The 121,896-nt window shown below is 25.4% G+C and overlaps 2 protein-coding genes across 2 annotated transcripts; both read left to right on the forward strand.

The window, feature by feature from the left end:
* The first annotated feature begins 15,374 nt into the window (after positions 1-15,374).
* LOC129609894 (retinol dehydrogenase 13) lies at positions 15,375-23,426 on the forward strand. The gene is made up of 5 exons (XM_055522136.1): positions 15,375-15,894; positions 18,117-18,754; positions 20,983-21,046; positions 22,948-23,094; positions 23,159-23,426. Exons 1-5 carry the CDS (start codon positions 15,797-15,799, stop codon positions 23,256-23,258), a joined length of 1,047 nt encoding a protein of 348 aa, XP_055378111.1. The 5' UTR covers positions 15,375-15,796; the 3' UTR covers positions 23,259-23,426.
* A 3,565-nt stretch (positions 23,427-26,991) lies between these two features.
* LOC129614305 (serine/threonine-protein kinase D3) lies at positions 26,992-120,171 on the forward strand. Its single transcript, XM_055528852.1, has 11 exons — positions 26,992-27,659; positions 29,300-29,514; positions 67,660-68,136; positions 92,288-92,432; positions 92,521-92,658; positions 104,104-104,279; positions 112,953-113,991; positions 114,140-114,348; positions 114,417-114,762; positions 114,841-115,023; positions 117,759-120,171. The coding sequence occupies exons 3-11, from the start codon at positions 68,011-68,013 to the stop codon at positions 117,959-117,961; spliced, it is 2,565 nt and encodes an 854-aa protein (XP_055384827.1). The 5' UTR covers positions 26,992-27,659; positions 29,300-29,514; positions 67,660-68,010; the 3' UTR covers positions 117,962-120,171.
* The last annotated feature ends 1,725 nt before the right edge of the window (positions 120,172-121,896 follow it).

Here is a 121,896-nt window from a genome sequence, read left to right on the forward strand (position 1 = left end):
AATATAACGGTACTTAATTATTGTATAACTTTATTAGACAAAAAAAAATAGAAAATTATAATGTTAAAAATTAATTTAATAAAAGAGAAAAACTATTTATTATTATCTTTTCTACATATATAACTTTGTATAAATTTAAAATAAAAAAACTTAATAAATTTAAATAAAAACAAAACAAAAGAATATATAAAAAATTTTAAAATTATTTTAATTTTTTAGACCTCTCATGACCACTAATTTTACTGTAGAGACTCATAAATTATTTCATATAATAATTAAATTGAAAATGTTAGGGGATTTCCTTTTAATTCGTGAATAGAAAGCCGTATATTCGCATATAAATAAGCCAAAGACCTAAGTAATTCAGTATTATACTAGGGACTAGATGTTTGTGTACTTATCTGCACAATAACTTCAATTTCTTCACATAAACTTCACCGGCGAAAAAGTAATTTCAAATCTGTAAAGAAATGTGACGAATTCCGGTCTGGTAATAATACCGAACTGTCGCGTATATTAACAAGATTTTTTAGCCATTCATAATAAGCCAGCTAATTTTAAATTAAAATTAATTAAAAAATGTGTGGAATATAAATGTGCTATTGAAGGAAATTGTTGTTGTAGCAGTACAAGTTTTACTCTGGTAAATCAATATATCGATACATATTGCATCAAGCTATTTTAACTCATGTATATGAAAATGTGCAATTAGTTGTACTGAGATGCAAAGGTTCTAGCATTTAATTTCAATGAATTCCTTTTAAATTTCGCAGATTGGTATTCGAAATTAACTACATAAACAGTGTTATGCAAATTTTGTTGATCCATACATGTGTACGCACATACTTTGCAAGAATTCAATTATTTTTAGAGAATTTCAAGAATGTGGGGTGGCCAACTACCATTTTCAATTTAATTTTTTTTTCATACTAAAATTTTACTATCACTTTTAATAACAATTACCATTTAATACAAAGTAATTATTAAACAATTTTTGTAATCAAAATGAAAGAATTAAATTTCAAAAATTATTTATGACATTTTAGTAAAAACAACAAATATCACATAAATACATTTTTTTTTTATAATTAATTTACAAAATAAATAAAAAATATTAAACAAATTAAACTAGTAGAAATTAATTAATATTAAAAATTTTTTGATATACAATTTATTTGCTTATGTAATAGTATTTATGTATGGTCTCTTAATTTATAAGTAGAAAATATCTATATTAAGTTTTTAAGTGTCCTATTCTAAGTTTTGTTTGAAAAATACTCTTGAGTGAACTTAACAAAAGCTTAAATAATTTTAAATAATTTTCAAATTTAAAATATTTTTTTTTTCTTTTTAAATACAAACACTTTGCCATAATGTACGTATGTAACAGGCAACAGGCATCTACAGTAACAAAGCAAGACTTTCTTATAGTTAAGAGGGTTATTTTTTTAGTGCAATAAATAATTATTTTTAATTTATGATTACATTCGGTCCAAGTCGAATTCTATAGTGAGTCTAAATATTGTCTAGGAGGCGATATAGTTGACAATGGCCCTTTTCCTGGAAATACTTCTAATACCTGGGCGCTATATGTTTTATTTTATAAGATACATTTATAGCTTGGTATAGATTTCAAGCTTGGTTTCTTTCTGTTAACGAATGAATATTTGATTTAATCACCTAGCAGGCATAAAGCCTGTACTAAGAATAGTAATGGTTTCGAGTAGACTTCATTTTGATAACTGTACCAATTTCTATGATTACTATTTTCGGTTTTTTTTTATATTATAATAAAGAGGGGTTTGTTCGTCTGCTATTTTAATCTTAAATTTATTATTCTTTCTGTTTTCTGTTCCAGTTAGATAAGTAAATTATCAAATTCATGGAAAAAAGAAATTTAATTTACAAAATAATCAATAATTTTACGAGAGTTTTTTTTCGAGTAGGTGAAAATAATTTAACTTTTCCGAAATTGTCTATGGAAACCTGAAAGCTAACAAATATTAAATTAAATTAATTATGCCAATAATTATGCCAATATTTATAAACTTGTAATGCTCTTCAAATATTTTACTTAAAGATTTTAATAATTAAAATATTTAATAAGAGGTTTACATATCTACTGATTTAAAATAAAGAAAATTTTAATTTTCTCAAAATATTTCAAAATTCTAATTCTTTTCATTTTTGATTGAAAAGTTTAAAAATTTTTGCGAAACGAACTCTAATTGTTTTCTTCTTCGAAATTTAATTAAATTCTTCTGGCACAAATTGCTGTACACAATTAAAGCCAATTTTAAATTAAAAAATAAAAATTTTTTTTTAAAACTGCAAAATTCGGACAAGCAAAAAGGAAAAAGAAAAAATTTAGAATTTTCCTTTTTTAAGAAACAAAATTAATTTTCCACTAGATCAGTTAGTATTTGCAAGCAGGAACAAGTGAGTTTGTGAGTTTTAAGAAAATAACAATCATAACAATTTATTTTAAAAGACAATGAAAGAATGAATTTTAAACAACATCTTTCCATAATTATAAACAGACGCATCCCATCGCTTAAAGCATAAAAACAAAATTATTTTCGGTTTAGCATTAAATTGATCAATATGGTGTTGCCATACTAATTATTGTTTTTCGTAGTTGAATTAATGTTTCTGTTTCTAGAATTGTTCTAATTTTTTATTCACTGCTTGATTATTTTTCTCAATAGCAAGATAGAATTTTTTTTTGGGGTATAAAATTTTTTGCATTTGAATGCCTAGATTAGGATTTAAAGAATTTACTAAAGAAGAAATTTAAGAGGTTATAGTAGTTTTATTCTTAAAATAATGTAAAGAAAAAATTTAGATAGTGTTTGAAAAGGTTGGAAAAAATATTGCTATAAAACCCATTCGAATTTTTTCAAATTTTTCCTGTTCTTTCCAGAAAAATATGAAAGTTTTGGAAAGAGTAAGACTTTTTTTTAAATACGTTTCATTTAAAATAAAATTGGACAAACTTTGTTGCCCTTCAAGGGGTATGAAAAGGGCAAAAAAATTATTTTGGAATTCTCAGATCGAAATTGCTTTAAAGGTTCTCCACAAACATTTATTGAAATTTGGTAATGCCGAACGACTCTCTAATTTATGTTTTTAAATATTGCGACCAAAATCAACAATGTAAATTGGATTTTTCTTAGTTGTTTTTTTTGCTTCATTTAGATTACGGGGAAATTGAAAGAAATAAAACAAAAGGAAACATTAAAGAAAAGAGGATGTCAGCATAAAATTTATTTCCAGAGTGAAGTGATAAATATATATATATACATACATACATATATATATATATATATATATATATATATATATATATATATATATATATATATATATATATATATATATATATATATATATATATATATATATATATGTATGTATATATGTATATATAAATGAAAAAAAGCAAAAATATCGCACCGGGAGATTGAAAACATTTTTGCTCCCCTTCTATTTTTATGTCTTTTTTTTTTGTTTTTACAAAAATTGATGATGTTTTCGGCTCTGGCCCAAGGTATCGTTAACCTCATTAGTCTGCTTTATTTAACCATTAATTTTTTTTCAATATTTTTCCTATTTCTTTTTGTTTTATTTTTGTTTTTTCATATTCTCCTTTACTCTATGTAACTGTGTTTCAATTCTTAGAAAAATTTAAAAGAAAACACAAAAACATCTTTAAACAATTTGAATTGCATTACTGATATTTTAATAGAATGTATATAGAAGAAGAAATGGGAGCATTGAAAATTAAAGAAAATTAAATATAGAAATGTAAAATATCCGTATTAAAGAAAATAAGGATATAAGTGGGTAGAATAATGACAAATAAAAATAAAAGCAGATTAAACTGTTAATTTAGTTATAATTTTTGTTTTTATTTATCACAAGGATTGTTTTCGAGAAAGAAAACTTTTATAGATTCTGACACTCTTAATTATTAACAAAAAGATGCGGTAATTCTGTTATCGGGTTCGTATTGATATTTTCAAAACAGGAAGGATATGAGAATGTTAAAGTAAATATCCTTAATTCGTGTAAACGCTTATCATCTAAGAATTCTTTATGCTCCCAAATCTAAACGTTATATATGTTCATGTATATGTATGTATATGTGTATACGATTGTTGTTAAACAATAAACAACAATTACGTGATAATAATGATGAAAACATTAAGAATATTCGATTAGTTTTATCGATATTAATTAGTCAATAAATTAAAGATTATAATTCAATAATAATTATTAAGAATTTTATTAATATTAATATCATTGGTTATATTAATGATAATTTGCAATTAATTGGATTTCTCTAGGTATTTACAATGTAATTAAAGAGTTAAGAACAAAAAAATAACAATAAAATTTTTCTTTATATAAAATAGTTTCCCAATTTTTATATTGGAACAAAACTTGTTATAAAATATAGAATTTGATTAAGCTGTAAAGAAAATGGAATTTAAAGGTAAAATTTATAGGGTTATGTTTTCAGAACTTTATGTGAATTATTTCGAACCTCAAACTGCTTACATATTAATTATAATTTAATCTCTATATTTTATTGTATTCACTTTGTAGTGATTTAATTGTAATTATAGGTTGCTGAATTCACAGTTTTCCTTTAGTTCATTTTAAATTGCATCGATTTTCATTCTTTTCTTTTTTATAGAAAAGCTCCACAGCCATTCAAATTGACTAAATTAACCAATTCGTCCAAATCTGTTTAAATTTAAATTAAATTTCCAGATACGCAAATAGGTTGGAAACAACCTAGAATTTCCAGAAACGCAAAAAATGGATTTTTGAAACAATGAATATAATGATTTCGAGATGTTAATTATTTATTTTCTTTGGACAATAGATTTAATATCTTGTTAGATATTAAATATGCAACAGATCTTTTAAATTAAATATGCAACAGATAATATTTAGCCTGGAATTTGATTTTTTGATATAACAAATTTTCAATAAATTGGCTACTTAAGAAATTATTAACAAATTTAAACCGAACCAATACTTCTACATTTTTACTTAATTGTTCGCTTCTGAATTCTTTTAGTAATAATTTAATTATTTTTGATTCTAATTGAAATGTTTGAATACAAAAGAAATTCGATATCCTTCGAAAACTTTCTTGTCAATTACTTCATTATAATTTACAAGAGTTTCCGATAAAAGTTTGTCGGAAAAATTTTTCCCTCTAATGCTTGCTCTTAATTTACATAATTGAGTAAAAGAAAGTAAACCTTGAGAATTTGTTTTTTTTTTCTTTAATATTTTAACTACTGCAATAAATTTACTTTTATATTGACATTTTAGTTTCATATTTCACGTACACACATAAATCTTACACTTGTTCAAAATATCCCTTTGAGAATTTTTGACATACCCACACAAATTTTATTATCTATGAGATTTTGTTTTTTGATTTTATGTTCAAAAGAAAGTCTTTTGGAAATTAAGTTTGAGAAAATTTTACATCATTTTCTAATTATAATTTTTAACTATGTGTGCATGCATTATTAAAAAACAAAACATGTTTGCATATTTTAAGGAGAAAAACAAAGTAAAACGGTTTACTTTAAAATTTTTCTTCTCTTTTTTTTCACTTGTGTTTTATCATTACAGCAAAATTTTTGACATTATGCTGTTGAAACTATTTTAAAAAATTACATGGTTCTTGATGCAATAAATATAATTTTCTATAAAGCATCACTTTCTAATATTTTAAATGTGCACACACACATCTTGTATTGTATGTGCGGATATTTATACTTTATGTTCACATATAATACAATACGCTTTAAGGCATAAACTTATTTCTCAACTAAATTCATTTATACACATATTACTCCATAACATAACAGTACAACTTAAATATAATGACTTAAATGATTACACTTGTTGAACTCACTTGAAATAATGCGGTTTTTTATTAAAATCTTTTATATTTTAAATCAAAATTTTTATTATATAATACAAGTCTACAATACTTGATTTCGAATCTACCGTAAGTCTACAGTACGTAATGCAGCGAGTCTGCAGTAAGTGATCTATACGATATTACTTAAGAATATTGAATGAGTAATATGGTATAAATGTGGCATCACGAAATCAAACTCAATTTATTCAATACTTCCTTATTGGCAAGAAACGGATTTTAAGTTAAAGTTAAAATGGCATGTCGTGTTGCCGACAAAATGGATAACATTTATTAAATAACAATACAAGGCGCATCAAGAAATTTCGTTCTGAATTTTTTTGAAAATTTTTTCGAAAATTTTTTTTTGTACAAGAACTTAATTGAGTATTCAAACAAATCAAGAAATTAATTTAGAAAAATGGTCGAAATTTTACTTGTATTTTGTCGAAAAGTTCAAGGAACTTTGAAATTTTTTACACAAACTATTTAAAGTATAATATGAATTCAAAAAGTTTTTATTTTAATTTTTTAATAAATTTTCATATTCTGATGAAATTTTATGTGCAAGCGAACAAAACACAACATTAAATTCATTCTTAGTTTATTAAGTCTAAAGTACTTATGAAAATTTAAAGACTAATAATTAGGATTTTTACGGTCAAAAAGTAAACCCCATTATTACACAATCTTAGAAATAATCGGGTATACTAAATATTTAATACAGTTTGAAATTACTGTTACTGTGTGCATATTTTTACATTTTGTTTTATTAAGCTTACAAGCATGTGATCCTTTATATTTATTACTCAAAGGACCTAACATAATAAGCATATATACAGGAATAAAAATTATAGTGGGACAAGTATTATTTCAGCATCCAATTCAAAAAAAATATAGACAATATCAAAATGTACACATTATAACATCTATATATACATATACAATTTAACATGTTATTTGTTGACATAAAAGGAATCTTATGTTTGCTTTTTATCCTTTGTACACATATTTCCTTGTCATTTTTCTTAATTTTTTATTTCTTTTTTGTATTTTTATTATTTATATTGAAAAAAGGTTTATTTTCCCATTCTTTATACAAAAGAAAAATTTTCATTAAAATTCAAAGCAAATTGAAAATTTTATTTAATTTTTCTTACGGTTTTATGTATAACTACTTTTTTAATAAAGAAAAGAAAACCGTAAAAAATAACAATAAAATTTGAAAAACCATTAAAATCATAAAATTTCCTTTTAATCATAAATTTATAAAGGAAAGAAATAAACTTAAATAGTTTACCTAAATAAAAGTTGGTAGTGCTGGAGGAATTTTAAAGGATCATTGAACAGTCAATGAAAAAGAAAATAATTTTAATTATTATTGTGAATTGAAAGACCTAATTAATATTTCAAGAGAAAGACTCTTGTTATGTTCTCTCATATATACAAATAATATTATTGGACCGCATATTATTGGACCTGGTTTGGTTTTGATGATGGATTTTATGATTAAAATATTGTTATGTATGCATATATGAAAATCTATTTGTTTTCTTCATCTTTTAAATAGTCTAGTTTTTATATTTAAACTTCATTAATTTGATATCCAAGAGAGAGAAAGATTAATTTTAATTCTAAGATTTTAAGTTGTAACTTTCCAAAAATTTATGGTATCAAATTTGTTTGGTTTGAATAAAAAATGATTTAAAACATATCTGAAAATTTAAATTTGATTACATAGGCAAACATTTTTTTATCTTTTAAGAGTTTTAAATTATTTTACGGGAAATTTTTATTAGATATAGATTAAATTTTGATTTTGATTTGTTTTTAAGTTTAACCTTTTAATTATTTTCTGAATCCCGCAGGGATCAATATTTCAGTTTTCGTTTTTTAAGTTTGCGATTATTTTCTGGCTCAATCGATTTGTTTTTTTGGGAATGAAACTAATTTTAAGAAGATTTTTTATATTTGAGTTCATTTTATATGTTATTCCCGAAATGTATATTTATAATATGCACACATACATGCATTATGGTAAATTAAAATAATATATATTTAACATATTTACAGGCGTAACATAAAATCATTTTGTTTAGTGTTCTAACGCATAATTTAATTTTATTATCACAAAATATTTTATATTAAAAAAAAAATGATAATAAATGAAAAAAAAATATGAATTACAAAAAAAATTATAATTAAATAGAAATATTTAGAAAAAAATTTTAATATTTAAAAAAGAAAACCAATTCTAAAGTAAAACGAAATTCTACACCGCACTTTAAAAAACAAACATATAAAATCTTGACATTATCATTGTTTTACATACTTACATACATATTTATATTATATATAATCAAATAAAAATTTTTTCTTTTATAAACTTTTAATAAAAATCTTAAAAATGAATATTAAAATACAAAAAATGATAAAAATATTATTAAATTAAAAAATTAAAAAACAAAATCGTAGCACCAATAAAAACGTAAAAATAAATTATATAATTAATAAATTTAGTGAAAATTAAAATTAAAAAGATTAAAAACAAAAATTAAAATAAGTTTTCGATTTAAAAATTATTTGCCGCTTGAATTAAGTTTTCATTTCAAATTTTTTACACAATAAATTCTGTGTTCACTAATACCCTGTTCACACTATAACGAATAACATGTTATTCTCGAATGACATGTTATGAATATTGTTTAATTACATACATATTTCATAATGTTTTCCTATTGTGAATGATTTATATTTACGACTTTTTTCTCAAATCAAAGGAAATTTAGTAAGAAACTTAAGGAAACAATTAAAAAGAAAAATTTAAACCCATAATAATTTTTAGTTAATTGAAATCTAATGTTTCAAATTTTATATTCAAAATACAAAAATATTTTTTCAAAATTTTTAAATTAACAAAATCTCAACTTAAACAAATTTACTGTCAAATGAAAGCATCCTATGTAGAGTGAAAACAATTTCCTATAACACGTCAATCGAAGAATATAACATGTTATTCTTCTGTAGTCTGAAAAGGGTATATCAGGCAAGACAGCCTATGTTAGTTTTGAATATTTCTGTAAATTTACTTTAAAGATGTAAAATAAATTTTGGGAAATTTTTATGGACATTAAGCGAAATTGAATTTAATCGTAAATTGAATTTAATTGTATACCTGATTTTATCAGATTTTGCTAGATTTTATCAAAATATTTTACCGGATTACATAAAGAGTTCTGCATTTGTTAAAATTTTTCGGGAGGCATGTTTTTTCATTTTAATTTGACAAATTTACTCTTGCTCGAATTGAACTAAATTTTGCAATTGTCAAATTATTGATTTAAATACACAACGTTCAAATCTAGATTTCGAATTAACTTTGCTTAGGCAGTTTTGCCTCATAACCACAGAATTTATTACAAAGAATTTTTTGTTATTTTGTTCACAATTCTATTTAATAAACCTTTGTAATATATAAAAAAAAATCAAAAAATATACTTTTAGAAAACATAATGTGATTAATAAAACAAATGAAGAATATAAGAAAGTTTATAAAACTTAAATTAAAATATTAAAAAATATTTTTTATAAAAAACATAGTTGAAAAATGTCCTTGATTTCAATATAATATGACAATATGATTTTTAAGTTATAAATTTAGCGATTTTATGACTAAACTGAATTAAAAATTTAAAGTTCGTATTTGGTTCGTAAAATTTTAATTTTAAATAAAAAAAATAAAATATTTCTAAATTCATTAGCAAAATAAATACATGATAAATAAAATTTTATATTTAAGCTTAAAATTATAGCTAAAATTTAAATTTTATAGGAAATTTCTCTCAATCAGATCTCCATCATATAACTACATGGAATATGCTACTCCAGAATTTTTCAATTTTCATTTATTTTTTAAAAAAGCATAAGTTCTGAATTCTTTCAAGTATTTTAGAAACACTTGGAACTAAGTTGGAACTAATTTACAATAATTTATAGATCTTAGGACAGGAGAGTTCTGATGATTTAAACCCAAAATTCGGAAGTGAATATTAAGGTTAAAAAATTTTTTGTTCGATAAAAATTCATTTTCTATAGAGAGTTTTTATTGGGCATTCAAGATATTTAGCATATTTGTTGAAATTTCTTTTTTTTTAAATATGTTTTGCTTATTTACAGTTAAGCATTTCCAATAGGCTCAAATATTGCACTATGTATGTACATGTGTACATATTAGCCATGTATAAAGGAGGATTGCTATTTTCATTTGAAAATTTTTCATTTTAAGTTAGTACAATTAAATTTTTGAATGACTTTTATATCATTATATAAATCACCAATTTCATATTAAAATAGTTAGAGTTATTATTGGGACGTTTATCAAATTAAATACACTAGTTAATTCAATGAAAAATGTTGAATGCAACTTTTGATTAAAGCTATGTAAAAATTTAAGAAAAACTGTGCGAATTATTTTGTAACACTTTTGTTATCTCGTGGAGCTAATTCTCATAATAGAATCATTGTTTTAATGTGAGAACTAATCCATTCATTCATCACTTCCTATAAATAATAACATATTGAAAGAATTAAATGAAATATTAGGAATTGATCAAAGGCGCACACCATATGAAATTTATATTATTCAGAAAAATAGTGATTTTAAGTATACTACAAAATATTATTGCTAATGAATTTCCACATTTTAATACAAGTAATAAAAATCTAGAGTTTATTTATTAAATAAAATTTATTTATTAATTTTTTTAACTTAAAAATTTAAAATTTCTATTTTTACACTGTATTCTTTTTTAACTAATTTGCCTTTTATAAATATTTTATAGAATGAAAAGAAAAAAAAAATAATGTTGTTAAAATAAAATATTATAGGTGAAACAAAATATGATAAAAAAATGAAAGTACTAGAAAACATAATGAAAACAATGTATTATAAAATTCGTAAATAGAAAAAAAATATTATATAAATATAACATGAAAATTATTAAAGAACGTGTTTTAATTACATTTTTAGTTTTTAAGAATCTTTAATATACTTTACCTAAAAATAAAATAGAATTGAGCCCATCTATTTATTTCAGCACCAAAAGAATTTTCCAAAAATTCAAAATGTGTTAAACAATTTTCCACGGAAATTTCTGGCGGAATAGAAAGTGTGTCATATGCTCCAAAAATTGTTAGAAACATTCAAATAAGAAATATTTAGATAAAGGTATTCAGATCGCATTTCATATAAAAAATATTCGTTGGTAAACCAAAATAGAATATTACAAGAAACATGGAATATTTTTCCGCAAAATCCAATTGAAATCATATTAAGGAGGTAAAGTGGGCAGTTTATAGTTCACACTTCAGGGCAGTTACCAGCAAGTAAGCACACTTCGCTTAAACAATTTGAAACACGTCTTTTAAAAAAAAATTAAATTGAACTTGAAATGAATAAAAATGTATTAATTGTAACGCTACTTTTTCATAGAAAAGTTTTCTGTTTTAAGCAGTTTTGAAGAAAAAATTTGTAAAGAAACAAGAGTTGGCCCATTTGCCAGACTTCTACCTTCTTTAAGATAGAAAACTTGAATTTTACTTATAAATATGTAGGTCTTTACTAGAAATTTATTTCAGTAGAGGAAAACTTTCGCCCTATCTCTCTCCTTCTAGAGCCCTGAAGTTACTAAAGACGTGATTATTTATTGTTATGAAAGCTCAAAAACTTTTCAAGTTCTGCAAACGCGATAAAATAGGGATGGGCTTCTTCTATTGCCGCTCTTCTCTTTTTCTCTTTTTTTTCAAATATAAAAAAACTGTTTTTTTTTTTGAAATTTTGGATATTGTTTTTCATCCAACTTTAACTATTGAATTTAACACAAAATCTAAAAGCTGATACGGAACCCTTTATTCTACTTGATGTAGAATAAAAAACGTTTATTAGTTCTAAATAAAACAATATTCTGTATCAACAATTTATGTGCTGACAGCAAATTTTGCTTGTTGAGTTTTTAACGAAAATACCATTTCTTCCTCAAATGGAAACTTAAATAATTGTCTTCAGTGAAATCAATTTCGGCTGCAACAATTTCTTCTAATTTGTTTCTGAGTTTACTTTGGCTGTGGGATGAATTGATCAGCTTTTGGGGCATGTCATATCTCGTCGGCCCAATTTTTTACTTTAAATTACTTAATTTCTGTTTTTGCTCCGGAGTATTCTGTTTAAAATATTTTTATTCAATTTTTGAATACTTTTTTATGTTGGTTTTCTTCAAATAATATACGATTTACTCAGTAATCTTCATGAATAACAAATATTGCATACAATTGAAAATATTAAAACAGAAAAATTCTAATTCAAAATATTTTTAACATAAAAAAACATTTTCATTTTATAATACTATCGTTGAATAAAAGAAACCTACATTAAACCCTAAACAATTTTAATGGTAACGTATAATAAAATCTGATAAAACCCTAAATAAATTCCCAATATGATTTTTTTTTTAAGTTAAAAGAGTGAACGGGTAAAATTGAACTTTACTTTTGTTCAGAAAAATTTTAATTAATTTTTTAAGTTCTTACTTTTCTATAGTGATAAAATTAAACGTTTGGGAATTAAGGAAAATAATTTTATTTACTAAAACACACAAAATATGTAGCTGCAATATAAAAAAATTATTAATTCCTGAAGAGTTTGTAGTAAATTTTTAAATAAAACTAATTTTAAAATTCCATATTTTTTATTTTTTTTTTCAATTTTCTGACAGACAAACAGCAAAGAGCAAAAGTTCAGTATACATTGGTAAAGTAGGTACTTAAATAAATAATCATAGCACATTTTGTTATATAACTTTATTAAATTCATTGTATATGACTTTGCTATGCGTATGTATGTAATGCAAATGCAAAGTAATATTATACAGGTATCCCTTGTACAACACGGTACTTATGTAACGCGTTTTCAATATAACGCGATTTGAAAAAAAAATCGGTTTCAGTAATAACGCGAAATTTGGACTGTTATAACGCGAAGTTGAAAAACCAGTCGAAGGATTACAAGGTTCCACAACTAGTTTTTTATCCAACAACGAAAACTATGTTGAACAAATATCTTCTGATGATGTTATTACACGCCCACAAGCCTTACAACTTTCACGAAGTAGGATGTTTGAAGACAGCGAAACAGATTAATTATAATGGAGTTTGTTGTTAACTTTTAGTTTTTTTCAGTTTGTTTTCAAATTTTGTAATATTATGTATGTATATACATAATTTGTTTTATTTTGTTTTTTGAATTTTGGATTGTTATTATTTTTATGGTTTTAGTGTTATAACAAAATCTGAATTTTAGTTTTAAGTTGAAATATAGGTTATTTCTTATTAAATACATATTTTATTTTGTAAAACATCTTATTGGAACATACCCCCCAAATTTATATGAAAACTAAGTCTTATATAACGCGAACGTAACTATCGCGTTATACAAGGGATACCTGTATTAATATATATATACATATGAATGTCATCATATTTATTACAATCATTCATGTACATAATATATATGTACATGAATGATTGTAATAAAAAATTTAAAATAAATGTGATGAAATACTTTCACCAGTTTTCAAAAATTCTATATGATAAAGCCTTAATAAATTTAATTTCCGGATGCAGCATCATATAATTCCCAATTCGTTAAGATAAAAAAAAAGTACAATTTTTATGCTAGATATTGGATATAATACAATACATGGATATACATACATACTTACAAATATATAATTTTAGTAAAAATTTACTGAAATTTTATTACTTTTACATGCTGTACAAATAGTTATACATATACAAGTTCCCATATAGTAAGAGTACTGTATTGTACGAATGAAAAAATTCTCTGTTTTATTGTTTATGTAGGAACCAACTGAATTAAATATAACGTTTTAAATGCCATTTTAGAATATACTGAGAAACATTCAGTGAATAGGTTGAGAATGATGTGAGTATAATATGTGTGAGACTATCAACAAATACTACATAAACACATACATATATCTATCAGGTTACCGGGCTCAGAAAGCAATTCGAAATTTTTATATTATTTTATTTATTGATAGAAGTTTAACAAGAATACATGAAGTCTTTTTTAGTTTTTGCTAAACTTGATCAATTAATTCAATAATCAAAATATCAAGTAATATTAATCATGAAATCTCATTCTTATAATTTTGCAAAGTTGTTATGTATGCACATGTATAACTGAATATGTATACATTTTTTTTGCACAATTTTTACAAACACATTTGAAAAATTGTCTCAAAACAATTTTGATGTTTTACCGTGTACAATTGTAAACTGGTGCACAATACTCGTATTAATTAAAAAATAAATTCCGCTTCATGTTATCATTGAACAACAGCATTTTGTGTGTACAAATAAAAATTTCATTTTAATTTCTTAAATAAAAAAATATAAAAAATATAAAAATTTCATATTTTTTACTTATTATTTCTGTATATAAATGGTTAGCCCGACCCGATTTGTTTTTGAAACACTTGAATTATTGTAACCATTTTTACATCTATTTGTACTTATAAACTTATCATAAACGTATGATCCATTTGCATTTGAAAACGTATGATTTGTAAAATTTTAAACAAATATTTTTGGTTTGAATTACTTTGAAATTCAATCAGTTCATTATTCAATTTGTCCATTATTCAGATTTCCGATAATGATTAGCATTTATTTATATGCAGGAAAAATATGGTAACATTATTTTTAACAGTCTGTAGCTCAAAAAGGAAAATTGATCAAAGAATAATTCGTGAAATTATTTGCCACTTTATGTTAAACACCTTGTATACAGAGCAATACGAAGAATGTGAATAAATTGCGTGATCACATAATTGCTTTATATTTCTCTGTATTACCCTCATGGCAGAATTACAGATGCTTCGCCATATAATTTTGTGAAGCAAAATCTCAAATTTTATACAAATAAAATATTACCCAGCTGTACAAAACTTGTCGTCCACAATTTGCTTTGATAATACCAAATCACATATACTCGTAATACTCGTGCGAAGACATTTTACCCCTAAAGTTGGCCTATTCAGTTTGCTCACTAATTCATCTTTGGACATGTACACAATAATATGAAAATTAATATTTTATGTTTTCCACTTTGTTTTAATTTCTTCTTCCAACTATTTTAAATTTTTTGCTATAGAGAAGAACAGAACACACAAAAATGTCCAAGTTAAATTATTGAAATTGAATCCCTCACTCTTTATCTATTAGATTTATTTATTTATTTATTTATTTGATGTACACAGATTATTGCCGGGAACTTAGAGCAAGTGATTTTTTTCATTCAGATTATTGTATAGAATAACAACGTCTAGCATTACATTAAATTTAAATCGGGTATTTTAGTTTTAAATAAATATTTAATATAAAAAAGAGTTTGAATTTATTTGGTCTCTAATATCTATAGATGTTCAAAAAAAATAATATTAAAAATTAAATTTAAATACAAAATATTTACATATTATACAGTTGTGTACTTTTTTGTGCAATGCAATGTTAAAAATTCAATATAATCCAAATGTTGCACGACATACGTTGTATTCGAAGCTATGGACATTTTAGTAGGTGAACATTGTACATGTATGTACGTAAGTAGTTATGGAAATGAATGAATAAAACGGAAAAAATTTTAATGTTAAAATATCCTGTGTTTAAAGTGTAAAATCATCACAATTTTTGTTATTATTTCAATATAATAAAAAAATATCAATATTAGGGAACAAAAAAAAAGAAAAAATTTAAAATTTAAAAATGGACGAAGTCATGAAAATTGTAGAAAATGCTGATCCATTAAGCTCTTGGTGGCCTTTTATTGGTGCAGTTGTGATTGGAATTGTTATGACCATAAGGTACCTTGATAATTTGTGTTTTTTTTATCCTGCTTGTTTCATTTTGTTGAATTTTTATTATTATTATAAATTACCATTTTTGTTATGTTTTCGTCCTTTTTCGGTTTTAAATTGAAAATATCAGATTTTCAGACAAAAAAAAAAAGAGTATGAGAATATTGTGTCATGTAAATTGAATGAATACATTTTGATAGATTTGTTTAAATTAACATTTATTTTTGTAATTTTTATAAATTAACAGCAAAATAAAAATTTATTTTTACGATGCGAATATTGATGGTTAAAATTTTGTTCGAAATTACGATATGGGTATATTCGCATGACTGCTCTAACTATGTATATATATATTCCAGTTGATTATAGGGGATTATGATATTAATATATGTGTATAAATCGTTTTGAATTTCTGCAACGTGATTGCCTCTATTTCTATACACACATATTTATTCAGTTTTACCTTACTTATGTTAAAATCATGGTACAAATGTATGTATGCATTTGTCGTATAGACGACGATATACTATAATAGTTAGACAGGGGTATAGGTTTTGTATGATGTTTAAATCATTATCGAAATATATGTAAATTAAACAAGTTGCTAATTCGAAAATTAGTCCAGAAAAGCAAAAAAACAGCAAAAATGTTCATGTACCGCATTTGTAAACAAAATTCTTCAAGCTCGACAAATTTTACACTGTACAATCAAAAAACGAATCCTTTTTGAGCATACAACAAAATTTATTAGATTTTTCACATAAGTTAAAAATTATAATACAAGAGTTAGAGTTCAGTTCCCGCTTTTCAAAACCGAAATTTTTTAAATTTTTGTTTTGTCTTTTTAAATATTATTTACTTTAGTACATTTCTTTTACGCACATTTTTCTCAAATTCCATTATGGTGAAATGAAATTACACCACCATCATCACTATTCACTAATTTATTTTTAACATTCCTTTTAATGGTCTAATAATTCTACGTATTTTTACCGACCGTATTGTGTAAACAATAGGTAGATTATGTGATGGCAACAAATTTTGCATATCGAGTTTTCGGTGGGAACGTACTTCTCCATAGTAGGGAAGTGTAAATAAACTATTTTTAGCAACCTGTCGGTCTGTCGGTCTGTGTGTGCACGCGTGTATCTCAGGTTCGGCTGAACCGATTTTGATGAAACATGTAAGTTTATTTCCACCATGGCACGGATTGATCAACTTTTGGTATATATCAGGCCTCGGGAACTGCACTTTTTGGCGGGCCTGTTTTACATTTTTGAACATTTTGAAAAAAATATTCAACCGATTTACTTGAAATTTTATATATAAGGTCAGCTCGACCGTCCGCAAAAATTCCTAACTTTTGGAAGAAATCAAGCGTCAGCAACTAGACGTTTACTACGGGCCAAACATACACTTTTGTGTATATAAAGAGAAATAATCAACCGATTTCATTGAAATTTAATATATGAATTCCTCATATTAAAGCAATGAACATATAAATTTTTTGGAAAGATCAGGGCTCGACAACTGATTTGCGGGCCGGGCCGATTTTACATTTTTCACCATTTTGAAGAAAATATTGAACCGATTTACTTGAAATTTCATATATGAGCTTTTCTCGACCGTCCCTGAAAATTCCTAGCTTTTGGAATAAATCAGGCATCAGCAATTGGACGTTTACTACGGGCCAAATATTCATTTTTTGTGTATATAAAGAGAAATAATCAACCGATTTCATTGAAATTTAATATTTGAATTCGTATTAAAACAATGAACATGTAAATTTTTTGTAAAGATCAGGACTCTAAAACTGATCTGCGGGCCGATTTTACATTTTTCACCATATCTACGGAACGAATTGATGGAATTTCTTGAAATTTGATATTTGAGTTCTGGTTGTTACCGAAACTAACTGGCGAGCATTTCAGGGAATTCGGGTAGAACAAAGCGAAACTCTACTAAGAGCCAAATTTACATTTTTCTAGGTATGTTAACTATAAGCTTACTAATGTCGTAACAATTGGAAAGAAGTATTTAACAGACATTTTTATAATATTCTGTAACACTTTCATTAAGTAGACAATACACAATGCGGTCGGTTATGTGCTGACCACATCAGATTTTTTTTTATTTTATAATGATTCTTATAAAAAATTAATAAAGGAAAAAAAAACTTAAAAAATTTATAATTTTTCATTTTCTTCTTTGTATACATAAAAAAATAGAAGTATAATGGGCGGACAACGTTGTCCAACAACAAATTTAATTGACAAACAAATTGTAATTGTTACGGGTGGTTATTCTGGAATTGGCTTTGAAATATGTAAAGCATTATTGGCACGTAATGCTCATATCATAATAGCTGGTAAAAACATTGAAAAGGCGGAGAAAACAAAGGAAATTCTACAACGTGAAGTGAAATGTGCGTTAAGAACACCGCAACAACAAAATCCTGATGTAAAAATTGAAATTAAGTATTTAGATTTGCAATTATTTGATAGTGTTAAAAGTTTTGCTCGTAATATTTGTGAGCAATTTGATCATATAGATGTATTGATTAATAATGCTGGAATTATTTTTAATCCTGTTGAAAAAACTTCTGATGGTTTTGAAATTCATTTACAAGTTAATTATTTATCACCATTTCTTTTAACACATTTATTATTGCCTCATTTGAAAAAATCACCTAATTTCGCACGTATTATTAATGTATCAGCACATGCACATGCTTCAGCTAAAATTGATTTTGATGATCCATTAAATATTGGTGCATGGGCAATTAATTTTCATCAACGTGATGCTTTTGCACACTCAAAACTTGCTGTTGTTTTAGGAACAAAACAATTAGCTAAAGAATTAAAAGGTAAACTGTTGACTATTATAAAGATTTAGAAAATCATATACAGAAACATAAAAATTTAATTTTTCTACTTTTCAGCTTCAGAAATTCTACTTTTCAGTTTTTAAGAAAAATGTATTAAAAATTATAAAATATTCAAGTATAAAATGTGAAAATTACTACCATGAATGCATTTCTATTAGGTCACAAAGCTCAGAGGGTAAATGAAAATTAATTTTCAAATTTTGTATGAGAATTACCAGGGGTGTGGGAAATTATTCGTTTGAACGAAATTGGCTAACATTTGTACTGTACTGAAAATTACTTTTTAAATTTATTAGGAAAATGCATTTAAAGAAAATTAATTGCGAATTCATTTTTTATGCACTGCATAAAAATTAAAAAAAAATTTCAAAGAAGTTTCCGTCCGTCCGTTAGGAGAAAATGATATATGCTTTTTAGATCTCATTGTAGCGCATCGAAAAAACCAAAAATAATAACACAAATTTTCAAGAAATTTCTAGTTTTCCAAAAAAATTAAAAAAAAATGCAAAAATTCTGACTTTGACATATTTTATTTTAAAAACTTTAGATTAAATCAAATGGATTGGAATGAAGTTAAAACAAATGTTTTTTATAACTAAATCCAAATAAATTTAAGGCCACAGATTTATGCATATGACAAATGTTTTCCTAAAGATTATGTTTAAAAACATAAACGTGATACTATGCATTATTAACACTAATAATATTTTTTGTAAATAAGAATTATACCTTTGTAATAAAGATATTATGCCCAATAAACAATTGCTGCTTCTTATCCTAACCGCTGCTGAATACTGTACAAAATATCTTCTTACCACTTAACAATTTATCCCATGTCAGATCAATTGAATCAACGATAGGATAATAATAGGGACAGGTTATAAATCATTATAAGATATGCATAATATACAAAATATAATGAAACAATAATGCTATGCGTTTGTATATGAATACGTATACATGCCTTAATAGTGTAAGTATGAGAATTTTGGTAGCTATTCATAAAGCTATAGAGATTTTATGCTACAACATAATAATATTTTCTATATACAGAAAATTTTGAAAACTTATATATTTTACAGTTACTTTATACTTACATTATGTATCTGATGGATATAAATGTTCTTAATGAATTATTTATGAGTTTTTCTATATGAAAAATAAATGTGTTAACAAGTATTATTTATTGTTATTTGTAAGCGATGTGTTTGTATTTGTATTCATGATGCCCACATAATAGACCTATTGCATACATAATATACTAGAATAATTATATACATATATACATTTTATTTACATGTGTGAAGCTATTTACAAAAATGGTTTACCTTTATAGCAGTATTAATGGGATAAAATTGAATTATTTGAAAATCTTATGTATGATTAGATTTTTGTTTTAAATTCCATATGAGTTTATGGAAGCCAAATATATTTTTGAATATATACAAATAGATATATTATATACAATTTCCACAGATTTAGGTTCCCAATATTTGGCTTTTAATAACTTTGATTATAATTCGGAATATTTGATAATTATGCAAAAAATGCATAACAGAAACTGTAACTAAATTATGAAAAAATCAAGCCAAAATCATTAAGGTCAAAAGCTTAACGAATTCTAAGGGTTGAACGAATAAGGGTTGCATATTATTTTCTGTTTGTCCGCACGTGTTACATGTGTGTTACAACATTTAAAATAGAAACTACTATACCCTCTATAAGATCAGAAGTTGATTGAAATTTTATTCACAAATGGGTTTACAATCCTTCTTCTTTGTGAAAGTTATAACCATTGAAATGTCTAAAAAATGCTTTCTTTAAAAGAACATACGTAAACAATAAAGCAACAAATGCTTGTTAAAATTAGATTTAATAAGAACGTGGTCGGATAATAAGGGAAGAATCTTAGATGATAAGCAATTGAAGTTTAAGATTTTAATAGTTTGTAGCAAGGGCTTATTTAATAGGAACAAAACTTTTCAATAAACTGGCTTCCTTCCCAAGTTATCGCTTTTTAAAATTAGCAAAGTTCAAGTATTCAAATATCTTTAAATGTAAAAAACTGACAATAAAAATATCTTATCTTTTAAAAAATTATTTTACTTGATCAAACGAAATGAAATAATTCACGGAGCATTGGTTTTGTGCCGACAATTTGTTTTTTAAGATACTCAAACTATTTACTTATTTTACATTTTTTTCAGAATATAATGTAACGGTTAATGTATATACACCAGGGCTGGTAAGAGGAACAGGACATTTGAAAAAGTATGTATAAGTAAATTAAAATTCTGTATTAAGAATAGTGTTGTAAATAACCTTTTCAATAATTGTTATGTTGTAATTTAAGATTATGTATACCCTTTTGTTATTGTAAGCACAAAAGAATATGATTTACTAATAATATATTTCAAATTTACGTAGGGTCTAAAACATAAATAATAAAAAAGGTTTTGATTCTATTTTAAGTTGCATATTAAAGTGTTCATTGAAGGATTTTCTAATTTAAACATTTTTATGGCTCCGAGGCAATATCTTATATTCCTTGCAAAACTAATAGAAAATACTAAATTCATGAATATATTCTTAAACAAAATTACATAAACTCGTACATTTTTTTGAATTATTGAGGATTAGCGGAAGTTCAATAAACTAAAATATTTTTTTTCCTAAATGCTTCATTAAAGATTTTTGTTAAATTTGTGAAACTTCTAAAATGTATGACACAAAGTTTTTAATATTAAAAAACTAATAGAAATTTTCGAATTATATAAATTGGTTTTAAAGCATATGATTTAAAATTCGGATTTTGTATTTTATTAGAAATTTGATTTTGAATAATTATTGTTGTTAAAATAATTTATTATAGAAAAATTCGAAAATTAACTTGGTGCATTTACGCTTATTAACTAAAAAAATCAATTTTTAGTCTTAACGTTGTTTTGAAATTCCTTAAAATATAAAATTTCAAAGACAAATAGTTGAAAGCCTTTTCCGAAAATCTAAATCGCATCGAATTATTTTTAAACATGTTTCTGAAAAGAAGTTGTAAATATTCTCGAGAATTTTTCACCAGTATGCTGAAAAATTGGATTGCATCAAAATTTTAAGACCTTCCTAGCACCCCTTTTTTGGGGTTTTTATAGCGAAAAACCTACCGAATAGAAATTTTACGGATTTCGCAAACCTTTCCAATAATCTGCTGGATCACTATATTAGGTCAAGGCTTTTCCTAAGACTTTTATTTGGATCCTTTTCAATGAGCCGTTCCTGATTTTTGTAACACTAAACTGTGTGCAGTAAGATGAAGCATTGCTGATCTGTTGTGACCTGTAACAGATCTATGATACTTTTTGTTCTTAAAAAAAACCATAACGACAGTGGCGGTCTAACGGATATCAGTAAATCGACTTACAATTCAACTCTGAACAAAAATCTATAAATATAAATTGAAAGTATGCGAAGTGTACGCACTGTCGAACATATTATTTTTAAAACATCCAAAATGCAGTGAAAATGGTTTTTCTATAATATTTAACTACAGAGGTAATACCATAGTAAAATTTCAAAAACGACTGTGTTGTAGAAAAAATGCGAAGTAGTTTTAGCATTCTGAATCACTATAAATATTTTACTTTTTTTTTAAATTTGTATTTAGAACTTTAACTCCAACTGAATGTCAAATGAACAATTTTGTTACCAAACATTTCAAAAACTAATTACCAAACAAATTTGGTTTGTTATTAAAACGTTAAGTCTCGCAACGAATATTTGTTTTCTGGCACATTTTTTTGATTGAATCATCGAGAACACTGTTTTGACATTGCAGTAAAAAAAGTAGTCTCGGTTTTTTCACTACGCTGTTCGCTGTCCTACTGCACAGTAAAATCCATTTTTAGGAGTTTGGGTATTGCTACATAGATTTTTTATTTTGCAATATGGATCGCAGATTCAACAAAATTAGTATTTTTATTATTTTAGTAATTAGCACCTCATTTTGGATTTCAGCGACAATCATAATTAATAGTTTTTACTTTGCACATACTACATATTAGTTTTACTTTGTTTGTCTTTTTGCATATTGTATATGACATTTGCATTACAATTTATATAATTTATTGCATGGAATTTTTACTATTAAAAATAAATTTTCCTTATTTTCCTTTTAGTTCACCTATAATGTCATCACTTAGTGTTAAACTTATAACATTTCCTTGGATGTGGCTATTTATGAAAAATCCATTTGAAGGTGCACAAACTGCGATTTATTTAGCAACAGATTCTAAATTGAAAAACACCACAGGAGAATATTTTAAGTACCTAATAAATTAGCACTATAGTCAAAAAATTACGAATAACCAAAAAAATTCTCATTTTTAGTGACTGTGAAATTACAAGACCTTGCGAATTAGCTGAAGATGAAAAACTAGCTGAAAAACTCTTCAATCAAACGAAAAGAGTTTTAAAATTAGATTTGTAATGAGTTTTAAAATTAGATTCGATATTTTTTTAAAGATTATTTTACCTAATAATATTAGTTTGAATTTAGAGGTGTATGTACATTTGAAAAAAAAACTGTAACTGATATTAAAAGCTTATGATACACAGGCTTTTAATAATAATTTTGGGAAAGCTTATTTAAAATAATAAAAAAGCTTAACAGAGAAGTTGTGTTTTCTTTTTAGCACAGAGAATTGTTCTAAAATTGTGTTTACAATTATAAAGTTTTTTAAGCTTTCACATTTTAAGTGGTTAATAAAAGTGGTAAATAAAATATATACATATGTACCTATTGGAGTTGAAATGTTTGTATTTAATCACCATATGATACCAAGTTGAGCTTAAAAATTTTCATAAATATGTATTAAATTTGTGTACTTCTTTATTTAGATATACAACTTACAACTTTTAAGTAATCAATGGCAGTATTATTTAGCTAAATTCTAAATAGCTTTAGCTAGAATTATTCAACGTGTACTCTATAATGAAAAATGTTTCAAGTTGTATAAAGAAAACTTCATACGGCATTATGTTGAAACGCGTCCTGTTATTTTATACAAAAATTTGAAGTTTTAATTTAATGGCGCTTAAGTTTGATTAGCTAATGTAAGCAATGTGCATCTGAACATTCGAGTATTTCGAAGCAATTGAATAAATCTTTATTTTTAACAATTTTCAGAAATTAGTCTAAAATATAAAATGTACGCAAACTTATTTACATCTTCAAAATTTGGTAATGAACTTATTTTTCGTACACAGAAAATGTTAAATTTCCTTTATTAAATTTCTTTTAATTTACACATCATTTGTGGACTAATTATTGAGAATGTTCTATTGGTATTTGAACGCCTGTGCACCTTTTCCAAGAGATTTTATAATGAACGAATCATTTGCCAAAAAAAAAGAAATCAATAAATTTTCATTCAAAAATAATTTCAGAGAATTTCCAATTTTTTATGCAAGGAATTCACCACAGTTCAAGTTTAATGTCATTTTCATCCCTTACTCTAAAGCATAATTTTGTATATACATACATATATAAACATTTTATTTATATTTCATAGATAGTAAAAATTTCATAGATAGAGATGGAAATAGAAATTGAGAGTTTGAGATTAAGAGCGAAAAATTTTTAAACATTACATTCAATACAATTCATAAAAGTTTTACTTCAAATTTCTTTGATAAACATAAATATATAAATGAACGCTAATCTAATTCAACACCAGACAGTCAAGACAGAATAAAAAAGAGAGAAAAATTTGCGCAAGTCAACGGTATGACTTATGAGAATTTAATGAAATACAATGAAATATTCTGTTTCAGTTTATATTGTATAATAATTGTGTTTATACAATGTAATTTGACCATAGAAATTCTTTCATGTGTATGTTGGAATTATTCGCCATATAATATAATATTATGTTATATATTTACAATACACGTGCATTACCTGTTTCTCTGAGAGAATTAGAAAACAAAAAAATTTAACATGAATAGAAAGATTTATACATAGTCCATTACGATTTCTCTAGTTAAAATATTTTGGAAAATGAAAAAAAAATTAATTATGCATACATGTATGTACATAAAATATAATCCATTTGAAATACTTTTATTAACATTGTGTATTGTACAGTATCAATTGTTACTCATAAACTATTGACAAATCGAATATAATCCAAGTTTATAATGCCAGTGTTGTTATTGTTTTACCGTATTGTTTTTCGAAAAATACCTACACCAATATTATTTTAAGATGTATACAAAGTATATCGCCTAAATACGTAATTTCACCCTTTTTCTTTTAGAAACCTGGAGCAACTTTTTACATCCAAAAATCTCTGTAGTGCCTGAAACAGTTCAAAACTAGGTACATATATTCGTTTGAAAAATGCATGGAAAAAGCGCAATGTCTTTTAAATATTGCAGATTGTAAATTTTATTATTCGTTCAAATAGCAAAATTTGAAAATGTCATTAAAGAGATAATTAAAATTTAAAGGAATTAATAAATAATTTAAAGAAATTAATAAAAATTTTAAATTATATAATATGGAAAAACAAACATTTTAATTAAAAATATTATAAAATGTTTAAAATTTTAAATGTTGTCTTTAAATAGAGTAATATGTTTTTAGTAAATATTGTATGAAAAAACTACTTCAGTTGAGAGTAACTTTGTTGAACAAGGCTGAACTTAGAATTCGATTCTGAGGATGAAAATGCTTTCCCTTTTGGTTTTACATAACTCAATGCAAATTGAGTATATGTACCGTTACTTAATACTAACGAAGAATATACAAGCATATCTTAAAATTATTAGGAACAACGATTTGTCTGGCGTAGCCTTAGAAATTATTTTTTACCTTCTTAGTTTAATTTTTTTTTAATTGGTTTGTTTATCTGTTATATTCTTTGTATTTTCTCTCTCGTATCCATTGATGTATTTTTTTGAAAGTTTGAGATGAAATAAAGTTGCCAGACGAAAACATTTTTAGTATTATTTTGAAATATATGTAGGTCGAAATGAATTTATTTGATTTTTGTACTTTTGAATTCGAAATTATATTGGAAGTATCATTTCGATTGAGATTGTATTAATTGGTATAATAATTTCTTTTTCATACTAATATAAGTAAAATTAATGATTTAGATATTTGATTTTGGGATGCACATAATGTTTTGTTTACTTATATAAACCTAACGAATCAAAGTGATTTCTAATTTCTTTCTTAATTTCTTTTCTGAGACTGTCACTGTATTTTTTGCCTGTTCTTAGCACCAGTTTTATGGAAATTTTCTTATTTACCAATATTGTTTGCATTCATTTTCCCTTTTTAAATAAAATAAAATTTTTATGTAGTTTCACCTTTTATTTCAGATATTGTTGGGGTTATGCTCTGAAATGGAGTTCTGGTGGAATTTTAAATTTATTTAATTGCTTTAATTAATTTATAAGAAAAGTCAGTAAAATTGGCGATTTATTAATAACGAATTGTAATTAAATAATGAGATTTTTCACGAATTTTATTGACTCAAACAATTAATATGTACACATATATAACTACTTAAGTATGTATGTATAAATCTCAAATGAGAATGGTGTGAGAGAAGTTTTTTTTAAAATATATTACGAACATAAGGATGTAAATATAAGTATGTAGAATCAAATACTTGTTTTATTTTAATTAAATTTACAAATTTTAATTATTTAGTTTGGAAAACAAAAAAATTAATATATGAACTTTCTGTTAAAAGCTTTTTTTTTATTTGTTGCATTTTGTACTAAAAATGCCTTTCATCCATTTTTTCTCTATATGTTAATATTTTACCTTGTACAAAACTTGAATAACTTTCACCATATTTGAGTGAACAAAAAAAAAAGAAATTTCAACATTCCATTAAAAAAAAAAAAAAAAAAACAATTTTTGCTTTGGTATTTGTGTTGCGATTTTAATATACACTGGATTTTACCTACTTATGCCCTATAAAAATATATGAGTTCTGCTTCTACGTTATATAGGTAAATATTTTTCAGTTTCTCATTAAAATATACAACTTACTAACACATTCAAATTCGTATAACAATGTGTTATTATAATATTTTCTTGATTTTTTTTTGCTTTTGCATACCTATAACAGCATAAAGAAAAAAAAAAGGAAAAAAATAAGTATCTGTTGTCAATTCATCTACCATCGGCCTGGTACTATAGTATTATTATTGCTTTGTTGGTGCTCAGATTCTCGAGATTACGCGGATGAAACTGTTGGAATTTTTTTATTTCTAAACAAAAAAAAAATAATTTTATGTAGAAAAAAAGAGTAAATTATTAAATATCGTAATTTTTGTGTTTTGTGCATCTAGTATACTTAAAATTTACAGATTAAAACAAAAAAAAAGATTAATTAATTTTTGTACATAATAGAAAATTTATTTAAAATTAAAATTTGATTTTTTAATTAAAAATATTAAATTTTAATTATTTAAATCTCAGTTTTCTTTTTTTTCTTCTGAATTAAGAAATGTTTAAAGTGCCAATTTTATGAAAAAAAAAAATAAAACAAAAGAAAAATTAAGAAAAGCCTGTCGTCCCCACCACTCAACAAAATAAAAAGAGAAAGAGTAAGCATAAAAAAGTCAAAAAATAAATAAAAACAAAAAGGAAAAAAGAGAATTTTAATTCAGAATTTCAAGTGCAAATATGATGATATTGTGAATGGTATTGATTATGATTATATAGTATATGATGTTGATGTTAATGAAAAGGTGATACAAAAGAATAAATTAAATAGAGAACAAGAAAAAAAATAAGTATTAATAATAAAATAAAACCTAATATTAATTTACGAATGTAATTTACATGCATATAGGTACCTATGTATGTATAGGTTATTTTATTACTATTATATTAAAATAACAGACGTCAGTTTTACCTAATAACTGGGTGTATTTACCTTAATTGTTATACAACTATGTACGTACATACATATATGTATACATGTAGGTATTAAAGCAGACATTCCATTAATCTTGTTTTTTCTTTTAGTTTAGGTATATGACTTTCAAATTATTATGTCTATAGGAATTTTGTTTATAGTTTTGTAATTATTTTATTATTTATTTAAAAAAAGGAAGGAAATCAAATTTTATTCTTATAAAAAAATAAAGAATAAAAATATAAGTTATAAATAATAAATTCCACTTTGTATCAGATAGTTAGAATTTAAATTTCATTATTAACAAAAAACTATGCATAATACAAAATATAATTTAAAAATTAACAGAAAGAATTTTGTCATTAACACTAACACTTACATATATATAAATAATACCCATTCATTATAAATGTACATATGTATGTACATTAGTAAAAGGTATTAATATTTTGTTATATTACAAAAAAAAAGGTTGATACTTATATTAAAAAATAAAATCACGACTCGAAAAGACAGTAAAAAAACTTTATAAAAAAAGACAAAACGAAAAAGTATAAAAAATCGCCGTCACCGTAATCGGTTATTAAAGAGAGCATACGAAACGTAAAATGCTCAATAATACTCACGTAGTTATGTATGTACATAATCCATACACTTATCCATAGTTATAAAAGAAAATATTTACTTATGGCAATAATATACTTATTTGGAAATAATAATATAACAGAAGAATACCTGTATAACACCTTTTTCAGAATAGAAGATTTTACTGCCGCTTTTAAATTTACTACGGTACAATTAAATATGTAAAAAAATAAAGCTAAGGAAAGAAGAGAGAAAATCATGTTAAAATAAGAGAGAAAATAATTTTATTAAAAGCTGAAGTATGTTAAAAAAAATATAATAACTGAAGAATAAAGTAACCATGGGCATAAACACATACCTACGTACTTATGTACATACTTATGTATTGTCTTCCACTGATAGGTATAAATATAACGGGTTTTTGAAATATAACATTTTTAATATTCTGTTACGTATTTCTTATAATAGCAATCTTTTGTATAATATACACGCACACATCCATATGTGCATAATATGCCTGCAATAATAAATATTTTTTGTATTACTATATTGTTATACAAGGTATTAAATTCGGTTTTATCTTTACCATTACTTCTGGTGTTATTGTAAGATTGTTTTTACCACCGCTACTGCTTGTTTTTTTTTGCCATTCATTTTTTTTACTTAAGTTTAGCAAAGATAAAGGAATGTCTAGATGTATATCTTTATTTACTTACTTATTTTTATAAACATATGAGACTTTATTGTATTAAAAGAAGAAAGTTTAATTATTAACCTATAAAACCTGTAGGTTTATTATACTTACATATTATATTCACATATTACAGGCGTTACATATTCGCACGCATATTGTATTAAATTCTGGTAAATACCTACCTACATACATACAAGAATCTATTTATTTAGAGTTCTTTATTTATAAATAAAATTGAATTACCGTTGGAATAAAACCATGTTAAATTACATCGAAACGAATTATTATTATTAAAATTTATAGTATAACAGCAAAAATAAGAAATAACAGGAAAATGTTATAAAAATACGAAGAAGAAAAAAGAGAGTAATACAACAACTACAATTTTAATAAAAGGAAAAAAAGAAAAAATAAATAAGAATTTGTAAATAGAAACGCTTAAAAACTATATAAGGCGGCTTTTCTAAAAATATAAAGAGAAAAGGAAAAAATTAAAATACGGAGAAAAAATCTAACAGGTGGGTAAACGTAATAATTTTCTTTAGTTAAACACTTATGGATTAAGTATTTTTCATTTCTCTTTAATTCGTATAACAAAATATTCTTTTTTTTTATAATAATTAAGTTTTAACCTTGCCTTTAATTAAGCACTTTTTTCTTAGGTAAGTGACAGTATATCCTAAATAAACTATATTCAAAAGCAAATTACATTTTATTTATTAAATGAGGTCAAATGAAATGAAATTATCTTTATTAATTTAACGTGCTAAGGGGAAAATTAATATATTTAAAAAACCGACAGTGGATAAAAAGGATATGCAGACCTAGAGAAAACGTGTATTTCACATAAAATTAATAACATGGTTTTCATAACATGTGTTTGTAACATCATTGTATGTAGCTGTATACATAAAACGGCTTTAATGTGGTCTGTGAAAAATTTATTTACCGTGAAGGCATGATGGCTGGGCGAGTGGTTTAAAAATCTCGTGAATCTAAATTTGTACGATTAAAAACCGTTTTTCAAATACACCTGGGTTAAGTCGAATTATTAACTGTAAAAAAAATTTTAAAACCTGGCTTTTCTGAATGAAATAAATTCTAAAATTAAAAAACTTACTCACGGCAATCACACTCACATGGAGTACTGCTCTTTTTTCTAGGGCAATGCTCCAATACTCACGGCATACTATTGTAAGGGAAATAATGTGATGGCAAAAAATTTGGCATATCAAGTTTTCGGTGTGAACGCATCTCTACATTATATAGGGAAGTGTAGATAAACTATTTTTAGCAATCTGTCAGTCTGTGTGCGCACGCGTGTGTCTCAAGTTCGGCTGAACTGTTTTTTATTAAATTTTTTTTTCACGGATTGATCAAGGCCTTGGGAACTAAACTTTTTTTCGGGCAAATTTTTATATAAAGAGAAATAATCAATTAATTTCCTTGAAATTTAATATTTAAATTTGGAGTGTCAAAAAAATAGTCATATAAATTTTTTGAAACGATCGGGACTTTGAAACCAAACTAGGGGCACAATTTACATTTTATATCATATCTATGGAACTAATGGAAGAAATATTTTGAAATTTGATATTTGAGTTCTGGTGAGCATTTCAGGAAATTCGGATGTTTGAAATTCATTTTTATAATATTCTGTAACACTTTACCTTAACTAGATAATACCTATTGCGGTCGGTTATGTGCTAAATCACTTAAAACTTTGTTTTTATTGTACTTTCTTCCTGGGAGAAGCATAGGGCTGGTGCATGATACTGTAGATAATCATGAACCACTTTCTTGCTTCATTGAAATTTATTAGGTAGGTGACGAGCCTTCTGAAGTTTTTTCTTTTATAATAAATTTTTAAGGTTATTTGTATTTATTTTGCTGATATTTTTAATATTGGAATAATGTCTTTTAAATTGAGTTATAAAATCTTTGTTAACATTTGTATACAAGTATATACATATATGTATGTACATATGTAACATGTGAATTTCAGGTTTAAGCAGTATACAAATTTTTTACTAATTTTAAGGTTTATTAGTTTGTTTTTAATATAATTGTTTTACAAACTAGACTGTCATAACAATAAAGCCAATACATGTATGGTATTCATACATATGTAAATGTGTTAACATATTAATTTTATAATAAAAGTATTGCGGCGGTGACCAAATATCTCATGCTAAAAATAAAAAAAAACACAAATTTTAATATAAACATTTTTTTAAGGTTACTTAATGCATATAACGGTTCTTATAAAAGTTATTTGTTTGTGTTTATAAAATATATATATACATATCACAGTAAATATTTGCATTACGAGCAAATATATGTGTACATAACATAACACAGCTATATGTTATAATTTTGTTAAATGAATATTTTTCTACATACATGCATTCACATGCATAACATTATCATACATACATATATGTAACATAAAATATATTACACATTTTGTAATTTTTGTTATTGTATTGTGGTTCTCATGCTCGGGCGTAAAAGTGGTAGAAATTTTCAAGTGGTTTTCTTTAATGGAATATTTGTTTTAATAATAATCGAGAGTAGATTATTTTTGAAATGGCTCTTATGACAATTGTAGTCAGTAAAATAATATCCGATAAAATAAAATTAAAATAAAATTTGTTTATTCAGTTCAAAATTCATATTAAAACGATATAAAGAAATAATAATAGAAAATGTATAAAAATATTTGCTATAGGAAAATCATTAAAATGTACAAAATATGTACATATGAAAGTATAAATGGAAAATTTATTAATATTTTCATTATACAGTGCTATTACTCATTATGAAAATTTAAAAATTAATCAATAATATTTTCTGTTTGATTGTGTAATTATCTTACAACATACTGATTTAATAACAACTATGTATTACAATATGTGCGTATTATGGGAAAGAAAAATTGAAGGAACAAATTAATGAAAATTAATTATTAATGTCCATTTTTTTTAATTTTGATTTGAAATTGATTTCTTTTTCAACAATTTCAGAAAATATTTACACATTCTTATATAGCAACCATTTCTTAATTAACTTTAGTATACGTAAGTATATCAAAATAATTATATAGACTGTTGTTATTGTGAACTGGTAACTGAGTCTAGTGGCTTAGTATTATTGTTTTGAGTGAAGTTATTATTGAGAGCGAAATAGCGAACAACACTTATTTAATCACGGACTATCAAATTTTATAAGTATGTATTTTAAAATTGTAATTTGATAAATGATTGATTAAATTATCTGAATTTTTAACTTTCATTAATCGATAAATATCTTAAATTTTTTGTTTTGCAAGTTATTAGTACCATGCGAATTATTTTAGCATTATTTTAGATACATATACCTAGTATACTTAATATTATTTTTTGTAAAATTTCTGCATATCCGACTTTCCCTTCTAAGTATCATAACAATAGTCAAACTTCAAAATAAGAAACTTTTAACAATAAATTTTCGCAATTTTAAAATGGTACGTAAATATTACTTTCATTAACCAAATTCAAGATAAATAAATTCTTTCATTAATTAAACCTACGGTATTTTTACATAAACCAATACATTGAAGCAGATCTATTCAAACTTCAATTATACAAAACGGAAGCTGTTAAAATTTTAATTTTAACCGTTATCCGGTGCGTAACTCATTTTCCTTGTCGCCATAACTTTTGAACTTTCGAAAAAAATATTAAAATATAAATTTGGTTATTTATACTTTCGTAAAGTATTGACATAATTTGTACTTTCTGGATTCATATATTGTATACTTTCTGGATGAGAATAAGAAATGAAAGATTCATTAGCGGTTGATGTCAGTTAAGTCAAATAACTATATTGTGAGGATTTATTGTTACGAAATGTCTTATTTTGAAGTTTGAGTAGTTACAATATTTAGAAGGGGAAATAAGATATACAGAAATTTTTTTCTAGAAAAAAAAAATATTTGTATGTACTTATATTAAAAATCATTTGTATATTAAGGCTGTTTCCGAAAGTATCGCACTAGCTAAATAGGTATTGTGCCTATTACACTAATTATATTATGAGTTTAACTAATACAACATGTACTTGTATTATATATATGTTCTTGTGATTGTGTGTTTCAAATAGTAGATTGCATGTAGCAACCGAATGTAAACAAATACTTAGTAATCATGTGAATTACAGTGTAAAGCAACGTCAAGAACATTTCGTCGGCAATTTCTTCATAACTCTGTAGCTCAGTTGGTAGAGCGTCCGCCTAGAAAGCGTAGGTCACTGGTTCGAGTTCAGTTCGAGTACAAAATTTTTTTAATTTTTCTGCCTTTAATTCGTTCCTTTGATTACGTCATCCATCTGTTCTGCAGCTGTATGAGGAAATTTCCATTAAGTTTAGATTATTAGTGTAATAAGCAGATTACTTATTAACCGTTTGAGTGCTTTCGCGCTCCTCTTGTTATATGCCAAAACTGCGGGAAGCGCGATAGCGCTCCTTTTGCTTTATGCCAAAATTGCAGTGATAGCGCTCCTATTTATTGTATCATTTTGGTTACATTAGCGGTATGTACAGTTTTTTCGTACAATATAACATTTTTTTTGTTTTTTTTATCGTACAACCATTATTTATGCAGTCGCCGCTCTATAGCTCGAAACCTAATTTGCTCTATTTGTAAAAGAGGGCTTCATGCGTTTTGTGCAGCAAACCATTCTTGCAAGGAAAATTTGTAAATTTCAATTTTCTTATTGTTTTCAAAGAAGTAAATCAAAGACAATTTAAATGTATAAACCCTATTTCTTATGTTTTTTATTTAAAAATACAATATTTATGATCTAATTATTTAACTACGTTTGCGAGTTTTTTTTTATATATACCCAAGTACTACCGCATTTTTGGCATATATCCACAAAATTTGTGCCGCACTCAAACGGTTAATATCACAACTACATGTTGTGTTAGTTAAATTCATAATCGCATTAGTATTTCACTTGCACTTCGTATTAGCACTACTCGAAAAAAATTTAGTGCGCACTGTTTATCTAAAAATTTGTGGTATGTAATAAATAAACTTTTCATTTGTTGTAGTATTTTATTGTTATTATTGTGACAGCGCCGAAAAAAAACTTTTATTTTAGCATTTATAATTTGTTCACAATATGAAAGACAGTCGCTTTTGGGACTTCGGTACATATTGCAATTAAACCAATGTCAAAACACTAACGCTTCTAATTCCGTTTCAGTTTTCCGCTTTGGTTTTGATTTTACAGTTAACTAGAATTTTTAGAACAGAGAATATCACTGAAAATAAAGAACATATAAATCCGTGGACTTTTGATTGAACATACGAGTATTAATTTAAAAATCGAGTTGTGCATTTATATAAAATGCCATTTGATCTTGAATATCGAATTACTAAATTAATATAAATTATTATTTAGATACTTTGCCATGTTCGTAAATAATCAATGGTATTATGTGATTTGCTCTGTAAATTTATTAGATATACAGAATAATCTGTAATAACGTAACAACATAATTCTCACCAGCTTAATGGTCTAAAATTTTTCAATACGTATACGCTACGTATATTTTCACTTACATATTGCGAAAGCTTCTCTTTTTCTCATTTTTATATTGATTTTTATACATAATGTTAATTTATTATAAATGGATGCATATCTGCTATAGTATATATACATAGATACTTTAATAATTTATTATAAATGTTTGAATGTGTATGTACCAATATTGCACATTGATACTTATATATACCGTTTAAAATTAAACAAAAGCTACCAGTTTATTACGGAAATATTAGAATTGTAGTAATTTATTAACTACAAGTAAAAATCAATAAATCTTGTTAACAATATCTACATATATGTATAATATGTGCGTTTTGACATGGTGTTGTGTATTTATGCACAAATATACATTATGTTCATGTATAGTTGTATATAACTATATACAGGAACGGCCGATACATGTTCATATGTACATATGATATAAATAATTATAGTACATTAAAAATGAATATTATGTTAGGCAAGTAGCTTTAATTTATCTATGTAGCTATCGCAAAAAATAAACTAAAAGTTCTAAAGTTATGCTCTACTTGGGTACGAATATTTAGAAATATTTTCAAGCATAGTTTATATTAATCAAACTTTGATAATTTTCAAAGTTCTTTTAAAAACATAGTGGTAGTTTCCTACTTCTAAAAAGTTAGTTCACAGAAGGTAAGGTGAAAGTGAGATAGCGAGGTTGGAACTGGAGATGAATCTTCTATGTCCAAAACAAGCTACGGGTCTTCTGACCTCTATATACTAGAAGTATGAGATATAGGTTGAAGACTTCTATAAGTTCTGTGTGAAAACAGTAGAAATCTCGATGCATATTCTCAAAAATGTGGAACTTCGATTTACAGAAAAAGACTCGGAAAAATTAATAAATTTTTCAAGCAAAACAACTAATCAATAAATTTTACATACTGTGGTCAAATTATTATGTTGATATGTACAACAAAATATGTTGAAGTTTTAATTAAGTAAAATAAGTAAGGTTTTTAAATAAGCTTTAAATAAAACTTTCCAAATTTTATTTAAAATAAAAACTGTCAAAATTTGTTACTTTATAACTACTTAAATATAATATAGTGAATATAATTCACTATATAAACAGTAGTTAAAGCTTTTGAACTATAAGTTTTCAAATAAAACCTAAATCAACTGTGCTAACACACATTTCTGCTGTATGGTAATTTTAGTTATCTACAATAATATTGCTATTATAGATTACTCACAAAGTGGGATTCTACAAACAGTGTCATTTTACGGATCAAATTACGATGTCATGTTCTTTTGACAATACTTAAAAATCATGAAAATATTGACAAAATTTTAACGAAAAATTATTGTTTTGGCAAAATATGAAATTAGGTAGTTGTGCATAATTTTACGTAGATCATGGAGTTTTAAATTATTTTAAACAAGAATACAAAAATATTGACGATTTTCATAGGTTGGAATTCTAGGAAGTAAAAGTTATTTCAAAACACAGGGAAAATTTTTTTGCTTTTTCTACTTTTCCATTTTTTTTAAAAACATTGTTTATTAGTTTCACTCTGTCCGCCTGTGCTTTCCTCCTTGAACATGTTTACAAAACTTCTACCCTCCACTAAATGTCATACCTTCCATTTTTTGACTATTCCCAGAAAAATAGCGGTGGGCTTCTGCTACCATGACATATTATACGAGTATGTGAACTTTGCAAAGTCTGATATTTCGGCAGCTTTTAGACACTAATACATAATTTATTTCGTTAAAAGAAAATTTTTTCCCACGTCCACCTCCCTCAAGTTTTCGCTTTTCGCAATTTCAAAAATTTGATATAAGGAAATTTCCGAAACAGCAAGCTTTTCCAAACTTCTATCAATGCATAAAGCTAACTACAAATGCCATACCATAAAAATTGTAGCCTTAAATTCGGGCATTATTTTAACACCTCTTTAATTTTTTTTTCGTTATTTCAGAGATCGTATTCAATGCTCATCCTAAATGTAGGCAATATTTCAAATATTTTGGTATATGAATGGAAGTAATTTTAATAATTTAGTACATTGCCAGCTAGATTGTTTTTAAAAGTAGTATTTTTAATAGTTGAAGGGAAAATTGTTGCGTTATAAACCATTGGTTTGACCCAACTTCATTTATTTCTTTTTAACATATATTAAAGAATCCTGTTCAATATATTCAACATACAATGGATATTATTTTACATTTTATTTTAAATTTCAAGAGATAATGATCAGATCGAAAAGAAATTAAACGGAAATGCAATTTCTATTTGAAAAATATTAAGCTTTAAATTATATTTAGATTTTCACCATAATGAAATTTTATATTTATCGCAATAATATTGATCATCCTTTCTGTACGTACATTTTTTTTTTATTTAAAAACATTTTTATCTCAGGCAATAAGGAAGAAATTACGGTAGGCTAGTCACCTACCTAGCTAACTCTCTATGACTATAGAAACTAGGGCATGATAGATATCATGCACTAGCCCTATGCTCCTTAAAGGAGTGAAGAAGGAAAAAAAAAAAAAAAAAAAAAAAAAATAAGGAAGAAATGGCTAACTCGACTAAGAATTATATTACCAAAGAAATATTTGAATTCTCCGTATTAAAGTTCGGTTAAATTAATATTACTTCGGAAAATTCTAAAATTATTAAAGTAAACAAATGGATAAGTGCCCTTTAGTAATTGGAATAAATAGTTTATTTCTGGAAAATGCCATTTCTTAATATAGTATATTTAGTTAAGTTTAAATAAAAGTATAGCAGAGTTTCTAAACTTAGGAAAAAATAATCTCAGAGATCTTATGTTTTTTTTCGTTCATTAAATTTTTGTTTTAAATATAACATTAAAAGTTTTAATCTTGATTTACTCAATACTACTAATTTTGTATTAGATAATTCTGTCTTTTTGCTATAGATATATATATATATATATATGTACGTCATAATAACATTTCGTCCCACATTATTTTATATAATACCAAAATATGTAACATAATATTATTTTTTTCCGTTTCCGGTTGGAAATGAACCAGAAAGGATGTAGCAAATCGAAATAAAGTTGAAAGCTTTATCAATATTATTACCAAACCAATGTGCTTGTATAACTCAAGAATATTAGAGAAGATTAAATTGTAGAAAATAAGAAAATCTAATTAAATACATACATTTCGAATTTTAATTTAGGAAAAAAAGAGGCATTACGTATATGTCGTTGTAATCTATTTTAATTTCTTTCCTTATTTTTTTCTCTTATATGTCGAATAATTCTCAATGAGATTTTTATTAAGTGCAGATTCATGTGTACTTAATTGCACATAATTAATGATAATAATTTAATTATATGGGATTATAGAAAGGTCCAATTTACATTCATTGAGAATAAACACACATGTTCACATAAAACATAATTGCGTTGTTAGTATTAATATTATAATAGTATTATGTAATACTGAAATTTGGATTAATTTAAGTATGTTATAGGATGACTTAATATTTTTCTTTTAAAGGAATTTCATTTTCCCCCTTTTTTTTCTTTCGATTATTTTCCACAAGAGAATTTTCTTTAATAAAATTTTGTTAATACTATTTTGAAATTATTCAAAAAATATTGCATATATATAGCAGTATGAAACATTATATTTTAAAAGTATATTCCTAATGACTTGCATTATATTAAGTTTTTTATGTTGCTCATGAAAAAATAATATAAAATGTGTGAATTTTCAAGGTATGAGTATATTCAATATTTTGATAAAACATAATCAATGCCTTATCAAAATTTGTGTAGAGTACCTTATAGAGTACCTGTAATCTTTAAATTTTAGGAAAAACATCAATTATTTTAATATTTAGAATGCTTAATAATTAAATCTTAATTGTACCAATAAATAGTAGCAAGAGTTAATTATTAACCAATACATTTGCACTTGAGTAGAATTGAAAATCTTCGTTGAAAATCTTTTTTTTTGTATTCCAAAATGCAGCCGATAATTGTGAAAATTTAATTGTAAATGCTGAACAAAATAGATTGGCAAATTAGAAAGCCCATAACCTGTTGGAATAATTATATACTTACGTTTAAACATCATTAAGTAAAGAGTTTTTGTTCATGAAGTAACTAAATAGAAAATATGTAATGAATGATTAATTCAATTTTCTCAATTTCTCAAAAAAGTACATATTTATGAATTAGATTCTTCAATTAAATTACAAGTCATATTTAACAGTTAAGTAACAATGAAATTAAATTTTAGAAATTCAACTTGTCTAATGGGTTCTATCATGCAAAATCTTCTACCATACTCTTTTGATCTAAAGAGGAAGAATATTTTTATACACCTTTTAGTCAAAAAATACTGTGTATAAGCGGATTAATTTTGGGTGCAAAATTTTTTATTTGAATTATTAGAACATTGCTGTTCTCACCACCGAAATTTAAAGACTTAACTTTAAGATACAACAATGGTGTTGATATTGATTGATATAAAACAGCGATACTTCGAAGAAAAAAATATTCAGGTTCTCAAAATTTCGAAATTTTTTTTGCTGGTGATTGTTTTTTTTTTTCCTTGTTAAAAGAATTTGAAACTGCAGCGATTATTTAAGAATTTGTAAAGTTGAAATAAAACTGTTGCTAATCACATTGAGCTCCACCGGGTACAGGGCTACCTTTTTCTATTGTGAAATTGAAATGAAATATTTTGAATTTAAAAATCATGTAACAGAAGTAAAATCATAAAATGTTTAATAAACTTTTAATATTTGCTTATTGTAGAAGTTATGAAGTTCGTTTCATGTTGAACATGCTTCTAAAACATAATTAAAGAATGAGATTCACAAATTTGTCTTGTGGCTTTTGATTTCATGTCGACATTATCAATGGAGAGGCAATTAACATGGAGAATCCTAATTTTTAACTATGTATGGAGTAAATAAATTATTATTTCGATTATGTTACTTGCAAAATATTCACCTCAAGGTATTTTAATAAATTTTTTCTGTGGGTTTATTCAAATTTTTTTTTATTCCAAAAATGTTTATATATACAATATGGTAGGAGTACAAATTATTTTTTCAAGAGATTTAGGTTGGAAATAAATAACCTTTTCTTTTGTTTCTGTATACTTTTTGAAATTCCAACATATTGATTTGCCCCTGGTACAAATTTCAATTTTCTTTATATTAGGTATAAAAAATATTCATAACTAAGCAGCTTATTACATGCTGTTTAAAAGTTAAAAACTCGTTGAATTCGCGAGATAACGGTATAGCTATACCAAAATATTTTTAAAAAATATTTTATTGCTTTAGGTGAAGTGGCAAACTGAAAATGTTAAATTTAAAAATTTCTGATATCTTATGTAAGTATGTATGTATTAAGGTGAATTACTACTTCATAAGCTATAGAGACAATTTCAATTACAAGAAAATTTTAGAAAAATTTACTAAAAGTAACATAACGTGACCGGATTCTTAAAGTACTTGTTATAAAAAATAATCTTAAAGCCATTTAAATTAAAGCCCTGTTTGAGGTATACTTTGTCAAAGAAGCAATAAATTAGGAATTAGTACAACACGAATTCTTAATACAGTATGGGCATTCGCAATAGTTTTGAAAAAGGTTTAAAACACTACTTTACACACACACACACACATGTACCTTATTTGCACACATAAATCTGAACATTCACACTCATATGTTCGTTTTTAACACATTATCATAAAAAAACTTTCATAATAAATACAAGAAAAAGAAAAATTTCAATATAATAATGTCAAATAGTTTAATGACTTGAAATATTTGAAAATAAATGATTCATCTGAAAATCTAAAATGATTCATAAAGTTACGCTAATAGTCTCGTGAAAGTAACTTTAATTTTATAGAAAATTAAAGCGGATTTACATGAATTGCGTATTTACTTAAGCTTAAATAGTTACTTCAAATAATTTAAAACACATTACGTAGAAGTTTGAGATTCTACGCTGCGAAAATTTCGTAGAAATTTTTGGACATTTACTTATATACATAGTTTCTTTTTGTTTGACATTACGTAAATCCAAAAATTAACTGTGGAAACGGTGGAAATCTGTAACTTTTAAGCGGATCTTTTCTAAATGCAGCCCTGGAATTTAAGAAAATTCATCAAAATAAAAAATTTAAGAAAATGTGTCGAACAATTTTATGTAATGTAATGCCGATTTGTTCTTAAACTCGTTGTCAAAGCAAAAATTATGAAATTTTTGAGTTTTGTTGTCGCATGATTATATTTTTTAAATTGTTTTGTAGAATTATAAGAAATTTATTTTTATTCAAAAATGTGTGGCATCTTTTTCAAAATATGATAAACTTTTTATTTGTCTAATATTAAATTGCGTTGAGCAAAAATAAACCTTTGATTAAAATTTTGAAATTCATACTCTTTTTGTTCTCAAATCAGTGTTTCTGATGGCAAACACTTTCAAACATAAATTAAGCGTTATAATATGTTATAACAGTTTATAGAAGGTAAACCATAACTCAATTTACTTACTTAGTATGTCAAAATAAAAAAACTTATTTTTTCCTTAAGACATACTTTAAGAGCCAATAAAAAACCAATAAAAGTGCTGCCAATGAAATACCGGTGAAAAATTTTAGACGCTAAGTTTTTTTTTAGGCTGCATAATTAGGTCATAAAAGAAAGTTCCATTTTTGTCTTATATATTCTATCTAAGAAAAAGAGTTTAATATACAATAACTTTGAAGCTTTTTGAAGCTTGGAGATTGTAATACACGTGGAATTTAATAATATTTTTTTTCTAAGCGTTCTGCGAAAAAATTGTTGCTTTGATTAAAATTTCGTCTGTGCAACAAACTCCTAATTGTTGCTCTATATTGCATGGTTCCGAAGTTTTAAGTATTTATTTATATGCAGGAAAAATCTGGTACCTTTTTTTCAACAGGCTGTAGCTCAAAAGCGAGTATACCTTCACCCTCCGCCCCCTTTCCGACCATACGATTTTTTACTGGATATTGATCAAAGAATCATCCCTCAAATTAATAGTCACCTTATGCGAAAACCCCTGTTAGGTATGATCTTCAAATTATTAAAGAAACATTAAAAAAACTTGTTAACACTTTATATGAAGCAATTTCTTATTAACAAAATAACGATAAAGCTTTGGGTCAGTTCAAAATGAAATTTCTATTTTAGTGATAAACTTAAGTGGTTTTTAGAGAACCCACAATATTATTCTAATAAAAACTGTATACAGTAAAACACGGTTAAGTGGATCACGCTTAAGTGGATTTCACGCTTAATTGCATCAAATTTTCGTGGCTTGTACTTTTTTCGATTTTTTCATATAAAAAAATTCGTTTAAGTGGAATTCGGATAAGTGCACAACACGCTTATCTGCACATATATTTTTTCCCTCATGTAATACTTAATATGTAAATTTATTCGGTTAACTGCACATCCCTGTTTTTATTTAGCATAAATGTCAAAAATGAAAAACTACACTCTCAACTGCAAAATAAGAAAAGCAACACTATGTAGCTACACAAAATATTTTAGTTTCTGTCATTGTCAAATTTTGAGTGTTGAAAAATGAAAGTTTAGAACCAGTTTTTAATAAATTCAATTCTTTGACATCGGAGGTAATTTTTTAAGTCGAATTCGTATAAGTGGAAAGTTTCGAAAGGATTAGTTTTCGATTCGAAAAAGATTGACTATAAAATTTTTATTTTTTATAAATTTAATTATGTCTAACATCTCATTTCGATGCCTCATGTTAGATATACTTATATACAAGATAAAATTTAAAGATTTAGACAAGGATTGGAATATCTAGAGCTACAAGTGAAAACACTTAAATTTTAATGCTATAAATAGTGCTCATCGTTAAATTTATTGAGGGTTATACGTAAGTTTTATGAATATTATTATCCTTTTTATGTTAACATTATATAAAATATACTTAAATAATTTGTTGTATAATATAGAGCGTATTTATTTTATTGAGAAATTAAATTAAAACATGTTACACATACATAACGTATATATATTCAATGTTATTGACATTTTATGACTAAATATTATCGAAAATTTTTCGTTTCATCATCAAAATTTTGGAATCTTTCGTTCACATTTTATGACTTTTCACATTTCATTTTTCGTAGAAGTTTTAGAATTGAAAAAAAAAATAATGGATATGAAATTGGGTAAAAATTATCCTGATATAATTAAAAAATATTTTTTTTTGTACTTATTATTTATATATTGTACGTAGGCCTTTTGTGTATGGGCATCACTTGTCACGTAGGTGCCAATCAAACATGAAATGTTTCCCTGTAATTACACACATAATTAAATTTGATATATGTATATCATTACTATGGCATGTGTGTCATGTATGTGCATAGTTTTACCAATAATAAAACAAAAATGAAGGTTTAAGGTTTTAATTCTGCGATTTCGTAAATTTAATTTTTAAGGACATTATTCTAAAACATTAGTCTAAAAGAAAAGTATAGAAAATTTTTCTCTAAACTAGACCATCAAACACATGACTTGTAAAAGTTTGTTTTTGTTCATCTTTTATATGTCAAAAAAAAACCATTGGAGCTAACTATATACAGCTACGAGTATTAATTTTTATTATTTATTTTTCTTGGTATTCAATGTCCCATATAGTGGATATGTGGGTTGTTATTTTTATATTAATATTTAATTTTTTAATATTGTGTATTAAAGCTATATACATAACATAAAGTAGAATTTTTTATAGACACCCGATTAGGGTTTAAATTCGAGACGCTTCGGTTAAGAACCATAACCATTGCAGCATTAGTCACATTAACTTGAAAGAATAAAATTAACTTGTTTAAAACGTTTATTAAAGATTATCTTTAATTTGAATTGCAGTATTGCTGTAAATGGTATTAAATTGCAGCAGAAGTAAGCAATTGCAGCAAACTACTGTATTTTTTCTGTCACACTAAAAGTATTTCTGTCACACTTTGCTTTTAAAAGGAGGTATATGACAAAATGAAGTGTATAACTTTTAATATTTTTGTAGTATTGTGGATTTGTGGTATGTTATACATGTACCAGCATTTTTTTTAAGATATCGTCAAGGATAAACTTTAAACAAGCATTATTTATATTAAAACATTGAATTAATTATAAAAATCACCAATTGGTAGTGTGATAAATAATTGTTTTCTTCAATTTAAAATCAAAACAAAGATTTTATTACACATAATAAATTAAATTTGTTCAAGGTTTCCATTATTAATCTAATATTATTAAAATTAGGGCCTACATAAATTTTATAGAAAAATTAAAAGACTATAAACCTGATTACAATGTTGTTTAGATAAATTAATAATAGTACTCAAGAAAATTATATATGTATATATTATATATAATATAATTATTTTTTTAATTGCAAAGAGTACTTATATAGAACTGTCCTATAGGATCACAGACAATATTATTCGCTTGAGTTACTGGTCAATCAACTGGAAACCATTTTTATTAGTTATTAAAATTGTGTTATTTAAAAAAAAAGTCAAAGTTGAAATATTTTTTAGCATATAGAAAAACTTTTTGAATTTCAGGCAGGAGAACAGTAATCTTTAATTTAAACCAGACAAAATTTAATTATCCAAAATTTATCAGTTAATCTTTTGTATTAATTTTGTATAAATTTCTGTGAGTTAAACTCAAATTCAATTTTATCTATTAAAGGTTAAAAGAAAGTCAAATCATAAAAAAAGTTTTTATAAATAAAATAATGTATTAAAAAAAAGTAAAAGATAAAGTGTAAAGAGATTATCATCATCAAAATTCAAAAAAATCTGATGTGATCAGCACATAAACGACCGCAATGTGTATTGTCTAGTTAATTGAAAGTGTTACGGAAGATTCTTCCTAATTTTGCATAGTATAGATTTTCGCTTTGTGCCATCCAAATTCCCTGAAGCACGCCAGTTAGTTTCGGTAACAACTATAGCTCAAATATCCAATTTCAAATTTAAATATTCAATTTTAATAAATTTGGTTGATTATTTCTTTTTATAAGAGCGAAAATGTCAGTTCCCAAGGCCTGATATATCCCAAAAGCTTATCAATTCGTGACATATAAATTGTCATGAAAACCAGTTCAGCCGAACTTGAGATACACCCGTGTACCCACGCACACTGACGGATCGACAGACCGCCAGACCGACAGACCGACATTTCTGTAAAAATAGTTTATTTACGCTTCCCTATTATGGAGAAGTGCTTTTCCATTGAAAACTCGATATGCAAAATTTGTTGCCATCACAGAACCTCCCTTATTGTATGCAATGCGGTCATTAGATATCCTGGAGTCAACCTTCTTCTGTATTCTTTTTAAGTAAACACAATAAAAATATTGTACAATATTCATTACGTCAGTATAATTATAATATGTATCATGTTATTTAACAAACTTTTCATACAAAGGATTCTTTATTGAGATAAAGAACAAAGATTGAAAATGAATTAAATGATTTGGAAAAGTAGTTGTACGAAGTGCTTATAGTAAATATTATATTACTCAATACACTTGATGACTGACTGAATGCCATAATATTGTCATAAAAATTGTTTTTCAATAATTTATTTACAAGTAACGATTAAAAATTGCATGTTACAAAAAAAACCTAAAAAAATTCAAATTTTTCAAAGCACCATAACGTTTAGGTATTTTGAGTACTTTATTACTATTTTATTTGTGTTGTTGTATGAATCTATAGACAATTTCTTGTTAAAATAATTTCGTGAAATAAATTTCAATTGCCCAGGGCAACCAAACAGGGAATAATAAAACGCTGATTTATTATTATTCAATGAGCAAACCATAGAGGAACATTATTTTTGGTATTTCATCTCAATGCATAACTTTATCACAAAATAAGCCTAAGAAAATTATAGGAATTACACGAAATTTTGTTTTATATTTGTGTTATTTTGCAACCCTTGAAGAAATTCCGTAAGAAAATAGCTAATAATGATTAATAATAATAGAAGAACAAAACTTTGGTTAATATTAATTTCCTCTTACTGTTTACGCAACTAGCACAAAAATTTTTTATCATCTATCAGCATTTTAGCTTTCTTACTAAAATGTTCTTAAAAATTAACAACTTACCTTCTTAATTTTTTAATATTTTTGACTGGCTGCTTTTTTTAAAATTTGGAATTTTCAACAATGTCAAAAAAATATTTATTAAATTTAGAACTTTTGTAACTACACACATTTTGTTACTTAATGCATGAAATATGCATTATTAGCATGTTTTTAAACTCATTTAACAATTTTTACTGGCAAAATTATGAGAGATAAAGCAACATGGTATATGGGTTAACTTTCAGCTCTCATTATAACGCATCGAAAAAAAAAAAATAAAAAAAAAAACAAAAAAAATAATTTCAAACACAAATTTTCGAGAAATTTCGAGTTTTTGGAAAAAAATTCTGATTATCACGAACTCTATCTGCAAAATTATAGTACAGATCAAATTAACAGGCTGTAGCTCGAAAACGAATATATTATTTTTCTAATAAAATTGTCATTTTTCTATCAAAACATCAAGCAATTTTTGCCAAAATTTAAGAACACATATTTTTTTCCAAATTTTATTGGAGTTTTAAAGAAAAAGTTTATTAAAGATAAAAATTTAAAAATGAGATTGCGGCAATAAGTTCAAGCTGAGTTGACTTTGTATTTTCTGTAAAAAAATTTCTAAAAGGGAACAATTTAAACCTGTTTTAGTTATTTTTGAAATTTTTTCAATAATATTTTGCAGTTCATAAGGGGACTAGAATATTTCTCATAATTTGGTTCTCTGACATATATTGACGCGGTTGAAATCTTGAGATAATACAGTCAGTTTTATTTCCCGAAATTTCAAAACACATTTTAAACTTTTTTTATTACTCGTATGGCATTCTGCAATTTCAAAATTATCATGCATGGCACATAATTCAGAAATTGCGGCTAATATTAACTTTTAATTTAAATTACGAACTCTAATTTGAAGCTTTTGGCACATTTTGTTGTAGTATATTTAGTATAGTAATATACTAAACAAAAATCGAATTTTGGTTCGTAAATATTATTCAGTAAATATTCGGTTTCAGTAAATTTTATTAAAGAATTTTTATTTACGAAAATATACTTTAAGTTAAGATGACCCTTGAGACATGTTTTGCTGTGTTTTTCTTCTTATTTTTCTTACTACGTTAAGTGAACATACATACATATTTCTTTTTGATAATCTTCATGTAGTTGAAAATTTCTTATTTTAGTACGTCAGCTCTTAAAAATCCCACCATTATAATTGAAGTGCTTTTTTTGTTTTTTGAAGAATAAACAAAAACAAAAAAATAGCATAAAAATGAATGGATTACTCCGAAAGTTGACGAACCCAAAGTGTACTTCTTAAAGGTTACTTTTTAGCACTTTTCCAAAAATTTTTTGAAAAAAAGTTATTAGTTTCATTCAGCCCGTCCGTCCGTTTTTCCGTGGACATGTTTACAAAACTTCTACATTCTTGAACATAAAAAGCTGAATTTTCATGGGCACATACATTTTTACTAGAAACTTATTTCCGTGAAAGAAAATTGTTTCTTTTGCGAAATATGTTACAATCTCCCCATTTCTAAATGTTATACACTCCCAAATTTATTGCAACGTAACTATAAGCATTTTTTTCTACCTCTGCCCCCTTTCAAGCTATCAGCGAATGAGATTTGTAAAACTTGAATCTTTGACACCTTATGTTTCCGAAACTGGAAGTTTTTCCGAATTTCCGTAAGAAACTAACGGTAAATGCCACGCCATTAAAAATATAATCATTTTTCGTAACTCACGCTTAAATTCGAGCATTATGTATACTGTTTTTTGCTTTATTTCAAAAATTGTTCGTCCTAAATATATGCAATCATGAAAATATATTTCTATATGAATTGTGAAAAGGGCTCCATTACAAACCATTGGTCTGACCCAACTTTATTCGTCTTTATATTTTCTTTCTCTTTATGTTCGAGAGTATAATTGGAAAAATTAAATTGGAAAATATGAAAATCCTTTTCGCATTTATAAAAATCTTTTGGGTAATTTTCTAAAATTTCTTATTTTGATAAAGGAAGAAACAAAAACGAAAAAAAGGTTTTTGTTTTGTTTTTTAAGTAAAAGGGAAAATATTTTTTCTTTTATAAACATTGTGGTAAAGGAAATTCTGTTATTTCACACTTCATTAATCCTTGCTTTAAGCACCTTTTTCTCTTTTGTTTGTGCTCACTCAAGAAAACCTCGAAAGTAAAATTAAGTACAAAAAATTCATTTTTACTTTATAAATCACTATTGGAAAAATTATCTTATGTTTAACATTTATTTAACGGAAAATAAACATTTACGGAAAAGCAGCGCTCCTCCTGCCCGCGATGAATATTTTTTTTCAAAAATTCAATATAAAAATATTGAAAATAAAAAAACTTATAATTAAGTATGCGATTCACAGAGAAAAAGGATTTTCCGGAAAGTATCTGAGTACTTCTAAACCTGAAAATTCATACTGCTGTTTTATAGTCATAACTTTTAAAGGTTTTTTGAATCTAGTTGGTGTAATTATAATGGGAGAACGAAAAGTATTTCTTCTATAATACTTATAACGATCTTTTAAATTTTTCATCTTTTCGTTTCTCGAAAACTTTTTTTTAAATACAAATGAAAAAAAATTGAGTTCTATCGATATTCTTAAAAAAATTTCACTTTAGGAATCAAAAATGCATTCAATTGTAACACGAAATTATATTTACGAGTATGAGTTCGAAACTCGGTTCATTTGAAATAGTTAAAAAAATTCGAAAACCGCGGAGTTAATTTTACTGATGGGTCGTTTACCAAAGGCCGCGCCGCTTTCATTCATTTTGAATATTTTGATATTTCTTAATAAAACCTTGTATTTTTTACTACTTTTCATTGTAATAACATGCAAATGTTTTAGGAGATTGACAGGACAGTATAGAAAATTAAGTTTATAAATATTTCAAATTTGATGAAAATACTTCAAGCGAGCCAATTTAAGAAGAATTTTGAGTAAAAAACTTACTTTACCCCATCTAAAGTGTGTCAACCTTTATTTTGTTAGTTAGTTTTATAATAAAAGAACAGATACATCTTAATCTAGAAGTATTGGACCTAAATAAATAAATTAAAAAAATTTTATTGAATTTGTTATAATGAAAGAGCATCTGCCACTCGTGTTTTTATTAAAATTGTTTTGAAAACAATAAAGGAGATGTGAAAAGAAGAAGATCTTAAGGAATATTTTCGAACAGAAAAAAAAAACTTTTTTGTATTAAAAGTATTTTTTTTCAAAAGTTTTCTTATGCAAACCTTTATAATATTTGTTTCTATATTAAACAGAGGAATGTCAGCTTTAGATATGCTTTTCCAAACTTTTCTTAAACAATTTGTTCGCAAATATTTTGATCCACTTGAAAACTTTTACAACAGAATTATTAAAATGCATAAAATTTTTTCTAATTTTTAATTAAAAATACGCACTTTAATTTAATTTGTTAAAAATTGTGAATTTAAGGGATAAGTGCGTTTGATATGTTTAGTTTTTGACAGAAAATTTCGTGAAACCGGGAAGCACTCTGATTGTTTGGTTGATTTAGCGATACAAACGTGATAACAATACCATGGTAGATAGTGCTTGTTCATTTCAAGATTATTGATGAGAATCAAAATCCTTTCACCCCTCGGAATGTCCATGGCGTTGCCATAACTAGTTAACTTATCCGCTCGCCCATTTTTCGTTTTATTTTAATGACCGTGGACTCTTTAGTTCGTGACATAATCGAATGTTTTTTTAAAATATTAAAAGCGAAATAATTGTCGAATATTAAGTAATCTTATGAAGACAGTCAATTTAATTTATAAGTATATGTTGTCGCAGTAATTAGGAGAATTAAAATTTTTTTACAATATAAAATAAATATTTTAAAGGCATAGTTGATTATTCTAATTGGATCTTATATGAAATACTCGTATCTTCGATTTTTCGATCCAAAATTGAATGAATAATTTCTATTAAATATTAAATATTTTACTTTTTCATAATGTTAAATCAATAGAATAAGCTGGCATAAATTTAAATTTAAAATAAAATTTAATAAATTCTATCTGCTTTTCTGCTTAATTTCACAGCATTCTATAAACAAGTGTTTTCAATATTATTTCTTTATTGCTTCAAATTCGAAAAAGGTAAGAATATAAAGATCCACCTACACATATACACGCTTAAAATAATATTTAAATCTTTTAAATTGGAAAAATGTTAATGTATTTCGTTTGAAAAATGCATAAATATATTTTTGAATAATAAAGTTCTGATAAAATAAAAGAAAAACATGAATTGGTGAGCAGTGTGATCTTCAATTCTTATTTTCTATTTATCTTAAAAAAGTCAAAAAGGAATTTCAAAATAATCTTGCTTTCGTTAAATGATGTGAAAAATTTTTGTATAAATATATATGTACATATACAGCATGAAAAGTAGAATGTTATTCCAGAATAGACTTGATAGCATAAATACATTTCATAAATCGTCTCAGCTTTTGAACACTCACTTACATATATTGTTTACAAGAATAGAATACCCAAAAGGATTAAAAACATGTAGAATATTTTTGACCACATAATCTATATATGAAAGTATGTTTCAACTTTTGATATCTAGATCAGTTTCGTTGGTTTGGGTTATTTTTTAATACATTTTTCGTTCATCAATTTGGTGTAGGTAAAATGATCTCCCCGGTTTTATTTGGTCGAATTTCTTACAGGGAGAATCCGAGTAATTTAAGTTTGGCCGTGCTTTAATGTACCGCGTCATAATACGGATTATGGGATGCATCAACGAATGATAAGTATGTTGCGCGAAATTAAATTGTATTCGTCGGTTTTTTGTACGAATATAAGTTAGAGAATGCTAAAGGTCAGACTGTACGATAGCATTGATCCCGTTTAATTCAGTCTTATTTTATGGAACGCTTTATTTCTCTTTATTATTAACTTGTCATACATTAACTGCATATCTTTGGTTGTTTAGCTTTTAATTTTGGGAACATACTTTATTTCATACATAATTTACAATAATTCCTCATTTTATTAAAAATATAGGCTAAAAAATGAATAAAAAATCGAAAAATCTTTTAAGAAGGTTTTATTTTTTTAGTTTAAATACAAAGCTTTTTCTTGTAGTGGGTAGATTTAAAATGTTTAGTAACGTTTTTTTTTCGCCCTAAATATGAATTTAATTAATTTAGTTTTTTTAAGAGATTTTCGTAGAAATTATGTTAATAGAATTTTAAAGAAAAATAACAGTTTTGATTTCAAATGCTGGACATTTTATAGAGAAAAGTCCATGCACTTCTTATTACTATTGACAATTTATTGAACATTTTTTTTAGTAAGAATAAATACAAAATATTTCATTTAATTTTCTAAATAATTTCGTTTAAATTTTAATTAATTTTTACAAATGATTTGCTTTTTCAAAATGGTTTTGTATTAAATGAGAAAAAATTGATCGAAACCAAAATTTTTTATTTTCAGTTCCAAATAAAATCCAACCATTTATATATTTTTGTTGTTTATTTGTTTATAACTTAATTCTTTGACTATTGAAATGGAAATAACCTTTGATATTAAATTTAAGTAAATATTTTATAAATTTTAACATAATGTGTGTGTAGTAGATAACTATGTAGATATTGACAAGTATGCAGATTGAAATGGGAGTATTTTTCACCTTTACATATATTTATTATGATTAATATGTTGAAATTTTTTCCTTATAAAATATTTTTAAATGTGCAGATGTATTATATACAGTAGACTCGCATTTATATGAAATGATAAAATGCCAGAAGAGGTTCATATAACCGAATAAATTCATATGACTTGAGTGAAAGGGGTTATAGATTTTTAAGGAGAAATTGGAATATTAATTTGATTATCTTACAAATAATATCAAATTTGTAACCATAATGTGTATATTTTTTTAACAAGCTTTGTACATAGCTAATGTACCTTTTTTTGTAATTTTATGTTAAAATTTGTATTGCACTCATATAAGTGGGTTCTAGTTAATTAATAACAAAGTGGTAAATACTAACAATTTTGTGTTTACACTATATATATGATTCATAAATATGTGAATGTTAATATAATTGCGATTCTACTGTGTATTACAGGATGTCTCAAAAAATTTGAAACATAATTCTCCGGTTGAGAAATTGAATAAAATTATAATTTTTTAACCTCAATTTTAACTTAATAATTTATATTTTCTCTAATTTTTTAACTCTATATTCTGTTTTGAGTAACTTAACGTTCAAATCTAACCTTAATATTAAACTATGTATCCATAACAATGTTAGACACGAGTAAATATTTTCCATTACTTTATTCTCTTATATATATAAAGGTTAAAGTATCACTTGAGTTTTTTAATCTTTCAGTAAACGTTCCAGATGAAAGTTGTATTGGAATTAATTCTGTCAAAACATTTTGAAATTAATAGTTTGAATATTGATCAAGTTGAATCGAAAATTTATTGCGAAAATAACTTATTCTAATTCAATTTACCTTATTTAATCTTGTAAATCTTATAGTTGGCATATGAATAGCTTTTTAAAAACAATTTATAACAAATTTTGAATTTTTACGCAATATTTTACATAAAAATGTTTGAGATGATTTTGAAGGCGCTTTCTTACTCATACTTAGAAGAAGTACTGAAAAAGAGAATAAATATTTTACGAAATTTTTTTATTTTGTTTCTATTTCTTTCTCATATTAGAAAATTCTAAAATGCATTGTAAAGAACGTAATCATGTGGGATATGTCGGAATATTAAATATTTTACATACTCATATATAAGTTTCTGCTTTTTTCTTCTATAAACAAAATTTACATGAAATTTACATTGTATTTAAAATTTTAGCTGTGCTTTTCACCTTTTCTCAATAAAAAAAAATCAATTTGATAATCTAAAAATATTTTTTATATTATGTTGCAAATTTGGTACCATACAATGTTGTTGGTTTGTTCAATTATTCCCGAAAGAATCGATTTTAGCACATTTCTAAAGAAATTGAAAAAAAAAATTTACTTATTATTTGCAATCTTTAGATTCATTAAGTTTTCGCCCACAAATTGATCTTATAGTGAAATCTCTACTTCTTTAAAAAAATTTTCGCTTATCCTTTGAAATTTACGACTTCTAAAAGTTCTAAAAATTTTGTGTTTTGAAAGTTTATTGAATCTTTTTTTTTCCTGAAATTTTTAACCTTGTTTTTCTCCAAAGCGTATTTTGTTTTAAATTTTCTTACATCTTTCTTGTTCCTTCCAACCTTTTGTAGTCATCACCCCATACAAAATCAAAAAAAATTCAAGTTTTCGACATAATTATTTGTCGACATTTTATATTCTGAAACCATGCACTTTTTCAAATTTTCATATGACGGTAAATGTCTTATTGCAAGAAACATGTCTAATGACTACTTTGTTTCATTCATTGACTCTTTTAATTTCCGTATTCATCCGAAAGGTATGCAATATTTGGGTTGTAAGAATGTATTTCGATTCATTACTATGGATAAGCATAAATTTTTAACGAGTTTCAATTTGTTTAAGGAAATGTGCTACTTCACTTTTACAGAACGAAAATTATATACATATTTCAAAGAGATCAAATTGACATTTCAAATTTGCATGTTACATACTCAAAATGGAGAAAAATATTATTACAAATTACCAAAATAAAAAAATATTTATAAATGAAATTGCTTTTTTGCTGTTTGGAAAAAAAAATTTAATAAAATATTTAAAATTATTTTCTTAATGGAATTTTTTAATGTTAAATGATGCGTGTGTTTTAATAAATTTATTTTGTTAAAGTCTAGCAAGTAGAATACAATAGTGGAAACGATACTTTACTCTTAATTGAAAAGACTTTGGAGAGCAAAATTTTTTTATTAAGGCACAATGAGGTAAGGTGTGAAGTGTAAGGAATAGGACTAAATCGGACAAATTGTATGACTTTTAAATTTTTGTGTGGATATTTAATACGAGTTTAATTCTAGTATGAAAGAAATTTTAGTATGAAATTTAACCCGTTTGTTTCTCCAATTACTTGTAAGGAACGAATAATTCTTTTTATTTTCAACCACAACTCCAAAGCTTGTTAATTTTTAAAAATGTGTTTTATTTGTTTAACAATTTTTCCCAGTTTATGAAAGGAAAAGAATACAACTTTTGGCGAATTATTTGTTATGTATGTTTTAAATACAACAAGAATCAGTCTGCTTATTATTTTAAGATCTATTGGATGGAAAGTTAAGAAAAGTTCAATTTTTATTATTCAAAAATTAAAGTTTCTCAAACAATTCCATTTAAAAAATAATTTTTAGTGTTGCCTTAATAATGAAGACTATTATGAATATTTTCGATTTGAGTTCGAAAAGGTTAGATTATTTTATAATATACAACATATATTAACAAATTAGAGATTCTAAAATTTTTTATTTCTTTTGCAATGACATGTTGTTTTTTACCAATTATTTTAATATGCATATATGCAAGGTACATTGCTGAGATTGTTCAAAATTTTTGTATAAAATTTCCAATTTTTGTTGGGTTTCTTTGAATTTTGAGATCTTTTTTAAAATTTTATGGCACCTGCCATATACATAATATATGAAGATATTCAAGGATGCTTCCTAAATATACGTTAATATAAATAGTTACAAACGTATCTATGTCAGTCGATATATTCTTAGCAAAATCATAGGAAATACTAAACTTAAACTGATTTAAAATGAAAATTAAGTAATTCTTTTCAATATTAAAATGTCCCCTTTTCAGGACCTCTTTTTTTCTCATCATTTTTCAAAATAAATTAAAGAATAGAACAATTTAATATTTGCTGTATTTGTTTTTTACTTTGGATTCTAAAAGACTGAGTCATCAATTTGTTTTTTTTTTATACCCTGCACTTCATGAAGGGTATATTCACTTTGGTATGGAGTTTGTTACCACTTGAAGGAGCCGTCTCTGGTATGGACATATATATAGATATATTCTTGCCTAATGTAAAATTCTGCATCGATTTAGACATGTCTGTTCGAACGCACGAACTCGAACAACTCAAAAACGAATAATGCGACAGCTGCTATTATAATTAGACCAATTCGGGCAACGGGTACGGGTAGCTGCTATATAACTCAAAGAGGTTTTTTAAAATATTTCAAAAAGTAATATTAATATCAAATTTTCCAAAGATGGATCCAAAGATGTGAAACTCGGCAGTGGTGTGTCCAATTTTAGGTCAGATACATTTCTAAAGTTTTGGTGGAATCGTTTTATAGGTTCGGGTAGCTGCCATACAACTCCGAAAGTTAATTTTAAATATTTGGAAAAATATTAAAACTAGATTCATGAAACTCGGCAGTCGTGTGTCCACTTACAGGTCAGACGTAATATCCGTGAAGTTTGTATTAGATGATTTGGCAGGTTCAAGTAACTGCCATTTAGCAATCAAAGTTATTGTCAAAGTGCAGGGTATTATTCAGTCGGTTTATACCAACTGAAACGATTTTACTTGTTTTGCATTAAAAAAGTTTATTTTTTTTTTATTTTTTTTTGTTGTGAGCGTACATTTTAACAATTTCAAATTTCGATTATACCAAATTGAATTTTCCTTTGAAATATAGATACAAAAACGTAAATGTAATCCATAAAAATATTTTTCCTCCTCCTATTTCATTGTTTGGTTTTTTGTTTGGCAAATCTATACAATGCTAGCTGCAATATCATTTGTTTTCTGTACAAATTACAAGTCGTAAATCACTAAATCTAAATGTAATTTTTACAGTATCCTTCGACAACATTTTGTTAGACTTGATGAAATATTTTCAAATTTGTATGGGAGATTCTTATTTGAAGGAATATAAAAAATTGTGGGTTTTTCAAGTTTCAAACAAAAAAATTGATTATACTAATTGAAATAGCAATTGCATTAAAGTTTTCTGCTCGTAAATAATTTTTTTATAAATTGTTAATCAACAGCTTTGTCTGGCTAAAGAAGATTCCATCTTTGATAAATCTAGGCAAATGAAAAGTTCCTTATAACATTTTAGTCTTACATAGTATTTTTCCATTTCGATTTTAATGTGAAAAGGACTATACTTATAGAAAAATACACAACAATAATAATATTAATTGTAGAATTGTAATAAAATGTTGATGAACGGCTTTCAACATTCCATGGCTAGCAGCCTCTAAGCTTTTGTAATCTCCTTTAAACAGTCTATGCACTTTACTTGAGTTCAGTATATTAACAGAGCATTGTACTTAAATTTTAGCACGAATTTGAATTTTAAATATTTGCATAAAATTTTAACGTTTGACAAATTTTCTTCAAAGTTACCTACTTTATTATTATTTAGACATAAAATAACAAACATAGTTAAAAATAAGTGATTTATGGCCGAAAAATATAGTTTTACTCAAATGTACTACTTATTACAATACATTTGGATGATTTATAAAAAGCATTGAGATTTTTCGAGGCGTTTGTGACAATTTCTATATAAACACTATGGAAGGCGATGCTTCCTAAACTAACACCGTTTCTAAAATATTAAATTCATTTACAGTTGGAATTTAAAATCTAAATTGTAATTATAAAAATTAGCATGTTCTTTGGATTATAGCCTTCATTGCTCTGTATGATGCATTTAAATAAATTATGATGCTAATTAGACAAGTTTTTTAAAGTGTTTTATGTAAATACATTTATTTTTACTAAATAATTTTATTTAATTTTTGCAATAATTTTACTATAACTCACAAAACTTGCACAAATTGCTTAAATCTTTTGATACAATGCTACCTCATACTTATTTCTTTATTACTTTAGAACAGTATTTTAGCTTTTTACTGTAGATAAATAAATATTTGAAATTTTCGCATTCTTTATTTATTTCGTAGATTTCACCTGAGATTTTCCACGTTGCTCTTAGAAATAAAAAAAAAGAGAAGAAAGAAATTATTTCTCATATACGTTATGTTATGTACAATGTACATGTAATCGCATATATTATCGTGGTTATATGTACAAAAGGCAGGGTATTATGGAAATATTTTTAGATAATGTGAATGTACACATAATATATCAAAATAATAATAATAACAAAAATTTATATTAAAAGGTAAATTACACAAATAAAATGAAAAAATTTGAACGAAAATACATAACTACAATAAGTGAATAAATTATTTTAAAAAAAAAGTTTTTTGTTATGAAAATCATAGGATCTGAATACTTTAACTTTAACTTAATACAATACTATAGGTATGTATGAAAAACATAATTGCAAAAGTTCACAATGCTTTTAGATAATCTTCGAAAAGTCAATAGATTTGCACCGGCAATTAGCAGCTAGCTGGTCCTAGTTGTATGTTTTTATATTCGTTGACTAAATTTTAGTTATCTCTTATAATTTATACTTGGTAATATTTTAATAAGGTTACTTTTGAAAAATTGAAATTTCAAAATGAAATAAGTAAAATATAAAAATATTTTCTAGACAAGTGTTAGACATTTATGGTTTAAAGGTTATTGTAATTTGAAAATCCAAATCTCGATTATTTTGTAGAAAGGGGCTATAATGATAATGATTTCTGTAAAGCAACAATAATTCGACAAATTATTGTAACATTGAATTGTTTGTTACAAATTAGTAAAAAATTTCGAATTTAAATTCAAAAACCCCAAAAGTTTTTATGTAAAAACTAATTGTTAAATTCGGAAAAGTTTTCCGAATTGTTGCATAACACTGTAAATTATGTACAGAATGTAAATTGGGTTACACATAATTTATAATACAGAGTAGATTACATGTAAGAGAATGTTTTTAAGGATAATATTTTATTACGTTTAGACTATAAGAATAATTTACTTTCAATTAATCATTTAGAAGATCTTATATAGAATAAACAAATTCTTTCTATATTCTTTTGTACATTTATATACTTACACAATACTTATTCATATCATAGCATAATATGTTCTTTGAAAAAATGTACAAAAGTTAGACATTGAGGTAGGAAGAATATTTTTTTTCCAACAATTTTTGAACAAGGAATTATAAAAGTTTTTGTGTATATTGGCGTTTTATTATAGTTTTAAATTGCGTTAATCATGCGTTATTAAATAGATTAAATTTATCAAATTATCATTATTAAATATTTTATCTTAAATCTCAACATTAATAATAATGGTATTTATTTTTTATGAGCTAAAATTAAGTTTAATAATATAAATTTTTATAATGCAATATAAAATGATGATAACATCGTGTAATAAGAATGTAAATATGTTAGTATTTTTGTGTGTGCGTGTAGGTACATTATGTGAATATTTTTCACTATTCAGACCCTATTGCATAAAATAAAAGAGACATAATGCTAGCACCTAATAAAAAGAATAATTTTATATACAGATACATGTGTATCTATTTATATTTGGTTCTACATATTATTGGAATATTAAAATCTATTCATTTAAAAAGAAATCTGTTAGTTATGGCTAAACAAAAATTTAATTGCATACCTTCCCTGTCTTTTAAAATAGTGCCATAATATTTACATAATAAATACTTGATTAAAAATACTTTTTGGAAATTATTGAAAATATATTAAACAATACTCAAAAATTTAAAAAAAAAAAAATTTTAATCGGAATACTTCGGCATTAGTTCGGCTTCACAAAATAATTTCGGGATGGTAACCTGATAGATATACATATATTTACATTTCTGATCTTTTAACATTTATAAATGTATACAGTTTCGAAGAAAAAATGCATTTATTCAACTTTGATATTGTTGTCAAAATTCCAAAAAATTTTAGTGGAATATCGAAAAGTTAGGAGCAACTTTGTATATTCATTACCACATCTAAAAAACTTCAAAATTTACGAGACTTTTTGAAATATAAAATATATGTTCTATTCATCAACGATACTAAATGAAAATTTTTTTGGAAAATTGGACCAAATTTACATTTTTAATGACATCTACATACATACATACATAATATATTAACTACAATACAATATTATCTCAACTTTCTTAGTGTTTGAAATAAGTATTTATATAAATAAATACAAGGTTTTTTGAAATTTATTTTACCACATTGAACGGCCGGTTATGTGCTGATCACATCAGATTTCTACTTTTAAATACATTTATGGAAACAATTTCTTAATTTTTAGAGAATTTTCAAATATTAACAACCCAGACAAAATGTGGATGTACACGTTTTCGAGCTACAGCCAGGTGAAAAAAAAGGTACCGGACTTTACCTACAAATAAATGAATGCTTAAACTTTCGGAATCATACAACATAGAGTTATCAGGCGATTATTCGTCCTTTATTTTGGTCTTACAACTTATTTTTGGTCTTACAATTACATTTGATTTGCGCCATAGTTTTTGAGATCCAACTCATCAAAGTCAGATTTTTTTTTTTTTTTTAACGTGTTAAATGTGTTCAAAAACATGCGAATAATGTGTATTTCATACATTTCATACTACACTTACACTTATATGTTACTTTATTAATTCAAGTATAATACACTTTATTAATTTCAAAAAGTTCGCGTTAAACCGGATTTTTATTTCTTTTTAGCACTTTTCCAAAAATTTGAAAAAAAGTGCTTATTAGTTTCACTCTGTTCGTCCGTTTACAAAACTTCTACACCCTTGAAACCTGAAATTTTGTATGTATATAGATCTTTACTAGAAACTAGTTTGCGTAGAACAAAATGTTTACCTATCTCCCCCCCTTTGAAAGATATACCAACTCAAAACCCTAAAAATGCCATTTTTCAAATTTTACAAAAACGCAGAAAAGCAGTGGGTTGCTTCTTCTATCACGGCATATTATACTTGAACTTTAAAAAAAACAAAATGGCCGTTAAAATTTACCGTTACATAAAATACGTTTCTTTCAAATTTTTTAAGCTGTTTTTCTTCTAGACCCCAAGTTGTGGGAACATGAAATTTTAGTAGCTCTTAGCCACTGACAAATAGTTTATTTCGTTAGAAGAAAAAGTTTTTCCATCTCCACCCCCGCTCAAGTTATCGCCTCTTGAAATTTGTAAAATTTGAATTTTTGACACCTTTTATTTCCGAAACCGCAAGCTTTTTCAAATTTTTATAAACGAAAAAAGCTAACGGTAAATTCCATGAAATTAAAAAATATAATTATTTTTCTTTACTTACGCAATTAACCTTTAAAATGGAGCATTATGTTAACCCCTCTTTAAATTAATTTTTGCTTTATTTCAAAGACTGCATATATGCATCATCCTAGATATATGCAATCCTAGAAATAGTTTTGTATATGAATGAAAATAATTTTAATAGTGTGGTAGTTATACATCAATTTTTCAAAGCAGTATTTTCACTTGTTGAAGAAAAAAGTGCTACAATACAAACCATTTCTTTGACCCAACTTTATTAAATTGCAAAAGGGACAATGTGCTTTAAATATCGTAATATGCAAAATATTTTTCGTGTGCAGTTTTTTTTATCAGTTTAATTTTTACATCAAGCTGTTAGTCTATTTATTAATTGGTGCATAATAATTCAAGATTTCAAAAATTAATCACATTTCTCTCATATTACACGGGAAAAACAAAAAGTACAAAAAGTTTCGGTTTGAAAGTATAATTAGTAAAAATATATTATGTAGCTACGCAACCACATAATAAAAACTTGATAAATTGGTAATTATCAAAGGTGAAAATATTTTTACTTGTATATACATATGTAAATATTTATAAACGTTAAATTTTTAAAAAGGATGTTGACAAACAATTTGTCCTGTCACTGTGCAGTGCAAGGTTGAATTTTAAATTTCTTAGTTTTAAATTTCTTTAGTTATGTGGCCAACACGTTACCACTCTAAAAATTTTTTTTGAATTATATCTAAAGATCCTGATAAATCTATTCTCATTAGTTTACGAAGTGGAAGTTCATTCTTGGGAGTCCGGTTGTTGGTGGTTAGTTACGTTAACAAACAGAACTCATATATTTAATTTTAAAAAATTCATTTGATTTTTTAGACATATATAAAACCAACCACTTTAAAAGGGTCAGATTTCGAGATTTGGTGCTCCTTAATGCTTTTAAGAAAAAAAAATCAAACATTGTCTATAGAGTTTGTCGTTTGATTTGGAAAATACGACTTCAAATTATTTCAAATCAGAAATATAAATATTGCGGCAAGTAAAATATAAAAAATATATGGAAGGGCCGTGATCGAAATTCAAAACTTTGTGCAGGAAAAATGAAGAACTTAAAGTAAATCTTAAACTTTTGTAAGAGTTAAACCATGCATCATGCAATGAAAACCAATTTTAATTTTACATCATTCTGTTAAAAAGCTTTACACATCAGTGATTGTTTTTAGCACCATCACATATACACTGAATAATGTAGGTGAACATTCTGTACATGTGTACATGGCTTAAATAAAAAACAAGAAAAAATTATTTAGGTAAAAATTTTTATGTGCTCCTTTTAAAGGAAGAATAACTGAATTTTTATATGAAGTGAGGTAAGAGTTGTGAAGTTTGTAAATTCTCTGAAGCGTATGAATGTTGACATAACTGAAGTAATTTGTTTTATTTTAAAGTTAAAAGTAACACTGCCTAACAATTTTTTTTATAATAACAAAAGAACGCTTCAATCGAATTAATTATTTTTTTTAACGAAGCAGAATTAAAATGATTGTTTGGAAACGTTTGAAAACGATTTTAATTAATTTTCATTTTTATAGAGGTGTATGAGAAAATTTATATGCATATGAAAAACAAGTCCCCCTAAAAAAATTTCATATTGTGAAAGCTCTTCAATTTCGTGATATTTTGAAGTATTGTTTATTGAACTTGAATATGTGTTGCAATAAGTGTGCTGCATTCAGACGGTCTTGTAGGATAACTCGCATTAATGTAAATTTTATAGTTTAAAAAAATATTTTTGTTTGGGTTTGTTTAGTTAAAACTTAAAACAGATTTCTCTTTTTGTATACAAATTCAAAAGTATTATTGAATTTATTTTAAAATAAAAATGGAACCTTCTTCTAAGTGCTAAACTTTTAGCACATTGATTTTTCATTCTAAGCTTGAAAAGTATATTTTAATCGCTAATTCAATGGACTTAAATAACCTTCTTTATTCTCGGTCCTAAATTGTAAAAATTGTGGATTAACGAACCTTCAAATCAGATGCAACGAAACTTCAACCGCAAAAGTGTAGAACTTAAATTTTAAACCTTAATTTTTTTGATAATTTTAATTAGAAATCTACTTATCAATCTTTTGTTGTAGAAAATAGTAATTTAATTAAAATAAAGCTATTCTATTGCTGTTCTCAATATTAAAATCGATTAGAATACTCTAGCTGGGCCAGTAAAACCGAAGAAAGTTTACATTTCCACGCTTAAAAAAATTATATGCCCAGGATTTATTTTGAATATTTATGTATTTTCATGAATGGTAGCTTTATTGAGTGCTTTAATAATTTTGTAAATATGTTTTAGATTATATTTAACCAATTGCGCATTGCTTTACATTTCGTTCTTTTATTTATCGCGCTTATATTATTTTAAGTGTTAAAAATAATTTCTATTAAAATACATACATAAATACATAAATTATAATTCTGATATTAAATTGAGATTTAATACCGAAATTATTCGTATGCGGAAAATAAGTTCTCACAGAATTTTTTATCGTAATCGACGACACCTGCATTTTTATTTATTTTTACAATTATGGTGGCACACCGCATACGCGTATGAATAAGAAGTGAGATACAAAATTCATGTTGTTTATACTTAAAATTAAAAAAGCGAATAAATACTTTTCAAATTTGTAATTAATTGCGAGTACTATATCACATTAGGTGGGTGCGAAAGGTGTGGAAAGCAATAATTATACTAAAACGAAATGTTATGGCAACTATTTATAGTACTCGTATATGGAATCTAGAAAACTAGTCAAATAATAATATAGATTTCATCAAGTATTATTATTGCTTTTACATGGTGTTTCAGAAGTTGATCATTTTAAAAGATTAATGAAATTGGAAGTTCCTAAAATTTGGGGAAGTAGCGCGTTTAAAAAATATACAAATCTAAAATTTCATTTTGAGCATGCGTAATTTTACGTCTTTCTACTAAAAAAAATTGGTATATTGAACTTTTTTTAAATAGAAATTTTTTTATTCAAATTTCTTAGTTTTTGTTTTATATGCTCTTTTAAGATTAAATTCAAGGGTTAGTCTGATTACATTGTAAATTTAAAATTCTGATTAAATTTTCTTTAAGTTTACATAAAAGGAAAACTGAAATTATAAGTATTATTTGTACAGGAGTTGATATTGGTTTTACGCAGGTCAAAAATTTTATTAGTTAACTGGCAATGAATGTGACTAAATGGTTCCCCAGTTATACCAGTAATAGTATGGTAGACGAAAAAAAAAGAAATGTGCCTAGTCTTTATAAAAGGAGCGAAATTATGAAAATTCATGCAAGTGAAGCCAAAAAGTGTATAACAAATGGCCAAACTTTAGTAAATTAAAAAAAAAGGTCAAACCGGTGTTTTTCTGTTCACTTTAATTTGTATAGAGACAAAAAAATATTTCCTGTTTTTATTTGTAGATTGATGGAGAATATGAGAATTATATTCTCTATCAACAATATCTATGTGTACTTATCAACTTCCTATTTTTTGTGATATACACTGTATAAAAATTTTACACTGTATAGACGTAACAAATACGAGTAGGTACACACAAGGCGTATAAACACTTTTATACAGGAAAAATAAATTTTATTACCATATGCCTGAAATTTATAATACCAATAAAATATTATTAATGAATTTATTAATAAATTGTAAAAATAATTTATATTTTATTTTGCTATTTGCATACGTATATTTATATCATATAGACATATAAGTACACATAAATACGAAATACGTATGTGTATAACAATTATTTATTAACAAGTAACACGCGGATTTAATTTATAAACGGAAATTATGTTCCGTTTATTTCTGGAATTTTGTTTTATTTTTTATCAAAAATAATTATTTTTATCATATAAGTATTGAATATACAAAGCCAAATTTGATTAAAATAAATCACATTAAGTTATAAATATTTAATTGAAATACTGATACGTTTATGGCTAATAAATTTTATTATATTTCATAAATAAGCTGCTAAAATGATTATAGTAATTATGCGAGTGTTTAAAGCCCTATGTACTCAATAACAAATTTACTTAGTCAAATTTTTTAAAACATTTGAATTTAAATGGATTCTCACAATATTCTCGATTAAATTTTTCAAGTTCAATCAATTCGCTAATATTACCTTTGTAACTACTTCTCAAAGCATTTGCTTGTAGTGAGTAATATCAGACTTAAACCAAGGACTTTAAAAATACAAGTAATTATGAAGTCTTTGGTTAAACTAAATGCCCGCACGCTTAAAAAATATTCATACATAAGCATATAACTAGCTATATATATTAATCAATAACTAATTCTAACTTACAAAAAATTTAAAATTTAATTTAAGAATAAAAAAATTATGAACGAAACTTAAATATTAAATACATCTTTGTTTTGTTACCTTTAAGAATATTAAATTTTTGGGGAATTTACAATTAAAATTCGTCAAGCAAAATAAAAGAAGCCAGATTTCTACTTAATTTCAATTTTAATTGAGCGTTAATTTTTTAAACAGATTAAAGTGTTTACGCCTTGATATTTTTTATAATTAGAGGAAAATGTTATCCCCATTCTTTTATAATATAAAGTGACATGAATTTAGTTTATAGAAAATATTCGTATATAACAGGAATTTTAAATTTATGTAATAAGAATTAATTGTTAATTTGAAAATAAGTAAAATTAACAAGGAAGCCAGAAGGTTAGACAGTCATATCAATCTTATGAAGGAATGATAAACTGAATAAAAATTGACCTTAAAAACATAGAGCAACTTGACATCGAAATATATATAGCTATAAAAGATCCGCACATTACTGTCATAGCTTTCAAAGAAAAGCTAGGGAATTCGCAGGTTCAGAATGACATCGAAAGTCCAATAAACACAATGATAAAACTTCCAAACATTATCCTGCCAAGATTTGACTGGGATTATACGAAATGTATACAATTTTATGATCAATTCATTCACACTGTTTACAAGCAATCTAAAACGTTGAAAATATATGCTATTAGAAAAGAAATATAAGTGGCGAGACACATCTCATAAAAATGAAATAAAAGAACTGCCCCCGCTTCCAAAACAAGATTGGGTGGACCCATTGAAAAAACAATAAGGAAGCACGTTAATTCTGACATTATTGTAGGGCTTGAATTGTGGAAGAAATTTGAACAATGTAAAGTTATTTACTTAAAACTTTTCTTCATGGTTAGTTAGAATTTCAATAGCTTCTCAATGACTCTTACTATTGGGGAATGAAACGTTTTAAAAATTTCTGATTTCCTGAACCTGACACTTTCTACATAACAAGTGATAAAATGACACTTTCTTGACTTTCTACAAATTATGACAAATTTAAACTCGTACAGGCAATGTAAGTGCGTGTACAATGTTTGTATGTAAACGTTTAAGTACAGAACAATATTTAATTTTTTTTTTACCCTTATGTCAAAAATTATGTGGAACTTTCACTTGTTTTTTTTATATATAACATGCTTGAAGCATTTTACGTAAAATATGAAAATATTTTTATCTTTAAATTTTTTGGTGGAAGTATGAGAAAAGATATAAAAAAAGAGAAAAAATAAAAAAAATGGCCAAAATAACTAACAAACAAAAGAAAAAGAAAAAAATAAATTCGTTAAGGCTTTCCTTTCTTTCAAATATTCTTTTGTATTTCCCCTGAGATATTTTGTTAAGTTGTGTTTAATAATTCCAGTCAAGATTTCTATTTTTGTATGAATAAGACCAAATAAAGTTATTTAAAATACGAAACGATTATTTTGATGCGGATCCCTTTTCAATTTAAAATAATATCTACATTATTTCCAGGAAAATTTCAAAAGAAATACCAAGAGCTTTTAAGGAATATTGATGAATACATACGTATATATTGACTATATTAATGCACAAAATTAAACCACTCAATAGTATGAAATATATCTGAGACTACAAGCAATTATATACTACTTTTGTATTATACAGGTTAAAGTTATAAACTAGGGAAATTTTAGTAATCTAAATTTAATTTCCAATCGATTTTTTTTCTCAAATATTTTACCTACTTGTTTAACTGAGTTTTTTTTCTAAAGAAATCTATGTTATAATAGGATTGAAACCAGGAAAACTCATCGCCAAATTAATTGAGTTAAAGAGAGCATTAAGGCTTGCTATAAAATTATGCAAAAATTTCAATAGAAAAAAAAACGAGAACTCATTTATGTTGTTTAGCAACCATTCACAATTTTCTTAAAAATTATAAATTGTATTGACGATTGATTGTTGAATTTAAGAATATTTTCCTCGAAGTTTGTAAGTTTTCATTTAATTTTATGATTTCTTAATATTATATATTTTTATAAGGAATTTGTTTTTGTATTATGTACGCTGATTCTTGTACTCGTAAGAAAGTGCTTTTAAATTAACTTAATTTATTGAAAAAATATGATTTCAAAGTTATTGAAACAAAAAAATTATTGTGATTTTATTGCAAAAGTTTCGTCAGTGTTATTTCTTGAAATCAAACATAGCAGACATAAAGATTATAATTTTTATTTATCATTAGATTTTTATAAAGAAGATTTTGGATTTTGACATTTTTTTTCATTTTTGAATGAACACGCATTATATGTATGAACGTATGTGTATTTTAATATTTCAGAATTTTCACATTTTGTATTTAAGAAATTTTTTATCTGTTATTTTATTAAAAAAAAAGTTTTATAATATTGAAAAGAACAAAGTTTGTACTTGGCATTAAGTAGAATTTTATTAAGAAAAATTTTTGTTCATGCCTCAATCGTATGCAATTTTCAAAATGATATATACATATATACATATAAGAGTTGTCTTATTTTTCAGTTCTAACATAAAAGTGAATGTCGCCTTTAAGCAATAATAGTAAAGTTTTTACGATTTTTATCAAAATTTTAAAAATTTGAATAATTTTAATATTAAAGTTTATAAATTTTGTTTGAAATTTGTTAATCAAATGTGAAACGGAACGAAAAGCGGTGTCTAAGAATTAATGTTTGATATTTAGTTGAGATTAACGATAACTTACTTGTATTCTCAGTTGAAATAAATTTTTCTGTAAAAAAAAGGTGTACAAAAGAGTACAAATCAAAATAATGAAATTTCGAATAAAATGAAAAAAACTAACTAAAATACAAAGTTTGAATTTTACGTAAAAATTACCCTTTAATAGGGAATTACTGCTTTTCATAATGATTTGTAAGTACATGGAATAGATAAAAATTCTTTGACCCAAAATAGAGAGTTAGCTTCAGTTTCTTTTTACTCACTTTTAACTTAAAAAAATGAGTTGTACTCCTTTGAATGTCTATAACTTTTATTTACCCTAAAATATTGCTCTAAATATGGCATAATTACAGACATAACCAGAAATCACAATGAAAACTTGTTGCTGTCGAAAATCCTACGCATACAATAAAAATGAAATTTAAAAAAAAAATTCAAAAGAAACAAAACATTTTTTCATAAAAATTTCCTAATTTAACACTTTCCTCCACAACTAAATAATTTTCTTCTCACACTTATTTAATTCGTAATGTAATAAATGGCAACCCAAAAATTAATATTTAATTCACTTAAATTTTAATTATAAAATATTTAAATTAAATTTTCTTGTTCATTTCAGATTAATGAATCGCGCAAAAATTCACTTGTCGAAGTCATTTTTTATACATTTAGAATTCGGAAATTTGGAAAATCATAAGAGAGGAATTTCCCTTCAATCATTTATATAGTTGGAAAGTGCACAAAATAAAGAAAAAAAAATTCAATCAATTTTGTTTGAAATTAAAAAAACAAAAGAAAAAAAAAGAAGACAAAATTATTTTATCCTTTTTTTTTGACTTGATTTTAATTTTTTCTTTTTATTTTATCGGCTTGGTGCTCTCTTGTTTTATATTTTGTTTTTCTATTACCATAAGGACAACATTAATTATTTGCGCTGGCGAAATTATTTAATAATTCAGTCCCTGTTATTATGGAGGGACCTGAAGTGACATTCCTTTTCCAATTTGGAAATTTAAGAGATGCGGTGACAGTGCCGTTAACAACATTAAATTTAAAATCTCTAAAGGATATGGCTTGTGAATTTATAAATACGAAGGTAAGTGAAAAAAAAAATTTAATTACGAAAAAAAATTTATTCATTGCATCTATTTGTGATAAATTGTATTTTATGCTATATATAAAATTGCTAAATATAATATTTTAAGTTGTATGACCAAAATGGTGTTCTAAAGATTATTAAAATCTTTTGGAATTTCAGTACACATACATAAGTATACTTAGAACTTCTAAGTAACATTGAGAATTCATGAGTAGTATTACTAAAATTCAGAGCAATGGAAAATCTTTTAAATTAAAATTAATTTAATTTCAAAGATTTTCTATTGTTCTAATTCAAGAAGCGGAGCAAGTTGTAGAAATTTTCTATTCTAACTCCAAACTTGACCATATTTTTTTTAATTAGACCCAAATTTAGATCCAAACTTTAAAATTTAATATGACCTTGTGGATCTAAAAATTTAAAACTGCCAAAATCATACTGCGCCTTCTCGGCTCCAACTCAGATTCCATAATTCTGAATTAGATTATCCATTTTCCTTAAAAGCAAATTCATGGAAGTACATATGTATATAAAACGAGAATGATTGGACAAATATTTTCCAACGTGTTATTTAATTTTCCTCTTATTAAATTGAAAAATTTATTTTAAGAAAAACATTGTAACGTGTAGGTGCCTTATCGGATTCTTTTTAGAATATATAACGGAACAATGTCATAAATGACAATAACATTGGAAAACTAAAATCTAAATTTTCGAATTTGTATTTTTCGCACAGGTTATTTTTAAATAGGACCCGCCTACAACAAAAGAAATTTATAAAAAAAAGTTTTATTGTATGTATCTAAAAAAATAAAGGTATGCAATCAACAATAAATCAAATTTGAGAGAATATTTTAAGAAAATGTGAGATCTTTCAGGAAAATATTTCATTGAAAAAAATATGTGAATAATATTAAATTGTTAATAAAATTTAGAAATTTACTTTTTAGGCTACACTTAGCATGTACCAAGAAAAATGGAATTTTAAAACACAATTAGAAAAAAATTTCATAAAATAAAACGATTCATAAAAATGCCTTCCACAGAATTTTGTCGCTTACGCTACAAAATTAATATTTGAGAAAACTAACGAAAGGTACCGTAGGTACCTTTTACCATGATTAGCCAAATTCCAAATTTTCAATTGAACAAACTTCTTAGCACTACTTTTCAGTGAAAACTTCCTTTTAATATTAATTTTTTTTACTTAATATCCTTGCTTTGTTTCGACATTAATAAAAAGTTAATAAAAATTTTCTTTATACAATATTTTTATTCATATTTTATTATTTGCACAGCTTTTTATAATTTATACAATAAATTTAATTAATAATCTTGTTTTGCTTTACATTAATTTTAAAGAAATTCTTAACAGGCAATAAAGGTTTATCTTTCTTTGATCTTTTCTAATTCTGGTATAGTGTTGGTATATTGTAAATATTTATGTATACTTATGTATAACTAAACTATTCGACCTCATTTTATCATTTCTATACAATTTCCTTTTATTCTTATATGTTTTCTTTTTATTAAGGCAGTTCGGAGTACAGTGGAGCACAGAACACTGCAGTGTTGTTGTTCATTTGTTGATTAAAAGCAGAAATTATAGGGACTTCTAATGAGTCTTTTGTGTTTTTTTTTTTTAATTTTTCTTCTTCTTTTGTTATTTTTTTTCATTTTTCCTAAAGATTATCTTTCTTAAAAATGTTAACATTATTTTTCTTTTCTTGCCCTCTATTTATTATTCAAAATAAAATGAGGAGAGAAGGAGATTGAAGAATATACTCGTATTTTTTATTATTCTTGCTGCTCTTGTTTTATTTTAATTTTTTTTCTTATTTTTTTTAATATTAATTTGCATAATATTTTCTATTATTATCTATAAACTTTCAAGAACAGAAGTTGAATTTTTTTTATTTTATTTTTATTTTATTTTTGTTTGTTGTTTTGTGTTTCTAACTGTAAACGAATATGTTTTGTTATATTGTCATAATAATTTTTGAATAATGTTAAAATTTAACTTGTCCAACTGTCATGAATATTTAACCTTCGCAAGAATCCGAAAATGAAGCCAATTAATTAGATAAAAGTTGGGCGGGTCGAATCTATGATACTCGCACGATATGTAATTTTTGTAGTTGTATGGTAATCAACCATACGATTGTCTCTATTACATCCAGTTCAAATAAATTTTGGAAATTTACCAAATATTAGTTTTGAGTTATTAGAAGAACACAGTTATTTCATAGACTCGAACAGTTATTTCATAGACTAGTAATTAATGTAGTGATGTTACAGGCATAAAAATAGTTTATTTTTAAATGGAAGTTCAAGGACCATAAATAGTTCTAACTTGCTCACGGTGTAATGAGAAAAAAATTTGCTTCCTTTTATAACTTTTAATTTCTTCCTTTTAAAATATTTTACTTATTTTACTATAATTTAAGTGACAAGCGGAAATTTTTGAAAGGTTTACTGTTATAAAATTGTGTATTCTATCAGTCATATAAATGTTCATTTGCTGATGTTCATCTCATTTTAGCTAGAATACACTAGAATGTTTTTTTTCCTTATTTAAAAAATTAACATTCAACAAGTAGTATTAAAAGTTTTTGACAGTTTAGTTTGCGCTAAAATTTTTCAATCTTAAATTTTGTTTTGTTTTATATAAAAAATTATTTAAAAAAAAACAAAAAATATTTTCAGTACTAAAATATATTAGAAAAAATAAACAAAATTTTAAATTCATTTATATGCTCATTTATCTAAAAAAAAAGTTTGCGATATAGCAGCACCCGAAATGAAAAACAATACGGCACTCCTTAATTAGCATAACATTCGAACTTAATAAACAACAAAAATATAAGCCTCATTCCGTTTTAAAAATTTGAGCTTAGTAAAAGGGTAAAAAGCATATTATTTTTCCTTTACTTTCCGTGAAAATAAAGGGAAATAGAAAAAAACGTTCTTGCATACCACTTTTTTTTCTTGCCGAACATTTGGTTTCTCCGTATAATTGAAAAATAAAATCAAGGAAAAATTTTTCCGAAAGAAAATAATTTATTCATAATATCAAGGTTAAGATTTCAAAATATAAAACTAAATGTATAAAATTTACATTGAATTAGGAACAACCGAAATCGATCATTCTTTCATACTAAATTTCGGTTAAATCATAAAAATAATTTTAAAGGTTTCAAGCAACTTCGAGAAAATTACAAAATTCAAATTTCCATCTTCAAAAATATTTATGTACCCGTATTTGAATTGGTTAGAATCTTTTTGTAATTTCGGCAACTCCTATAATACACGACCATATTTTGAAAAGTACTTATTCATATTTTATTCATTTAAAAACAAAAACTACTTGAGTACACTTTTAGTTTTATTAAAAATTTTAGTCCAGAATCATTGTCATATTGAAAATTATGTCAAGAAAAGTAAATAAGTTTTAAACTAAAAAAAAATTTGAATTGAAGGTTATTCCTTCTCGTTTTATTTATTGTAAAAGCATATAAGTGGAAAATAGCACGCTGATAATTGTGATTGTCGTCATTGAACTTGAACTATTTTATAAATACATGCAAGTTTTTAAGGAGTTCAATGAGAAAATAATAAAGAAATTTAATAAAATGAAAATAGAATTACAATAGTAAAAAATTTTAATAATATCGATTTTATATTTTTACCTTAAACTTGTATTTTTATTGCTATTAGTATAGGTCTCAGTATCGATAAACTGGTATAATTCCTATGACACCAAACATATTATTGTTCGTGAATTATTATCACCCACTTTAGTATTATTAAAATCTTTAGCATACATATGTACATGCATGCATATGTTGTTTAGGTAAAATGTTGATAAATAATTGCCCACCTCAAATTCTTGCGTGTTTGCTTTACGGTTATTTTTATTTTTTTTTTACATTATACAAACAAACATGCTTATACTTTTTACTTATATAACTCGCAATAATTTTTATACACGTCTTGAGAGTTACTTTTATTAGAAAGATAAACAATTTTTATATGCATAAAACTTTTTTGTTTTGTATGAAAAGTTTATTTTATTCGGATTCCTTTTTTTCGGTTTAATAGGTATACGTATAAGGAAACTCATTTTTTTTATATAAAACAACAAAAACTTTCTAAGGATATTAAAAGGTATTTTAAAATATAGAGTGTTTAATTAGAGTCCAATAGTAGTTGTTTCTGTTAATAGCATAAGAGCAAATTATCATTTTTGGTAAAGGTATAGTGAAAACATTCGTATTAACGGGTGAAAACATATAACAGAGCCAGGGCAATAAGACTACGATGTCAAGAATTGAATTACTTATTACTATTTCTACAGCAGCCATCTTATTAGCATTTCAAATTAAATTCTACAGGGCTATGCAACAAAAATTGTAGTTGTTTAATTAATAATTAAGGGTAATAATTCATTATACAACTACAATATTGTTTACAGTTCATTATAACATGAAATATTATTAATATTTCAAAATTAAGGAACTAAAGTATTAAAAGAAATGTTTCTTTATTTTAATTAGAAAAATGGCAAAACACATTTTTAATAAAATTTTATTGTGGCAATGTTTATAATAATAATTGGATCGTACATTCTAATGAATCGATCTCGCATATGAATTGACTATTTAAGTCATCTAATTTCCTCATTTAATTAGCAGTAAAACTGCTATTAGTAATGAGCGAACCTTTTTTTAAAATATCGGATAAATGGAAACGGATATTATTCTAAAATTAAAGGCAATACTTAAAAATAATTATGAAAGATCAAATGTAATACAATAAGCAAGCGAAAGTATAAATTTTTCTATGAATTTTACTAGAAAGTTATTCAGAAAATTTTATTAACTATGCTCTTCATGTCTTATGATGTGTAAAATGACACGTCAAATCAAATTTTTTTTGTTTCAGTCATAAATACCAGCAATTCGGATTTTTAATATCAAACTGAAATTAAATCAAATAAAATATATGAACGTTGTCTAAAAGTATTTGCCCCGAAATATATGCGTGTATATATCATACATATTGATTTTGGTAATCTTGAAGACTTCAAAAAAAATAACGGAAGGATACTATAAAAATATAATTGAATCGTGATGAAAATCATAGTCAGCATAGATTCTTTAAAGGACAACACTGTTAACTATATTCTGAGTATTTTTTCATATTGTGTCAAGAGGAACACACTGTATATATTAAGAAATAAAATATTTGTTTTGAAAAATTTTCCTAAACAACCACACGTTTTCCATTTTCTTTATATTTTTTTTTGTATAAGTACATGGATTTGTAAAAAGTTCCTCATCCATTTTGATATTGAACGTCATATTAAAATGTGAGAGATGAAGATTGTAAACGATTAGTGGGTAGGCTCCTTGAAACATGTGTGTACTTATTTTTTTCCTCTTTATTTTATTTTTAGAAAAATTAAATTATTTGATGAAAAATAAAGAAAAAATAAAGAAAACTTTCAGCTTTTAAAGTTAAAACGATTGAGGTTTTTAATATCAAAAAAAAAGACGAAAAAAAACTAATAAATTAAAATATGAGTTTATGATCAACTCTTATGGTAACCTGTTAAAAACGATTTTTCCTTTAAACTTACCTTGCTTTCGAGAAATTGTTTAAAAGACTTTTTTTTTTATAAAAATTCAAAAGTTAAATAGAAAATTTATTATTTTTTTTTATACGGTGTAAAATCACGAGTTCTCGTGAATTTTAAGATGGTGTGCAGAAATTAATTATACAGGAAGATTCCCTAATAATCAGGATATTTTTGTATAAACAAAAGGTTTTTTTTTGACTACTATGAAATATAATATTGCAGCTCGAATGAAACTTAGGGCTAAGATAGACATGCTATTTTTAGTTTTGCAAATGTTTGGTTGCTTATTGGTATTCCATATTAGTGTTCCATATACGCACACATGCAACCGTTAATTGCAATTTTTAGTTAACGCAATTGATTTGAATTGACGCAATAGTTTAGTTTCTTAGATGCGTGCGCGACGATGTTACAATCTAAGAAGCAATTTATTTCAAAACTAAAAGTTGCATGTTTTGCAAATTGTTTTTCCAAAAGTAATCCAATTCTTGACTGGGTAAGGAGCGTTCCTGATCAATATATTTTATATTATTTGATTTAATGGCATTTAATTATAAATCGTTAGAAAAAGTATTATTTTACTATTATTATTTGCTAAGCCAGCAGTATTATCTAATTATAGCATTTTTCGGTTAAAAAACAAAAAAAGCTTCAGTCGAGGTTTGCAATTCTTAGCATTAAATGAATTTTATATTTTCGCAGTGTTTGTTGCTACATTCTATAAGAATTTCGACAATTTATCTTGATTAATTCGAAAGCTATGGAAAACAGTATCAAAACCATTCCTTCATCTTTTTATTAGTTCGAAAGTATTTTTATACTCCACATTGTATACGTTGTATTTTGATTGCATATTTTCATTATGCATTAAGCACTTCTTATTTTAAGAAATGCAATTTATTGTATAAAAAATTTCATTCTTTAAAAATCGTTTGAATTTCTAAATTATTTTCTGATTTTTATTAAATTAGAAATTATGTTGCCTATACATATTTTATCACATTTCTTTTTGCAACGTTTTTCGATGCCCAATTTTTTTAAAGTGTATTAAAAACGAATTTTTCTGCCATTTTTTACATTTTATTAAATATAAAAGAAAAAACCTATTTATTTTAAATTTTTTTTTTACCAAAAAAAGAATGTACTAAATCACTTCATAGTGATAATGTTCTGCTTTATTTAAGCTCAGATAGACATGTTGTGTAGGTAAGTAAATACAAGTATAAAATTACTTACATGATTAAAAACTTTTCGTGAACATGAAAAAATTTTCTATTCATTTTTTATGTGAATTTTGCTTTCAATCTATGTTCATACATAATATGTATTTCAATTTGAAAGTAATCTTTTTTAAAAATTGAAATTTCGGGGCTTAAGTAGCAAATTAAAATAATGTGCTGAAGTTAACAAATTGCTTTTCATTCAATAAAGAGAACGTGAAAATGATTTCGATTTCAGGTGTGATGGTATTTTGTGTGTAAGTTGAGGAAACATTTACACAATAAAAATTTCAGTGTCAATATTTTGATTGAGGTATTGCATGAAAATAAAAAATTAATTAGGATAAATATTGGCTATAGCACAAAATGTGGCTCCTTTCAGTTGAGAATTGTCAAAAAATTGGGCGACCATTTGATGCTGATGACTTTCGCATGCTATCAGCACTATAAAGAATTGTTATTTGGGCTCAGTGACTTATTTTACAAAACCGCAAATTTTTTAACAATCTTTTTTTAAAGCGAAAATATTGTGCATTATACAAAATTAAATAAAAATTTGTACTATTGTAAAAACGTAACAAGTCAAAAAAAATTTATTAGCATCAGTGGCTTCGAATGTTTGTCATGTTTTAATTCAATTTCATATTCGCTTGAAGAGAAAATATTCATATGTATATAACATGGAAACTAATAAAATTTTCTATACTTGATGAACCGAAAGGCTTTCCAATTTTTTTTTAAACCTTTTCGAAATTATTGCTAACCACTACCTAAAATTTCATTATGATCGGAGGATCGGTTACACAAAATTTGAATTTCATTTTTATATGCATACTATACATAATATTAAGAGTATCACAATTTTAGCTTTCTGGGATAAAAAACGCAAGGTTATCAAATTCTGGAAATAAAAGCCAATTATTTCTTGAATCAAATCTACTGAAATTGTTCAAGAATCGTCTACAAAATTTTATTAATCACTTTCGAATATTGTTCAACGAGTCCAATTTTCCTCATATGAGAAAATATTAACACGCGGTAATAATTAAATTGTGCAGGTAAATACGCTCATATGTGTATGAGTATTTAATTAGTTTCATTATAATATCCATACATATATATATACATTAACATATATTCACATAATTGTTGTAAAATGTTTTTGAAAGTTATAAAATTTTTAATTTATTGCAAACATAATTTCCTCGAATTGTTTTTTATTAATATTTACTTTAAAAAGCTTTTATGGTTGTCGGGTTTTTTGTGTAGCATGAATTAAAAATAAAAATTAATATTTTTTTTCTCATTTATTTGGAACGTTTCAATTTTATTATATTCTCTGAAAGTTAATTGTATATTTACGTTATTATTGTATTTAAAATTTCTATTTTAATTGTAAAAGTGATTTAAGAATAGACCACACAAAAATTTTAAATTTAAATTTAATTTATGGTAAATTAAACAAACAATACTCAAAAAAAAAATATCAAATTATATTTTAAAATATTTACCGCATATTCACCGCATTACAGTGGAAAATATACAAGTATACTAATTATATATGACATATGTACGTATGTTGTTTTACACAGTGTGACTATATTCATAGGGATGTTTACGTATAGGTATGAAGAGAACAAATTAATAGTCAATTTCTAACATAATTTTCTTGAATAACTTAAAGTATTTTTAGTTTGAAAAGGGCATTTGTTTACTATTATTGATATGCTCGTTAGTTTGATGTGTATTGTCCATGTATAATGTATGTATACTAAATGAATTAAGTATATAGCTTAAGTACATATTAATTTAAAGTAAAATTTCTTCAGTAGAAAAATTTTCGAATTTGTTCTTGAAATAAGAACTATACATATATAATGATTTGATGAAAAGTAAGAGTATTTTTTTCAATCAGAAGACAAGTATGTGTAGAAAAGAACATCATTCAGATAATCAGCTGCGTTTCCAGTACCTTTTCGATGAACACTATTTTTGGTTACTTTATCCAATACTTGGGAACTTTTTCCATGAATGCAGCATTCAACATTTGTTTTAAAAGCGGCAATAGCATCTACTTTATTTTCATAGATTACGGCTCCAAATATCTTAGACAAAAAACAAAGCAGCAATTTGGTATTAAGATAATCAATTCATCTAATTTTTTATAAAGCAAAATGATTGTTTGACTAGTATCACAAGTCGCTTTTGTTTTGGTGAATCCCGATTTTTCTCTACCAAATTTGTGTGTGTTCACCAAAAATAGGTTAACATCCATCTATAACTTTTTAATAAGTATGAATAGATCATTTCACCCTTAGTTCTTGTATACATATATGTATGTAGAAATTTAGTGTGTACAATTTTCATTAAGTTACGAAGTCTATTTAACAGTTACGAAGTCTATTTGAGAGCTAGTTAACAGCCAGTGCTCATTGAAGTGTATTTGTAAAAGAAAATTGTGCACATTTTGGATTTACGGAAACGAGGCATTTCAATTATGAACTTACTTCATTCGTATTTTGACGACCCATAAACGTGGCCTATAACGATAGATCATTCTAAGAAAAAATTATTTAAAAGTGAAAGCTAAAAACTGAAATTGTAAATTATTTATATTCTAGAAACATTAAAATCTCCTTCATGATATGTAGTTTATATCCTTATGATTCTTAAAAACTCCAATTGTCAATGCGTACCAATATTCATTATGAAAATTTATGATTTAAGTGAATTTTTTTTTGATTTAGGTAAAATAAACATTTTATAGTTATAATTTTATTCCTTTCCAAAAGCCTTTTCATGGAAAACTCATTATCATGTAATTAATATTCTGGAGAAAATTTTGGTAAACAGATTCATTCAAAAGAAATACGCCCAGATTTTTGTATATGGGTGTTAAAATCAAAATTCAATTTTGTATAACATAATTTAGGTATCAACAAGAAGCTTTTCCTTTCTAATATTTGTTCTGTAATAATTAATTTATATACAAACATACACTTGTATTATTACGGTATTGGTATTATGTAGGTACATATAATTTATAAGGTTGACCATATTTTCCCTTTAGCTATACGTAGATATTATGAAACTACGATAATTTTTTGAATTAATAATTTAACTTTAAATGTAGATAGGCCTATGTTATGATCATGAAAGTAAACTCAGTTAGAGTGAAGCATAGCCAGATTCATGTAAAAAATAATGAATGAAGCTGAAAATATTTGCTGATAGTAAGAGTAATGTATCGCTATGGTGTACCCCGGTATAAAAAATTTTTGGCAAAAGCTAAACTACTGACTTCTCTCTCTTTCACCGAGTTGAAACTGATGCAATTATAAAAAGTTATCTTGTTGGCGAATATATGAAGTGAATATCCTGCCTCGCTATAATACGTGTACATATGTTGAACCACATATCTTACAACACATACTTGGACTTTAACAAGTTCTTTGAAACAATAAATACATTTTGTTAACTGCAAGTGCGTGAATTTGAGGAAGCTCTTAATACATTGAAAGGTCTTATTTTGAGTAAATTAAATTATGAAAGAATTCCTATTTCCATAATATTATTTATATGCTTGTATTGAAAACTTTCGAACTCACATTGAGTATACTGATTTTTGAAATTTTGAAATAAGGTTCAAATTTGAAATAATATTAAGAGTTATAAAATTTAATTCAGTAAAAGAGATGATTTTATGTTGATATTTTATAAGATTTCTCCAAAAATTTTTCAAAATTCGAGCTTTCACAAACACAAACAGATATCACAAAATATTGCTTCCATGGTTTGTTTATTTAAAACATTTCATTGCAAAATAAAAGCAGAGGTTATCATTATTAACATACAAAAAAAAATTTACAACTTAAAATCCTTCAGTTACAGCAATTTGTAAAATTATACGGGTGAAGATTAAAGTGCTTGGGGTTTTCATATATGTAACATTAGTATATTTGTGTATGTGTTACTATTAATAATTTATGTATGCAAAAAAATATGGAAACAAAAATGTGAGAAGACAAGCATACAACAAAACTATCATAATCAGGATTCTATGTTTGTTGAATTTTTGGAACGATTACAAGAGAAACAGAAATAGAAACTAATAAAATTCATATTATCATTTTTTTTCGACTCGAATAAAAAATTAAAACATTGTTTTTAAAAATAACTTTTCCAAACATGTACAAAACATGTGTCTCATACATTTTGATTTAGGAGCAAACAGATAAAATATACAGCTTCACATTATACAATATTCGAATGAAAACGGGGACTACTTCTCCAATTTTAAGTTTATTCAAACAATTCACATTCTAATCCCATTAGAGTAGTTTTTTAATACAAAATTACAGATAGCTAACCACTATAAAAAGACCACTATAAAAGAGATTTTTACGTTCAACCAATTCAATAAATTTTTATAATCTTAAATGATAACTATAATTCCACACTAACATAATAAAATATTGTTTTAGGGTTTTTTAAGGACATTGATTTTTTTTTAAATCTAAATGGTTAAAATTAGGAATTTATAAATGGGTATTAATAAAATAATAATACACAGAAAAAAAAGAGTAGAACATTTAGCTAAAACAATAGTATAAATCACCTAATAAAATGCTTGATTTTCAGCCTCCTAAACTATTTAGGTACATTGCCTAATTTAAATTAGCTGAATTTACTTTTTAATAATTAGGAAAATTAACCAAATAAATTTGCTGATTTATCTACAATACTAGCTAAAATACCTAAAACTTTAGGTGGATTAGAACTAAGCAAATAGTCGGTTCACCTAATCATTTAGTTGATTTATTTTAAAACCTTTTTGAAATTTAACTAAAGAAATAGGAATTTCGCCTAAATAAAGAGTTAAAAAATATTCTCAACAATAGATAATATACCTAATTATTTAGTTAGAGAATAGAAAATATAACTATTTTTTAGTTAATTATAATAGGATTTTTACCTATTATATTAGAAAAAGTATCTAAACAAATTAGGCTCTTTTCTAAATTTATTTAGGTTTAATCCTGAAAATAAAAGAATGCTATAAATAAAAAATTAAGTTTTGCTTCATTTAATTTTATTTTGTTTAATATTTTTTCAGTTATTTTACATTATTTTTAATGTAAAAACATGACCGTTCGTCTATCCTTTGAATATCTTGTTGTAAAAGTAACAAAAGTCTAATGTTTTTCTGATCCTTCCTTTTTATAAAAATTAATAATTTTAAGTTTAAAAGATTCCCATTTTGAAAGAAGTAACAAATTTTTCACTGAAAATGTTTTCTCAAAGTCAAAATTCAATCTAAAATACAATTGAATATTTTTGGTTAGTTAAACAAAATAACTTGATTATATAAAAACTTACCAAAGAAGCTTCAAAGTTTTGTTTTAGAATAAGCCATTAATTAAAAATTTCATTCGAATATTCTACTATGTTTTCTGCATAAAAAGTTGTTTGTATTACTTTTAATACGATTTTAACTGTTGTTATTTAGTATTATGCGTAAATTATTTGAAAATAATTTTTAATTTTTTTTTAAATAATAATAATGATTTTTTAAAATTTTTTAAGTTAACTTCAACCACGAAAAATTTATTTCACAAAATCTTGAAAATATAAACTATGCTTGTTTACTACACCAATATTTCACCATATACTAGCTTCTTTTCAAATACTTTAAAAATTAAAATACAAAAAAAGTAGCGGTATTTTGAATTGTTTTCTTGATAAAACAAGTGTTTTTTTCTAAATTCAGCTAATGTTTTCGATATTTCAACTAATGTTCTAGTTAATTCCTTTTTAAGTAAAAAAATGTGGCCGAATTAACTAAAGTTGTATCTAAAATATCTAGAAAAGTAGTCATTGGAGAAGAAAAGCAGCGGTACTTTGTAATAAAACATTTTGATTTTTTCATAACTCAACTAATGTTTTCGGTACTTCAGCTAATGTTTTAGTCAATCTCTTGATATAAAATGAAATAGCTGAATCAACTAAAGTTGTAGTCAAAATATTTAAAAATGTAGTCATTGATTAGGAATTTACATAAAAACTGTTAACTTACTTTTTTGTTTTCTTTTCTAAAATAACTAAATGTTTAGGTGAAATATCTAATTAAATTAGTTGAATTTTTCCAACTATTTATTTTAGATAATAAACCTAAATGAGTAGACAAATCACCTAATCTTTTTAATATTGCATTCAACTAATTCCAAATAGTTGACCCAGCTAATAGTGAATTTTAAAACAGCTAAAGAAGTTGTCAATACTTCTAATTGTTTATAAAAAACACCTAATTTGAGATCAGCTAATTACGATTAGTTGAAAAATCTAATTCATTTTTTTCTGTGTAGAATGGAGAAAAAAGAACTTTAAAAAAATTTCATTGAAACATTAAGAAGAAGGATTTTTCTCAAATTTGAAAGGACATACTAAGAATATATGATCACAATTCTTTTTTTACAAGAGCACAACGAAAAAATGGTTAATCGTATAAAAGAAACTTGTTGTGATTACCGAAGTATTGAAACTTGTGTTCCAAAATAAATAATTCTGTAATCTGGGAAAAATGTTAATATTACTAAAGAGTACAATATCAGTATACTACAAAAATGCACAAGAAATAAAAGAAAATTTTGAATCAATTTAACCATGTCTCTTCCTCTGTCCTGCCGTTTTAATTTTCCTCTCAAAAACTAATGAGTTAAGTTTACCAAATTTTCCCAAAATAATTTATTATAGTAAATGAACCCTATTTGAATTGGATATGACTAATGCAGTGGTTCAGATTGAATTTATATAACAGGGTATATGCTTATATATAGAATCTATTAAACTTGTAAAGCTGAAATTTTGCCCAAACCAATACAAATTGTATGGTTTTATATGATAACTGCCATTTACGTATAGAATGACACTATTCATATAACAATCAAGAACTTGTAATACAAAGCATTGTGATAATTATAACACATATAACTCTTAAAAGCATTCATTCGTGCGAGTATCACAGAGTTGCAATGGGCAACTCTACTTATTCTTGGTTTGTTTTTTGATTCTTTTTTTCATTATTTTGCTGAGTTTTTGTACCACTTTTTATTTTCGCAGATTATTCCGAAACTCTTTTATGCATATATGTATTTAGCTTTTAACTTAATTTTCTTATAATAAGCAAAATTTATAATATTATTAACGAAGTGTGACTTTTTTCTCAACGAATTCTATAATTTTTCTGTTTTATATTAAGGCAAAGAAAAATTTATAAATCTCAATGATTTGAAAAGGTGCTATAAATATCCTTGATCTTGTTAAATTTTCAAGATAATTTTATTTTTTCCATCTCAATCAAGATACAACAAGCATTAGTATATGAGCATCTTTAATAGTTTAGACGTAACATGAATAAATTTTTGTTTCCGAAAAAAAGGAATACGTGATAAGAACGAAATGAAAGAAAAAATCTTCTTTTTTTGTTTTTTTTTTTTTTTGAATTTAATCTTCCTACTAATTTAAATTTATTTTTTTTTTCTTATCTACAACATTATTTTCTGGTTTGAAGGATATTTTTTTTTGAGATAACAACTTATGTAACAGAATAATTTATCCTTCATATTGGTAAAACTGAAATGGAATAAGGAAGTGAAAATGTAAGGCCGAAATGTGATGAAAATAAAAGGTTTTTCTTTAAAAAAGATGGAAAAAAAATTAATATTTAATATGAGCATTGATTGGCAATTTGTGATTTTGAAAAGATATATATTTTTACTGTCACCATATCGAAAATGAAAATATCCTAAAATTTGTGTAACTTGAAATCGCAAACACGCAGGAAATTATAGTTTTTCATAAGACAAGCATTTATACAGAGTAATTCATATGCTGTTTCATATTTCTGATAGAAAACAAACAAGATATGGAGCGATCGATGGGAAATTAAAAAAAACTTAATTAAGGGAAATTTTCCTTTTTTTTAAGTAAATGAGTGCCATTGCAGTTTTCTTTTTTTAATTATGCTTTTCTTACATTTTCCTTAATAATTTGAAAATTACGATAAGTAGTGCAAAATTTTTAAGCATTTTTAAAAGTCCTTCTTTTTAAAGTCATTTGTCACAAAATTAGAATATATTTTATTTTTCGATGTTTCACCTTCGAATAAAAACTACATCGTTTATGTTTTAATATTTTGAGTAATTTTGAATCGCTCCCAAATACACTTAACACGTTCCCGCCGGCGGCCTAATTTGTAGTTCTCGCCATCTGACGGCGCTGTAAATCCTAGTTTGTTTCATCGGACGGCGCTGCGCTGTTGTGACTTTCTCTCAATGAGAAATATGTGATTACGTTCAGAACAAAGTCACTGATGAAACCTGCTACATGCAATTTTAAAGTAATCGCGCTAATATTTAATATCTTTATTTGATTTTTGATAACGAGAACTTATAGTTATTGTGCTCTTTATTGTGAGATTTTTATGAAAGTAATATATAAGTTATTACAAAATTTTATTTTTATGATTTGCTATTTTTATTACAACCAATTAGAATATCAACTATGGGTACAGAAATGAATGATTCATCAGATGAATCTTCAGACATTTTTTATAGAAGGAAATGGAGCCAACCTATCATTTACACTTCAGATGAAGATACATTAGAACTGCAAGCTAATCCTGGCGATTTTTCATGCAACGACAGTTATTTACATGTGGACATGAATATACAAAGTCAGGGTGAAGAATGGAGGCCACTTCAAAGAGGAGAAATAGAAAGCACCGTTACACAAGATAATCATATGCAAGAGGCGGAACTTATAATTCGAAATATTGATTGCGATGACCCTTTTGAGCTCTACAAATTATTTCTAAACGATAATATTCTTCAACTTATTATTGAAGAAACAAATAAATATTCAATACAATGTGGTTTCAGCGCACATTTAATAATTTTTTTGAATGTAATGAACTACACTAACTAATAAATAGTTTTAACTAAGATCATTTGCAAACTTTTTTTTCTTTTTATTAGCAAAAAATAGATATAAAATTGATTTCTTTCATTGTACCATTAATGGTACATGCCGCCCGATGGGACAATTGTGTATGTACCATAAATGGTACAAGCCGACCTATGGGACAGCCCTCAATGTACCATTTATGGTACAAGCCGGCGGGAACGTGTTAAGCTGACAAAAATATTTTTGTCGAGTAAATTTGAATTGGGATTTAAAGTTAAAATTGGTATAAGGAAAAATAAATTTAAATTAAATTATAGATAATTTTTTTCTATCGAAATTTTAAAATATTTAACGAAATTTATTTTTCGCTACCAAATGTGGTGAATTTTTTTTTAAAGATATTTATAAGTGTGTATTTAAATTTGTTGAAAAATTTTAGGTAATCTTAAAATTCATTATTTAGAACATAAGGATTTGGAAAAATTTTTAATTTCAAAAGTCTTTAAAGGAACTTAGACAACATTACTGGTACATGATTTTTTTTTTTTTTTGAGATCAGATTCAGAGATTTTTTTATTAAATGATGTTTGTAAATTGTACATTAAGATCTTTCAATTTAAGATTAGATACTTTCGGATTTTAAAGAATTAAACTCAATATTTGCATTTTTTTTAAATCAAATTATAATGAAATTCTCATTTTTGAAAACTTAACTCAAATAAATTTCTAGGAAATATTCTTTTATATTAAGTGTGTTTAGAATTAAATAGCAAATTTTCTGAGAAATAGGAATACGTTAAAGCAAATAATTTTCCTCAGAAGAAGGCAAATAATTAGTATGAATTTTGTCCTTTAGTTTTTTATTTGATTGTAAAAATAGAAAAAGGTTAATCGAAATTTTTTGTACAGAAATGTATTTTATATTGAAATTATATTTTTATCTTTAAAATTTCTATTCAGATTTTTTGAATTTTGGTCATGACTCACTTAAATCCATCCCATTGTTTAGGTAATAGGTAATATTTTATTTCCAATTCGAGAAAGTTTTGACAATTTTTGTTAAGTTTTGGCACATTTTTTTAAATATTAAAAAACCTCATTAATTTAATCGAATATTTTTAACATTAAAGGAATTTTTATTTTTCTGCTAAATTAAACATAATTAATCTTATTTTTCAACCCAAAATGTGGTTTAATGAAGACGTGCTAAATATGAACTAAATTATATAATTAAAAAAAAATTTTATACAATCCAAACAATATTAAATTTTTTTTAGTCTCTTCTCTTTTAAAGTTCTCATTTTTATTTTACAAAATAGATATATACATAATACGTATAATTTTAATAAAATCATAGTAAACTGACCAATGAATGGTTATGAAAATAGCGCATTTCCAATAAAAAATTTTAATTGTTAACATTTTTTTTTTGCTAAAATTATCAAATTATTCTTAGATGGTATAAACTTATTGCTTACATCTGGGGGCACAATATATTGAGTATGAGTTTATTTATACATGCTTATCATCGGCACTGGACAAAAAATGTTATTAAAATGCAATTGATTTTTGAATGAGAAAAACTACTCTCGATTTATAGCTCTACGACAATTACAAACATAATTTTTACGGGTGAACATTTAAAATATGTTCTTAAAATTTGCAATGACTTTAATTTTTTGAATTGAAAGTCAGTTAAGATAAGATAATATAAGCTCCGAGACAAGCGGTAACAGCGGGACAAGTAAATACTCGGTAAAGTTAAATGTACTTGTACATGCATCGAATGAATTTTTCTATTTCAAAAGAAAGCGCAAATATCTATTGCTGTATGATACGAGGTTATTTTTGGTATTACAAACGCTTTTTATCGATTATAGTTATAACAAAGTTAACAATCTTATTTTACAAGAACTAATTTTTAACAAAAACCTATTTAAGTGCAGAGTATACATTTTAAGTTGTCTTACCGGTAATTACTCAAATTTCAATTATAGCTCTTTATTTAGAGGCATTTGTGAAAATTGTGTATACGGTAAAGGCAACAACACAAATAGAAATTTATTTTATATGCTAAAATCTAAAAATTCATTATAAAAAGAAAATGCGGATGAGTAGAAACAAAAAACTATTTTTAAGGGATTGACTTTCAAATTTCCCGTCACTAGAAAAAAATTATGAAAATGTTAGAATTAAGTGTTTGTGTGAAGCACATTTCTTTTACATTTAAATTTAAATAAAAGTAAAGATAATCCCGTGACTTAAAATTTCCATTTTGTTAAAATGGTATATATTTAATTTCGAATTTTAGGAGTGTGTTTAAAAAAGATTAAATTGCCTTTAAGTGTTATTAATTTTTTTTTTTGGGATATGAAATTTTTTCAAAGTTTTCAAAGTTTTTTCGTAATTTTTGTTGCTGAGAACTATTTGAATATCTAAACAGTCATTCTTTAAAATTTTAGCAGGGTGTAAGCCTAGTAGGCTAAGGAGACACTGATCTTGGTGAATTTATTTAGGAATGTTACCATTATTACGATATAGTTCAAAACCCGCTGTCCAATTTGTACCTAGTTAGAAATTCCATTGAATATACAACAAAAAATTTTAGATGCCGGTCGCGGATTATTCAAATGACGTACTCATGCTATGTTTTGACTTACACTTATGCAAAATATGAATTGAAAGAAAGGCTGTTAATGACAGGCTATATCATTTCATGCCTTCACATCATATTTTAGTTTTTCCTGAATTATTAATTTATAATATGGAAAATTTTATTTTTCTGATAAAAAACTCGCCCTTTATTTTAAAAATTTTGAAAGACTTTTTTTTAAAAGAATTTTCAGCAGACTAATTAACATTAAAATTTTAGTTGTAGGTACACACATTTGCAGTAGTTTTAGAATTTTTGAAAAAGAAACTTTGTATAAATGAGATATAAAATTACAAATCTTGACTATGGTTACCATTAGATTCATATTGTAGCATATTTGTATCATATGTACACACAAACATATATTATTCATTATGAGTATTTGAATTAATTTAAATGCCATTTGGTTATTATGTTAATATTATCATGTCTACTTTTTTTTTTCAATTTTTTTTTGTCTCCTTGACTCAAATTTAAATTCCAGTTAACAACGATAGAGATAACAATAGAACTTGCAAAAAAGAAAGCATATGTGTATTTATATATGCTTTTATATATATGCTACATATCATATGTATTATTAGCTTTTATTATTATTTGGATAAATATAATATCATTAATGAAATCCTCTTGCCATCATAGCATTGCTCTACTACGTGCAGATATATACGAACATTTTTAAAAGTACATAGAAGTCGATATAAGCAATTCATTCATTCATTTATTTATTCATTCATTCGATTATTAAAAAGTCAAATACGTTTTATTTTCATGTTCTAATACATTATTAAGAATGTATGCCATGCCACCCTTGAATATTTTAATGATTGTTTCCGTTTCTATTAGCGATGATAATATCATTTCCCTCCCTGTCCCTCTTAAAAACTGTCATACGATTGTTGTTTACTTATTATTCGTGGTCATCGTATTATTATTTTTTTTTATTTCATTTTTATTTTGCTTCATATTGTTATGATTACTTTCTTATATAGATTGCAAATTCTATTCTCTTGCGAAAATATGATGATAAAAGGCATTTCAATTTAGAATTCACTTTCATTGATGAAAACAATAATTCTTGTAGTTTCATGTACATTATGCGTAAATGTAGGAAGATTTTTATATATTATAAGAACGCTTATAAATATAATAGGGATAACATATATTCTCTCTTAAAAGAAAAAATTTAAAATCCTTTATTCATTTTTACTTCACGATTGGGCACGACCAGAGCTATATACAATTTTTTATTAGTTTATCGCTTCATTTTAAAAATTCGATCGCCTTATATTGTTTAATTTATTGTATACCCTGCGTAAAAGCTTGTAAATGTAACGTTATATAGGATCCTGCAATTTAAAAAAATAAATAGTTAATTAATAATCAAAGATAAAAAATATATTTGTATTAATAATAATGTAAGAAATGTCCAAATTTCAGAATCTTATAATTAATTTTGTGTTTCCTTGTAATTAATTTAATTGGTTTTGAAATTTTTACGTTTAAAATAAAATAGCATGTGAAATTATCGCCTCAATCACTAGATCTTACTAAACCACATTAAATTTATTGAAAATATATTGCCGTTATGTCGCAGCGTTGATCATATCAGACTTTTTACTCACTTCCAAAGCAGTTTAATTTTATATTTTTGTCAAATGTACTGGGTCACAAATTTATGCTGACATTCGTTTAAATATGGAAAAAAACTCACTTGAATATTAACGTATATGACTTTTGTCACTTCATTCTTAAAATCATGTCACTTGACTGTCATGTGACGAGATTTAATACTAATTTTTACTTACAAAAAATTGTGCTATTATCAAAGGCGAGGTGACTTTTGAGTGAGTTTAAGTTATTTATAATCAAAAGTATGTCATTCTTTGTCTCAATGTAAAGAAAACCGTGATTGATAACAATTTGTGCAGATGGTGGCAATATTAAATATTTACATTTTTTCAAGTGAATTAAATCGAATTTTTAATTAAATTTTAATAAATCATAAAGTTTAAAGGTTTAATGCATAGCATATGATTTTGTGGCGTTTTTTCTGATTCAACATAATTTTGTACTTTAAGTTATTTTCATTCGGTTTTATTTGACTCCAGGAATACGGCGCTCTTTACTCCAATAAAAAGTAAAACATTATTTAAAAATGTCCGAGAAAACATCAAAACGCGTTTATTCCGTCCGCACAGTTTGATTTAGTTTATAATATATAAAAAGGTATTAAAATTATGAAACAATAACAACTTCCTAATGTGTTTCTTGTGTTGTGAACGACGGTACACTTTATTAATAATGTGATTAAGAAATTGTCTTAGTAAATTTTTTGTAAAAATTCTTTGAGAGGCGATTATATTAAATATATTATTATTGTTGTTATCTTTTGAATAACTTTTATTCATGATGTCTCAGAATTGTCAGTATAAGACGTATATGTATTTACTAAGATTTATTAAGTTTTTTATACGCATTTAAATTGTTTTCTAAACGACAAAATATTCTTTTATTATTAAATTCATTTCTATAAAAAAAAATTCGAATATCTATGAAAGTACCTCAATAAAAACATAACGATGTTATTATGGGTAAGACTCAAAGCAATTATTTTGAAAGATTGAGAGATTTTTTATAAACTTTATATTTACTTTATTGTTTCAATAATAGTAAAACATGTTCTTTAATAACTTTTTTTTCCTAATGAAAAATAGCACTTATACACATTTACATGTATGCATGTAGCAATTTAAGTAATGATGTGATGTTAGTAACTACAATCGAATTGAGCACTATCAAACTAGCAAATTATTGCTTTTTTATTATTTTATTGTCCACTTTATTATCTTTTATAGGCTATGTATGAGACGGCCATAAACGAATGTAGAATGTGGTCCGAAAATGGAGCTGTTTTAGTTGAATCGAATGAAATTTTAATAACAAAATTTGAGCAAAATAAATTTAATAAGAAACTATGTTATTTATTTATGATAATTGACATAACGTAAAAATGAATTTTTAATTTGTTAATAAAATTTGCCTATTTTAAAGAATTTCGGACATATTTTTGAATAATAATTCTTATATTAGCTTCACCCTGCCCTTCAGTCCGTGCGCGTACGCCACTTTTATGGCAACTTTTTTAAATTTAATAAAACCAATTAAAATAGCAATTCAACCTTCTACAGCAGATTTTATTTAAAAATTTATTCAGTTATGACGGATCAAACTAATCCCAATTTTTTGCTGTAGTTTATGAATCGTTTCTTTTATGCTATACAAATTCAGAAATTCCTGCCTTATAGCATAGCCAATTATTTCAATTTTATGAAAATACAATTCTTAATTTTAAAATTATTTGTGCACCCACAAATTTTCATATAAAATGCAGACCCATATTTAAACCTATTGCAAAACAGAATTAATTTTCTACTAAAATTTACATGACAATTAATTTGATTTTTCTTCATTACTTAATGGAAACTTAATCAATTCTTCTTCTTTTACTAAATAAAATTAGAGCTATAACATTCTGAATAATTGATTTTGTAGTAGAATGACGTACATTCGTCTTCTAAAATTTAAATTTACATTATGGAATGTTGGCAAATTTTACAAAATCGGATAAGATTATACTCGTATAATGAGCTAAAAATTGAAATTACAATATTATACAAATATATATAGTATTTTATTTTATTATATACAAGTATATTTGTGTAAATGTGTGTATTTGTCTCAATAGTCAATATTTTTAATTTATTTATACATGGAAATAAGATTTTCTGAATCCATTTTTTGATTTAATATTGGATTTGGGATCACATTTTGCATTATTTGACCTTTATCAATTTTACTTTAAGAAAATTTATTCAATAAAAATAATATATTACAACGATCCTTTAGGCTTTAAATCTTTAGGGTATAAAAATTCACCCACATAATCAAAATAAATATACAAAAAAAAAATGGATTTCGTTTACATGTTATTCATGCTAAAAACTAGAACCTTGAGTAGATAGAGCCATTAAGAATTCGTTTTTTTTAACCAGTCCACATTTCCGATGGTGTACAGTTCCACGATGTTAGTTATGGCCGCCAAAATTAAATATTACTAAAATAATTTTGTGTTTATTTACTTTATTGTTATTCCAGCAAAGGTGCCAAACAAATTCCTAAGGTGACTTCAATCGGTATGTAGTTTGAGCAAGGTTTTGCTTAATTTTCGGTTTTTTGGTTTTCCAAAAACGAACCTACCATTGTATGGATCACCTATTTGTAATGGAAACCGATCTTAGAACAGCCTTTGTCTTAAAATTATTAACACTTTACGGGTCCGGATCAATTCGACGTTTGTCTCGGAAAACCGTTTGTAACACTGAGTAATAACGGTCTTAGATATAGACTCAAATGTATGTTTTTGATCAGCGTCAAATTCTGAGTTGATTTAGCTTTGTCTGTCCGTCCGTCCGTCCCAACGATAACTCAAAAACTAATTGAGCACATAGGATATTTGCACATAGGATGCTTTAATTGCACATAGGATAACAAATTCGTACGAGTATCACAGAGTTGACAAGGTCAACTCTATTTTTTTTCTCGTTTTTTTAAGGAATATTCAGATTAGTACCATGAAAATTCATTAAAAAACGAGAAAAAAAATAGAGTTGACCTTGTCAACTCTGTGATACCCGTACGAATTTGTTATCCTATGTGCGAATAACTAATGTGCGATAACTAACTATGGGGCAGACTATGACTTTAAGTTGCCGTATTACCATATTAATTTATGCAAAATTTCAGTACTATTTGTTATTCAAAATACTGGTTGTGCCAAACTACTATTGATGTTGTATGGCAGCTACCAGAAAGAGCCAAGAAATTTTAGCGAATTTTATCAAGCACATCGGCCTTACTAATATATTCACTTGTGTGAAATCTCAATATCACAGCTTTTATAGTTTCTGAGATATAGCCAAATAAATTTTGAAGTTGTATGGCAGCTACCCGAACCGGTACCCCGATCATGTCCAATTTAAATAGGGTTCTGGCACTTAGTACAATAAATCATTTGTGAAAATTTGGTGAACTTAGCTCAATTAGTTTTTGAGTTATCGTTGGGACGGACGGACGGACGGACGGACGGACAGACAAAGCTAAATCAACTCAGAATTTAACGCTGATCAAAAACATACACTTGAGTCTATATCTAACACCGTTATTTCTTAGCGTTACAAACGGTAAGGCAAATTTAGTATACTCTTCGAACATACGTTCTTACGGGTATAATAATTGATGAAAGAAAGATGTTTGCATATTGCACCAGAAATAAAAGTAGCTTGCTTGGAACTCCTGATGTATTTATTTCAAATTTGTTTTATTTAAATTTATTGTGAGTTCATGTGAAGGGTATTGTAGGCATTTGAAAATTGCATAATTCAATTGCAACTTGTATTAAATTGCATTCTACTTGAATAATTAAGATACTTAGTTATCTTTTAATCATTATTTATAATTTAAGGGAATAAAGTAAATATTGTTGATAAATGATTCTCAAATATTCAATTCATGGTCAAATAAGTTTAATCCATTTGATTCAAAATCACTTATACCATTGTTTACAATGAAATCAAATTTAAAAATAAAAATCATTGCTTTTCATTTCAGATACCCGACAATGGATTAAGCCGTTTATCAGAACGTTTACTTTTGTTTCGCCATGATTACAATAGTGCAAACGTATTACAATTGGTGAATTCAGCAGCTGAAGTCATTGATGAAACATTAATTGAGATCGTGTTGACTGCGACTCGTAAGTTATTATTACACTTTCTTGAATTTTAAATCACTTACAGTTACTTAAAAATTTCGAATAATTAAACAAATTTTTTATTTTTTAGCTTTAACATATCCAAATTCAGAAATTGTTACATTCCGACCACATTCGCTCAATGTACACTCATACAAGGCACCAACTTTCTGTGATTTTTGTGGTGAAATGCTTTTTGGTTTAGTTAGACAAGGATTAAAATGTGACGGTAAGTTTAAATTTTGTTTTTATCTAAATCTTTAATAGGGTCACATATAATTTTATTTTATCATTTTTTGTTTATGTGACAACTTGTGTTTGTACCCGAAAATTTTTATTTAATTGTGAATTTTAAGGAATTTTCTTGATTTCCAATTTAAAACAAAATCTGATTCTAAAATAAAAAGTTTTAAGATTTTAACAAGTCTAATGAATTGCTTCCTCATATTTTAATAACTTTATCTCATACATACTTTTTGTAAGTTTTTAATTTGCATATTTTTAGGGGAGTAATACTAGAGCTATAAGCTATTTATTTTACTTAAAAGAAAATTTACCGATAAAATGTTAAAACAATAAATTTGTGTTTGTGGTGAGATATTATGCAAGCTTTCTAAAATAAATTACCGGAATGAGTCTGCTTAAAGGAGTTATAAAATCACTGCTTAAAGGAGTTAAAAATGTTATAAATTCGTTATCCGTTTAAGGCAAAGTTAAAAAAATTTTTAAAAATTCAAGAAAATTCATAATTTTTTCCATCTCTGATGATCTGTTCCTAAATCAATTCGGTTTTAGTCAACTATACGATTGTTTTATTCTATTCTAATATCATATTGTCAGTTTTCATTAGGATGGGACCAGTCAATGATGAAAAAATAGGAAAAAAAAATTTACATAAACAAAAAATCATGCTCTCAAAAGAAAAACTTTTAATTTTATCGAAATTTTTTTTATATTATAATAATTGATTATATTCGAAGATTCCAGACATTTAGCAGCAATTATAGATGCTTTTTGTTTTACAAATTCACACTTAATCCTAACAATAATTAAAATAAAGTTGGGTCAAACCAATGGTTTGTATTGTAGCACTTTTCCCTTCAACAAGTGAAAATACTGCTTTTAAAAACAGTCTATGTATATCCACCACACTATTAAAATTATTTTCATTTATAAACGAAACTATTTCTAGGATTGCATATATTTAGGATGATACATATATGCAGTCTTTGAAATAAAGCAAAAATTAATATAAACAGGGGTTAACATAATGCTCGATTTTAAGGGTTAATTGTGTGAGTTAAGAAAAATAATTATATTTTTTAATGTCATGGAATTTACCGTTAACTTTTTGCGTTTATAGAAATTTGAAAAAGCTTGCGGTTTCAGAAATATAAGGTGTGAAAAATGCAAATTTTACAAATTTCAAGAGGCGATAACTTGAAAGGGGGTGGAGATGGAAAAAACTTTTCTTCTAAGGAAATGAACTACTTATTAATGTCTAAAAGCCCCTATAATTTCAAGCTTCTACAGGCTGGGGTCTAGAAGAAAAACGACATCAAAAATTTAAAAAAAAAGGACTGTAGATAACGGTAAATTTAAACGGCCATTTTGTTTTTCTAAAGTTTAACTATAGTATACCGCGGTAGGGGAAGCAAGCCACTGCCTTTCTACGTTTGCAAAATTTCAAAAATGCTTATGGTTTCATTGCAACATATAGTTAAAATAGGCCATTTTTAGTGCTTTGGGGGGGTATAACTTCTAGAGGGGGGGAGATAGGTAAAAATTTTGTTCTACAAAAATAAGTTTCTAGTAAAGATCTATGTACGTATTAAATTTCAGCTTTCTATTTTTAAGAATGTAGAAGTTTTGTAAACAGACACACGGACAGACGGACGGACGGACGGACGGACAGAGTGAAACTAATAAGCACTTTTTTTCAAAAAATTTTTGGAAAAGTGCTAAACATCAGATAAATATTTCCTAGTGGTCGAAAAATCCATTATCATTTCGTTTCTTTTTTGAGAGAATAAAAGACTTCTTAAATAAATTTATTAATGAATTTTTTCTTCTTCCTTGAAAAAGGTAGAAGGATATTGTGTCCATCTAATTTAAATACTCATACACATGTTCAACTTTTACAATTATTTTTTGTTCCTCAAACACATACATGCATAATTTCTTTTTTTTTTCCAGGATATTTTGCCATAATATCCAAGAGATTGTTTTTTTGGAAAAAAAAATCCTTAAATTTTGAGAATAAAACAAATTCTCAAGCTCCAGTTCATCATTCTTATTAATTCAAAATTTTTTGAATTCTTTAAAATTTAATCAGAAATTTCACCATATAGATGTTTTGAAATTTATAAATTATTATTATTACAAAAGTGTCAAAAATAAAATTTGATATTTTTGAAAGAGGTTCAGAAAAAGAAAATAAAAAAATACTAAAAATGTGCCGAAAAGGAAAAACAAAATGGTGTTTCCAATTTCTCATAATATGAAAATATGCGGTAACCAAATAAAAAATGAACAAAAACCCAAAATGACTTTATTGAAATAATGTCTAAAACAAAAAAAGCGATAGAGAAAGAAGAATCTGACAATGACTTTTATAATGACACAAGCTAAAGATATGAAACATTGTAATAAAGTAAGGACTGGGGCAAAAAAGAAAAGGAAAGTGGAATTACTGATATCGATAATATGAAAAATGCAGGATTCATTTATTTTTCAATTTTTTCGATGTTCTTTGTCATAACATTAAATAAAAGAATCGTCAAACAAAGGATATTGAATAAAAAATTGTTAATAATAAGAGCAATAATAATGAATTCAAAGAAATGAAAAAAAAAACAACTGATATGAGAAGCAAAAATTTTAGAATTTTATTATTCTAAAGGATAACATTAATATTTTACTTACTTGAATAATATTTAATAATGTTGCCATTTTTATTTGTTCGAGGTCTTTGCGGTATTGTATTGTGATTAAGTGGCTGAAACATTTTCTTAGTTGCAAAATTTATTTCAAAAATTGAATTTAAATAAAAATATTAATGGGAAATGAAAAACTCTGAGTTACAGAAATAATATAACAATGAAAAGCCAATTATTATAATTAAAGTTAATTGATCTTCCTTAATTAATTATTTTAATTAAAGAACAGTACTGAAAAATATTTCAACGAATTTTTATCCGAAAAATAATGTAGAAGTCCTCAATCTCTTTGTTTGTACTACTTCGGCAAGCATTCTATATCTGAACTATTTTAAAGTGCAGTTTTCAGATAAAACGGAAAAGTATGGCAGCAGAACTTTAAATATAAAGTTTTTATAATCCAATTATGACTATGAAATTTTAAAACCAAAATTGACAAAAATCAAAAATTTATTTATGTAGACCTATAATTTAAACTTGGAAAGTAAAGTGAACCGCCAGTCATTTTTTATTAATTCTTTATTTTAAATAATTTTTGAAAAATTTTAATCATCTCATAGTTAAAGCCTCTAATACTATAATGGTCACCAATTTTTTTTTTGTTATATTAAAAAATCTATATTCTATTATTTTCAATAATCCTTTGAAATTAAATTACCAAGTTTAAGGTTAAATTTTTATACAGCTACGTATGTATACAATTAATGATTGCTCTTATATTAGAGTTTTTTTTACAATATGATGAATTGAAACAAAAGGCAATTCCATAATGCTTGTAGAGAGGCTAGATTCAACAATATTGAAATCGTCCCTTTTGTATTTTGAATGCAATTGTAATATTAATGTCAATTATTTTGAATAAATTGTGAACTATAAATTAAAATTTTATTAAAAATGCAATATTTAAATAAATTTACATGTTAAGTTCCGATATGTACACTTCTAATACAATTGTTGGAAATTTTAATTGATATTTTTGTTCATATAATGTAGAAATAATGAACTAAAATATTTTGTATGAACAAAGTTTTTTAAAATTAAATTTGAATTTTCTAATTAAATCAATTGAAAAAGAAAAAAAATTCTTTAAGCAAATCAATTTTTGCATTTCAGCAATTATTTTTTTTTTTCAAATAATTTGCAGCCACAAATTTCTTTTAAGATTAACGAACTAAGAATAAAGTATATACATATTTGTCAATATTAGTAAAATCATTAATATTAGGAACCTAATAATAAAAAGAACCGAAAAACCTTTAAAAACATCGAAAAACTATTCAAGAAGAGTAAATTTTCTACATTTCCTGTATAAAAGCTAATAAAACTTTTTCAAGAATAGTTGAGAAAATAATTCAAGAAGAAGAAAAAAACTAAAAAAGGAATACAATGAAAAGGATAAAAAACTTTTTAAATTGCAATCATTGAAATTGAAAATCATCAAAAAAATACAAAGAAAATAAAAGGAAAACTAAGGTGTTCATGAAATTTGTTTTTGAAAATTTCTGCTTTCCCCTCAGAATTCCCTTCTTGAATTCATCGATTTGCTTAAAATAATAATGAGATCCTATATTGGACTCTTTTTTTTCGGATAAGTAACATGAAAATAATTATATTGTGGCAATTTCTGAAAAGAATTGGTAGAATAACGGTAAACTTTTAATTGAATTTTCGGTGAGAAAGTTTTTACCTAAAGTTTTAGACCTTTTGTAAAATGAGAATTGCAAAATAATCGCTAAGATAATAATTTGTTCTTAAGTTATTTTGCAGAGCGTTAAATTTTAATGTAAGAAGAAATGATATTGTCGTAGAACAAAAGTAATTTTTCAAAAGAAATTAAAAAATCGTAAAAAGAACATAGACAAACATGGAGAAAAATTTTAATTTCCTATAGAATTTTTGCCGTATTTAACTTTTAGTAATTGAAATTGTTTTAATAGTTTCTTAATGATTGATTGGGAGAATTTTTTCAAAGTTTCGCGAGAAAATACTAAATTGAGTTATGGGAGTTATTAATTGAAAAAGCAAGTGCTTCTTCACTTTTGAAAATGACACTTAAAAATTGAATAGGGAAAATAGAAAATTATTTTAAAATGATAGGAGATTGGGTTCGCGTTTTTAAATAAATTCAATTTTTACCTAAAATTTGAATACTCTGGGCTTTAGAATTTTTCTAAACTTTAAAGATTTTAAATTATTTTAAAGTAGAGGGCTTATTATTTCATTTCTTTATGTGAAATTTCCAGACTTCGTAACATGCGAAGTATCGCGAAATTAAATTTGAAGTTGTATGAAAGTTATTTTCCAAATCTATATACAATACCGAATACATTTTGTCAATATGTTGGTGTCGCTATCTGAAACAAGATTGCCGAACTTTATAATTTAAAAATGGCGGTGTATGTAAATAAGTAAAGGTCGATTGTTTTCTTATCAGAGAATTTAATTAAATATTTCAAATGGCTCGATTCCAATAACTTGTTTGGAATTCTTTTAAATTTTTCCAAAAAGTATGCAATTACTAAGACCAATTTATACCATATTTATAGTGAATAATTTTAATTACATACTATGTATACATAAAACATGATTTTCTAAAAAAAAATGTTTTCGATAGGAAATGTGCTGATTTACAAACAATTGGCTTAATCCGAATTTATTTTCTAATTTTTGTTCCTAACGAAGCGAATAAAATCCATTTACAGAGTAATATAAATATGTAGAACAATAATTTAATTGAGGAACAAGTTAAAATCTAGTAAACGTAAACGATGTAGACTAAATTTTTATCTTTCTCTGCAAATGAATTTTTCTTCTTTATTATTCAACGAAATTTTTTCACAATTAAAATGAAAAAAGGAGAAAGAAAATATAAAATTATAAACGTCTAGAACAACTATTGTTACCTGCTATTATAATTAAAATCAGAATTTTAAGAAATCTTGATTCGAAGAATTTCTTTTTCATCTAATAATAGGGCGATGTTGACAATAAGGCATTTTGTTTCAAATTATTTCATTGTAATATTATTGGAATTTTTAATTTACGTTGTCTTGAAATTACATAAGACGACAATTAAGAATTTTAGTATTTTTTGTTTTTGAATTTTTTTTTGTTTTTGACATTTACATGAAAAATTAAATCTTTTTGTGAGGACAAGAAATGGGAAAAGCGGGCCGTAGTGTGCATACTTTTTCTTTGAAAACAAGGCAATTTTTTTGCTGTTTCTATATTATTATGAATTATCATTCTAAAAAAATGCATAAAATTTATTTTCAATTGTTATCGAGCTTCTACCAAATTCCAAATTTTTTAACGTCAAGTTTAAATTTTACATTTTACTAATATTTTGAGGAAATAAAATTACGTTTTAAAACTCAAAATCTACTTTTTTCGACAAAAAATCCCAAACAGAAAACTTACATAGTATTATGTACATGCGTCGGTTTTATGCAAGAGTCACAAAACTGACTTTTTTGGTTTCGAGAAAAACGCATTTTAAATTATGCATACTAATATCAATTTGCAGGTACGTGTAAAATTTACAAGTTTTTTTTTTCCAAAAATACTAACATTAGAGTTACGTAAGTTTTTGATAAAGAATGTTTAAAAAATTCTAAATTTTTCTGTATATACAGGGTGATTGAGAAAGTTATACAACAATATATACTATTGGTTGGAAGATCGAAAATGGATAAAGCTTTTTTTCCAGCCTGGGTGCCAAATCTCAAGGGTTTTCGAGTTCCAGGGATTTTAATGAATTTTCTCGAAATTTTACTTATTCAAGATTTTTGGATTATAACTTCCATTCTGAAAAAGATAGGAGCTTCAAACAAACAGTTTCTAAAAGACCTAGTAAGAGGCTTAAAATAAACATGTTGCTTTATTCTGTATTTTATGTACCTTCGGAATACTTAAAATTCGATCTTTAGGGAAAATCAAATTTTTCCCTTGTTTTATTTTTTCAATTTTTTCTAACTAGATAATTTCGTAAGAAATTTTGTAAAACGTTGAAAATTTTTTTTAGAATTAGAATTTTTCCCTGCTGTTTAAACTTTAATTTAAGACCTCAAACATTTAAAAAAATTTTATAGTACAGAAGATACAGACACAAAAACCACAAATTTTGTGAAATAAAAAATTTAATTAAAATCAAACCAAATTAAATTCAATTAAAAAAATCAATCAAATTAAATTCAAACCAAATTAAATTAAAACTAAAATTAAATTCAATTTACTGTTCCTTAATCCAAAAATTTTACAAATTTCTCAAAACAAACACGAAATTCTCCTATGAAATTCAGATAGTTCGGAGAAAATTTATGTTTTTCTTCTTTCAAATCTACTTCTATTCAACTGCATATTTTAAATCAGTTGCTTCACTAGAACACCTCTTTAGTTGCATCAATCGTATAACAATTTCGTTTTTGTAGAAATATGTTTGAAATTTAATAATCCCATTAAATTATTTATTAATTATTTATTAGCTTCATAATGTTAATACCATATCATTTACAAACTCCATTTTGTTCAAAAAAATTAAATTTTCCTATTAAAAAAATTTTTTTTTTCTAATAAAATAAACGCCAAAATTTATATGGCATGTCTTTAAAAACTCGCTCCAGCTGAATAATTTTATTAACTTCAGATGCGAAATGGCGTCTAGATTCCGAAAATATTTTTTTCAAATTTTTAAATTGCACCCAATCTGAGAAAAATGCATTTAAAAATTTCAAACCATATAGGTACCATTTCTTACAAAAACTGGCAAAATAAAAAACCTACCAATTTTTTTTACCAAGAGAAGTTTCGAAAAAAAATTTTTGATTACTAGATTTTTTTTTTTAGTTTTTCCAAAATGAAAATTTTTAGTTTTTCTTTTCAAAAATTTCAAATTTTTTAAATTGAATTTTTTTTTTTCAATTAAAAAGTTTGTATAAAATTTCGTTTTAATTTTATTATTATTTGTTACATTTGAACAAAAACATTAAAATTCAGATTCTTTATCAAAATGACGGCTCTACAAAATGTCAACTGTTTTTTCGAGTGACTCTTGTCACCAAAAATTAATGACACTTGATAATTACAACGCTTAAAATCCTTGCCTTTAAGGATCTTTACATAGAAATGGTTAAAATCTTTACATAGAAATGGTTTTGTACTACATCTTCTGTAACATAAAAAAATTTTGAATATTTGCGAACTTAAATTAAAGCTTAAGCAGCTTGGAAAAATTCCATAAAGAAAATTTCAAGGTTTCAAAAAATTTCACATGAAATTACATAGTTAGAAAAAACTGAAAAAATTTTATTTTCTTAAAAGTTCGAATGCTTGGTATTCCGAAGGTACATAAAATACAGAATCAAGCAACACGTTTATTTTAAGTCCTTTACTAAGTCTTTCTGAAACAGTTTGTTTGAAGTCCCTATCTTTCCAGCACCGAAGTTATAGTCAAAAAAAACTTGAATAAGTAAAAATTTCGTGAAAATTCGTTAAAATCCCTGGAACTCGGAAACCCTTTATATTTGGTACCCAGTCTGAAGCCAAAGTTTTACCCATTTTCGATCTTCGATAGTATATGTTGTTGTATAACTTTCAGAATCACCCTGTATAATTCAAAATTCTCTTTTTTTGAAAAAATTTTTTGTAAAATCCAAATTTTTGTTGCCCACAAAATCAGTATGTATGTGTGTACATTAAAGGAACCATAAAAAATTTTAAAGGTTTTGAATGCAAATGCTATTTGATTTTAAAAGTTACACTTAATAAATAGTGTGAATAAGATATAACGGGTATGGAAATATTTTTAATGTTTTTAACATTTCTTGTATTAACAACAAATTTTTTTCTTTTATTACAATTACATTAATCTTCGGTTTCTCAGTTTGAAGTAAATAATTTTATTGTAATATTGATAAAAAGAATGAAAAACACTTTATAGAAATTGAATTCAGTAGTTAACCTTATACTCTCCAGTATTCCGATTAAAAATATTTTTAATATATTTGAGGACCTCCCTTAAACTCATATAACACAAAGGTCAAATGATTTATACAAAGTATGAACGTGAAATTCAAAAAGGGAAACCCATGCATGTCATAAAAGCCTTGCAAGTGGAAAGTGTATTGATTTTGTTTTCGATTCCAACATTTTTTCATTTCATCTATATGAATATGATCATATCGTGACCTTTACACTTATCACGATTAAATAATCAATAAACAATTACGGGGAAATATGAAGAAAGAAAAATTTTTGGATTTTATTTTATATTTGATGCTGTGCTTTTGTATTTTAAATGTTGAATTTTTAAGGAATTTTTATTATGTAAAAAAAAAGGAAAATTTTACTATTCATTACTTCGAATTATTAATTATTTTCCACCAGTTTGATGGACGTGACGAGAACTTTCGTATAGTATATGTATATATTAAATATAAATAACATACAAACTTAATTTTCTGTAATTAAATAATTATGCTCCCATTTAAATTCCATTGAGTTTACGTGTGTTCATTGACAAAGAACGCTTCATTATTGTAAAATGAAAAAAAAATAATTTCAAACGATGCGCTGGATTGTATTTTAACATTTTGGGAAACAATGTTTCAAACATTTTTCATGGTTTTTGTTTGATAAGAATTGTGTAGTTTACAACTACACAATCAATTCACATCAAATTTCAATGAAATCGAACAAACAAAATATGTAAGTGAGCAAGGTTTGATTTGGGAACATGGTCTTAGAATATTTCGTTTCATACAAAATTTTTTTGTTGTTTACAGTTTTCATTCTAAATGTCATACTTTTAATTCATAAAATGGTGAAGAGATCTTGCAAAACTGATGTCAGACAAACAAAATATTTCTTTGCAAATTTTGAGTAATTCGGTTAAAAACGAAAGTAACGATTTTAAATAAAATTGGATAGCGTCTCCCGATTATATACCGCTAAATGGTATAATTTGTAAAATATACAATAGTGTTTACAAAATTTAGTAATGTATTCTATTTTGGTTTTGACACAGATATGGTAAATTATTTATAAATCAACTTACCGAATTAAACTTCTAGTTGAGCAGGTTGGGAATTTACTGTATCAATCTAAGGCGTACCAAATTATTTTCGGAAAGTTCAAAATATACCACAGAATTTTCCTTAGAAATTTTGGATGAGCTCCTTGGAAAATAAACCATGTTCCAGAAACTCAAGTTTTATTTGAAAAAATTATACATAACTATTTTGACATCTCAGAAAAAAAATTTGCTATACGTTCATCTGAGAAAATTTTAGCAATTCAACAGATAAGTTATCAAGAAATTACTAAAAATCAATTTATTCCAAACTAAATGTTTTGCAACATTTGAAGGTAAAACAGGATAGTGTGGTAACGCTTTTGCCATAAATTTTTCTCAGAACTTTAAATTAAATTAAGTTTTAAGTTTCAGGTTAAAAAATGGAATCTTATACACATACAGCAATTTAATATCAAAATAAAATTTATTACATGCACACATGTAAATTTGATCTACATTTTATAATGCTTTCACATGAAGTGATTAAGTACAAGGATCATACTAAGAAAGGTCCAAGAATACTCGTATAATATTGAATGATTATATTATAACCTTAGGTTTGATTTCAAGTCTATAATTTGTACAAGGTTTCCCTTTTATAATAGAAATTGTAGAAACAGCTATTATACAATTTTATATAGAATGATATGATATTTTTTTAATATATTTTCATCTAAGATAGTGTGTGCCTTGGGCAAACATGAAAATAATATGTGCTATTATTTCTATATGTAAATATACATGTACACATATTCTAGGTAAAAACATTATACGTGAGTAGAATGCAAAATATTTTTTCCTAATATACAAAATACTGTTGTGTTATAAAAAGATGAAAAATTATGAAAACCCTAACAAAATATAAGTAATCTCTGGTAAAAATTTTGATTATCGAAATATGAGGTGTATAGATTTGTAAGTACATCACGTTGAATATATTATGTATGTGATGTACTTTATATACTTTGATTCGAATAATACTACATATATATGTTGTCTCTTGTTTTACAATCTTGTGGTATTTTTCGTTTTCCCACTAGAACAAACTTTAATAAATCAAATTATATGAACTCGATGATTTTGATCATTATCCTTTTTGCTTCCTTTCACCGCATTGCATACAATAAGGTCGGTCTATCTAAAATAGGAGATTTTTTTAATAGGAAAAATCTTCATTGAACATTAACATTACCAGTAGATCCAGGTCTCCTAGTAGTTCTGTAGATTAACGAATTTGTAGTACTTCGCTATAAAAAAAAATTAATATAATCAATAATTTCAAGTAATTTCATTCTCCGAATCAACGTATGTATGTATATCTCGAACAATTCATAATAGATTTAATTATTTTATCATGCAATTAAATTTATAAAATATATATTTCTATGTATTCTGTACTGAAAATGTGATGTAAAATCCGGTTTGGCTGGGTCCTGCTCGGTAGATTTCAAATTTTGCCTACGTAAAAGTGAAAATTGCACCCATATAGTTCTGTCGTCTTTATTAATAGTAAATTGCAGCAATCCATTTAATTGGATCAATTTACCTATCCAAACAAAATCTTTTAGGAATATTATACGAATATATTTGAATTTTCTATGTAAACTAAAAAATTTTAAAATCTTATTTTAGTGTTTATTATCTTTAATTTTCTTAATTGCAGGTTGCGGCCAAAATTATCACAAACGATGTGTTGTTAAAATACCTAATAATTGTAACCAAAGAAATGAATCGAGACGTTCATCTACACTTCAACCACCGCGAAGTCCATCAGGTGGATCAGCAACATCATTAATATCAGTTGATGATCAACAACAGCAAAATAATGGTTCATCATTGGTAAGGAAGATGCAACAATTAATGAACGATGTTAGACATTAAGATATTTACGAAATTACGAATTCAAAAAAAAATTGGTGCTTTATTAAGCAATAAGCAATAAAAAACAAAATTTAGTTATAACGGTACTTAAAAGAGACAATAATGAAATTTTATCCATTTACACCAATTAAGTATAAGAATTTTATTATTAATTTTATTCACACAAATTTCTTTTTCATGACTAATGAATGTTGTAATGTCTTTTATTCATTGAAGGCAAATTTAAAATTTTGTAGTAATTAAATGAGTTTGCTTATATTTAATTTGAAGTTGAAAATTATAGTTGCGATAATTATGATATGATCCTTCTTAAACATTCGCATTTTCTTAATAGAGCTTCAGTTTTTCTTTTCCGTACACAATATACTTAAACTTGCCAACTATACTTTATTTTACAGATTCTATCGCACTTCGTAATAAATTTTTTATTTTAATTTATTTAAATTTTTTTAAATAAATTAAATTTTTGTTATATTTTTTTTTTTAAATTGCTTTTGTAATTTAATTTCTGGGTTCAGATAATTAGAAATTTACTCCCAAAGGAATTTAATTTGTTTTTCAATTTTTTGTTTCCCTGCAGTTGTAAAAAGAATTAAACGCGTATAGGACGTCGTGGATACAATAATCATTCTGTAACACTCAATTTAAAATTAGAATATTAAAAATCATAGAAATAGACTTAAATTTATTATTTTAACAATTTCTTTCATCAAGCTAAAATTATTCATCAAATAAAAAACTTTCTTCAGAAAAATATTTTAAGTTTGTAATGGAATGAAAGTGGTTTTTATCAAGATTGAAGGTATCTGATTTATTATTATTATTTTCAATAACAAAGTTTAACTGTTAATACAAACGTGACGAAAAAATATCAAAATAAAATTTTAATTTTACCAATTGCTGCTCTAATTTTTTCAATAAATTTATAATATGTTTTCCCAACTTAGAAGCATTCATAAATCGTTTTAGAGTCGAAGAAATCTCCTCTGACGATGTTTACGATCCTAGAAATATCAATAAGGCCCTAACATATGATAAACAAAAATTATTTCCAATGTAGTGGTTAGAAAACTTTTTTGCCCATGGAACTCCTTTGTCATAATCCCCTATTTATAACCATGTCAGAGTAAGAAATAAGGTCATGCTAAAGTTTAATACCAACTCGGCTCAAAATTCTTCCATCCAAACGATAGGTACATTTAATTATAGAAAACTACGAGAAAAATCTAATACATGACTTTTGCCAATGCTCAGTTCTAAACCATTACTGCGACAGCACAAATTAAAACTGTTCAAGTTCATGAAAAACGTAAAGCAATCATTCTCAGAAAAAACTGCCTTACTAAGTGGTGTAATACATTAGAAGACGTAATTGTAGTAACTATTCAAAATTATTTTGTATAACGAAATTGATTGGTTTATGGTCCCGAATATTTTTTGTTAATTTATTTCTAAAATTTTGTGCACACTTTTGCAAACTCATATTTTTGATAATGCAAAAACATTGATAAACATTCATTAGTCGTGGTCGAATCAATTTATAGTTGATAGGGTCAATGGTGGTTTGGGTTACCTTTTATTTTTTTCTTAAAGAATTTTACGTAAATATACATACATATGTATATTTATTATATTGTTATATACACAAACATGTACTTAATTTTAAAAATGCTAAAACTCTAATGTATGATGAGATCTGGTATTATAATTTTTATTATATACAAATATAATATACGTCAAAAAATTTTACACTCATTTTATGTTCTTATATAACACTTATTTTTTATTTTTTTTTTTCAAATTTGTATTTTGTTATTATTATTTTATGATATTATTGTAAATTATTTTATATTGAATAAAATAATAAAACATTTTGGAATCAAAAACAAACAGTTTTCTTTTAATTAATTTTTTTATTTTTTTTTTGTTATTTTAAATTTGCGAATTAAAAATTTAAACCAGATCCCATCATATCCATGTTATCCCGATTTCAAATAATACTCCAAGCAGTTAGCAAATATTTTGTTATTTTTGAATACGAACACTAATTTCCAGGACGTTGAAATAATTTGCAATAAACGGACCTATTTCCTTGTTTTCTTTAATTTTTAAGATAAAACGTGTAATGAGATTAAAATTTTTAACTTGGAGTTCATAACAAAATTGTTATATTATTTGTTATTGAAACGTAGAACTTCTTTTTAAGAAATATATGAGTCCAAAAGCATATTAAATAACTACCTGAACCACTATAAAAAAAGGAACGAAGATTTCTTTCAAAAGCCTTATATACGATTAAAATACAATTTTCTAAAGCGTATTCTTCTTTTCTAAAGCCAACCGATTCCTTTCAAGAAATTAAATTAATCTCCGGCGAGAATATTCTAAATGGATCTTAAGTTGGATTTTTAATAGAATTTGCTTTCTCATTTATATCTAAGAATACTAAATTAAAAATGTCATATACTAATCATTAACAAATTAATAAGCATAATGAAAGCATTTTTAATTACTAATTTTAATTACCTTTTTCAACGATAACAATTTTAATTTTTGGAGGAAATCTACTGTAAAATTTTTGGGAAATAAATTATGTATTAAAAAACAAGAGAAAAAAAAGTTGGATCAAACCAATGGTTTGTATTGTAGCACTTTTCCATTCAACAAGTGCAAATACTGCTTTTAAAAACAATCTGTATGTACCTACTACACTATTAAGATTATTTTCATTCATATACGAAACTATTTCTAAGATTGCATATATTTAGGATGAATGATTTATGCACTCTTTGAAATAAAGAAAAAATTAATTTAAAGAGGGGTTAACATAATGCTCGATTTTAAGGGTTTATTGTGTGAGTTAGGAAAAATAATTATGTTTTTCAATGGTATGGAATTTAGCGTTAGCTTTTTGCCTTTATAGAAATTTGAAAAATCTTGCGGTTTCGATAATGTAAGGTGCCAAATATTTAAATTTTACAAATTTCATGAGGTTATAACTTGATAGGGGGTGGAGGTGGAAAAAAATTTTCTTCTAACGAAATGAACTATATATTAGTGTTTTAAAGCTGTTAAAATTTCAGACTTTTACAACCTAGAGTCTAGAAGATAAACGGCATCAAAAACGGGTTTTAAATAACCCGTTGTAGAAGAAGCCACTCACTATATTTCTGCGTTTGCAAAATTTGAAAAATGCTTATAATTTCTTTGCAATACATACCATTTTTAGGGTTTTAGGGGGGTATAACTTTTGTAGGAGGGGAGGTAGGTAAAAATTTTTGTCTTAAGGAAATAATTTTGTAGTAAAGATCTATGCACATACATATATAATTTAATCTTTCTATCTTCAAAGGTGTAGAAGTTTTGTAAACAGACACACAGACAAACGGAAGTACTGACGAGCGGACGGACAAAGTGAAACTAATAAGCACTTTTTTTTCAAAAACTTTTTTGGAAAGATCTAAAAAGGAACAAAAACAATTAACTGATTCTTTAAGTTCTTCAATATCCTTATAAAATTCCAAATTCAATAAGTTTTAATAATAATAACGTGCTGTAATGTCTTATTATTCAGATCAACAATAAAGATGAAAAGAAAATAATAATTAATTTTCATACTTGATATGTTAATCTTATGTCATTAATTTAACACAACAATTATATACCTTTAACTTTTTAAAACTTATTAATTCATTATAAAATATTATGCTCAAAAATGTCAAAAACTCTATAAAGGATAATCATAAAAGGCACGTATTAAAATATTCAGAGTGTGTTATTTAAGGCTTTAAAGAAATGTAAAAAAATATTTTTTGTTCCTGTGTATACATAGGATAGAAATAATTCTATGTATTTGTTTTTTTACAAAAAATGAAGTTTGTATCCGAACAAATTTGAGACAATTGCTCATTATTCAATATTCGCCTGAGAACAGTTTCTTAGCCAAAAAGCTCCACAAACAAGAAGAATAATCCTATAAAACAAAGTTTCATGTAAAATGTTGGCATGGCCATACCATTTCATTCGCATAGCTAAAAAATTTATTAGGTTTCATGTAGAACAAAGCATCTTATCCTACAGTTTTCAATTCTCGATTTCATAAACTCGCCTATAGTCAAAGTGGAAACAGAAGAGGGTTGAGCAGTACATACATTTTCTCATGTGAATGTAGCATTTGAAAACTTGCTAATGATTTGATGTTGATTTTGCAATATTACGTACAAATTGGTATTAGGTCAGCTGTTTGTTTTATTTAAAAATCCTATAAATAAGCTCTTGGTGGCACAATAAGCGAATGTTTAGTTCGTCTACGGTTGCCTTTGACTAAATTAAAATACCCTTCAGCAGAATTAATATCATATAAGAGTAATTAATATTATATATGTAGGAATTTAAAAATTATTTTAATGGAATAACCTGTATGAAAACAACCTGTGCATGTAGAAATAGTCATTTGACATGCTTTGTTTTACTAATGAGCTTCTAATTTTGTAAAAAGGGGGAAAAATTAATTAATGACTACACATCAAATATTTTCTTTCAATTAGGAGTGAATTTTGTATATAGAGTACATTGAATTTATGAATGGTACATAAACAGTTGAAAATATATAGGCACCTTTGTTTATACGAAAATATTTCGTATAAAGTTCCTCAAACATTTTACTTAAGGAATTTTAATTTCAATTGAAGGTATTTTTATTTGTGCGTGGAAGAGCCTAAAAATTAAGAATTATAAAATAAAGCTTGTTTTAAATGTTTTGGCACTCTTACAAAATACTTCTACTAAAAAACATTTCATTATTAATTGCAGAATCCAAAAATTTTTTGAATGCGCGAAATTAAGGAAAGTCTTGAATATTTATTTTGATTTTGATTACTTTGAACAGCTAATATTTGATCGAAAGGGAAGGTACGTAAAAGTTTAAAGTAAGACTTTTAAAACAAGGATTTTTTTAACAAAATCTAAAATGCTTAACTTTCGTGAAGGGTTTATTAATTTTCGTATAAAGTTGGAATCACGTGAAGGACTCGTCTGCTTTATATGTACATAATATTTATGTATATGAACATTTATATGTATATAGTTATATACACGGTGGATTTTGCGTTTATTTCATCTCATCGGTTAACTCCCGATAAACTGACCACCAAAATTTCAGAAATTGTCTCTTTTTTTCCAAAGACAAGGTTTGCAGGTCTGCAAGACAAAAATTTCTTTTTAAAACCAAGACAATTAAAGTGAAAGTGATCCCTTTGAAAATATTCGAATTATATTATATTTAATAATGGTGGCTCTCTTATTTAAAATATTCAGAATTTATCAAGTACCAATGGCATTGTAAAAAAATATTTCTGCTAAGTCTTGTTAATATTAAAACATTGTCATATTCTTTTCTGTAATTTTAGAAGAAACAAAGAAAAATTTTTAGAGAATTTCAATTTAATTTATGAATTCTAATATGCTTTTTTCTTCAACTGAGAACTTCCTGTACAATTTTACAATTTTACTTTTGGGAATATGCAAATTTAAAAATTGTTGGAAACAGAGCGTGAGTATAACAATAAAGGACATGTATTTAAAGTTAAATGCTTTTATTTTTAAGACGCCTTTTTATTTAAATTTTGCTAAATTATTTTTTATAACTATCTAAGAAATACGTGGCACAAACAATTTATCTGTAGATATGTAAAAATTCAAAATTTGTGTATTGTGCCTTCATAAACCTGCAAAAATTTAAAAACGAAGTCTACTTTATATTTTATAAAGAGAATGTTACATGAAACTGTAATTTATAGATGTTCTATCTCAATTACTTTAAATCAAGTAACTAAAATTACAAACGTATCGTCTTCATACGTGTTGTTACCCAGAATATTAAAACTCTCAGACAAGATTAGTATAATTGAAAAATTAAAACACTGTAATTTAAAGAACCACTGTAAGAATGAGATTTTAAAATTACGAAGTAATTACGGTTTTATGAGAGCAATAAGATTACAATATTATTTTTAATTATACACGGCTAAACAAATTGAAGAAAAATTAAAATAATTGATTGCGTAGATTTTATGCGAGTGTTCGTTCAGACTCAGGGCCAGACTCGCGTAAAACCTACGAGGGACGGAGCAAATATAACGGGACTGGACGAAATATTGAAGATTAGTATCGGAGATCTAAATAGATTCCTCAACAGAGCCTGGTAGCTTAGATAGGCTACCAGTAATCGTACGCTCAATGACGACTTGGTGCGATCACGGGGTAGTGGTAGCAAAAACATACATTTGTGCCTATTGCTACGTTAACCAACCAAATTTTTTGCGTAGATAAATAAAATCTGAAAAATTACCAAATTATAAAAAGTTTAATACAGCAAAAAGTAGTATGAGTTTTGTTATTTTTTAAATTTTCCTGTGTTATATTCTCCTTAACTTTTTAGCTTAACAATCCGGCTAGGAGTTTATTATGACCTGCGCTTTTTTAAATCAAGCGAAATAAAAGCGTCTCTATAAGAATCAACATGTCTGTTCCTTTTTGTGAGATCTAGGTTAAAAATGTTTTTGTGGATAATTTATAAAAAATATTGATAGAACATTCAAGAAAGTTCAATCATACAGATTTTTGATCCTAATCCAAGAATATCTGATATTTTTAGATTTGATATTCAAGACTTCATCTTATCAAGTTATAATTTTTTATATTGCTAATAATGCTACATAAATTTGTATCACACTAAATGCTAAGGATCTTTTAAAATTTTTAAAATTTCGTTATTGTAATGAAAACAAAAAATTGAAAGTATCGACTCGATACAATCAAGAAACTATCGTGGTATTTTTTATAATAATTTATTTGACACTCCAATAATATTTGCATCCCTTTTTGATACAAGGTATTAAATTATTGTAAAACTTTTGTTTAATACGGAATCGTCATTTTCACTGATGACAAGAATTTTATAGTAAGTTTTTAAAATTATAGTTGTATGCAAATAATATTAAATTCTAACTATGAGTTTAATTTTAACATCAATTTAAAATCTAAGAGCATTTTCATTTAAAATAACTTTTATTTCAATTAAAATTCTTAGAAATCTTGCTTACCTATTTATGTAAATTCAATATTAATTTAATTCTCAAGGTAAGTAAAATCGTTGAGGAAAATTTTTAATGGAAATTTTTTTTTGTCCTTTTTTCTTCATAAATTTTCTACTTTTCATATTGAAAACATGAATGAATACTTCTTTTTTCTTTTGAAATGGTAGAGGAAAAAATAAAATTATATCATGATAACTGAAAAAATGTAAGAATACTCTGCAGTTTGAATATTTTTGTAATCTTATGACAATAAAATGTAAAAGGAATGCTAACAATTTTTAGTTTCCGGGTTTTACAACTTAATATACTTTTTCGTCTGACGTTACAGTCAGTCTAATTGCAGTGGAATAAGAAGAGATGAATGATTTATCAAAACAAAGTCCCTTTTCGGCATCTCTATCTACTTTCACTTTCTACGTTACTAAAACTTATATACATAGTTGGTTTTTTCAAGTTACGAAATTCTAAGTGATAAATTTTCCCTACTTAGATTTGATGATTATTGCATAAAAGATCCAAACTGAACCTAAATAATACATTTTACGTTCTAAATTTATATTCACCCCTCCTATAATAGTCTTAGCTTTGAATATTTAGTTAATTTCTTCTTATGTTAAAAAAAAAACTGGCCAGACAATTGTTTCCTTAGTTCTGATGCCATCCGCAAATTTTTTAATTAAAGAAAAGAGGACCGTCAAAACGCTAATAAAAATTCGTTAATTTTTGTTCTTTAGCTTGAAAAACTGTATTAAAGCTGAAAATATCTTATTATTTGCAATGCAAACGTTTAAAGCAGCCGTTATCTTGAAATAGAAAGAATTTTAATGCTTCTATCTTTCTGAATTGAAAAGAGTTTTTTTTCCACTTTTCCATTACTTTGAATTTAATGTTCAAATGAAAGATTTTTTTTTGAAAGAATTTTGTATTTGTTTGTCTAGAGTACCTAAGCTAAAAATTCCGTTTAGTTCCATTTTCTATTCATTTACTTATAAACTATGTACGAATAATTTCGTTCACGGTTTCAATATTTTTTAGTCCATTATACTTAATTCTTTAAATGGGTTTTGGATTCCTGAATTCTCGCAAGTTTTATTAAATTGGAATTACAAAGGAAATGAAAATTTACTAGTCTAATACTTTTTCACTTATCGATAATTTCAAAACATTGGACGTAATGATGACTCTGGAAAATAATGCTTCAGTCAGTGTTATTACTCATTATACACCAATTATTAATACTAGCAAAACCATAGAACCTATAATAGTTTAACAATAAAATAAAAATGAAAATATAAATACTTCGTCTCGTCGGCATTGCTTATATAAATAATATACAATTAAAAGAAATGTTTTAAAGTAGTCGTCACCTCTCTGCTCTTTTATAATCTTTTTTTCAGATGTTACCATTATTAATTAACTAGATGAATATTATGACAATTAAAACTTCATAATTAAAAAATTTTTTTTAATTATTGAAAAATTGAAAGTAATAAAAAAATTAATAATGAAATATTTTCGATATTTTTTATTTTAGCAAGTTCCAAATAATCGAAATTCTCGTTCATCATCAATTGGTAGTCATCGAAGTGGAAGTAGCATAACTAATAATTATGGACCATCACCTGGCCGATATCGTATACCACATACATTCATGGTTCATACTTACGGAATTCCAACTGTATGCCAATATTGTAAAAAATTATTACGAGGTCTATTCAAACAAGGTGTTCAATGTAAAGATTGTCAATATAATGCACATAAAAAATGTATTGATAAAGTACCACAAGATTGTTCTGGTGAAAGTCAAATTAATTTGATGGACATGATTAACGATAGCAATACGAATCAAAGTGAACGTGATGCATTCTTTAAAGATGAATTCGATGATAGTGATTTTGATGACAATCCTGGCTCCTTAGGTTTTACAAATTATCAAAAAAACCAACAACAGAAATCAAGATATCGTCATAATCAACATATGAACGGTGGAGGTAGTCATGGTCAAACGAATTTATTCGGTGTTGGAAATATACCCGATTCTTTATTAAATGACAAATCATCGCCAATCGGAGGTAACACGCCAACTTCAGCTGTTATAGGTGATACAAACTCAGAACAATCAAGCTCATCATCATCACCAAGTGCTAATATACCATTAATGAGAATCGTACAATCAGTGAAACATACAAAAAAACGGGGTGGTCAAGCATTAAAAGAAGGGTGGTTAGTACATTACACTAATTTGGACAAAACAGTGAAACGTTATTTCTGGCGTTTAGATTCAAAAGCTATCACACTTTTTATGTCAGAGCAAGGCAGCAAATATCATAAGGAGATTCCATTAAGTGACATAATATCCATTAGCGCAAATAAAGATTTGACATCGGAAAAAAATTATTGTTTTGAAATTCGTACAGCTAATGTTGATTATTTTGTGGGTCAGGATCCGTTGGTGGGTTGTAATAAAGATGAACCTGTGCGACTTCCTCCTCCAGACAGTGGAATTGGAACAGATATAGCGAAAAGTTGGGAAACAACAATTAGACAAGCTTATATGCATGTAACAAATACTCGTAAGTTATAATATTTCAAAATCCATGTTGGTAGATAAATTTTTTATACGAGGTTACTGAATGTGTACTAAATGCATCGATAACTTCATAGCACATATTTCTTAAATAAAAATCAAAATATAAAAATCAATAATTAATTATTTTTTAGAATGTTGTGAATCAGAAGAAAATGTTCAAGATATGGGTCAACTCTACCAAATTTTCCCTGACGAAGTTCTCGGTTCTGGACAATTCGGAGTTGTATATGGTGGAATACATAAAAAATCAAATAGAGAAGTTGCAATTAAAGTCATAGATAAATTACGATTTCCAACAAAACAAGAAGCACAACTTAAGAATGAGGTGGCTATATTGCAGGTAAGTTAATCAATTCAAATTATATTTTGAATAAAAAGCTTATATATTTATATTTGAATTTCTTTTAGAATATTTCTCATTGTGGGGTTGTAAACTTGGAACGTATGTTCGAAACACCTGAACGGATATTTGTTGTAATGGAAAAATTAAAAGGTGATATGTTGGAAATGATTTTGTCTAGTGAACGAGGTAGACTGAGTGAACGTGTAACAAAATTTTTGATTACACAAATTTTAATAGCACTAAAACATTTGCATAGCAAAAATATTGTTCATTGTGACTTAAAACCTGAAAATGTTTTACTATCATCGGATTCTGAGTTTCCTCAAGTAAAATTATGTGATTTTGGATATGCTAGAATTATTGGTGAAAAATCATTCCGAAGGTCTGTTGTTGGGACTCCTGCATATTTAGGTATTGCTGAAATATAGGAAGCATTATATTATTTTATTCAAATAAAATATTGAATATTCTTTTTATTTTTTGTTTTAGCTCCCGAAGTTTTACGAAATAAAGGTTACAATCGCTCTCTGGATATGTGGAGTGTTGGAGTCATTATTTATGTTAGTCTAAGTGGTACTTTCCCATTTAACGAAGAAGAAGATATTAATGATCAAATTCAGAATGCTGCATTTATGTATCCGCCAAATCCTTGGAAGGAAATTTCATCTAATGGTAAAAATACTAAGAATTTTATTAATTCATTAATAGCTCGTACATATAAATGATTTTTGGAAACCATCGTACAAACGTACATTTAAAAATTTTAAACAGGCTGCATTGAATTTTAAAAAAAGTTAAAAAATACTAAAAAAAAAGGGAACATTTTCTAATATTCAAAACTTAGTAATTAAGTTTTACTTCTAAAGTCTCTCTTTATTTACTATGTATGTTTGTTCGTTCACTTGTTTGTATACAAAATATTCCTAATATTAAAGTAGGCGCATTCATTTTAAATTACATATTGAGGAATTTTGACTTCACAATAGATTTATGTATATTCGAAGTCGTACAGTTTTCAATTCACAAATTTAAAATTACTTTTTTTTGTATTGTTCTTTAAATGTAATTTTCGTCTTAGCCAAAGTCCACATTTTGCAAATTTAAGTTTACTTTTGAAAGTTTGGATAAAAGTTCTTTGTTTCGTTCGTTCTGTTTATCTGTGCATCTGTTTCTATTATAATCAAATGGCATAGCCAGACGTTGCAATCAATTTTCTCTTACTTAAATGATAACTTGAAAGGGTCTGAAATCATTAAATAATTAATAAATAATTTTCCATCTTTATTTCCAAGTTCAATCAATCAGTAAAACTTCAATGTTTTACCTATTTTTGTTCCAAAATTATAAGCTTTTCTAAACTTATATACAAGCAAAAGACTAACTATTAGTCTTATACCATCACTAAATATATTTATTTACCTTACGCACTTAACCATTAAATTCATAAACTACTATGAAATGCTTTCTTCTAATTATTTTACTCCAAAAAGTATGCAATATTTTCAATTTTCATAATATTATTGAAAAAATTTAAATAAAAGTAAAGTAAGCTGTAATTAGTAATTTAGCTATTCTATCTAATTTCAGTTCATACTTCATGAACTTAATGATAAACTTTAATTCCTATAAAAGGCAATTTAAGTATTTTTTTGTAATTATTGCAAGAAAACTATTATTCTTATTTCAATTTCATTATTTTCTATTATTTTCTTTTAATGTTATCTCAATAATTGTACTATGAAACCATGTCAATAGTTATACCAAGATGTGAATAATTTTACATTTTGGCATTCCTACTAATAAGCTTAGTTTTTAATATTTTTATATAACATGTTTGACAAATTTAAGTATATGATTGTGAAAGAAGAATGTTCAATTTATATTTTACTCATGCTCAAATTGTTATAATTCTGCATATACAAGTTTTATGACGGATTATGCTTAAGGGCGTCAATGATTGTACCCGTTACGCTAGGTATATTTACTTATTAGAAGTAAATAGACGCTATGTATATTTACTTATTCAATTTTATTTTAACCAGATTTAAGCTATATTTAATAAAATGTTGCAAAATAAGTCAATTTATCCATGACATATTGGAAAAATCTGATGTGGTCAGCACATAACCGACCGCATTGTGTATTGTCTAGTTAAATGAAAGTGTTACAGAATATTATAAAAATGTCTGTTAAATACTTCTTTCCAATTTTTAAGACATTAGTAAGCTTATAGTTAACATACTTAGAAAAATGTAAATTTGGCTCTTAGTAGAGTTTCGCTTTGTGCTACCCGAATTCCCTGAAATGCTCGCCAGTTAGTTTCGGTAACAACCAGAACTCAAATATCAAATTTCAAGAAATTCCATCAATTTGTTCTGTGGATATGGTGAAAAATGTAAAATCGGCCCGTAAATCAGTTCTCGAGCCCTGATCTTTCCAAAAAAGTTATATGTTCATTGCTTTAATATGAGGAATTCATATATTAAATTTCAATGAAATCGGTTGATTATTTCTCTTTATATACATAAAAGTGTATATTTGGCCCGTAGTAAACGCCCAGTTGCTGATGCCTGATTTCTTCCAAAAGTTAGGAATTTTTGTGTATGATTGAGCAAAGCTTATATATGAAATTTCAAGTAAATCGGTTGAATACTTTCTTCAAAATGGTGAAAAATGTAAAATCGGCCCGCAAATCCGTTTTCGAGCCCTGATCTTTCCAAAAAATTTATATGTTCATTGTTTTAATACGAGGAGTTCATATATTAAATTTCAATGAAATCGGTTGATTATTTCTCTTTATATACACAAAAAAGTATATTTGGCCCGTAGTAAACGTCTAGTTGCCGATGCCTGATTTCTTCCAAAACATACGAATTTTTGCGGACGGTCGAGCTGAGCTTATATATAAAATTTCAAATAAGTCGGTTGAATATTTTTTTCAAAATGTTCAAAAATGTAAAACAGGCCCGCTAAAAAGTGCAGCTCCCGAGGCCTGATATATACCAAAAGTTGATCGATCCGTGCCATGGTGGAAACAAACTTACATATAAAATTTCATCAAAATCGGTTCAGCCGAACTTGAGATACACGCGTACACACACAGACCGACAGACCGACAGACCGACAGACGGACAGACCGACAGACCGACAGACCGACAGACCGACAGACCGACAGGTTGCTAAAAATAGTTTATTTACACTTCCGTACTATGGAGAAGTACGTTCCCACCGAAAACTCGATATGCAAAATTTGTTGCCATCACATAACCTACCTATTGTTTACACAATACGGTCGGTAAAAATTATACAAAAATGTGAAATCTACTATATTAATATAAGAGTCTAAGATATTTTATATTTTATGTTTTGAATTTAACTAAAATTTTTTATTTTCTGTTTATTTTTAGCAATTGATTTAATTAACAATTTATTACAAGTAAAACAACGAAAACGTTATACTGTAGATAAAAGTTTACAACATTATTGGTTACAAGACAAACAAACATATTTTGATTTAAGAGCACTAGAATCACAAGTTGGAATACGTTATTTAACACATGAAGCAGATGATATTCGATGGGCAAATACATCTTGTCAAGATGGACTTTGACCAATACCAAATGTTGATAAAATAAAAAAAGATGAATGCACATGCCGTCGTAACAGTAGTAGCGAAAAAAATGTTTCAGAAATAAAAGAAACCACAATAACAACAGCAACAACTACAGTAAAAACTGGTAATAATCCAACTGGAAGAGAATGTCGAAGTAGTAGTTTACCAGAAGCAACGCCAAAATATGAAGCGATTAGTGGTAAAGCATTTAAATGGGTTCGCGGTAGATTATGTCGAAATAATTAAATTATTAAAATTATTAATTTAAGATCTTAAAACAAACAAAAAAACAACCAACTCTAAGCACTTTTATTTTTAAATTATAAAAGAACATTTTTTAGTTTTGTAATTTCTTAATTCTTGTTTTGTATAATTTAAAAATATTAAAAGTAAACTTAGTACACAAAAAACAGAAACAAAATAAATTAATATTGTTGAAATTTAACAAAAAAGGAAAATTAGTTTAAATATAAGGAAATTTAGAGAAAAATTATTTTAAATAAAAATTAAAAAAAAAACTTTAAAGGAAGGCCTAATTAAATTTTACTGAAATTTAATATATGTATGTATATATATAAAAAACATATTTAAAATACAAAAAGAAACTACTCTTTACACAAAAATTATATAATTTAAGTAATTAAAATATTAGATTAAATAAAGTATTGTATTAAAATGACATTTTATATTAAATATATAAGGAAAAGGATAAAGACACTGTTTTAAGCCTCATGTTTTGTAGGTAGATTCCATAAATTCATTTATATTTTTAATTAAGAGAAACAAAAATTGTAATTCAATTGATTTAAAACTGAAAAAGGCATAGCTACTAAAAAGTCATGATGTAAACGGTTTTCATCAATGGAAATGCATCCATTACTTTATTTTTTCTATTTGTGTTTTATGTAAAAATACGCTGCTTGTTCTAAATTTTTAAAAGGATTTTATTCAAACATTATAAACTATAGATTATTAAAAAATTTGTAACTATACACACAATACTATAGACTCTATAGGATTTTAGAGGTGATGTAAACCTCAAGAAAAAATCAAAGTTTACCAATTATAAAATGCAGGTTGTATTATGATAATCGATATTGTTTATTAAACTTTTGAACAATTTTTAATTTTGCTCCTAATGTTTAATTCTTATTTAATTGAATTAAAAATGTTTTAAGTTGTTTTTAGGTCAATATCATAGATATAGCAACTTGACAAATCAGATAATATGTTGGGAACAAAAATCGGCTATTCATAATTCAATTTTTAAGTTCTTAGTCTTTTTAATAATTGAAAAATAAACTTTATTTTTAATTTATTCATGTAAGGTTTTCTATTAAAAACTTCTCATATAAATAAATAATTTAAAAGCGAAATTATTTAAAAAAATTTTTTTTTTTTTCAAATCAATTCCAGTCTTTCAATATCACTTTTTAGTCAAGAGAATCGACCAGGCTATAATAATTTTTTTATAAATAAAACAATTTTTAAATTACTTTTTTATTTTTTTTACAACCATTCTAGTAATCTACAAATGTTCTCATTTTCAACATTTAAACAGGTTTCACTATCAAAAGCATTCAAGTAGTTAAAAATTGTACCTAATTATATTTATTATACTTGTCTAAAAGATTTAAGTAATAAGAGCAGGATCCTTCATATTTAAGTTTTAATTTTCTAAAATTAGACGCAAATGAAAGAAACGGTCAGAAAATGTAAAGTCTAATGAAAAACTGAAACTGAAATGCAGAAATTCAGAAACATTAAAAAAAAACAACTTTCCTTTCGGAAGAAACACTATTTTGCAAAAAAATTTTTGGTTATTAGGATTTATCTTTAAATGTTGCATTAGGTGCCAATCAAAGTATAAATGACTCTAAATTATAAATCTTAGTAATTTTTAGGGTGAATTTAATTTAAGTTTTTCACTCGTCTCATTTTACATACAATTAGGGAAGTTATATGACGGCATTAAATTTTAAATTTTGAATTGTTGACGGAAATGCGCGATACAAATTGGATATACTTGCTATAATGAAAATTTATAATTGAGTTTAATATTTTAATGACGTAAGAGATTAATCAAATTTCGACTTGTTAGATTTCAGCAATAGAACTTTTACTATATGAAATTATTTTATGTTTTTAGCTATTTTAAAGAAAGAAAATATTTCAGAGGCTTGATTTGGTTTTTAGGAAACCAAAAATTCATTTAAAAAGACATTCCGAAAACGCACATTCTAGCTGGTTGTGTGATGATCAAATCTGATTTATTTCTTATTTACTATGCGGAAGGTATTCGGAGGTGTGTATATGTATGGCAGTAATATCGTTGGCACAACTTAATCATAATGACCAAAATTTTATTAATATCATTTTTAAATATTGCGTACTATCACAAGTAATTTACAATATTATTCGATATAAATTCTTTCAACAGACATTACACAATATTAAAATTGCTCATCCATTACAATAGATTTAAGGTAAAAATAAAAAACACCCTGTAAAAATTTTAAATATTTTTAATGTATACCAAATTAAATAAAAAATTCAACTGAAATCTGATAACTATAAAAAATTTTGTAAATAAAATGTTTTCAACTTTTTATAATATTCCTAATATTTAAGTATATTTAATTCGAAATAAATTAAAAGATATTTCAAAATTATGAAGTTGAAAATGATACCACTGAAGGATTGAAAATTACAAAAGACATAAAATTATTATTAATCATAAAAACAAAAGAAATAATAAATAAATAAAGCTATTTAATATTTTATTAGAAATATACAAATTAAATGAAATTTTGATGTGTATTTGAAATTGAAGAAAAACTATTTATAATGTAAAAATAAAATTTAAAATCAATGTACACTGCCCTAGCTAGTGTAAATTAATATGTACTTGCAATATAATCATATACTAACTAACCAGGGCGGTAGTATGTATATTAAAACTAACAAATATTTAAAAGCAAAATGCTAGCTACATTTAGTTAGAAATTCAAATTTGAAAAACATTAATTTAATAAATTTATATAGTAATCGCATATAAATTTCGACATAAAACTGTAATGTACATACATATTTAGTCTGAATAACATAATGGTATATAGGGTTCGAAATGTAACGAATTCGTTCTTGTTGCTTACGTAATTTTAAAACACTAATTTGGATTTGCGCGATTTTTAGATTTTGGCATTAAACTCGTGTTGTAACTTTTTCTGTTATATAAAATATTCATAAAGTAAAACTAATTTAACAAGTTTTTCCATTTAATAATTTTTCTATAAAAATTAGTCCTTAATATTCTTGCCGTAATACATCAGAATAAGCTAGTCAAAGATTTAATTTCATTAGAACTCCAAAAATTATTCGAATTGAGTTTAGAAATTCAATCTGTTATTCAAATTTTTCAAACTCGATTTTGTTGATTATTTTCCAAATTGTAATTCTGACTCTAAAATTTTTAATTATGAATTTGTTGACTTAGTCATAATATAATTCATAAATTTTTGTTATTGTTAGTTAGAAAGATAAAGTTTAATCTTCAAATACAAATTATTTCCACAGATTTTGTGGGAAAGTATCAACTCAAAACGTTCTCTCTGTATGTAAAAATTAGTAGAACACAAGAATACAATATTTTTCCTAATACTAGCCAATATTCATAGAATAATAGCTAATTGAAACAAAATTATAAGATTTATTACAAGGCTCTGTGTTGCGTAATGTCAAGCATCTTTAGGTGGTTAAATTCCAGAAATAGCAAGAAATATTTTCCGAAAGTCTTATAAAAAAGTAAAATTTACCAACGATTTATGAAAATTGATTTTAATGCAAAATAAATGTTTAATGCGAAATTTTTAAATATTTTGGAAAAATCTTTTATCTTGCTTACTTCGTTTCAACAAATAATCTAAATAAAT

This window comes from Condylostylus longicornis, unplaced genomic scaffold, assembly GCF_029603195.1.
Source record: "Condylostylus longicornis isolate FDR11 unplaced genomic scaffold, ASM2960319v2 ptg000004l, whole genome shotgun sequence".
NCBI classification, from domain to species: Eukaryota; Metazoa; Arthropoda; class Insecta; order Diptera; family Dolichopodidae; genus Condylostylus; species Condylostylus longicornis.

What these genes read in the sequence shown, in the direction of transcription:
- LOC129614305 (XM_055528852.1), top strand. Translation starts at nt 68,011, where the DNA reads ATGGAGGGACCTGAAGTGACATTCCTTTTCCAATTTGGAAATTTAAGA. An exon ending in AAAATAATGGTTCATCATTG is followed by an intron (nt 104,280 to 112,952) that starts GTAAGGAAGATG and finishes TTTTTATTTTAG; the next exon opens with CAAGTTCCAAATAATCGAAA. An exon ending in ATGAGGTGGCTATATTGCAG is followed by an intron (nt 114,349 to 114,416) that starts GTAAGTTAATCA and finishes AATTTCTTTTAG; the next exon opens with AATATTTCTCATTGTGGGGT.
- LOC129609894 (XM_055522136.1), top strand. Translation starts at nt 15,797, where the DNA reads ATGGACGAAGTCATGAAAATTGTAGAAAATGCTGATCCATTAAGCTCT. An exon ending in GGAATTGTTATGACCATAAG is followed by an intron (nt 15,895 to 18,116) that starts GTACCTTGATAA and finishes ATAAAAAAATAG; the next exon opens with AAGTATAATGGGCGGACAAC. An exon ending in ACCACAGGAGAATATTTTAA is followed by an intron (nt 23,095 to 23,158) that starts GTACCTAATAAA and finishes TCTCATTTTTAG; the next exon opens with TGACTGTGAAATTACAAGAC.